General features: G+C 50.9%; 2 protein-coding genes across 7 annotated transcripts in view; both read left to right on the forward strand.

The window, feature by feature from the left end:
* Positions 1 to 243: 243 nt before the first annotated feature.
* On the forward strand, positions 244 to 93499 carry SRGAP3 (SLIT-ROBO Rho GTPase activating protein 3). Of its 3 annotated transcripts, none has more exons than XM_072044613.1 (22): positions 244 to 414; positions 41154 to 41346; positions 45506 to 45668; positions 53111 to 53173; positions 59335 to 59520; positions 60282 to 60410; positions 67746 to 67967; positions 68461 to 68562; positions 68800 to 68997; positions 69977 to 70061; positions 71475 to 71502; positions 76543 to 76573; positions 77266 to 77326; positions 77751 to 77828; positions 79053 to 79187; positions 82529 to 82634; positions 82892 to 83119; positions 83791 to 83870; positions 86065 to 86245; positions 86606 to 86755; positions 87136 to 87463; positions 89583 to 93499. In XM_072044613.1, the coding sequence occupies exons 1-22, from the start codon at positions 348 to 350 to the stop codon at positions 89997 to 89999; spliced, it is 3231 nt and encodes a 1076-aa protein (XP_071900714.1). In that variant the 5' UTR covers positions 244 to 347; the 3' UTR covers positions 90000 to 93499. The 3 variants fall into 3 exon arrangements, with proteins under 3 accessions (XP_071900714.1, XP_027323199.1, XP_071900715.1); XM_027467398.3 differs by lacking the exon at positions 76543 to 76573 and adding an exon at positions 74955 to 75057 and having other exon boundaries at positions 245 to 414; XM_072044614.1 differs by lacking the exons at positions 76543 to 76573; positions 87136 to 87463 and adding an exon at positions 74955 to 75057 and having other exon boundaries at positions 245 to 414; positions 89583 to 89746.
* A 5571-nt stretch (positions 93500 to 99070) lies between these two features.
* Positions 99071 to 139584, forward strand: part of RAD18 (RAD18 E3 ubiquitin protein ligase) — a 55454-nt gene continuing 14940 nt past the window's right edge. Inside the window, exons 1-14 of one of the 4 annotated variants that reach the window (XM_072044616.1) lie at positions 99071 to 99210; positions 101935 to 102079; positions 103680 to 103821; positions 107872 to 107977; positions 111884 to 111965; positions 113414 to 113475; positions 114911 to 114981; positions 122265 to 122620; positions 124821 to 124920; positions 125664 to 125848; positions 127788 to 127864; positions 128603 to 128663; positions 134332 to 134463; positions 137726 to 137885. In XM_072044616.1, coding sequence (XP_071900717.1) covers positions 107975 to 107977; positions 111884 to 111965; positions 113414 to 113475; positions 114911 to 114981; positions 122265 to 122620; positions 124821 to 124920; positions 125664 to 125848; positions 127788 to 127864; positions 128603 to 128663; positions 134332 to 134463; positions 137726 to 137885 — 1289 coding nt within the window. In that variant the 5' untranslated portion in view covers positions 99071 to 99210; positions 101935 to 102079; positions 103680 to 103821; positions 107872 to 107974. Of the gene's footprint in view, positions 99211 to 101934; positions 102080 to 103679; positions 103822 to 107613; positions 107978 to 111018; positions 111751 to 111883; positions 111966 to 113413; positions 113476 to 114910; positions 114982 to 122264; positions 122621 to 124820; positions 124921 to 125663; positions 125849 to 127787; positions 127865 to 128602; positions 128664 to 134331; positions 134464 to 137725; positions 137886 to 139584 lie in introns of those variants that run through there. The other 3 variants (XM_072044617.1, XM_072044615.1, XM_038185995.2) reach the window with 3 other exon arrangements.

A 139584-nucleotide genomic window follows, 5' to 3' on the forward strand; every position in this document is an offset into this window, starting at 1 on the left:
GTAACTGTGTGTGCTGCAGGGAAAAGCAACTGCCACAGGGATGGGTGTTTAGGAACGGCCCAGCCTTCCCTTTCTGCCCAACCAACCCCCCCCACAGCCCCGCACAGCCCCCGGGGGGCGGGGTCTCAGGGCCGGGAGGGGCGGGGCCAAGCGCAAGGCCCCGCCCCCTTCGGCTCCCCCCGCCCTGCCGCTGAGGGCGGGGCCGGCAGGCGGGGAGGGGCGTGTCCGCCCCGCCCCCTCCATAGCCCCGCCCCCAGCCCCGCCCCTCTCCGGGCCGGCGGCGCCGCTGCGGGCAGCGGGCAGGGGCCGGGGCCGGGGCCGGGCAGGGGCCGCGGGGGGGCCGCAAGATGTCCTCGCAGGGCAGGTTCAAGAAGGACAAGGAGATCATCGCCGACTACGAGGCGCAAGTCAAGGGTGAGCGGCGCCGCCACGGCCGGCTTTGTGTGCGGGGCGGGCACCGGGAACGGCACCGGGAACGGGAACGGGAACGGGGCTGGGGCTGGGGCTGGGGGCTGGGGGCTGCAGCCGGCGGCGCGCTCCCGCCCGGTCCCGTCCCGCCCCCGGCAGGTGCCCGTGGGGGTGGCGGGGCCGCGGCTCGGTGCTGCCGGTGCTCCCGGTGCATCCCCGCCGCCCCCCGGCCCGCCCCGCCCCGCCCTGCTCGGGGGGATGGCGGCAGCGGGGCCGCACCGCGAGGCCCCCGCGCCCCGAGCCGGAGCCCACGGCGAGCCCCGCGCCGCAGCCGCTGTGTGGCGGGCGGTGGCCGTGCCCCGTGCCCCGTGCCCCGTGCCCGCAGCCCCCCGGAGCCCCGCGGCTCCCTTCGGGCCGGTCGCTCCACAAAGGCACGCGGGCACTGCTCTGTGAAGCCTCTGCTTGAGACCGAATTAATGACAATCGGGACGGGGCTGTTCTGAAAATCGCCCTGTGTGTGTGTGTGCAAGCCCCGCTCCGGTTTGTCTGGAGGTCACTGAGCACGCAGGATCCGGAGCTGTGTTTGGCGATGCCTGCTCTGGGCTCTGCACACCCTGCGCTGGGGCCGCAGCTGCACAAATCCTGCAGCGCCGTGCCAGATGGAAGGGGCTTGGGGAAGGGGCTGGCTGCTGGGTTGGTGCCATTGTTTACTTCCCTGCGTCTCAGGCTTTTGTGGCTGGCTTTGAGGAATGATGGAACAGTCACAACACGCGCTGCTCGGCGCCAATTACCTTTCTGCTTGTGTATAATTTGGGCAAATTGGTGTTATTGCACCCTGCAGTTAAGCAGATGAAATATTCCTGTAGGCTGCGGTGCCGCTCCGTGCTGGGGGAGGGGAGGGGAGGGGATGGGGGTCGCCGCCACCCCCCGCACAGCCCCACCGGGCACGGGGCGCTTCCCGCTGCAGCGGGACGGGGCCTGGTGTGCGCCGAGAAGTCTCTGCAGACACCACTGATGGTTTTTGTCTCGGCGTTTGTAGCTGGGATACTCATTTGCCGTGATCGCTCTTGGCCTGACATCTGTCGCGGCCTCATGGTTTCCATATGGCAGATCACTGATGCTGTAAGCGTGCCTTATTGCACCGCGGCCATCGCATTTTGGGCCGCTTCTCTGGGCAGCCGTAACGCGGGCAGGCTGCTGGAGGGGTCGTACTCATTGTGTCGGTGCTGTCTGTGACTGATCGCATCTCCAGAAGCATCCACGGCGGAGGGCACCCGCTCTGCGTTTCCAGCTGGGTAGCTGTGCTGGAGGAGGCAGGCAGAGCTGGGCAGGAACACAGAGCAGGGCACCTCTGTCGGGGTGCTGCAGGGCCCGAGGAGCAGGTTCTCTTGCAGGGCCATGTGCTGTGAGCATGGCACGGCTGCCGGCTGCCGGCGGTGTCGGTGGGGCTGGCGCAGGGCTGCTGGGCCTCCAGCATCACGGTGCCCTGCGTCGCTGCCCTTCTCCTGGCTCTGCCTGGGGATTCCCCGTGGGTCACCCCGCTGTCCCGGCTGCCCTGTTTGGTTGCCCGGGGGCTTAGTCCCTGTTCTGCTCTTACCTAACCCGTAGTGCCCTGGTGAAGAGCTGTGGACACCCAAATCTCCTGAGAACGTCAAAAAAGGAAAAGAAATGGGGGAGGGGGAGGAGTGAGAGTGAAGGAGGCCAGCGGAAACAAGATGTTGGCACAGAACAACTGACAGATGAAGATGATAAAAGCTGAAGACTTGAGGAAGTGGTGTCTTGTGCTGGGGGTCGGGGCTGGGATCCCGGCACGGCGCTGCTCCCCGTGGCACGGCCGGGCGAAAGGCAGGGGGAAAGCTGGAAAACCCCAGCCATGAACCGCAGGGAGCGTGTCTGCGTGGGTGCAGGTGAAAGCAGTTCATGGTGCTGCAGCCTTTAAAAGGTGTCAGAGAAACGGCTGTGTCCTGGCAGCACGCCCTGCAGGGCACTCTGCAAGGTGTCACCAGCGTGCGGGGACCTCACGGGGCTGTAACCACCCTGCAGTGCCTGAAGCGCCTAAAAACTGGGCTCTGCAGCTAAAGACCTGACAGGCAGCTAGGCATAACATGGAAAAAAAATATAGATGTTTAATGTAGATATCTCTATATATTGCTTAGACTGATTTTTCGGGAAGTTCTGCTGAAAGCCTTCCTGCCCGGGCTGGTGAAGAGCAGAGCAAAGGCCCCAGGCGGGCAGAGCACGTCGATAAGAGCGTGGAGCCGAGCCCTGCCCCGACCTCCTGCGCTCCAGGGCGCTGCGGGGCCGGTGAGAATCGATGAGTCCACAGTTTGTGTGGGGAGCGCGATTGGCGTAAGTGGAATTTAACTGGTGAATAATCGTCGTGCGCAGGGGTGATTTATCAGCCATGATGACTCTGTATCTGCTTTCCCTCTCTGGAGAATCCTATCTGCTTTCCTCACGGCGGGAGGGAGTCATCCTGAAAGTGCTCAGGGCAGATAAGGGCGCGGGGTGTGTGTGCGTGTGCCTACCCGGGCACGGCTGCGTGTGGCACGGGGCGAGGCACGGCGCCCGAGGCTTTGGGCTGCTGCCTCTTCGTTTTGGGAGTGGAAATACCCAGTCCTTGCTGCCCGTGGGGCTGCTGCAGGCTGCCCATCCTGTTGGGTCTCTGTAGCGGGTGCCATCTGTCCATGCATGGGGACCTGACTCTGCTCCCTGCCGCCAGGCACAGCCCCGCGGTGCACTCCCTCCTGCCCCTTGGGTCCCTGCTGTCCTGCTGCTGCTCTGCGTCCTGCTCCAGCTCTCAGATGAGAGGGCTGGCAGCAGGTGCTTGTGTGACGAGACAAGACAGAAGGTACTTGTATGAAGGGCACCTTTTAGGAGGCGGGTTTTCTTATTTGTCTGTCTTGGATTCATGGACAGGAATGGTTGCATTAAAAATAAATGCGAATAAAGCTGTGGCCACATATTTACAGCCACCACCTTGAAGCTGCTTGTGGAGTGTTGAGTACAGGAGATCCTCAGACGCGTGCTTTCAGACATACAATTTTAATTGGTCTATCTGGGCAGAGTGATAAACAAATGTCGTTTCTTCCTCATTACTGTCAAATGCATGATTTGTTGCTTTAAATACAGCAAAACGAACCAGTCTTAATTGCGTAGATGGAACCAGCTATGGTAGAGCATAATAAATCTTGCAGAAAATGGAGCATCCTGTTGAATGTCTCTTAAATTTCGTACTGCCTCCCGAAGCTATTTCTTTAACCCCAGCAGAATTCGGGTCGTTGTGTGATCTGTTGGGTTATGTGGGCAGGAGGGCCGCTGTGATTCAGTAGCATCTCGTTCTGTGCGTCGGGCAGGTGCAGAGCATCCGTGGTGATCCTCCAGGCTGCAGGCTTCAAATGCTGCATCTGGCTGCAAAGTGGTGAAGAGTTTCTTGTACGTTAAGGACTCAGTTGTTTGAGTTGGGAATAGATCTAGCGTCTTGATGGATTTAGCATGCAAAAATATTAAAAAGGTTTATGAATCTGGGGCCAAAGAGAACCAAAGTGGTTTTTTTTCTTTTTTTTTCCCCATTTTCATAGGAGAACTGCAGGTTAGGTTAATTTATCATTGCTCATTAGCTTCATTGTGTTTTTCTATTGCAGCAGCCGCATCCTTTCTTTTTTGTCTATTCTCATTTCCTGCCTAATGGCCTCTTTCCATTTTGCTCAGAGAATTTTGGGAAAACTTCCATACCAGACTGTTTTCTGGGATTATGGCTTGCTTAGGTGGAAAGCGTGGCTGTGCTTGGAGGAGGCATCGAGGCTTGAAACTCGGCAGCCCAGATAACACGGCAGCTCTGTGCAAAGAGGGGTGAGTTCCACCCTCTGGACTGTCCCGTACATAACTGCTGGACATTCGTGGAGCCTCGCTTGTGGAGCCACCTGCAACAGACAGGAACGAGATCCAATTCACTAGAGCCAGCCCCTGGGCTTCAGAATACCCCTCAGTGGTGCTCCTCGTTCAGCTGGCTGCGGTGCAGGTCTGCCCGTTGTTACCGGCCATTTACCTTTGTGTTTCCTCGCTGGGGTCCGGTGGGGTGGTGCTGCCAGATGGATTTTACACGGGACCCCCACCCGCCGGGGCTGGGAAGGCCACGTCTGGAGGAGAGCAGAGGCGATCATCTGTGCAATTCGTAATAAAGATGAATTGGTGGTCTCTGATGGAAACAAATGGGATCCATCGGAGATGTTTCCGGCTATGCTAACCTCCAGTGTGCAGCGGCAGAGGCTGTGGCGGTGCAGCTGAAGGCAGGCTCCTGCCAGAGGCTGCAGCCGGCAGCGCTGTGCCTCTGCCTTGCCCACAGGCGGGGGGCTTGGGCCTCGTCTGTGCTCTGTGGTGTGGTCTGACCCGTCGCAGCAGGGCAGGAGTGGTGTTAGCAGCAGGACTGCTGGGGGCCTCCGAGGGGCTCTGGGGGCAGGTGGGGCTGTGGGGTGAGGCTGGGTGCTGCCCCCACAGCCCTGCAGGCTGCGCTCCCTTCAGCCTCCATGTCACTGACTTTCTTCTGAAGCATGGGAAAAGTGAAATCCAGCCGTGCTCGGAACCACGCTGTGGTGCAGAGAGCTCCCTTGGGCTTTATCCTGTTAGGAGGCCTGCTTTATGTCCTTGAGCCCCTGCCTCGGGCTCAGGGCCTTGTGGGGAGCCGGGGTGGGCGCACACACGCCTGGAGCACCCTCGGCAGCTCCTGTGGGGTGAGCGTGTCCTTGGGAAGGCGTCTGCACCGCGAGCCTCCGCCCCGGCGCTGCCTCTGCTCGGAGCCGTGCTCCAGCAGAAAGCGAGGCTGTTCCGAGCTCGTCAACCCAGTCATTTTCTGTTTTAGCAGCTGATGGGTGTCTGGGTGCAGTGGGTGTTACTTAGCAGCCTGCCCTTCTTGTGGTGGTAATGGAAACCTTGCTGCCCTTCCTCGTGGCCTGCAGCTAGTCCTGCTTCCAGGCGAGTTTCACGGGCTGTAACTGCAGCACCGAGTGTGCTCCGGGCACTTACAGCACCCGTAAGCCTCTGCAGGGGCTGTGTCTGCATTTCTGTGTGCATGGGTTCAGCCTCTGTTGGGAGCAGGGCTTACTCCCATTCTGCTGGCCCACTGAAAGTGGGGAAAAAACCCAACCCTTAGAGCTTTTCCCTTTTTGTTGCCTGGCTTTGGCCTTGTGTCAGTAGCTGTTCTGCAGCCTACCCCCCGCAGCAGCAGCAATCGCTCTCTGAAATGCGTGCACCGACCTCAGAGGTGTTCGTGGTCCTGATGTCGTCAGCGGCTGCACTGGGCGGCAGCGGGGTGGGCACTGCTCTCCTCCAGCACATGCAGTGTCACCTCCCCTCCTCACAACCTGGATGGCAATTTGATCCTCAACGTTCATTTAATCCCAGAAGGCTTTTGCTGTGCTGCCAGCAAAGCTTCCTCTCTAACGAAGATGAGTGTTTCTTACTAACAAGCATTGTGCTGCTTGCCCCACCTCTGTGTATTTTATTGGTGTGTATCATAGCAGCAAGGGAGGACATAGAAACGAATAAACAGCACGAGCCCACGCAATGACAGTGGTAATAATAGTTTATGCCTATCATTGATGACCTCCTTCGGGTTTCCAGGCTTCTCCCAGTGCGCCTGCTTTGTGCCTGCAGTTGCTGGATGCACTTTAAGCCGTTCACATCTCCAAGAGCCTGGCTCGTGAGCTGTTCTCTGGAAAACTGGCCCGAGCTGACTTATTTTGATGTCCCTTTTCTCACCTCTGGAAGGCAGCTGCAGTGGTTTGGGAGAGGCAGCTCCGAGCAGCGTGTTGCAACATGGTTTTAGGAGAGGAAGCGGAGCATCGAAGTCAAATTGCTGGGGCAATCACAGGGTGGTAGCATTACTCCCCAGGCTGGGATGGAGGTGGTGTGATCAGAGGGGTGTGCTTCTGGGTGCCACAGTGCTGTGAGGTTGTGTGTGATGGCCAGCGCTCAGCACCTTGGGTTTGGAGTTCGTGTGAAGAATGGCACCAGCAGCACTGCGTCCCTCACGTGCCCAGCCGGGGAATATACAGCCTCGTTATTTATCCCAGCATTGTCGTTACTCAACGAGCAGGCAGCTGTGAGGATCCCGTCCATGGCAGGGAGGGAGTTTTAAATCACCCTCTTTGTTTTAAATCATGCACTTTCTGTTAAATCATCCTCTTTATTTTAAGTCTTAGCCTTTGTTTTAAAAACAAAGATACGTAAAGAGGTGTAGTGTTACAACTCCAACGTGGAAATTGATGCTTCTGTGGCCGTGCTTTCTGGAGGGCTGGTCCCCAGCTTTAGCTCTGTGGGCGCTGCCTCGTCAGAGGGGAGCAGCAGCTGCAGGGCAGCTTTGCCCGTGCGTGCAGGTGCTGGTGCTGGCGGGTTTGTTGGGATGTGGCTGTGCAGTGGTGTCTGTCCTGACGTGAATTCCACGGTTCGGGAGCCCCTGCTACGGGAGAGGTGAGGAGGCTCAGGGATCTGGGAGCTGGGAGAAGGGCATGGCTGTGGGATTCTTTTGCTTAAGCATCTTGTGCTGCGGTGCTGGCTCAAACCAACGTGCCACCCGAACTGGTGGTCGCTAGCGACAGAAGAGTTCCTGTGAACTTTACTGATGGCCTCCGAGTGCTGAAGCCGTGCTGACGTGCAGGGGAGGCGCTCCCTGACAACACCAGTGCTGCAGGCTGCTGGTCTGGGCGCTGGAAAGTTTAGGAAAATTGCACAGCCTCTGAGTCCAACAGCCCCAGGGAAGCATTTGCATTAGTGTCTGTTACTCTTCTTTCCTTCGGAGCTAAAGAATCGCTTTGAAGAGGGAGCGAAGAAAAAAAGGTTTTACTCTTTTACCTAGGCCTCTGGGAGGATCTGCCGTGTGTGCAGGGATTGCAGTCAGTGTGCACCTTGCTGCTTGAAGAGGCTCAGTAACACCCTGCTCTGTCTCGTAGGCAGTCCGACTGCAGGCGTTCTAATGGCAAGTGTCAGAGCTTCTGTGCGCTCCCCATCACTACAGCTCCTTGCTTGTGTCTTCGTTGGACAGACACAGAGGAGAGGGGGTTGCTCCTACGAAGAATCTCGTTGATTTTTAGGTTTGTTCCAGTGCCCCTGCCTCTGAGCATCAGGGCCTGTGCACAAAACAAATGTCAAAGAGGGGATGTGGCTGCCTGGATGGCCACGAACACTGCTGCTCCTGGGACTGCTCAGGGCTGCAGCTCTTTAGGGCAAGGATTTTATTGGGGAAGCTCTTGGTTTGGTCATTATCTAGACAGCAAAGCTGGCGGGAGTGATGAGGTGAGAGAGTCAGTGTTGTTTTACTGTCCGGTAAGATTAAACGCTTGAAAAGAAAGTGGAACACAAAGCCATGTACATGCACTGGAGTCCCCGCTTTCTGCTTCTCTTTCTTCAAGGACATTTAGCTCTGGTGCTATAATTTAATCACTGATGTTAGAGAACAACTTGTAACAGGGTGAGAACCGAGGGTGAAGCTGGTGGTGCTGCGGGTTCACGCCGGAGCTGCAGCGTGATCGCACGGTGGCTGTGGAGCAGGGTCGGGTGGGGACCCCTGCTCTGCCCTGGCCCGGGGTGCTCAGACCGCTTGGCCTCAGGGGCGGAGGACGCGCTGATAGCTGGGGACACATCAGGCCCCCCAGGAAAGCATTACTGCAGGCAGCCGTTTCTGCCCCTGTGCCCTTGGGAGGCTGTGCTATCTCCTCCGGGGCACAGCGTACGGGTGGGCACGTCCCGCTCTTGCCAAGGGCTGTTTGGGAGGGACTCGGCTGCTGCTGAGCACAGCTCCTCCCGGAGGGCTTGGGGTGAGGCCCCCCGGAGGGGTTAGATGCCTCCGTCAGTGCTGGCACGTGCTGCTCCGTGCCCTTGGTGGTGTGCCAGCATCCTTGCTGGCAGGAGGAGGCAGGCCGTGTACACTGCGAGGCTTGGAAAAAGTCACAGTGAATCCTTCTCCTTGCTGCTTGTACCATGGCCACTGAAATGTCGGCCCCGGCCTCCACAAAGCAAGAGGGGAGGCTGGCAGGGGTCCCCTGGGTGCTCCTCCTGCTGTGGTGGAAAGCCTCGCTGGCTGCCACAGGGAGCAGTGCTCCAGGGGCAGCGTGCAGGAGTGCCGATCTCTCGCTGGGAGATTGTCGGTGTTGCTGCTCAGCAGGGTTAAAATCAGCCGAGTGTAGGCTGGAGCATTGTGATGTGGTTTTGCACCACGGCCCAATGATTGTTTCTTTTTGGAGACGGGCACATTTTTAAAGGGCTGAGTACTTTTGCAGTCGATATTATGTACAGTTAAGCATGCTGAAGTCAGCACAATCAAACATCATGCTCCAGGGCTGAGTGTGATTGCTGGAGAGATCAGGAAACAATTTCTGCTCCCGTGTAGAGCATTACACAACTGGCTGGATACGTTATAGCTTCCCCTGCAGCATCGGAGTGCTGCTCCGAGAGAGGCCGCTGGATCAAATAACACCGGCGTCTCTGTAAATACCCATGGATTTGTTTCCAAATTCGTGAGAGCACCAAAGGCTTGGTTCCCCTGCTTCAAGAAGCAGGGGGAGTGCTGCGTTCAGCAGCTCCAGGCGGCAGCGCGGGGCGGCAGGAGCAGGAGCCGGCTCCTTGAGCCTTGTGTCCGAGGGATGGAGGCTGCTCGGGTGCCAGCAGGTTGTTTCCATCAGACGTTTCCTCTGTGTTGCCCCGGCAGCTGGGTGCTGTGTGTGCTGTGTGATCTGCCTTCAGCCTGCTGCTGGGCTGCTGGTGAGGTCCCACAGCCCCGGGCTGCTGGCGGTGGTAGGGCTCCCGGCGCCCCGCTGCCCTCCTCGCCGAGCTGAGCGCTCCCCAGCCACTGCTTCCTGCTGCCGAGCCAGGGGCAGGGACGGCTCCTCGGCTCCGCCACCCCGGGGACCTGTCCCCAGCCGCGTGCTCCGGCTTTGCTGCAGCCTGGGCTTAGACCCGGCACGGGTGGGGAGGCGTGAGTCCTGTGGCTGTTGTGCTGACACCCCGGTAACTGGGGACAGCCAGCCTTGCTCTGCTGGAAACCAGAGCGCTTCACACCTCAGGGCAGCCGGAGGGCGTTTTGTGGCTGGGGCTGTGTGCATCCGCCAGAGACACGGGGAAGGGGGTGCTCGCGTTGGCTTTCTGCAGCACGTGGCTGCCAAGCGTGCTGTGCAGGTGGCAGCACCTCCCGTGTGCCCGGGGAAGCTGGGGCTGTTGTCAGCCCAGTCTCACGTCTCTGTTTGGGAACTCTGAAATGGCCGTAGCAGGGTTAAATAACTCTTATAGAATTGTTATATAGAAACTCTGCAAGGCCAACTTTTTACTGTGCTGCATTTTCCTTAAACCACTCTTTATTTTACTTTGCACTGCATGCAGCCCATGCTTTGCAGGGACTTTATATTGCCCGTTCTTTTTACTACTAGAGTGAATGGAACTTCTACTGCTGGAATAAATGGAACTGGGAATTATAACAGAGATTCCACGTGTATTTTGGGGTAGCTGAGGATAAACCCGAGGAGGTATGGTAAAAACTGAAGAAAAATAGAATAGCAGCGTTGAAGCCTTTTTAACTTAGAGCACACCAAGTGAATTGGGAATCACAGTCTCAGCAGCAGGTTCTTACAAAGCCTATTCATTTCTTTCAACACTCTTTACATGATGGCATTCCAAGTGATTCATCTTTTAAAAGCAGTTTTTCCTGTGCAGCGCTTCTCTGCTCTTGACCTACTCTTGCTAAAATCTCTAAAGAGACAATAAGCAAACATGCTGTAAGTGAGGATGTCATATTTATAAACCCCTGGAAGTGAAACCATAACAAAGAAAGTATTTACGCAGCCATTGTTCTTGTGGGCTGGCAGCTCGAGGTACTCTGCTTCATCTGGTCAGATCAAAACTAAGGGCGAGGAGAAGAAAAACACCCGCACCTTGATTGCTGCTCCTATCACACGGCAGGTTCCCGTCCATCTCGGGCTGTGCTGTTGATGTGGTTCCCTGCATTGCTGCAGAAAGGGGCACGCAGATGTGTCACTGCCTCGCAGGTGCTTCTGGATGCAGCGAGCTGACTCCGTGGCAGGCGGGAGAGGACCGTACGCAGACGGCTTGCCTCTCCTGAGGGCTGGGGGCAGGAGACAGTTTTGCAGGTCACAAAAGCAGAGAAGAACTTCTTTAGGAATAAACTTTCATTGGGAATTTTAAAAAAATGTTCAAGAGGCCTTGTTGGGGATTACTCCACACAAACTCATAGATAGGAGTGCGTGGCTGCTGTTCTGGAGCACCCGGAGAACGAGGTTAGTGATGCCGGCTCTTTGGAAGAGAGGTTTCCCGAAGGGGGTAGGTCGTGCTTTGAGGCTTTAAGGCGTTGTATTGATGATGAGGCACGCCAGCAGCACTGGTTCCTTGGGTGAAAGGTGATGAAATAGGGCTGTTTTCTCAGCCACAGCGAGCTCTTGTGGAGGTCGTCCAGTTGCTCTGGAGCCTCCTCAGCTTTGGCCTTGCCATAAAACTCATTCAGACGCTGGCTGGGGGAGCTCTGCGCTCTTTAATTGTTGTTTGTCGTCGTGGGAATTGCTTGTTCTAAAACCAATTACAACCTGACAAAACTGATCTGTCTTATTTACAAATACATCCATCTGGTCGCGGGCTGCCTGTGAGCGCTGCCAGGACAGTGCGGGGTAACAGCGGGCTGCCGAGCTGCTGGAGGGGGCGCTGCCACCGCCCCGAGCCGCACCGTGGCCTGTGTGCGTGGGGGTTGTGGGGTAGGGGGAGTTAATTTCTAAACTGATAATAAATTCCGTGTGAAATGAATGTGGAGAGAACCTAGAGTGCTGGAGCTCATCGTCAGCTGGTGTGTGTGATATGGCCGGGGCCGCTGATGCTGAAGGCGGCTCCTGGCTCCTCTGGGTGCCGGTACCGGGCACGGGGCCCCTGTGCAGAGCTGCGGGCCCCGGGGCAGCGTGTGCTGAGGGCTGGCCGGGCTCCGCTCCGTGCTGAGGGCCGCTCGCTGCTGCTGGAGCCAGGCTGCCTGCGTGGGACACGCTCCATTTGCGCCTTGTTTTCCAGAAACATGCTCGGTGATCGACGTAGGGCCGCAGTCCTGCCTGCAGGCTGCAGCCTCCTGACGGGCTTCGAGCAGGGCATGGGCAAGGGAAGCAGGCAGAAGTGTGAGGAGTGAGACTCCTGTGTCTGTGTGTGTCTGTCTGTGTGTGTCTGTCTGTGTGTGTCTGTCTGTGTGTGTCTGTCTGTGTGTCTGTCTGTGTTCCTGGAAATCAATTTTGCAAAGGCTCAAAAAAAGGAAAGAAGCGGATGACTGGTGTCAGGAAGTTGGAACTTAAAAACCATCCCCACTGGTAGCCAGCACAGTTTCCGGCTATTTCATTTTTTCCATGCATGTTTGGTTACAGCTGCAGAGAGAGGCGAGGCGCTACGAACCCCCCTGGTCTCACCTCCAGCCAGCCCCCAGCTGGGCACGGCGAAGCTCAGAGGCGTTTGCTGCCCACGGAGGGCAGGAAGCAGGCTGATGGATGCAAACACGTGTGGCAGGAGGGGAAGAGGGAAGAGTTGCCCCCTAAATTAAGTACTTACAATTAGCATGATGAGGTTGGAGGTTAGTTATTGTGAACAACGTAGGCCTGACAACCTCGGGCCTATCTTCGTTTGTGATGCATCTGGGGACAAACTTCAGCGCTGGTACTTACAGGCCCGTTTCTGCCGAGTGGTGAATCAGCGCGAGCTGCAGTCCTCAGCGCTAAATCTGCCTGTGGGAGCCTGTCTCCAGAGCTGGGTTTTTCTCCATCACCATGGCAACCCAGCGAGCTCTGCAGCAGCCGCTCCTCGCACCGCAGGGCCCTGGTGGTGGCCTGAGGCGGGGTGCTCTGGGGAGAGATGGGGTGCTCTGGGGAGATGGGGTGCTCTGGGTGCCCGCCTGGCACCGTCAGCCCTGGGGTGCGTCACTGCCTGGGGCCAGTGCTTGGGGTGGCACTTTGCTGCTCACCCCTTGGCAGGGGTACAGGGTGCAGCCCCCGGCCTCTCTCGGCTCCTTTGGAAATTTATGTCGGATAAGGACGTACCGCTGGGTGCAGCTAAAAGCAGGGGGGATGCAGAGGAGGACGCGGGGTAGTGGTGCCCCAGCTGAGTCGCTGCAGCCCTGCAGCCAACCGCGTCTGCCTCAGGTCCTCCAAGCAGGCCAGAAACATGGAGGTACTCGGAATGAGAGGTTCTGCACTTCAGCATTGGGGGTTAATTTTATTCACTAGTGTTAAATCTACATGGAAAACCATTTTCTTTGAAACATAATTACATCTCTGTATAATACAGCTGTTCTTCATCCAGTAGTTACTAAAATATCCTGGCTGGAGGCAGCGTTTTGGACACTAACTTATGTGTAAAGGGATCTTGTGACATTTTTTGGTGGGAGCGAAAATAATCTATTAACGCTTACAGTAAAACTGTTACGGTAAAATCCAGATATTAAGAAAAAAGTGACTTTGCTTATAATTATTAATACATTCTATGGCTAAATTTACTTTTGACTTGGCTGGACAGTTTCCCTACCCTGTTTATATTCAGCTTGTGTTTGAGTCACAAGACTCGAGTCAAAGGCTTCTGAAGCTAAGGGGAGATTTTTGACTGGATTCAAAGGTTTGGAATCAATCCCTAAAAAGTCGGACACACAACATTTATACGTCTGTTATTGCAGGGAAACATTGATGCAGGACCTTCCACCTCTTCACTACCGTGACAGCATTGTTATTCATAACTTACATTTTAAAAACTTCTGAGAAAAGTCTCAATCTCCGTTTTGATCCCGAAATGCCTTGAGCAGCGCTGGGCCAGCACAGCAGCCCGCAGGGCTCTCAGCTGTTTTCTTCCCCACACTTTGCCTCCCCCAGGTTCTGTCCCTACCCTGCCGCCTCCCCCAGCTGCAGCATATTCGACTTAATGAGCTCCCCGAAGGCCATTATGCGCTGTTTTGCCCAAAAAGGGAAGGAGCACAAGGCCATCAAAATGATAAAGACCTTGAGGCCACTCCGGCTGTTGTGTGGCATTACCATGTGAATGGGCGCCCGCTGCCCCCCGTGTGTGGGGCACAGCCGGGGCTGGCCGGGGGCTTCTCCCCACCCGGCCCCCTGTCCCAGCCGCTCTGTGCCCAGCGGGTAACAGGCCAGACCGGGCAGCATTTCCCCGAGAAACTCCCTGCGCTATCTTCAGCACTTCCCAGCAGCTCAGGCGTCTTTGTCAGATGTTCATCTAATCAATTACAGCCCTTCCGTGACGGGAGGTCTAACATCCTCCGTGCTTAGTCTCTTAACGCTTTCTGATTAGACCGCTTTTTTTCCCAGTGTTTAAACTTAAAGATGTATTTTCTGAAAATAGCAGCTGGCTCCATGCGTTTCCCTGTGTGCTTGTGAAGAGCAGTGCAGTTGGCTGGCCCTCGTAGAGCAGTGCTCCCTGCGCCTTACTTCTGCCCTGCCCTTCCAACCAGCACAACTTTCCTCTTGGAAGGAGGCCGTGAGCCCTGGAGCTGTGTTTTTAGCACACGTTACTTTTACCAGCTAGGTAGGCCATGGATCCAAGCCAAGCATGTTTTATTCCTCCTGTAATTCAGATTGATGTGTGCTGAACAGAACAGACATCCTCTGGGAGAAGAGAAACACAGCGCACACACACAAAAGCAGATAGCTACATGGGTTGAAGTGTTGTTCCTCTGATATTCAAAGAATTAAAAGGCAGTATAAATCTCCTTTTATACTCGTTACTGTTCTGTGACCGAGGGGGGGAAATATGAATTGTTTTTGCTGCACCAGATGAGTTGGTTTCGCTGTGATGGATGACGGGCGATGCCTTCACAACTCATCATTCATGGAGGTGCACAAATGGCAAGGCGGGAGTGCCTTGGTTCATCAGCATGTGCATTTATCATCTAGTTTAAGGCAGCATCATTAGTTGCATTGGCTGTTGTGCGCTGTGTGCTCTGGTGACTTGGTAAGAAGTGAAACGTGGCCTGGCCTCCGTGCTGGAAACTACACCGTAATGAAACACGAGCAGCTTTTGGAGTGAGCCTGCGCTTGGAGACAAAGGGCAGCATGGGGAAGCACTGTGCCCCAAGGCGAAAATCACTTCAGAGAGACCATTGAGCTGTTGTTAGAGTCCCGTTATATCCTGGGTGAAGCGAGTAAATAGTTATGGTGATCCTCTACCTGAAATGTCCGACTGACACGTTGAAGGCTTCATGTTCCCGAGCAGGGGCAGTGATAGACCAGCCGGTGCTGCCGGTCAGAGGGAGCTCACCCTGGAGAAATGGGCCAGCAGGAGTCCTGTGGTGCTCAGCAAAGGGAAGCTCCGTGTCATGCCTGTGGGGAGGAACAACCCCAGGCACCAGCACAGGCCAAGACCTGCTGGAAAACAGCTCCCAAGAGAAGGACCCTGGGGCCGTGGCGGACGGGAGGTTGACCAGGAGCCAGCAGGTGATGGCAAAGCAGGCCGGCAGCACCCTGGGCTGTGTTAGGGAGGGCTCGTCGGGCAGGCTGAGGGAGGTGGTCACAGTCCCTTCCCTCTGCTCAGCACGGTTTTAGATGGTGATTGAACAGCAGGGTGGCTGCCAGGAGGGGTTGTCAGCTCCCCATCCTCGGGGACTGGGCCGGAGGGGCTGCAGGGATCCTCTGGTGCTCCTGGCTGAGACGAGATCTCGTCGGTGTGCAGGTAGGCAGGAGGACACGGGGCTGAGCGGCTGCTTGGCTCCCCCGCTGCCTGTTTTCTGCGGATGTGGGGCACGTTTCCCCCAGGGCCTGTGGGCTCCCCGGCCGGCGCTGTGCCTCCCCACACTGAGCCGCGGCCACGATCAGCTGCTGGGCGCTGCTGGGCAGTGCTGCAGCCCTTCCCTCTGCGGCGTGCAGCCTCTGGGCAGCCTGCTCCAGTGTCGGATCATCGTTTGGAAACAGAAAACCACCAAGCTTCGTGGTGGAGCAGCCGTGGCACGCTGCTGGCTGCCTCCCCCTGCGCCCCTTCGCCTTGTCCCCCAGCACGTGCCGCAGCGGGTGGCTGTCGGCAGCCTCAGGCCCGCCTCGCCGTGCTGGGGGAGATAGATAGGGCAGGATGATGTCGCTAAATACTCGTGCAGTACTGTAATGCAGCTTGGAGGACTCGTGCTTGAAAAAAAGTCATGTGCCAAGAGTACCTTTGAACAAAATAAAAACAGAAGCGTTAAATCTGAGTGAGTGTGCCCCAAAATTGGTTCAGGATGCAGGGAGGATGAGAGGTGGGTCTCCCAGTGTAGCAGGAAACTCTTTATGCCCGCCGCTGATAATCAGTTGTTCTTTCCTTAAGAAAATAACTACAGATTACAAATGTAAACAATGCGGAAATTGGTTTCCTGCTTGCTTATTTAAAGTGTGATTGAAATTGTCAGTTCCAATCAGCCTGCTCAGACCCAGCCTTGTGGCTGAGGGCGTGTTGGTAGGAGATGATTTTGGGATTGGGCCTTGGTGGGTTGGTGCCTGTTCCAGGCAGCTGCTGGGAGCTGAGGCTTAGGGAGGTAGGCCTGGCTCGTAGCTGTTAGGTGTGGGGCAACTTGTGGGGAACGGGGGTGGTTTTATGTGCTTAGGAACAGACAGAAAGAACAACAGCAGGGAGCATGATCTGAGGGTGCTTCAGCCTCTAATAAATTCAGTGAATAGTGTCTGATGACAATTCACAAACTTGAGTCTCCTTCTCCATCCTGCTTCCTGACAAGCTGACTTCCTGAACCGTATTTATAATCCTCTGTGGAAGGAGATGTGCCAAGGCAGTGCAAATGTGAAGGTTGTGTGTGGCTTTGGTTTTTTCTTTCTTCCAAAGACAGAGGCAAGAGTCCTTACAGATTCATTTTACCTTTATTATGCTAAACTTTTAACAAGTGCACTAATAAAATGGTGATGGGCTGGGTTCCATCTGCGTTTAAAATACTTCACAGAATTCACTCGTGTGTTTCCTATCGTGATGCCAGGACACGTGTCACGACTCTGGGGAGGCAGCAGGTGCAGTCTGGAGGGAGTGCCAAGCAAGGTTCCCACATCTGTGCGTTGAATGGGATCTTCACTGGTGGAGCTCCCTACCCTTGCTAAGAAGGCACTGAAGCGTCTCTTCTTCTTCTTTTGTGCCATTAAATCCAGCCAGCGTGCTGCAGCTCCCTCTAAAATAAAATCTGACGGAGGTTGCAGACGTTCAGCTCTAGGTTGTGGCCGTGCTGTGCCGGGGCAGCGTGTGCGGGGCTCAGCCTGCGGCTCGAGCTCCTTCAGGCAGCTCCCGTGGACACCGCGCTGTGTGGGCTGGATGAGGGAAGCTCCCCAGAGACCTTCTCCCCCAGCTGCTGCAGGGCCTCTGGCTTCGTGCAGCTTCAGGCTGGCTCTTAGGAAAGGCAGGCCTGGGCCAGGAATCGCGGCCTGCGGCAGCAACAGGAGCTTGTCTCGCTGCTGTGCTGCTTGTGCTCCGAAGTGGTAACCCCGTGTCAGACTGCAGGGACTGGAGAATGCAACCCATACACGCCTTGTGCCGCCGCTGCTGGCGCCTGGTCACACCGGCCACGTGCTGAGCAGCACGCGGGGACACCTGGGGCTCGGAGAGGTGCTGATGGGTGTCTGCACCACTGCAACCTTCCCTCTTCTTCCTCTGCTTGGGAATAGCCTCTTCTTGGGGATGTCTGCTTCATTTTCTCCGTAATACCTTCCTCTTTTTTGGTAATATGATGTATTTTTAACAATACGTATTCCTACAGCGTTTTGCTAAGAGAAAGCAGTATTTTGCTGGCCACTGTAAGACCGTGCTTCAGACAAGGAAGCGGGGACTGTGCTTCTGTCATCCCCTGCCACATGGAGGAATTCTTCACACTTGCAGTAAGGACACAGCTGTCCTCCGTGTTTCCTTGCCAGTGCTCTGTAGATGCTCTTTTAGCAGAGAGGGTGTCATGAGGAGGAACTGTTAGTGGCAGTAAAACTTAGCATTTTGTCCTATTTTGCATTTATTAGCATGCACTAATTATTCATAGAGATAATTACCCTTTACCAGTTCACATTAATTTAGAGCGCTTCTGAAAAGCAATCAAGAGGAGCGGGGAATGATAATACATCAAAGTGAATAAGAATATGGCACAAAGGAAATATGGTGCATTTTAATGTAGGAGACCACGTCAAGTCACCGTCAGCCTTTTCCCTCAAACTGTAATTATTTGAGCTCAGTTTGATGGTCGGTGCTAAAGGCCACCAGTTAAAGGCATTCCCTGTTCCAAAAGTCCATTCATGCTCTTCATCTCACGGGTCTCTTCAACAGGGAAAAATGTTATCTTACGGGGCCACAGTATGGGGTGGGACAAAGATGTGGTGGGTCGTTCTGCCATTCAGACGCTGCTTGCCTGGCCCCGAGCAGGTAGGTTGGATTTCCGAGTTGCTTTTGTTGTCAGGAGCATCTGAAACTTGGGACTGCAACAGAGTGTTGGTGCCTTGGGCCACAGGGCTGGGCGCTGAGGTCTCCCCTTCACTGCCACATCAGTTTGCCTGCAGTGCTGCGAACAGTGAGCAGGTTTTGGCGTGACAGGCAGATCGGGGCGTTTTGTTTCAGGTGGTCAGACCTCACTAGGGGGCTGTTCGGTGGTACCCTCTCCAAATCATTGGTGTTCCCTGGCTTTGGACTGGGCAGTGAACATGAAAAACCTGGTGGCACGTGAAACGTGGCCTAAACGTAAACACAGCTTTCTGCTCTGCGCTGCAATGGGTGATGCTGTCCTGAAAGTCACGTGTGGGGTGATGTGATGTGATGACCTACCGAGGCAAAGAGGCCTTGGTAGGCAGAGGAGCGGAGTGAACAACCCTTAGAGAAGGGCAGCAACGGCGAGATTACGGCCAGAGGGCAGTGAGCAGAGGCGCACGGATGGAGGCTTTGCTGCTCGTGTGCATGCTGGAAACGAGGAGTAGTGGCCTGCTCCTGGGTCAGTGCTCAGTGCGCTTCAGCAGTTAGCAGCTTTCCTCAGTTGGGTGAGATAGATCTGTCCTGTTCCTCCAGCGGGCTTCACACTGTCCCAGTGAGTGGCTGCTGTCGGTGTGACGGGCTGGCGCTGCGCTGCTTGCCATGGTGCTGGCCGTGCTGCCTGGCTGCCGGTGGGTAGGAGTGCCTGGGAAAAGGAGCGGCTCTGGTGCAGGAAACAAACAGCGGCGAGTTGGATCACGGATGCTTCCTGGGCTGGTGAGCTGACACGAACAGAATGTCAGTAACTCCGAGGAAATCCCCATTCGGGAGCCGCTGTGGGTGCGCTGGGTGCACGCCTGCCCTGCTGGGATGGCAGCCCAGCTTGTCCCATGTAACACAGTGGTGCGGGGTGGCTGTGGCACCGGGCACTGCCTGCTGCTGCGGTTCATTAGCAGGCGGCAGCACGTCCCACCTGCAGTATTGGTCTCTGAATAAGGAAGCAGCGTCGGGTATTGGTTCACTGCCTCGTCTCTGTGCTGTCAATGCAAATAAGGGTGCTGTCTGGAGCGGCGTGCTGTATCCGGAGATGTGCCGATCGTTCCACCAGAGCCTGGTGCTAAGGGAAAATCACGGTTATTGTGCGATTACAGTCCTCTGTTTATTCCCAGCCTCGGTGGCAGGATGTAATCATAAAATTAGGAATTCGTGTGAGGAACGCTCAGGGCATGTTTTCATCTAGGTACAAAATCTTACATTAAAAAAACAAATATCTGTACACAGCATGAGGACACGAGGGACCTTGGGTGACCTTCATGTAAAGGCTTTCTCTTCAGACCCCGCCGTGGTCTCCCCAACCTTCCAGACTTCACCTTCCCAGCTCTGCACCGCAGCAGCCTGCAGGACGGGGGCTCGCCGGCCACGCCGAGCTGCTCAGGGCTGCTCCAGGAGCGGACAGGAGGGGCTGCAGCACCCGAGGGGCTGCAGGGCCGGGGGCTGCGGGGCTGGGGGCTGTGGGGCTCTGCGCTGTGTGTGCCAGACGGAGACAGCACGGCGGGCAGAGCGCTGCGGCGGAGGGAGGAGGGCACGCTCCTGCGCTGGGAGCTGGGGGGACGGAGAGCAGATGGTGCAGGGGCGGGGAGGAAGCGTCCCCAGCTCGTGTGCTAAAATAACTCGCTGCGATGACGAGCCTGTGCTGCGTCCTGATCCCACCGGTACCAAGCCTGCTCTGTGTCCCAGTCCCACCAGCACCCAGCCCGCTCCGTGTCCCAGTCCCACCGGCACTGTGCTGCCCGGGGCCCGCTCCCTGCTGCCAGAGAGGTGTCTGTACAGCAACCCTTAGGGTTTGTTGTGGGGGGAAGATATGGCACCACACAAATCTCAGTGACGCAGATTTGGGCTAGTCAATGCGTGGAAGAGCAGGAATTACACATGGAGCAAAGCAAGGAGGTGCTGGCCCAGCGAGGAGCTGGAGAATGCCTGATCCTTGAGAACTGGTCCAGGCTGGGGGCGATCAGGCTCTCAAGGGCAGGGGGGCACAGTGCTATGGAGCGAGCAGATGTGCCTGCTGTGAGAAGCAGGGTGAAGCCCGCTGTGATGCTGCTCGCCAGAGTAAAAGGTGAAGTGATGTGCACAGAGAACTCGGGCTCCGGGAAGGAGAAGGGAGATGAGGTGGAGCCTGCCGGTGAGCAACTGCTTGGTGGCTGGAGAGGGGTGCTCACAAAGGAGCTCTTGCACCGAATTGAGCAGTTTTAGGATGGGTAGTGTTGTGGCTGATCCTTCAAAAACAACAACCAGCTAGCGCAGGAAAGATAACGTGTTTGGAACTGGAAGTCTAATCTGAATAAATAAAAAGGAATTTGGAATCTTTTAATTATTCCTGACAAATAGATGAGGTAAGTGGGATAGATGTCAGAGAGGCCTGTGCTGAATTCCAGCAAACGCTGTTTGCTCAGCTTGACCCGTGTGCTGGAGCAGCAGTGCTTGCAACAGAGGAGCTGGGCGTTGGGAAACCGAGGAGAAGGCAGGGGGGAGCGGAGTGCCAAACGGGGGTGCTGGGGAGGGAGCTGGGAGGGCTGACTGACCGTCCTCCCGTGGGCTCAGCGGGGCAGAGCCAGGGACCGGGTCTGGTACTGACCCTTTGCATTGCACTGCCCTGAGCGCCCCGGGGCTGCCTGTGAGAGCAAAGGCTGCAGGATGGAGCGCTGCCATCGCTGGCCTCATTGCTGCAGGGCTGCTGTGAGAAACGCATCTCAGAGCTCGCCTCTGCTCCCCGGGAACGTGGCCAGCGCGGTGCCCTGCGGCCAGCGCATCAGTGACGGGAAACGTGCACGTGGAAAGGGAGCAGAAGCCGTAACAAATAAATAATAAAAAGAGTCCTGAAGCTGGGGAGGGGACTGGGAGATCCCTGAAAGCAATCTTCAAAGTAAAGCACGGAGCAAAGCGAGGAAGTACAGCGAGCGTTAGATAAATGGGAATATTTTGACTAATCCTCAAGGCTTGGAATTTGTGCTCGCACCAAGAAGGAGCGGGGGAGAAAGGAAGAGAGCTGTCTGCTCTCCTGAAAAAACTCATCAGGGAAGCTGGAGGCTGGGGATAAGGCATGGTACTGCTGTGATGTGTTTTGCAGCTGTCTCGGAGGTTGGAGCGCTGCCTTCGGGGACAGCTCAGATTTCCTGCCGTAGCTGGCTGGGGAGGCACATGAATGCCGAAATGTGGGCTTGTTTTCTGAAAGCGTTGCCTGGTCTTAAAAACAGTAACGCGTAGGGTCCCAGCAGCTATAGACGCGCTGATACTTGCCAGGATTGTGGCAGCAGTGGTTTAACGCTAAGTGGTCTGCCCGGGAGCTCGCTCTGGGGAGGGCAGTGGCGTGGTGAGCACAGCTAATGCGTGCCTGGAGAGCGTGGTGCTCCCCTGTGTGCCCGGTGCTGGAATTTCTAAGAACTTGTCCAGGGGAAGCACTTGCCTTTTTGTTACCCCTGCTTTACTTCAGGGCTTTTCTTTATGGTGGAAGCATCTGCATTGCTTATTCTTTCTTTGTTGAGCTTTCCCTGGCCTATGTAAGCGCTGACGGCAGGGCCGCCTTGTCTCGGTGCCCGGGCGGGCAGGGCAGGCAGGCAGGGCACCCAGCCCAGGTGTGCCCACACCTCCCGGCCGTGGCGCTGCCCTGCTGAGTGCCTGAGTTCAGCCTGTCGGTCACCTCAGCCACGTGTACAGCCACCCATGTGCCTCCCGTGCATGCGCCGTGTGCTCGTAAGGAAGGCGTTCGGGTGGTTACCTCTGCAGGCGCTCTCGCTGAAGGAGCAGCGTGCAGGTATGGCCACGTGTGTGTTGTGTGAGGCGGGTAACTTGGCAATGAAGGGCTTCCCGACTTCACGCCTGGGTTTCTGCTGCCTCGACACGATGGCAGGTCTGTTCGACGGGAGGTTGTGGCGTTTAATGGCTGGAAACCAGCTTGGTCCTCCTGCAGGGAGGTAAATGGAGGAATTGGTGGTGTTCCTGTGTTTGGAAGCGGAGATGGCTGGCAGGGATTTTGGAGCAGTGTGCCTTCGTGCTAAGTGGTGGGTGTGCGTTGAGGTTGTCACAGTCACAGCTGACAATTCGGGAAGATAAAGGGAAAACCGTGTTTTGATGTGCTTTTGCTATGGAAGAGTATCTGGCGATACAGTCATGAGATGTGCTGCGTGAGGGGTTTGTTTGCAGTGAGGTTTGTGTCCATAACCACGCCTGCTGCTCGGTGCCACCGTCTGCAGCCACAACCTGCAGCGCGAGGCTCAGCCCCGCGGCACGCAGCTTGCTTTCCCTGCGGGGCCGTGCCACCGCCGAGCCTCCCCGTGCTGCCCCAGCCTGCTCTCAGTGATGTGGGTTCCTGCACATCCTTCTAGTCTTCACTTCCAGCACTGCTCTACCCTCGATAAACCCGTGGCTTTGCAGAGAGCGGTGCCCGTGTGCCCCTGCAGCCTGCCAGCATGTCACAGGGACCAGGGGCGCTGCTCGGGGCGTGGGACGGGGCGGCAGCAGAGCCACAGGCAGAGCCGTGGGTGCTCAGAGCCCCCCGGCACTGGCTGGTACAAGCCAGGGGTGTTGTGCCGCATGCAGACTGCAGCCAATTTGGCATCAGCGTGAGGTTCCTCCCTGTGCTCCCTGACCTCGCTGGGTGCTCGAGGTTCCTGTGGACGTGGGGCCGCACCGTGCACTGCGAGGTGTCCACGCGGGGCTGGCCCCGGTGGCCGGCAGGAGCCGTGCCCGCATGCTGCGCCGTGCTGGAGCTTCAGGTGGGCGGGCAGTTCATCAGTCCTTCTGCAGCATCTATGCAGATTGCAGTCTGAGCTTATTTTAGAAGAGCAGAAATCAGGAGCAATTAGCAATCTGCTTCGGGAGGAATTTATAAAAAGCAGACAGCAGCTACACTGCACGCAGCGTGCGGGGCTCCTCGCTGACTGCCAGGCCCTGTGTGCTGTGGGGCTGCACGAGCCGAGGCTGAACGGCATCTGTGTGCCAGCGGCTCTGCTGACAGCCCGCAGCTCACACAAAGCACTTGCAAATAACTAACACTGGAGCTCCTGGGCTTGCTTTTTCTCTTGTTTTAGCTGCAAGGTGCAGTTTCGCAGCCTGAGGTACAAGGAGGGAGCTCTGGCAGCAGGGCTGTCAGCTGTGTGCAGCCCGGGGTTCAAGCAAGGCAGCAGAAAGCTGAAGGGCAGGGACTGCTGCGGGCTGTGCTGCGGGGCTGGCCCCGCGCTGCCCGGCACGGCTCGGGTGGGCGGCAGCTCCCGGGGGGGGTCAGGCAGTGGCAGTTCGGGCTGGCACTGGGCAGGGTGTTTGAACGAAGGTCAGATCTGCTTCCAGGTGGTTAGTGTGCAAAGAAACAAACTGAAATCTTTATTTGCTTCACCCTGCTAGGATGGCACATATGGCACATTCTTTTTCTTTCCCTCTTTAAAGGCAATGTTATTTGATTTGTACCTCAGTCAACCCGAAAGCCCCGTAGTTTTTGCTTTGCATGAAGGGATGTGAATTCAAAGAACCTGAGAATTCTGCACATCTGAGTGTGAGCAGAAAAGAAGGAAGGTATTTTCTGTTTTTCTACAGTGCTTCAGCAGAAGGAATGCTTACATCCAAATCTTGTCTTCCTTGCAAGTGCGATGAAAGGACAGCATGGCAGGAGAGCCCTCCAGAGATAGCACTGCAGACCTTCTGGCTATGTGCATACCAAGTGGATGCAGTATAATATTTGCAGGATTATTTTCTAGGGGTGGCAGACACCTGCAGAGCCAGCTGACCTTAGCCAGAGCTGTAGCTGCTGGGAGCACGCCCTGGTCTGTGGTCCTTCAGGGAAAGCCACGCGTCTTGGTGCACATCGCTTGCATTTGCCTGCTGCCTCGCTGCCCTAATACCTTTGGAGCTTTAGTGCCCTTTGGTATTTTCTGGGTGGGAATTTAACGCTTTCCTTTCGCTGCTGGCCCGGGGAGGGGTCTGTGGGATCGTGCCCATGCCCTGCAGTAGCTCGGGGGTCTCTGCACGGTGAGGCGGTGCCAGGAAAAGGAAACGGGTGAAGGGTGAGCAGAGAAGAACTGGTGTGGTCTGGGAACAAAAGTACAGTGTGCCCCCGTGCCATCCCGCTGGCAAAGACAAGCGCAGCACGAGGCTGACCTGGCGCTGCAGTGCTGGGGCGCGTTGGCCAGCAGGAGCTGAGCTGGGCTGGGTGTGGAGGCGCCTGCCCTGCTGCAGTCGGTGCCGGCCCCTCCTCTGCTTGCTCTCGAGGATGCATTGTCTGGGAGGAGGAAGAGCTCTGTACCGACAGGATATTTCTGTGTTTTCGTTCGTATTGTTTATCCATCACCAGCTGGTTCTGTGCCCACTAATAAAGAAAGCCTGGGATGCTGGGGAAGATGGTGAGAGGAGGCAATATGCTTTACGCTGATCTTCCTGGGGGAAGGAAGTAACGGGATCGCTCCGTGCCACAGGAGCTGATGGCTTGTACAGAAACGAAGCGCTGAGGGTGATTCCCCCTCTGCTTTGTGGGCGGCAGCTGCACAAGCCAGTGATCCCAGTGCAGGGCTTGTTATTAGCCTCCAGTTGAGCTGTCTGCAGCCTGAAACGTACTCAAGGTCTGTGGTGGATGATGAACTCGTCATGAAACGGTGAAGTGTTTGGGATCCTGTCTGGCATGGAAAGCCCTTCAGAGAGGCTCTGCACCTGTTGGTTTCTCTGTTGCACACTCCTTGCCTTCTGAACGTCCGCGCAGTCCTGCAGTACCGCAGTGTGTCCCATATCTCAGGGAGTTTTTCTCAGCTGTTTCATTCAGCTGAAGCTGACTGTGCAGGTGCTAGGGAAGGGCTGTGCCAGCTCCCTCCTCTCATAGAAAGGCGCCGAGGATGGAATTCCTCCTTATCTTCCTGCTTCCTTCCTGCAGTTTCCAAGCTGGCTGGGCCTGGGGACAGTGTTCTTTTATTGGCCATGGCATGGTTTTCTCTTACTTCTTCCAACGTGAGGTTTTTTCCTGGAAAGAAGGAGGAGTGCAGAGCAGTGTCAGCCTCAGCCTGACGTCTGGCTGAGGCAGCAGCAGCAGCAGCAGGAGGAGGAGGAGGAGGCACCGTCGGTTCCCCGGCAGCAGATGACTGCGCGTGGTCGCGTGTGCTGCAGGGCGGTCGGAGGGGCAGATCCCGGCAGCAGGCAGTGTGCGATGTGGGGTTTGCTGGAATCACACGGTGGGGAAAATTGACCAAGAGGACATGGAGCATTTCTAGGTGGTTAGGACATGCTCCAAGTGAGGTACCCTCAGCCCCTGGCGGTGCACAGGATGTTTTGGAGTGGGGGCACGATCATCTTGCAGGGGTCACTCTGTGCCGCCTGGCTTCCCCTCCGTGGGGGTCGGTGCTCAGCAGTTACACTGCCTGGCCGTTTGCTTTAATGCTCTTCCCAAAAGATACACCCATTTCTTGCATTTCCAGCGCGTGTGCCTTACAAGCCTTCCTGCTCAGCACTTCTCTCGGAGGTTTCACAGGGAGGATGCTTTGATCCCCCTGCCCACGCAGGGCGCACAGGCGGCGGCTCTGCTCGATGGCCCGGCCATCCCCGCCTCGGCAGCTTCCCCACGTGCCCGTGGCCTTGGGCAGCGCCATTGTCAGACACACCGGGTTCTTCGTGCTCCCGAACTGGAGACTGCTGTTCTGCACTTTGTTTTTACTTGTCATTTTCTGCAGCCTTCCCAGGCTGTGAGCCGTTTGGCCTTGGCGCAAAGCACGAGCGTGTTCGCACGGCAGAATGGCACAGCCGGGGGCAGGAACGGCAAAGTGTGAGGAAACAATTTATTCCTGATCTGTAAAATTGGCCTAGCAATCCCTTCCTCCTCCTCAGAGGCTGGGTGAGGTTTGCAGTGCAGCAGTTTGCAGGTTGCTTTGAGATGCTAAACGAAAAGTTCTCCAAGGAATGATTGCATCTCACTCGTGTACAGACACAGAGGGGCGAGGCACCTGCCTGCACGAGGCTCGTTGCGGGGGGTTTGTGGCCGCTCAGACCCCTGGGCTGCCGCGGGGTGACCCGCACAGAGCCGGGGCTGTGCTGGGGGTGCTCTGCCAAGGGCTGGCAGTGCCCTGTGCACGGGTACCCGCGGTGGCTGCAGCAGCCTCTGCCCCTGCAGCTGCAGCTCTGCAGCTTTCCCTGCCTGGAGTAAGGGGCACGAGGTGCTGCAATGAACCACTTAATGATCTTCTTCTTCATTCCCTTTCGGTGGCTCGGGGTGCGATTCACATTCTTGTACAGCTCCCTTTCTTTCTCCAAGTTTAAATAGACTCTCTTTTGCATGTTAATAGCCCAAAACGGAGAGTTCTGGTGACGTCAGGGGGGCATTCAGCTCCTGAAAGGCTTCCTCCATCCGAGCTGGCAGGGACAATGCCCCTGGGCTGAATGCGCTGGGTTTGCAGCCGGGAAGGGGCAGCGAGGCCTCAGAGCTGCTGCACCCCGCCAGCGCTGCGCAGAACGCCCTGCTCCCCAGGGAGAGGCACGCCATCTGCTTTCGTGGCACTTCCTTTTGTTCTTCTTAAATCTTGAACAAACACCACAACTGGCTCTTTGGCTCCTTCTTTCTAACGCTTTAACCGGTTCTTAGGGATGTCTTGCTTCTTTCTTGTGTTCCTACCAAGCAAAGGCAGCGGTGCAGCATCCAGCTGCCGGCCGTTCGGCTTCCCACCTCCCCTTGGCGCTCCTGTTCCTGCATCCCTCACCTGGGGATGTGCCTGACTGCATAACCTGGCCTGCCTCCTGTCCAGCAAACCGAGCTGCTCATGTCCTCTGAAAGCTGACGGCTCTGCTTTTGTCTCTGTTTCTTTTGTCAGACTTTCCCTGTGGCACAGCAACCTGCGTGCTGAAAAGCTGTGGGTAGCTGCTGGATGCCCCTAGCCCAGCACAGAGCTGGGATTGTTCTTTGTGAAGGGCTCTGCAAATCTCTTCTGAACGTTTCAGCTGGACCTGCTCTGACTCCTTCTCTGCCCCTTTGTAAACTCCACCAGTTTTTCCAAGGTAGTCAGAGAAATGTTTTCCTGGAGCTTAGGCCAGAACTCAATCATCAGCACACTTACAGGCTTCAGGAACTGTTCCCCCCCCAGGGTTTAGCTGCAGCTGGGCTCCCGCAATGAAACCCCCTCGGAGCCGGCTGGTGCACTGGGACACAGCTGGCTGCGGGGCGCTGCGGGACGGGGCCTCTGAGGAGAGGCAGGGGATGCTCAGGAGGGTCCACGGGATGGGGGCTCGGAGCTATCTACGTTCAGGGAGACGGTATGTTCTTGCTCCTGCTTGCTTTAAAAAATAATTAAAAAACATAATCTGCAAGTCCTGTTCTTTGCCGAGCTCCCACATTCATCTCCTGGGCTTGGTGTCAGGGTCTGAGGTCCTTGTGCTCATTTTTACATTTGACATTTGTGTGAGCTGTGGCTGTGCTCTGTGAGGTACCAGACTAATCCTCCTGCTGGCTGGTCTCCTTACAAAGCAGGAGAAAACTTGAAAGTATGTGCTTTGGCTGCCTAGATTTAGCCCCCAGAGCTTGTCTGGTCTCGGCAGCAGCTCGTGGTAAACCACAGCTTGGAAGCGAGGGTCAGCCGCAGCTCCAGCATCTCCCCTGGGGGCGTGGGTGACGACCTGCCGAAGGGGCTCTGCGTGTGCACGTTTCTCTTCTGCAGAGAGGAAGGGAGAAGATCCGATTCAGGTTAATTTTTTAGTTTTCTGTGGAATGCAGTGAAATAAACCAGACCCTTCTCCGAATGCCGGGCGGTCTCAGGAGTTACCCAGGCTGGGTCTGAGGAAGCCGGCCCCGTGCCAATAGCAGGATAAGGGTGCTGCTCTGGTGCAGAATCGCAGCGCACACAGCTTCTCCTCTGCTGCAGATGTTTCTGGCTGGTGCAGCCTCCCCAGCCCTGGGTCCCCTCCCACCACGATCCAGGGCTGTTGCGGTGCCTCCCGGCCATCCCGCGGTGTGAGCAGCCCGCGTGTCCTGGCGGTTCCCGGAGCTGCTGTGTGAGCGCTGGCTTTGACTCCTCGCTGGGTTCCTCTGTGCTTTTGTCCGGTTCCATTTAAATGGTTGCATTGCCACTACTGTACATGTATGTGCCATATAGCTCAGGGACTGCTGCAAGAAGTAGCTGTACTCTAAGATGCTGTTTAAACATCCTCTTGCTGTAGTCCTTTTGGGCCAGGCCCCACCTTCAGCAATCCTGGGCTACTCCTGGAGTAATGCTGCTGCTGCCCAAAGCCTCGGCCTCTGCCAGCGGCCCTGGGGCTTGTGGTGCGCAGGTTGTGTGGGGAATGACGGCAGGGCATCGATCCCACTGGGCACAGAGGTGTTACGGGGTGTACAGAGGTGTTACGCACCGAGGTGGCACCTTTCTCTGCAAGAGTAAAGATTCATGGCTTTAAATGGATATTGCTGGCCTCATCCGCTGCCGTGGGTGTTGTGTGTTTTGAACCCAGAGCACCGCTGGCATCCCTCCTACTCCAGAGGAGGGGGCCTGGCTGTTGGCTGCTCCCTGCTGTGCCCCCCCTTCGCCCTTCCCCACTTTGTTCCCAGTGAGCTGCCGGCTGTGCTCCCGACGGGGCGTTGTGAGCCCTGTCCTGACCGACCCATTCAGTGCCTGTGCTTCAGCTCAGTTCTGCTCTGCGTGCTCCGCAGGGGTTGGACGTCTGGGCTTCTGGCTGCCCCCAGCAGGACGTGCACACCCGTGAGGACACACACACCTGCACATGTACGGCTCCTCTGCTGCTGGCTGCATGGCCGCCCGCTGTGGTTGGAGCTGTGCTGTGTGTGCAGGGGGCTGCTGCAAGATCCTGAGTCAGTGCTGACTGGCAAGGCAATTATTGTTACGAGAGAAGGAAAATTGCTCTCCAGAAAGAATTACTGACTACAGGAGGGAGGCTGTCATACGGCTGGCTTTTCTGGACAGCTCACAGTTTAGGCCAAGGCTTGTTGGAGACTGAAATCAAAGAAAACTTTTCTCTATGGTGAAGGTGAACTCGATGTTGTACAGACTGAAAAATGGACCTCTGAGAGCTGGCGGCAGCTGGGCCGTGCAGCAGGGGGTTTGCTGCTCTGCCCCAGTTTGTAGGTGGGACTGAGCTCGCCGGGATGGCGCTCTGAGGAGTGACTCCCTGCTGGGGGAGGACAGCAAAAGCCTCTCTTGAGGGACTTCTGAAAACTGCAGGATGCCGCCGATGTCTCTCAAAACAGCTCAGATCCCTGAGTGCTTCTGGTAGGAAGTTTGGAGCCAGGTTTGTGGAGCTGGCTCCTCTTGGCATCAGGCCCTCCTGCCTCATCTTCCGATGGAAATGTCTGCAGTTACCTTGACACAGAATGGGTGTTTCTTCAGTTATTGGAAGAAAAGGTATAAAATGACTAAATTCTGCTTTATGTTTTTCCTCTCTTCTCTAATAATGCTGAACATCTTGCCAAGTTCTTTAGAAAACAGTGCAGTCATCAGCGCATTGAATTCATTAGGGGCTGGCATTTAGGCACTCAGTATGTGAGAGCTGCTGACGCCCCACGGAAAAATCTGCAGTCCGTTCACTTGAGGACCAGTTTTGCTTATGGATTTATCTGGGTGTTTTTTTGTCTATGCTTGAGTTCATTTTGAAATTTGAAATTCTGTTTCTGTTTTTAAATCAAACATAATTGCAACACACCATCACATTTGTTGTCAGACAGTCCTGATCCGTGGAAAGTTTTGGTCCTGAGGCTATTAATATTAATTCTATTTTTTCCCAGTTGCTGTCCAAGGACAGCAGGCTTTCCAAGCAGGGAGAAGTTGCGTGCATTTGGGAGTGCTGCATGCTGATGGAAGAAAACGGGGTGCTTTGCTTCACCCAAAGCTTGTCCTGCATTTCTGCTGCACGGTGCCTTTCCAGCGCGAGCAAGTCTGCTTGCAGCTGACGGTGTGTGAGGAAAGCAAGCAGTCGGTGGCTTCTGCAGGTGCAGCCTGCAGCAGCCCCTGCCAAACGCCACCTCCCCGCCGGCCGAGCAAGCGCTGCTACGTGGCTCGCAAGCAGAGCGGGCTGTGAGCAGCAGCCTGCGAGATCCTCGGCTGTGGGCCTTCTCGGTGGGAGAGTTTTGACTCGTTCAAGTGCTTGACCAGCTTAATGACTTCAAGCCTCCATTGTCGCCACCTCAGCTTTGATCCGTGTTCCCGGGAGCTGTGTGGGAGCTGCCAGGCTCTGCCTTTGTTCTGCACATAGGCCGGGCGGTGCTGCACAGAGCCTCTCCCCATCTGCGGAGGGGCTGAACGCCGCCAGCCTGTGCCAGCATTGGTGGCGTTGGTAGGGGCACAGAGCCCTCCCGGTGGGGAGGGGAGGCTGCTGGAGTCCTGTTGGACCTGAGGATTTCTTCCCTCCTGCTACGTGGGAGCGGTGTGCTGGAGCATCTCCTCTCAGTGGGTAAAGGCCCGTCAGAACAGTGCGACCTTGGGTGTGCTGTGACTGTCCCAGCACACTGTTTTGAGCAAAACCGTGTTTTTTTAGGACTGTTCCTACATCCCCAGTGATAGTGTTCCGGACACGTGAACTGGGCACGTTCTGCTGTCAGTTGTCTCCTGTTAGTACTTTAATTCATAAAATCGTGATGGTGTTTAGGTCCTGACAGGGGCTTTATGGAAGGGGAAGTGTAGAGCTTCAACTCTCACTTCAGCTCTGCCTTGTCAGAGACACCTGGAGTGACGAGGACTTGCCCAGCCCTGACCCCAAACTCCCCTTTTAAAAAAATTATTTTACAAAGCTTTCTTCAAGCCAGCAGTTTTTGTGTGCTCTGGTAGGAGTGCTTTGGTTTGAGGCTGCCAGTGGCTGCAGACCAAATGTGATGCTTTTTGCACGTACAAAGCAGGAAAAGGATGATTTTATTTTTTTTTCCTCCAGGATCCTCTCTTGCTGGCAGCCTTTACAGCAAGCTCAGCCAAACCTCTCCTTCCTGAAGCAATGCCATAAATTGGGGCTGGCATTTGTCTTTCTAACACTACCGTTGCAGAACACAGACACTGCAACGCATCTGCTGCGTGCGGGGGAGTGTTCGTTAGGAGGCTGACTAACGAAGTGCATCTCTGAAGCAGGAAGGACACAGTTGTACTGGGGCACTGGTGTTAGTTGCAAGAAGGTGTTACAGGCAAGGCGGTGTGAAATATGCTTCTGAGCAGGAGGCCAGGAACAGCCCTGCGGCTCACTGCCATTCCCTTGTCACTTGAGCTTGTATGTAAAAAAAATAGATTTCTCTTTGTTCATCATTTGTTGTGCGTATTTCCTTTCTGACCTATAAAGAGGGCTAGTAGACGTGCTAGTGCAAACTGCTCTGAAATTCTTTGAAGGAAGAAACAATGATGAGAAAGAGATGTTTTTCGTAAGATAAGGCAAACGTGAAGTTTCTTTTAACCAGAAAGAAACGAACGCAGTTTCCTGGAAGCTGTGTCTGCCAAAGCAGCGTGATGCCGCTTTGTCTGTAGGAACAGTGACAATCACAGGTGGCTTTTACAAAATAAATCACTTTTTGCCCCAGATCTGTTCCCACCAACTTTTCCTTGGCGTAGAGCACTCCTGTCTGGCGTCCTGCGTGCCTGCAGATGGCCTTGGCTTGCGTGCTGTTAGGCGCAGAGCCCATGGCCTGGAGGGGAGTGGGAAGCGAGGTGGCTGCAGGCAACTGCTCTGGAGCTTCCTCGGCTCTGGCTATTTCTCCAGATCGCCGTGCTGATCGCAGCTCTGGTCTCTCAGGATGCCTGGTCTAGTTTCTGCAGGCTGGAGAGGAGGGGGGTAGGAAGAGGAGGCTGCCGTGGCTGGCAGGGCTTTCTCTGCATGTGGCATTCCCTGTTACGGTGCCACTGCCCGGGGGCTGGAAGGTTGCTCAGGCAGACCTTGGCTTGTGTCGCTTTGCCGAAGGCTGCTGCATGCTGCCCCAGTGCAGGGGCATTGGCGTCTCGGTCGGGGAAGGCACAAATGTCTCCCTGCACCCTTCTGACCAGTGGTTGCTTGTGGGTGCGCAGGACCTGTCTGTACTGGGATGGAGGAGCAAACACATCTCATGAAAATAAGACTCCAAAGAGCAGGCCGTGCCACGCACACGTGTACACTGATGTCTGTGTGCATCTGTCAGCAGGGCTCCAGGAAGTGTGGCCGGTGGGAAAGAGCTGAGCTGGTTTATTTATCTGCTGGGTTTTCTGCAGAGGCGTTAGCTTTGCAGGGGAGTCTCATTAGAAACAAACCCGGCAGGTAACTGCAGAGAACGGGGAGGAAGAGGGCCCGTGAGCAGCAGCTGGAGAGCCGCAGTCGCGTTGCTTCTGCCGGGAAGCCGTGGCCCAGGGCACTCCTCGTGGTGCTCCTCATGGCTGCGGCCTTGGCTGGGGACACGCTGCCCCCCGCCTCCCTGTGCCCTGCGGGGCCTGCAGGGCAGGGAGTTTCTTCTGAGGAGGAAACTACTCAATTTAAGATCTAGTTTCACACGTTTTCACTTCCTTTTTCAGCAGTTACAAGCCAGGAGGTTACCTCAGAGCCCAGCACATGGTGCCCTAAGAGCCCACGTGGGCAAGAAGGCCCAGCCCGGCGCTGTGGTGTGGTGTGGTGTGATGGAGCCCCCCCTGCCGAGATGTGCCTGCCAGCGGGCCTGTCTCCTGCTGCACCCGCCTAAACTGGGGATTAAAGAAATGCATGAAAAAAGTTGAGCGAAAGAAAGCCAATGCTATAGGAGCTGGGTTTGGACTTGAGCAGTGTTTTTCTTCCCTATTTTTTAATTACTTTCTAAAGTCTGAAACTTCCAGCTTTGGATTAAAGGCTTGTCTCTGTGTTGCTAAGAGCCAAATACCTTGTCTGCTTCTGGACAGGATTGCCGATAGCAGCACATGTGAGGAGGGAGGCATGGTTACTCGCCATGAGCCATTTGCTCTGCTCCTTCCCCAGTCTCTCAAGCACCTCTGCCACCAGGGGTGCTCTGCAGGCAGTGCTTTGCTCCAGGTGCTCCCGTCTGCGTAGCTCCAGTGGCCCCACTGGCATTTTAATTCTGAACCAGGCCCAGCGCTGTGTTGGATGGTGTATGCAAGGGCTCTGCCGAGGGGAACGGTGCATATGGTTGAAAAACAGGATGGCAAAGTGCTAGAAAATACATAAGAGGCAGTTCTGTGTGGAAGAGGGTTGGGTGTTTAGTGAAACAAACACATGCTCAGTCTGGAGGAGAAAATAAAAGAAGCTTGGAGTCAAGTAGCCCTTGCAGTGTATTCCATATTTGTAGAAGAACTGGATTCTCCTTTGAGTCCAACTTGCCATATTATATTTGCAATAAACTATTGGGTCTAATCCCAGTTGTGAGGAAAATAATGGGTTTTGTTGCCAAGCATATTTTCTCACTTGTCACGAATCAGTGGGGTGAAACATATGTTACAGGAACAGCTCTCCTAGACTGTCCATTTTGGAGACCAGCTGAAGACATTGTTCTCCTGGACAGAGAGTTCAGCATCTTCTCAGGCACTAGGTTTCCTTCAAAATCACCTGTGTTCTTTGTGTGTATTGTTCAGGGCAGTAAATGCCGCAGCTCTTGGAGATCTCTGAGCCTTAGAGGCGATTCTATTTTATGGTGTTTAAAAATAATATTGTAGGTATCTTCTTTTTTTTTTTTTTTTTTTTTTTTTTAATGCATTTCTGTGTTTTTTTGCAAGCAACCTGTCTCAGCTCTGGGCTGCAGAGGTGCGGTGCAGGCCAGAGGAGGCCCGGTGCCACCACTGCTCCACTCCTGCCCGGGGCTGGAGCCAGTGGCCATGCCCAGGCCTGCTCCTTCCACCCCATGGGCGCTGAGCCCCTCAGCTTGGTCCCGCTGTGCAGAGGCAGCCGGGGCAGGAGGAGGTTCCTGGCAGCCTTCATCGCGCCCCGTTGCCAGAGAAACCCCGCTTTTGTCCGCGGCATCCGAGCAGCTGCCCGACGCTGAGCCTGGCGCTGGCGGGGCCCTGCGGCGGGGGCCTGCTGACAATGGGACCTCCTGGGGAAGGAGCGTGCTCGGCCTGGCGAGGCCAACCCTGCTGGGAGGCCCTGCGGGGCGAGGACAGAATCACAGAATTGTAGGGCTTGGAAGGGCCCTCCAGAGATCCTCGGGTCCAACCCCCGAAGGACGGGCAGGTCGCGTTGGCTGCAGCACCGCTGCGTGGCGGGGACCGTGCTGCTGGCCCCAGGCTTCCCTCCCGGCTTGTGCTGCCCTGCTGTGACTCTCAGTTTCAGTTCAGGCTGCCGACCCTCATGAGGTTTAACTTTCAGGCTTCTTCCACTGTAATTTTTTTTACCCGCTTTTCCCTGTGTAGGATTGGTTTTGCTTCATAAGCCTGTCCAAAACTTGTGATATGATGCTCATTTGTGGACTTTGTAACAGGTCTGTTTTATTTCAGATAAATTCTGAGTTACTACCTTAGTCAAATTAGAAACTTTCCTCATTAGAAACTTTGCTTAGATAAACAGTGAGAAATGCCTTCTTATGGCATTTCTGAGCTAGCGAGTGGTCTCCAGAACAGACAGGACTATTCAGGTATGATAACTCCTGCCGAACATAAAGCAGTTCTGGAAGGTGAGGTGACCTGCCAGCACATGCCGGTAGCAGTTCACGTCTGGGGGGATTATTGCCTTTTTTTTTTGGTTCACTTTTCTGCAGATGAAAGTTGCTCAGCCGCTGTGGAGGAGGGAGTGGTGTTTCTCTGCTTGGTGAGTCCATCACCAAGGTTGCCTTGGTTGGAATTTCCCTTGTTCCCTTTGCAAATGCCCTAAGCCTTACTCAGGGGTGTTTCCTTCTTTGTATCTTATTACCTCATCTCCCCATGAGACCAATTTTTTTTTTTTTACCCTGGATTCCTAAAGAAGCCAAGCACAGGCTGTTGCTCTGCGTTCATGTGTGACGCCCGCCAGTAGCTTTGGTGGCCAAAATTTGTCACACTGGGGCAAATACACAGATTGATGTAAAGGTTGTCAGGTTGTGAGCTTCGTGTTACAGGTATGACAACAGAAAGCGCTGCTATTCGTTATCAGGTTGTTTGCCCTCAGATGCGATGAGGAAAGGTGCAATTACCAACAGTGATTCTGCTGTTTAGCTTGCAGTTGTTTCACTCAGACTTACTTTGATTTTTTTGTTCAAGATTTTACTGTTTCTGAAGAAAGTAGTTGTTAGAGTAGATGTACATGGCAAAGTAGGGTGCCGATCAGCTTACAACCATAGCATCATTTAGGTTGGAAAAGGCCCATAACATCATCAGGTCCACCATGGATTTTGTGGGTGTGTGTTTGTTTCCAGTGTGGTTGATGCCAGTTAAGGAGCCTGGCCTTTATCAGCATTTGAGGTAAGAAGTATTGGAGCCAGGGGTTACTGGAAGAGGGAGAGACTTGCAGAATAACTTCTGGAGAACGTGGTTGTCTCGTTTACTGCATTTGCTAGGATGAAATCCTAGCTCCATTGAAGTTGGTGGGAGTTTTGCCACAGTTTCATCCATGGCCAGGATTTCAACATCGTGTTTGCGAGTTTCTGAAACTCAGAGTTTCTCTTGCCCAGGAGAATATATGAAATATATGAGGACACAGTAAGGGAATAATAAAAACAGATACCACTGGTAAAAGTTGCATTAAACTAGCAGCATTCATCCGGGGGTTTCATTGTTAGATTAAAAAAAAAAAAAAAAAGAAGGAAAATAACCTTCAGTAAACTGAGGGCGGACCCGGTGGAAGTAGCAACACGTTAATAATGAACTGGAACTGAGCGTACTGTATTCATCTTGACCTCTCCACACAAGCATGTTACTTCTCATTTGAATGCTCAAATTGGCCACAGTTAGTCCCAAAGAATTTTGTTCTTTGTAAAGCACTGCATCAGCTGTGTTGTCAGAGGTATGTTATTTGAACGCGTGTAATCACACTGCCTCTGTGCATCCTGCCAATATTGTCCTCACTGGGGAAGGGATGAGATGAGCAGTCTAGGATAGGAAAAAATGAGATTTAACCTGATCTACTGGCCAGCACGTCAGCATCAACCCAAGCAGCACTGATCCAAAGCCTTGAAAAACCTAGAGAAAGTGCCTGTTTTCATTGGCACGCCTGTGAATACCAGTTTCCAGCCTGAATGCAGCGCTCCCTGAAGATGGGAGGATTGGTCTTGCTGTGGTGTAGTCACGCTGGCTCCAGGATTTCTGAAGGTCTGTGTCTGAAGTCAAACACCAGTACCTCAGGTTCAGCTGGGTGCATTGCTGGTGCGAGCTGCCCTCACTCCGAGCTGCCGCAGTAAGAGTGGGGCTCAGCCGTTGTCATGCTGCCAGCCCTGTGCGCTGTAGCCAGAGAGAGCACTTTGGAGAAGGTCTGTATCAAGAAAACAATGACAAAAACACTTTTCCCCAGAGATCTTTCTTCCACTTTGTGCAACCGACCTCTGTTGACACTGGTTGAGCTCTGCCGCTGTGCACTGGCATCGTGGCGGCTGCTGCCTGATCGATGTCTGAGCAGCTGCAAATCCTCGTGTGGCAGCGTGGGAGCAGCGCCTGATGTTACAAAGGCCGTATAGAAAGGATTGCTTCCTCTCTGTAGATCTTTGCCGTTGTCTGTATTAGCAGTGTTTTGTTGCGAGTCATGCGCAAGATTTCAGCCGGGTTCAGTTTTGTAACTGGGTTGTAACAATCGCAATGTCAAAATACAGCTCCCCCGAGCCCAGGCCTCCTTCCACCGGTGTGTAGGGCCGCGGAGGAGCTGCCGCCCAGACATCCAGCCCAGCTGGCCACGAGCAGCTTCACGTCCCCAGCACGGTGTTGTCAGCTGCCATCCTCAGTGCAGTGACATCGTGTCCCACACCTCTGGCTGCCTGGCCCAGGACACTACGGTTTTTTGATTTCTCACCTGACTTTCTTCATGGCCAGTCTGCTCATCTCATGCTAGTACTGATTTAAATCACTGCTTTCTTGGGGCTGTTTCCACTTTGGGGCTGTTTCCACTCCCCTTCCTATATTTGTACCCAACAACTGCATACCCACTCAGCTCTCAGTTTTCTGAAAGGTTTTGAATAACTCCAAGTTTCTGGGTTGTGGATTTTTTTTTTGATTGCAATTTTTACTGTTGCCATTCATTTATATTTTATACTGTTGCCATTCATTTATAAACCTGCCGTAGCTTAGATGTCTGAGGTTTTTCTCGTAATAAGATTTTCTGGTAATCTTGGATTGACCGTGGGATCTGTCATCCAGGCTCTGCAAGGGCCGTAGGCTCCTGTCTGGGGAGATTTGAAAGTCTTGGAGGCTGAGGCTTTGCCCGGCTAATATTGGGTGTGAAGACACCAGTGCTCTGTGCTGCCTGGTGGGGTGTCCTGTCCCGTCCCGTCCTGCTCCGTCCCATACCGTCCCGCTGGCTGCCCTGCCAGCCTGTCCTCGGGAAGGGCTGCGGGACTGCCCTGTGTCCCCCCTGACAACCCCGTCCCTGCTGGCATCTCCCCTGGTCGGCCTGGCAGTAACGAGCAGTCAGTGGGTGCGGGGTGGGGTAATTAATTTGCAAATAGTTAGCAAAGCCAGCTCCCCAGGACTTCTGAGTGCAGCTGTTCCGTGTCTCGGCTGGATTAGCAGTCCTGCCGTTCGTCCGAAGCGTTGTTGCTGTGCCTTCGTTTGCCAAGGAATTTTGTTTTCTCCGATATCCCTGCCATTGTATTTCAGAAGAGCTGAGGCAATAATTTGTCTTGCTTTTGCTGCCTCTGATTCTGCATTTTAAGTGGCAGGACTGCTCACGCTGCAAACTGCTTTCTTACAAACAGAGCCAAACAAACTGGGGGAAGAAGCAGCAAACGTGGAGAGCCGGTTGTTCAGCGGAGTTCAGGGAACTCGGGGGGCTTTTTAGCGCACTTGTTGGGAGAACAGCTCATTTTGGCCTTCTTACTTGGCCCTGTTTGTGGTTTCATATATTGTGTATGGAACTGTGGGATTATTTCACACAAACTGGTGTGGAAATGTGACCAGCCACACGACTTTCTTCATGCTTTGCTTCCTGCTTTTTGGCAAATGCTTTTAGCTCGTCCTAAAGCAAACGTTCCTGCAAATTTCATGTTCAACAACACAAATTGTGAGGCAGCTCTACTCCTGGTGGACTTGTGGTGTTTGTGTTTACGTCCTAATGGTGATGGATAAAAGCCAGAGCTGGAGAGTTTTTCTAGTGAGGTTTGCTTGTCATGGCAAGGAGCCTTTTTTCGTCCTAGCAATGAAAGCCATAAGCGTGGGGTTTAAAAATAAATAAATAAGAATATTGTTTTGGAACCAAGACAGAGTCCAGGCCGAGCTTGGGCTATGTCTTTGAGACGTGTTTAGCACCGTTTAGACGGCCAGCCCGGGCACGGGCAGGAGGGGTGCTGTGGCGGCGAGCTGTGGGGTGGAGGGGATGGTCCCTGTGTGGCGGCGGGTGCCCGGTGGGCTGCCAGCGGCTCGGCTCCTGCTTGTGGCCTTCGCTGTGCCTCCGGAGAGCGTGAGCTGTCCTGTGCCCAGCTGCCTGTGCTTTGGGCTTGTCTCACTCAGGTCTCTCCTGAGAAGCATTTCTCTGTGAGGCGAGTCGGCTGAGTCGAGCCAGGGCGGTGTGAGGCCTGCAGGCTGGGCTGGTGCCCATCATGGCACCCGGGGCGCTGGTTGTGCCCTCCTCCTGTCCTCCTGCCCGAGGGAGGCCGCAGGGCACCGGGCGCTGTCGGCGGGGCTGGGCCCGGCTCCACCTCGAGGCAGGACATACGGGTGTCCTCCGAGTGCGCCGTGTTCCCTAGGCAGCAGGAGGAAGGGTGGAAAAAGGCTTTTCTGCCGGCCTGGATTGTTCATTATTTTCTGAAAAGGCTACTTAAGAGCAAGTGCGTTTTAATTGAAACGAGGGTGCCCCTTGCATGCAGCAGAGCAGTAACTATGGGAGCCGGGGAGCAGTGAGGAAGGCTCTGTCAGGTGCCACGCTCGTGAGTGACTGACTCACGGAGACCTCTGGAGCTCAGAAGAACATCATTTTCTGTGTTAGTGCTGCTGCCTGCTGCATTAATGATGCCAGTAACCCTTAATTTTGTTTCCAACTGCAACCCTTTCCTGTTTAAAATGCGCCACGAGTCCTAAGGGTGAGTGGCCTCCACCTGCCTGTGTGGCGGCTCGGCGCCCAGTGGCTGTGGGGTGGCGGCTAATGGGCTTGCTGCCGCAGTGTCCTCAGGTGCTGCTGGCCCCAGTGAACTTGTGCAGGGGAGCTTGGAAATGTCACAGTGGTGCCTCACAGGCAAAAATTCTGCTGAAGACAGTCAAAATGTGCCTCTCTGGTGCCCGGCTGACCAAGAGCACCCTCGCTGCAGCCTCGCTGAGGTGCTGCTTGTCACTGGTGGCTGAGCTGCCTTGAATGACCGCTGCCAGAGACGAGGAGACATCATCGTGTCGGACACAAAGATCAAATGGGCAGCAGAAGCTCAGATCTGGGAAAAAAATAGGGAGATTTTTGAAACTGAAAAGACTGGGAAGCATTATTGATATTCGTTGTATTTCTGTGCATTGCCACAATTGTTAAGAGCTGTTCTAGAAACCACCTCAGGCTGTAATCCTCTATGACGAGGGAACTAGAGACCAAATTTGTGTTAAAAAAAAAAAAAATCTATATCAAACTTGCTCAGCAGAGCAGAGAGCTGTAAAGCAAGTCCTGTGTTGGCACCAGCAGGAGTGGGAATGTAAAATCCATATGGGATGTAATGAAATTTTCACTGACCTTGTGTGGGAAGGAAACTCTTGTCAGCAGGGGAATGTGAAGGTTTTAAAAATGTTTTCTTACGAAACCGGTACCTTTGTATCCTGGAGGAACGTAGCAGAGATGTTTAGGAGGCTTAATCCACAGGCAGCTCCCCTTTCCCCCCTGAGCTCCGGTGAATGCCACCGCTCGCTGCCCAGGGCTTGGTGGCACGGAGCAGCGCCGTGTCACCATCGTGCTGACCCAGGGGAGCCGTCTCCGAGGAGCTGTGCGGATGGCAGCGCCAGCTGGCCATCTCGCATCCCAAAGCTGGGGGCTGCAGGAAGCCACGGCTGCGTAGGTGGCCGTGAGGTGTCACCGCTCAGAGCAGGCTTTCTGATGACAGCAGAGCTGCAGTGCTGCGTACACGAGACCTTTCTGAAAAGCCTGGGCTGTTTTTCAGCAGCAATTGCAGTCCCAGCTACCAAGGACGGGACCAGCCTTCAGGCGTGACGCCTGACTTCTGCAGCGTGGAAGCTTCTCCAGGCGTTGCAGTCCATGTCTGTAGCAAACCCAGGGTTCCTATTGCCCCATGGTGTTAAAGCAGCCTTGCCCCATGTAGCAGAAGCAGCGGTGAAGCGCTCCGGGTGCCCCTGTGCGGCTCCTGCAGAGGCACCGTGCAGCACCACAAGCTGCGTGTGGGCCAGGCTGTGGGGCAGATCCCAAAGAGGTCGGCGTGTCCTCAGCGCTGGCTCTGTGCAGATGCCCAGGGGGATCCCGCGGCAGGTGACTGATTAAATTTGGCGTTACCTTTTTGTTTTCAGCACGCTCATTATTTCCAAGGAGCTTTTGCTTTTAGGTGACCTTCATGCAGCCTGCAGCCTCCGGTCCCGTTCCTGCCCTTGCTAAATGACCCAGTAACAAGGTTGCTGCGGGTGCCCTTGTTCCTGCAGCTCTCTGAGCTCACCTGCCAGGCTCGGAGGGGCTTGCTGTTCGGTATGTGAAGGGATGTTGAAGAAGAACACATCCTTACCACAGCAGTTTTAACCTCCTCCACGTGGGATCCTTGCGAATTTAAAGAGCTCGGAATTGTCCATAAATTGTTTATGATTTCAGGCAGTGCTCTGCATGGCTATTATGTAAAACTTGGTCAGTTCAGCAGCCAGCACGGAGCAGTGACTGCTGCTGTGCCACTGCAGCCACCAGCTCTGCAGGGCGGGGGGTGAGGAGGAGTGCCCCTATCGCACCGGCTTTCTGCAGTTCCTTGTCAGCTTCTCTGCAGGTGTTCAGGTGACATGAGAGCAAGCAGCGTGTTGGTTTGTAAGTGAAGATTTCAGAATTGCAGGTGGTAATAGACAAATTGAAGCATCATCATCTGGTTTCAAATAGGCAGTTGAACAGCTCTGAGGGTCTGTGTACTTATGCAGCTGTTTATGTTGACAAAGAACAAGGTTTTAATATGAGGCTGGTGAATGAAATTCTTCAGCTCTCACTTGGAAAAAAAATCTGTTGACTTTAATAAGCCTTGGATTAAATCTCAGGCGCGTGAGGGAGCCTGCTCTAGCAATGCCTGTGAGATTTCCTCTATGACAAGACAGACAACCCTCCTGTGAGTGTTTGTTGCTTACGCTGTGTTTTCTTTTCCTCTTGTGTGCATTCAGAGATCCGCACTCAGCTGGTGGAGCAGTTCAAATGCCTGGAGCAGCAGTCGGAGTCGCGCCTGCAGCTGCTGCAGGACCTGCAGGAGTTCTTCCGCAGGAAGGCTGAGATAGAGCTGGAGTACTCCCGGAGCCTGGAGAAGCTGGCTGAGCGGTTCTCCTCCAAGATACGCAGCTCCAGAGAGCACCAGTTCAAGTAAGCAGCGTTTGCAGGAGCAGGGGGGTGCAAAACCATGGGCTGGACACTGGTTCAAGCGCTAGGTCTGAGAGCTTTTCAGGACTTTTGCTGCAGCAACACTGAGCTGTGCTGCATGAGTTGGACTTCCTAGGTACTTCTTTGAGCAGTAGAATAAAAAATGTGGACTGGGGGCTTGGAAGGAGTCATGGCCCTTGTATTTTTTTTTTTTAAAGGCTTGAATTCGGTCACTGATTTGATTGTGTGAATAATGGTAGGCCCATTTCATAAACCCTGGTTTCTGTGCGCAGCCCAATCTTTCAGTTTCAGAATGCTTCCCATTGCTCATAGATCTGCTTACAGGCTCAGGCTTGGAAGCAGCTTCTGGAAATCTAATTTATTACAGTTTTTTTGAAAATGAAATATGTATGCTTTCCATGTAAATATTTTAAAACAAAGCTTTGAAATAGGACGTATGAGTTGGATCTGGAATAGTGTGAAACTCAAACTGATGATGAAAATTACAAAATCCCTGAATGTGTGAACGTGTGCAAGTTTTCAAAAGCAGCCTCTCTTCAGTGTAACCACACTTTCAAGCTTGCCTAAAACGAGAGATCCAAAAAAAGGAAACTCGAGGCAGGATCTGAGCCTGGAGGTGAGCGGGTTTTGCAGCCAGGATCTGGAGTCAGTGCTGCTGGTGGCCGGGACTCCCAGGCTCCTGGCCACGCCGCGGTCCTCTCGGAGGAGCTGCTCCCTGGTCTCCTGCACCCCACGGGCGTGCTCCCCGCGGCCTGTCGGGATGGCAGGCTGGGATCTGCAGGACAAGGCTCTGTGAGCACATGTGCAATTCAGCAGCCGCCGAGCTCATCGTCAGAGCTGCTGGCTGCGTTCCTCGCGAGGACCAGAGAGAGAGAGCGAGGACCAGCCCTCCCTGGCTCCTCTTGGGGCACGGGGCTCCTGCTGGCAGTGCGAGCGGTGCGCCCGTGCCCTGGCCATTGGGGTCTGGGTGCTGGCACCACGCAGCAGCACTGCAGCACGGAGGCTGGTGCTCCCTGTGGCTGGTTCCCCTGCAGTGCTTTGAAATTCCCGGCCTTTGTCTCCCCACTGGCAGCTGCATCCGTAAAATATTCTTTCAACAGGGAGCGTGTCCTTTGCTGGAGATGAAGCTGGTGTAATTGGCCAACTGCAGCCACTTTCCTAGAAAACAGGTCTTTGCCTGTCGGATGCACTTAGCTTGCTAGCCCCTGGCACTTTGTGATCTTTCTGACCTCCTGTGATTATTTTTCCCCATTTCAGCCACAACAGCAGCAATTTCTGCTGTTTCATTACCGAATCCTATTTATTCCATATTACTAAATCCCATTTAATCTGTTTACTCGGTCTCTCCAGTGAGCAAGGATTTGCTGTTGTCTTATGCATAAGTCTGCTCAACATGAGCTGCTGTTCAGGTTCTCTCTGTCCTTTTTGCAGCTGACTGCTGCTTGTCAGCTGTGCATCTTGTATGTCAGGGATAATGATCCTGGGGAAGGAGCTGTTGGGTGTGGGCTCACAAAGTTGTTCTTCGAAAGATGATCACCTGCGAAGGCCACCTGTGTGTGTGCCTCCTGTCAGCTGAGAGCCGCATCAGGGCACTTCTGAGAGAGCTGGGGGCGTTGCTTATCTTATGTCAGATGCCAGGAAGGTGCTCTGTACTGTGCAGTGTCCGCAGGTGACTGATTCTCTGCTTCTATAAAACACCCAGACCCCAGGGCCCAGTGCTTTGCAGGGTGTTGGCAGCGTTCATAGGGTCAGCTGGATTTGTGCACGCTTCTGCCCAGTCCTCGGATGCCTCGCTCCGTCTCAAGAGAGGGACACCAACATTTTCTGTCCAAACCTCTTTGTCCCTACCTGTTGGTAGGTTCATGTGCAGCGTGTTCATCGCAGAGGAAGGCAGTGCAATGCCACTCACAATGCCTTGTTCAGAGGGTCTCAGCGTGTGGCTGTCGCACAGGGGTGTTCTGCTTTGCTTGTATCATTTTTGAAAATTTTGATTTGCTTTAATACTAAATACAATGCGTGGGAAAACAGCGCAGGCTGGTTGTAGTGTTGTTGAAATGGAATGTGTCAAGATTACTCGCTCTCATTATGTGTGAAATACTCACAGAAATTTCCCTCAGAGGAGAGTTTTTCTGACCCCTCTGGCTTCCAGGCGGGTCGGGGGCTCGGATGCCCCTCGGATGCTGTCCCGGCAGAGCCAGGCGTGGACGTGCTCGCTCTCGTGGCGCTCTGGCTCCGGGGCACTTCTGGGTTTCCCAGCCCGCCATGTGCTGCAGTTCACGGGAGCCTTTGTTGTCTGCAGCGTGGGCTGGATTAACGCGGCGGTAAATATTCAGCATACATGAATATTTCCATGTTGTGCACAGACACTTCGTGTTAACATTGGATTTAAAACGTTTTCTCCAGCACTGTTTAGCGGACTAAATGCGATGCAACAGATTGCGTGGCAAATGGGCTCTGTTCTGAGAGGAAAGTGACAGCTGTATTAATAGCACAAAGAGGAAAGAAGCAGCAAAACTCCCGTCCCTGGCAGAGCCTCGAAGGGATTGCTGCCTCCCTGACCTCACTGCTTCATCGTAGGGAAGAGGCAGGTTTCCCATCTCATCCAGACCAGTGGATGGCGAGGAAGGGTGTGCTCCTGAATTACCAACCCGCTCTGCAGGGCTGTGGTTGCCTTCCAAGAGCCCTCCTTCTCCTAGTGGCCACCAAGTGGCTTGCTGCTCTGCCCCAGCTGCTCTGAGCGGCAGGCCGGGGCCGGGCCCCGCAGCGGTGCTGTTTGACCACACGCGTTTTCCCCCTGCTCAGGGCTCCAGGGCTGCCAGCCATGCAGGGCAGCTCCACGGGCTGGCAGAGGGCACGTCCCAGGCCAGTTCTTCTGGAGCCCTACCAAAACCGGGGGCGGTTCCAGCTACACCCGCCTCAGCAGCCGAGTTACAAGGTAGGGGCATTGCTACAGCTCCGAGCTGACCTGGGCAGACGCAGCAGTGATGGAGAGACGTGAGGGTGAGCAGGTATTGCCCTTCAGCAAGGGCCAGCGTGAGTCACTGGCGCTGGGGTAGGGGAGGGTTGGCTGGAGCCAGTTACGCTGCAAGTCGTTATGCCAGGGTAATTAATTCACCTGTGTCTGGTGCCATATCAGCATTGTGCTTGGGACAAGTCCAGTGCTCAAAATAAAACCTGTCAAAGTACTGCAGATAAACGGGTGGCTGTCGTCTGACTTGTCTGGGATTCCAAAGGTTGGGGAAATTGTGGAACCGCTCTAAGACTTTGCTTTCTCCCTGACAATTAGGGCAAGATCTGGCCCCCTGGTTTAGTGGCAGAAAGCGGGGCTGCAGCCCTGCGGGGTGGGTGCTGGCGGAGAGCTGGTGCCTGCGAGGCGAGGCTCTGGGCTGTGTTCTGTGCCTGGCAGCTGCACCCTGCAGCCTGTGCCGCAGGGAGCCGAGGGGCTGGCAGGCAGCACGCGGGGCTCGGGTGGGGACACGGGGCTGTGCCTTGCTGGTGTCACCTCCACTTTGCCGCGTGGCTTCTTTCTCTGCAGGGATGAACATGAGACTCGTGGTGCTGTTTTCTCATGAAAACTGCTTCTCTGTGATGTTTGTATCTGGGGGATGGAGCTCGCAGAAGAACAAGATGTCCTGGGACGTGCAGTAGGGTCGGTGGCTGGCAGTGCAGTGAGGGACAGCACGCAGCAGTGTGGTGGTGTTGGAGGGGGATCAGCTCTGATCTGACCAAATCTGAATGAACACAGTGAGACGAGAGTTACCACCGTTCCCCCCCCCGCCCCAGTACATATTTACATGGTGCCTGTTACCATAAACCCCTGCCCCCTGCTGAAGACCTCATACTGATACACCAAAATACCGAGTAGTGAGCTCAGTGATCCGAGCTAGCAGCGTCTAAAGCAGAAGAGCTGGAGGAGCTGGCATTGTGGCTGCTGCAGGGTCAGGTGCTTGGCCGTGTGCTGCAGTGTTTCTGTGTGAGGAGACGAGAGCAGCTCATGCTTTTCTCTGGGGGCATGGTGAATTCTGGCAGCTCTGTGCTGTTGAAGGAGGCAATGTTAATATGCTAACAGCATTCATTTGAAAATCGTGTGCCTTCTTGACTTGTTCCCTTGACATTTTTGCTTCTTTTCAAATTTCCCTAGGAAAGATCAGCACCTGCTTTCCCCTGTGAACTGCTGGTACCTGGTTCTGACACAGACCCGCCGAGAGAGCAGAGATCATGCCACCCTGAATGACATCTTCATGAACAATGTCATCGTCCGGCTGTCGCAGATCAGTGAGGATGTCATCAGGCTCTTTAAAAAGGTAACCCCCGCTGTGTTGGAGAGCCCTGCACAGGCAGAATATGTCCTTATGACCTAGTGTGTTTTGTTTTTGTTTTTTAAAGTCTTTTGTGGACTTCTACACAAGTTGGAAACTTTTTTTTTAAGATGGAAAATGAATTTACTTACTGGGCATTTGAATTTTTGAGACTGCTTTTTGCCCTATTTTTGGCATGGGAGTGTTTTAACATTATAAAACACTTGGAGACGCCCTAGAGAAAAGCCAGACTTGAAATCAGTTGGAGAATATTTGCTTTTTGATTGTGGTCCAGCAAGGCAGAGGGGATTAGTCCACAGAGATGGAGTCAAATTGCACCCAAAGCTGCAGCCAGCAGTGCTGGTGTGTGGGCACAGCCTGTCCCCTCTGCCCAACAATGGTGTAAATGGGCATAAGAAAGCCAGCGTTGCTGAAAAGCAGAGAAGGGTAACGAGACTTTTTAAGAAGTGTAGGTCACCTCTGGTTTTCTCACTGAGACAGGAGCTTGAACTCTGTAATGTGACAGTGTAAAGCCATAGGAAGGCAGGCCAAGTAAAATTCTCAGAGGCAACTTGCTGAAGAGATGGAGCAGGGCGAGCTCTGCGGGATGGCTGACTGCGCAGGAGAGGAGCTCTGAAGTCAGTGGTTATCTTGAAAGGATTATTTATTTGGTTTTCCTCAGTCCTCTCCCTTCTTCCTCTTTTTTGATTTTAACTTTTAAGACACAACACTTATATTACATAAAGTTGTTGCTCCTTTTTCATCCCTCCCCCATCCTCTGCCAAGTGAGGTGAAGTAGCACCAACTTCATCTGCAGCCTGCACAAGCCAGCCCCTGTTTTAATCAAAGGGAGGCTTTGCAGTTGGGTTGTGGGGATCTGTGGTTTCACTGGCATTTGTCCCTTGAGGCTTGAATTGTAGCAGGACTCACATGTCCCCAGGAATAATGATCAGCTAAATGGTTGAAAAGGCCTATTTTGTGTCATCATTTGCCCTTGATGTGGGTAGGAAGGTTGACATTTTTGGGGATACGCAGGTGATCTTTTAACCTATTGCACACTGTGCCCAAAGTGGAATCGGGCAGCACTTTGCAGCAGTGCTTGGTGAGAAACGTGTGTGGGAATAATAGCATCCTGATAAAAGGTTGTTTTAGATACGCAGTCCAGCCTTGCAGCTGGTGTTAGATTGCTCAGAGCAGGCGTCTTTCAGTATTTTACCCACTCTGGCTTGGAGTATAATGGCTAAAGCTCCTCAAGCACTCCTCCTGGGGAGACCGTGCTGCACAGGGCTGACAGGCAAATAAACCAACACCAGAAGGGTTAAAGGCATCCGCATCGTGGTTCAGCTGTTTGCTTTGGTCGCAGATTGCTTTTTGATGGTAAATTAGGGTAACATTTTTTTCCAGAGATGTCACTCGAAATTCCTCCCATCTAGAATTTATTAATGGGTTGTGACATGCTGCGGGAACGTGGAGGAGCTGGCAGGTTTTGTGCATTGTGCTTCCATTATGGAAATGTAAACAATCGCAGCAAAGCAGCAGCTCCGTACGATCTGGGCTTTGAGGACGGGCATAATTGAGAAGCAATCGATCATCGCCGCGGTAATTTGCCAACAAAGGTGCTGAGCGCTGAGATGCTTCTCCCTGTGACTTCCCCTGGTCTGCTCAGTGCTCTGTGGGCCGTTCGTTAGTAAATGGGGGCTCTGTGTTTTGTGCAGCTCCACTCAAGTGTTGTGCCCTCCCCGTGACCTGCAGCGTTTGCTCCCTTCCCTTCCCCTCGTCCTGGCGTTCGCCATTCATCGGCTGGACGCGCGTTTTGTGGTGAGAGCCAGAAAGCCTTCTGGAGTGACCCAAATCCAGGAGAGGAAGAAGTATGAGCTGCTGGGGTTGGGTTTGCAGCGTGTGAGCGGGGGCTGGCGCAGCCAGGTGTCTGCAGGGCTGAGCTCACTTCAGCTCAGGTCACTGCTGGCTGTGCTGGCTGCCGCTGGCCTTGCAGAAGGTGTAAGGTGATTATCAAACGCCAGAGGAGAAGGTGGTGGCTTACAGCACTCGGATCACTGATAAATCACTGGTCCATCACTGGTCCATCACTGGTCCATCACTGGTACATCACTGGTAAATCCGCTCTTGCAGGCTGTGGCTGTGGCTGGCCAGCTGTGCAGGTCGTGAGGCTGCAGGGCCACCCCCGAGTTGCAGAGGTGGTGGCTTTGCCCAGAAGGGACGCTGCGTTCCCTCCAACGCTGAGAGGAGCTCGCTGCCCTGGTGCCGGATGAACCGAGGGCTGCGGGTTTCTTCTGCGGAGGTTCAGCTCGGGCTGGTGGTGCTGGCAGCACAGAGCCTGCCTGCTGCGTCCCTGCCATGCTCCACTTCCTTCTGGGCTTAGTGAGGGACAACTTGGTTAGCTTTGAAAGTGAGGAGGAAGCCTTGTAGGGAAAAATGCAACCCCTCCTCTCATTGTTCGTTTCTTTTTAATATCACAGAGCGTTGTGAAATAGAGGGGAAAAAAAAGAAAACTACAGCCCCTGGGGGATCAAGTTAGACTGCAAGCTGTAGAAGTCCGCGGAGGACTCAGCAAGGGCTGGTTTTTCAGGACAGTGATGAGCTTTAGGGTTTTGATGAGGTTTGGTGGGGTGGAACATGGGTGTTTGTCTGCAGCCAGAGTTTGAAAGTGCTCCTCCCTGAGCATTTTTATACAGAGTCAAAGAGAAATTATAAAACCAGATGTCATGCTGGTAAATCAGGGTACATCACTGAAACCAATGGACCCACTTTGTCCATGGGCACTGCAGGCACTATATATCCCGTGTTGTGGCTTTAAAGCTTAGATGTGTTTAAGTTGTTAGTAAGGTGGTCCTGATATGTGCAAATAGCTTTTATTATTATTATTTTTATTTTTATTTAATTTATTTTTTTTAATTGAAAATAAAAAACAAAACTGCTGGCCCTAAGTGGGGGAAGTAAGGGATGGAGGACTGCAAGTGGAGTGTGCTGGGCAGTGTGTGAAGGGGCCGGCTGGCATCATTGGTCCCTACGTTGGGAGTGGCACGGGGGTTGCTTTGGTCTGCGAGGGTGCAGTGTCCCCCAGGGCCATCACGAGTGGTGCTGATTGTTTTTCTTCCTCTCCTGGTTGTGGAGGGTAGGAATTCCCGTCCTTTGTGATCTGGGAACGTGGTACGGTTTGGCTCACATCCTTTGAGCTCACGTCCTGCAGCTGAACCCCTGCAAACTGAAGTGTAGCGAGTAGCAGCTCGCTTGGGCAAGTGTCCTTGGAGCTTCCAGGCCGAGCTGTGCTGCTGGGGCAGGAGGAGATGATTCAGGCAAATATTAGCATAGCAATAGGCAGGCGATAAATGGAGATGCCAAGGCACAGAACTGCAGAGATCTGACTGAGTTCCTCGCTGGGCTGCATCGTGTCCCCTCGAGGCCTTGCAGCACTCCTCCTGGCGAGCCCTGGGCACGGGATGTGCTGCGGGGCCGGGCTGGCGTCCCCTCTCTGCCTCCTCCTGCGGCTGCTGCTTCCCGGCACAGGACAGAACACACACTGCAGACAGCATTGCTCTGTCCGAAATAACTGTGCTGTGGTATTCCCCAGCGAGAGGTTTAATTACGTGCCGTGACAGTGGATTTAATTATGTCCCGTACTGCCGTGCCCTGGATGGGGATTTAATGAAGAAGTGGTGTCTGTCTGGAAGGAGAGCTTTTCTTCTTCTTTAACCAAGTGGTCTTTGTTGTCCGTACTCACGTTGCTTCTTCCTGTCCCCATGTCTGCAGCAGCAGGGATTTTAACAGACCTGCTAAACTGAAGGAGTTGCTGTTGCGCTAAGCAGCCGTGTTTTTAGTGGGAATGGCAGCATGAAGCAAACAGCTAGGTTGGAGTTTGGGTTTGGTGAACGGTGCCAGGGAGTTTGGATGTGCTGCAGGACGTTCTGGCTTTGTCTCACATGAATATACAAACGGAATTTGCCTGTTACAAAGAGGGCAGACAGCAAGCTAGGAGGAGAGGTGAGGCTGTCAGCTTCTACCTGCCGGAGGTCGGGACAAGGCTGGGTGCTGCTCTGCTGCCTGCTGGGAGGCTTCTGGCAGTGCCGCGGATCCCTGTGGTCCCCATCGGTGCCTTCCAGAGGCTGGTGTGCAGTGTCTGTAAGCAAACAGGCCCCTAAACGTAGCACATGTACACACCTGTGGTCCCTCAGTGGCAATGTGACTCATGTGAACGCCAACTGAGCCATTTTTGTTGCTCTATTTAAGAGTCCAAAATTAGGTTTGAAAATTACAGCTTCATGGACGTCCCCCGGTCGCACAGGAAAGCTGGGGCAGAGGCAGAAGCTGCAGCTGCCTCTGGGCCCTGGCTCTGCCCACAGGCCTGTCCTCCGGCTTGGGGAAGGGCTTGGTCAGGCCCCGGGGGCATACATCTGTGCAGGGGGGTCAGTGCAAGGGTTAGATATGAATGCTCTGATCCCTTACAGCTGTGGGGTCTTTGGGGTCCGAGAGCCCGCTCCCTACAGCCCCTAACTGAACAAGCCCCGTCCTGGAGGTGCCCCCTGCCCGGGGGTGCTGCACGCCTCCAGCAGTGCTGCTGCTTGTGAGCGAGCCACCAGAGAGATCCTGGGGATGAGGCGCTGAATGCTGGCTCTGGTGGCAGGGGAGAGGGGCTGGGGTTTCCTAGCAGATGAGGTTTCCAGATGGCTGGGGGTACTTAGCACCTCCTGCTAATTGGCATCTTCTTGGCACCTCACGGGAGTGTGAATGGGAGCAGCATGCATCGGTCCTCTGACTCTTCCAAGTGCTCTGACACTAATTCACAGATAAGCTATAATTACTGCATAATTCACCCAATGCAGAGCGCTTTTAATCCTTAGCTTCCTCACTTCCCTCCCTGCATTAAATGCTAACTTTTAATAGTCTAAGATTAAACTTGTAACGTGTGTGGGTTGGCCAGGCCTCTGGGTCATCACCCACCCAACAGGCCAACCAGACCATGCACAAAGATGTTTGAGCTTAGCTGAGAGAAATCTGAAAGAAACTATTTTTTCTAACTTTGCTTTGTGTTTTGGTGGGGATCTATACTTAGTTTAAACACATCTTCCAGTTCCAATTAGTGTTTCCTAGCCAAGCAAGTTCCCCAGAGAGCTGTGGGGTATAATTAGGAGGGAGGGCAGGAAGGCAGCGCATGCACATCTGCAGCAGCAGCCAGGAGGAGCTGTCCTGACCTGCAGCCAAGTTTTAGCAGCAGCTGCCCCGCTGCGGGACAGGGGCACCGGGGGCTGCTCCGTCCTGCAGGGAGCAAGGGGGAAGCACAGGGCAGTGAAGGGATTTCCACAGAAAAGGGGGCGGGGGGAGGAGGATGCCAACCTTGCAGTCAGCTTTATCCTGAGCCTGCTGAACTTTGGCTGTCGCAGTTGGAAACTGGAAACTTCATTATATAACCGTGGCGTGGGCATTTCGTAACCGTGTCCTGCCTGAGACAGGCTTTGGGTTGCTCTGGTCAGATCAGTGAAAATGAGCTACTGAGGACAAATAGAAGGGGGAGGTTAGGTCATGGCCGAGGTGAAAGTAAAAGGAAATGTTCAGGCTGGGAAGCCCTGATAATCTTCATTCTGAAATACCAGGGTTGGTGGGAAATGGCAAGTCCAGCAGCAGGTGTCCTTAATAAACCTATCACAAGCTGGATTGGCAGGTGGTGCTGGGTGGCTGGAGACTGAGCTGAAGTGATTAGCGTGCCCACGGGTGTTTCTGGTATGATTTATTATACAGGAGAGTCCGTCCAGTGCTAACAGCCAGCTCTGCCAGGAGAATGCAGCAGCCACGAAACCACGTTCAGGAGCGCAGCTTTTGTTGGGAAGTCGTCAGAGTCAGGCGGTAACACACTGCTCTGGCAGGAGAGGAGGCTCTGCTCCTGTGCATGCTGCCAGGCTGCGTGAAACAGCTCACCAGGAGGGAGGAGAGGGCACGAGCTAGAGCCACACGGGGGCTGACTGTGGACTGGAGATAAATTTTGCCAATGGAAGGGCAAACCAAGATTGCTGGTAATTCCTGTTTCATCCCTGTGTGCTGGCAGGAGAAATAAATGCCACTGTGTGTGGGGTTCTGCGTTGGGCTCGGAAGCCCAGTCTGGGTGATTTGTTGGCAAACGCGGACCACAAGTGAAAATGCAGCAATTCAAATAGCACGAGGGCTTGCTGTGCTGCGTGTATTCCTGATGGTAATTCTGCGTTTTATTTTGTAAAGGGTTTGTAGAAAATTAAAGGAAATCAAAATGCTGGTTTATTTCTAAACTTCACTGTCACAGGCAGATTGGAAGAGGAGGCCATCTGTATTTTGGTTTTAATGTTTAGAAATGGAAAAAACAGCCCAGATGTGGATTGGCAGCCCTATTGATGCTGTCTCTTCAGCTTCTGGAGCAGGAAGGATATTAGACAGGATTTGTGAAGTGTCGTAAATAAGGCCCCTGGGGCATTTCTCATGCTGCAGGGCTGTTTCATTAAAAAAAAAAAAAAAATGTCTGTAATTAAAATGTGCATAGTTTAGTTAACTCCAGCGCAGACCAAGGAGCAGACAAGTCGTGTGTCTGGCAGGGGAGCCAGGAGAGGGCAGGTCTCGGAGGGGCAGGAGGCATTTAAGGCAGGCATTACCAGAGCCCAGCTGTGCTGCCAAGGTCCACCCACTGCATTGTAAACTGAAAGAAGGAAAGAAAAACCCTACAGGCATGAAAGCAATGTGAAAAATGCAGCTAGATAGTGGCGGCATAAATATGTTGCTGTGTTTTTGTTCTCTGTGGGATGGGTGTGAACGCATTTGCTGGGGATTACCAGGATTCTCTTGGACGCAGGAGCTGGCGGGGCTTGGAACAAACACTGCTTGCTTCATGGGGATCGGCTTCGCCCTCGGTTTGTGAAAACTGGGGGAAAACAATTCCCTGCTTCCTGCCGGCCAGCCTGGCAGCGTTCACGGGCTGTCTGCCCGCTGCTGGTGCCACGAGGTGCCCCGAGGTGCCCCGAGGTGCCGCGAGGTGCCGCGGTGCCGAACCAGCGCCCTGCCAGCGCTCCGAGCCTCCCGCACGCCTCTGCCTGGCTCCTCAGGAGAAGTCTGTCACCTTGCTGCCTCCCAGCCTGAGCCGCACATTTTTGTGGTTCCCGTTCCCCCTCTGTGTCTTCTGCCTGCCTCCAGAGTTTGTTCTGGTGCCCCTCACATGAAGTCCTCTGGGCCGCGGTGTGCTGGGGCCGTGGGCTCGTCGCCGGGGAGCTCCTCAGCGGGGTGAGGGCCCGTGGGGTCGGGCTGGCACAGCGGGGTGGTCCTTGGGAACCGTGCTGGGGGGTCAGGATGGAGAGAGGTGCGTGGAATGGTTGGCAGTCCTGTAGTCTTACTGCCTGCTCCAAAACGTGTTTTCCTTCCCCAAATGCATGTTGTGAGCGAGCATAAGAGTCTCAACCTTTGCTCTTTTTGTCTTCCAGAGCAAGGAAATTGGCTTACAGATGCATGAAGAACTCCTGAAAGTCACCAACGAGCTTTACACGGTAAGTGATGAACTCATCCTGCTCACGGCTAACCTGTGCAGCGAGGGGGGCCCAGAAAACTGGTTTGTGAGAACGAAATGTCTGTTAAGCATCAGTTACCTTAGGAATCTCTCTCACCCTCGTGCCATCACGCAGGACAACATGCTTGCTAGAATCATTTTGCTCTTGGCTGGCTTTGATGGAAGCAGGGAAGAAATTCCCAGCTGTCCTGCAGGGAAGAGCTTCCATGTCTTCATCAGGCAGTGGATCATGCCATCAAACTGTGTCACCTGAGCACAAACAGAGATGTCTTGGGCATGATCCAGGACGATCCCTGGTGTCTGCAGTGTTCTCACCTGCCCTGCCTTCTTCACAGAGTTGCCCCTTTCAATTTTTGCTTGCTTGGTGCTTTCTGCCAGGTGCTAATGGCTCCTGAGTTGTGCTCTGGGTTGTCAGTGCTAATTGTGGCTGAAACTTGACCTGCTTATGAGTGTGGTAGCCTGTGGGTGCTGGCTGAACACACCCTCTGCTGCTGAATTCACAGAACTCCTAACTGGCATGTGCTCCCCCTCATCCCCCCGCTCTGAGCGCCTTGGTGGCAACACAGTCTGTGCCTCCAGGTGAAATCCTGCTATTATGCAGGACATCGCTCTTCAAGTAGGTTTTCATAGTAAAAATCTTTGTGTTGCTTCTGTCTCTTGCCCCGTAGGATTTTGTTTTATTTTATTTGTGCTTTAAGTTTAATGAAGCAACGTAACATCTGTCTTATACAGGAAAGTTGAGATGATCCATGGCTTTCTTCAGTTGTAACTGTTACTGGTACATACATTGCACTGTACTAGGGTTACTCCTAAACAATGATTTTATTCCATTTTTTGAAAAATAGGCCTAAACAACAGACCATGAGTGACACTACTTGATATTTCTGCCACAAATCTTCCTCTTAATAGTTGTTTTCCTGCACTGGTTGTGGGAGAACTCGGCTTCTGTGAGTCCCGCAGTGGGGGTGGACAGCCAGGTTGGATTAAAAAGCTTGCAAGAGGGCTGGGTGGTTGGTTGGTGGATGTCACAAGGTGTGTCAGTGCTAGTGACTAATCCAGATTAATTGCAGCAGCATGACAGGTGCAAAACAAACACCGAATAACAGGGGTTGGGCTGACCTTGGTGCACGGGGACCGGTGCACTCAGAACCCACATGTGGGACAGGAGCATGACTGGAAGCACACAGTGCAGTCAGTCTGAGGATCAGAAGTGAGCTGGGGCTCAGCTGCAGGAAAAGGAAACTGCAGAAAGTGTAATTTTGGTCCTCTTGGGTCTGTGGCAAAACTCATCTTCAGGGGAACTGAATTTTCACTCCATTTACTGCTTTGCTCCCACGTGCAGAACAGAATGTGTTTGAATGGGTGGAAGAGCTTTGTGTTACTGTTGAGCTGACCTTGCTGTAAGATAACGGGGTCATTATGTCACAGAAACACAGAATGGCTGAGGTTGGAAGGGACCTCTGAGGATCATCTGGTCCAACCCCCCTGCCAAGCAGGATCACCTAGAGCACGTTGTGCAGGGTGGCATCCAGGTGGGTTTTGGACATCTCCAGAGAAGGACTGCACAGCCCCTCTGGGCAGCCTGTCCCAGTGCCCCAGCACCCTCCCAGTAATGAAGAGCCCTCTCATGTTCTGGGTGCACTACTCCAGGCGGGGCCTCCTGAGGGCAGAGCAGAGGGGGACAGTCACCTGCTGAATGGCAGCAAGGCCTCTGGTGTGTGCCATCCTGCTGGAAAAGAGTGTGGGGAGACACAAGTGAAAACTCACAGTGAAATGTGAACAAAAGCAGGCCTTATCAGGCAAAAATCTCTGCAGTACAGACCAGCTCTCCTCCAGTCCATGGTTTTTTGTCCCTGAGATACCCGGTGGAAGAGGCCTGACTGCATGCCTGGCTTGCAGGTTGGTCCCCTGTGTGCGTGTTGTTTTGGGACCTCTCTGGGGCTGGACTGCTGCTGGCAGGTCCCTCACAGCATGTTGTGTTCCCAGGAGCTGCACGTTCAGTGACTGTGACTCCTGACAAAACCAGGTGCAGGATAAGGACAAGTGGCTCACAGATGCAAAGCTCATTCTTGTCAAATGTCATCCATCTGTAGGCCACACCAGGAAACCATTTACACGCATCTCGCCTGTGGCTGAACCATGTATCCGTAGTACGTTTGTGCCCTGGACAGGCTGCTTTCTCGGGCTTTGAGAGGGGAACTCTGTGCAGAGTGTAGAAATAATATATTTTTTTATAGGCTTCCGAGGCATTCAGTCTCAAACTTCAACCAAAATAACTCAATTCATTTTAGTTCAGCCTCGTTGCTGTTTTGATGCAAGTCACCCTGCAGACTCTCTCTGCGGCAAGACATAAACCCCCCAAACCACCCCGATTTTAATTAAATAGGAAGTAGATAACTGTCATTCTGAAATAAGAGTACCTGTGAGCAGTTTTGTACAGAAATAAGCTCTGAATTAAAGCCGGTTTCATTAATTTGATTCTTTTTTATAGACTCCTGCAGATAGGTTGTCAGGTTAGAGTCTGCATGGTCTGATGTTGTATGCTGCTCACGGGCCGCTCTCCCTATTGTAAGCATTTGTCTTTGAAGAATTCAGGCCAAAATTAGGGTAAGGAAAAAGAATGGCCCCACAGCAACGTTCTAGTGGTGTTTCCTGTAATGCTGTGTAATGCTGTGCAATCTGATGTATGGCAGTGCCGACGTGCCCTGTGATGTGTGGGGCTAGGCACAGTGCAGGCAGGTGTGTCTGTGATACGGACTGGGGTGATCCTTTGTCAGGAGGAGTTACGGAAGGGGATTAGTAAGTGTGAAATGAATTGTATTAATTAGAAGCATATCTGCAGATTCCTTACCCGGGTTAAAAATAAGCCATTGGTCTCTGTGTGCCGGCATGCAGGGGCTGCTGGGGGTGTTCCCTTCCCGCAGCAGTGAGGTGCAGGCTGTGCCGCCCTGCTGAGCAGGTGTTTTCTGCAAGGGTCGTGCTACAGAACTCACCGACCAGCTCACACCGCAGAAATACAGCGGTGCACCACAGAAACCCACTGAAAAGGCCTCATTTTTCTTTCGTAAAAGAGTGGTTTGGCTGCACCGCGGGCAGGGAAGATGGCAGTGGGGGCCTGTTGATCTGACGGATGCGCCCCTCTCCTAGAACAAAGAGGGGACGGGCCTGGGGCTGTGCTCACCTCCGCCCTCTGGGGCCCCTTGGCCTCAGGAGGGCCCGAGCCTGTGCTCAGCAGGGGTCAGGCAGCCTCCGTCTGCCCGCAGTTGTGGGTCAGGACCTAGTGATGAGCTGTTGGGGAGGATGAGGCAGTCCCAGCTGCAGGCAGCAAGCAGTGCCGTGTATGGCTGGTGTTTTGGCGGTGGCCTTTATTCAGAACTTGTTATTAATATTGGAAAACAACTTGTGTTGTTAAATAACTAATGAATATTGGAACACATTTTTCTCCTTCCACTGCAGCTAATTAACTTATTTGCAGAGCAGATCCCGGGGACGCAGCTGTGGCAGTTTTGCTTTATGAGACAATAGCACAGGACAGGGGCAGCGCGACTTTGTTCCAGGCGCTGGGAAGGCATCAGGGAATTGCGGATCAAAGGGCTGATTGCTGCAGTGTGGGCAGACCTCATTCAAAATCAGGGCAGATATTAAAACAATCAGAAATAGCCCCTGCATTTCCAAGCACAAGCTGCGCTATGTGGCAGCAGACGAGGCGCGTGGCTGGCAGCGAGCTGTTCCAGGAGTCGTCTCAGCCATGTGAGCGCCGAGCTGTGAGGACAGCGGGTTAGCGGCCGGCCCTGGTCAGTCCTTTGCACCTCGTTACAGAGACCTTCAGGGAAGCTGTACCCATGGCTCCCGTGGTGCTCCTTCAGGGGCAGGCGGGAGGAAGGAGAACCCTTTGGAGCTCCTCTGGCCATCACAAAGAGCTGGTCCTGTTGGGGCAGCCGGGGGTGGGCTGTGACAGCGCGAAGGTCAGGGCTGCGGGGCCTGGGGTGAGCGCAGGCAGCTGGAGGAGTAATTCAGCTTTTCTTGTTAGGGAACTGGGTCGTAACCTTGAGATTTCACAGAAATTGTCCAAATTGGTCCATCACCCAAAGGCTGGGCTTTGCTGTTGTGTCGCCTTCTGGGTGCTGGAGGAACCTTCCTTGTTACTGCCAGGCTGTGCTGAAGTGCAGGGCTTCTCTGTTTCCCCTATTTCACTTTCCTCCGAGATTTTCACCAAAAGGTTATGGCAGACGATAAGGAGGTCTCAGGGAAGCCCCTCGGTCCTTCTCTTTAGGAAGAACCCAGAAAGTGCCTGTTTGATGTGTGCTGTGATGTTCACTGCCAAAACTGCAGCTTGAAATCTGTGGCTCACGTTTGCAGGATTTTGACACTGACCATCTCAGAAGTAAGGCACAGGCCTTTGCTTGCTGTCCCTCGCAGTTGCCTACAGTTATAAATCCCGGAGCTGGCTCGTTTGTGCAGTCCTTGGTGCGGCATGTGGAGCTCATTTGGAGCTGACGTCGGTGCTTGCCGGGAGAGGCGATCCGATGTTTCGGGCTGAAGGCACTGCAGCTCCTGCTGACAGCCGCAGCCGAGGAGAGAGAACTCTGTTTTCTTCATCCAGGCTTGCGTGAAGTTGCTCTGCATTTGTGGGATCCTTTTTAACTTGGGGGTCTCTGACCCTTCAAGGCTGCTCTGGCACTCGTGGCGCTGCCGTGCGGTGCTGGGCTCGGTGCAGGGCTGCGCTTCCAGAGCCCAGGGAAATGTTTGCCTTGCGGTGCTGACACTCAGCCGACATCTGAGGGGAGCGTTTGCTGAGCGAGGAGGGCGTCCTTTGTGTCCAGCTCTGCCTTTGGCCAGCCAGCACCGGGTGTGATGTGGCCACGCCGTGCCTTCGCTCCCCTCCAGCCGCTGTGCCCCCTGCCCGCGGGACAGGCACGGCCGCTCTCCTTGCGGTGTGACAGCACCTCCCTTGCAAGGGATCGGTGCTGTCCTGTTCCCGTCAGAGAAGGAGAAACGTTGAGGTGGAGAAGCTCGTCAGAGGGCACAGTGCAAGGACGCTGCGTGCAGCCGTGGGGGCACAGGCAGAGTCCTGCCCCCCCGTCAGCAGCCACCGTGGGGCTTCCTGCAGCGCTCGGTTGCCTTCAGCGCGCTAAATCTGGGTCCTGCTGGCATCGTGGTAATCGGTAACGACAGAATGAAAGATACAGTTCTGTGGTAGTTTGAATAATTTGATGTTGTTGGAGCCTGTGTGTAATGGTGCAGAAAGGGGAAGGAATCAGGATGTTTGCCTGTGGGGTTACAATCTGTCCTTAAACCTCGTGGCAAGGGAAGTTATTTTGGTTCCAGTCCCATTTGCAGTCATCTTCCTTAAGCAGTTCTAGCAAACCCAGTTGGAGGCTTTAATTATTTTTGCATTGCTGGCTGCTTGTTTGCAGGGGTAACGTCAGTGCCCTGCAATACCGGCAGTATTAATTCTGCAGTAGAAGTTGCCTTGCAGGAGTTTTCCTGGCAATAGATCAGTATCGTGTGTCCAGTCACTGATGGCGAACTTGAATTTAGGGGAAGAGGCACTGCTGCCATCCACCCTGGCACTGCCTGCTTACCGGCAGCAGCAGGATGGGAATTAAGTGCTGATAAGAGACAAAATCCACTTCTGCTAGAAATCTGCAGCTCCTCCACCTTCAGGATGAGGTCTGTTGTCAGAATGGTGGAACAGGGATTTATTTACCCTATTACTTGGTGGGTTGGCTGAGTAAGTTCAGGTGTAGGCAGAGGGGAGTTGGGCCAAAAGTGGCATCAGGTTGATCGTTGCCTCCTCACAGTCTCGTGTCATGGAGCCCCTGGCCCAGCTGCAGAGCACTGGAGGTGATTTCTCATTTCCCCACAGGAAGGTGAGCAGTGCTGGAGTCATGTCTTAGGCTGTTCCCGCAGCAGGGACTGAGCGGGGTCTGGTGGTTCTTACACCTGCTACAGAATAGTGCTGAGGTGGCTCTGTGATAGTTTTCTCCTCACCTTGTTGTTCCTTAATGCCAAAGTGGCCTCGGGCAGCCCTGGCAGAGCAGAGGCAGTGCTCCACGCTGCCCCTGGCTGTTCTCACCTGGTGCAGTGATGCATCTCCTGCTCCTGGAGGAGGTGACTCACAAAGTCTCGTTTCCTCAGGTGATGAAGACCTACCACATGTACCATGCAGAAAGCATCAGTGCTGAGAGCAAGCTGAAGGAGGCCGAGAAGCAGGAGGAAAAGCAGTTCAACAAGTCAGGGGACATCAGCGTGAATCTGCTGCGGCACGAGGACAGGCCTCAGCGGCGGAGCTCCGTCAAGAAGATTGAGAAGATGAAGGAGAAGGTGGGTGAGCGGGAGCCAGGCATGGGCTGTCTGCGGGGCTCCCTCTGCAGTGGGGGAATTTGGCTCCGGCCCATTTCATTGCACATAACAACACTCCAGCTTCAGCAAATCCTCCTGGATGTTGGAATATCCAAAACTGTTTAATTCCTGTGTTCATTTCTGAGAAGGAGCAATAGCTTCCTCAGCTGGGAAGCATTCTCATGCGTGTTGACCCAGCACTGGGATTTTGTCCCCCAGCAAGCCTCCGTGAAGGGTTAATCTGTGCTAAACCTTCAGACTAGTGATCTTTCTGAACAAATGCCCCAGATCCAAGCACATCTGCTATTGTACAGAGTCTCGAATTCTGGGCCCCGTTTGAAATTCTGTAGCTTGGGCCTCTGGGCTGGATTCTACTTTGATACAGCTGCACAAATCTGGATTAAGTCCAGATGCATGTCAGCATATCTTGGAGGAAAATTTGGCCCTCTAGTTTTGATTGATGCCAAATACTCCATGACCGTACAGATAAGGCAGAACAGCTGTGCTTCGGGTGCACGGGGTATGGCTGAGCAGAACGCCCTTATTGTGCATCGGCTGGTTGTGGCCGCGCTGCTCAGATGTGCTGCTCCAGCCTGGCAAGGGTGTCTGTTATCACACCTGATACCAAATGTTATTAATTAACATGTCACACCCAGGCTATGGATGCTGTGGGGCCCTGCAGGAAGAGAAGCTGTGTAAGGAGCATCCTATTTATGCTCTAACGCTCCGTTTTGCTTTTTCAGAGACAAGCCAAATATTCTGAAAACAAGCTGAAGTGTACAAAAGCCAGGAATGACTACCTGCTGAACCTGGCAGCCACCAACGCAGCTGTCAGTAAATACTACATCCACGATGTCTCCGACCTCATCGATGTAAGTGCTTCCTCCCTCTGTGCGCATCCTACTGGTTTTTTCTCCTGACAAGTGCAGAGCTACGTCTTAGGCATGCTTTGGTTCTTAAATGCACTCGCACTTAAACGCGCTTTCACTCGTACGTGATGGTAATGAAAGGGGGATTTGTTGAGGCTTTAAAATATGCTTAATTGAGGCCTGATAACGTGCTGTAAACTTGGATTTTTTCCCCTGTCTTTTTCCCTTGCAGTTACACGCATGCATTTGACTTTCCCCTCAGCTGACATAGGCATATATGGGTAGAACTGGAGCTGCCATTATATGGGAGTCAGCCTTCTCTGAATTTTGTGGTGGCCACACGATCACACAGCAAAGTAATTGATTTGTGTTTGTGCTCCGTAGAACCTCCTGTCATCAGTGTCTGGAAAAAAAAAAAGATGGAGTTTTTTTGTTATAACTGCATGGTATGAGCCAGCATACCTGGCAACACCTTTGTGAGAGCATAAGCAAGGAGTCCAGATCTGGAGTATGGAGTATGCTGGACGTGGGCCACCCGCCCTTTGGGGGTGCTGCTCCCCGCACAGGATCCCCGTTGTGCCGTGGGACGCAGCAGGAGGCAGAGGGCCGGGAGGTGCCGGTGCCCTTGGTGCCCAGAGGCAGCAGAGCGGCGCTGGCAGGGCTGAGCCCTGGTGCTGGGCTCGCCTGAGGGGAGGAGTGGGGCTGGAGCAGGAGAGTGATGGTGCCGGTGCTGCAGAGGAGGAACACTGTTTTGTTTCAGCTTGCAGTCTGCCTGGCCGTGCTTTAATGGGACCCTAGCAGGGTGGGTGCATTGGGATTGTGCTCATTCTCCCGGCTCCTCCACGCTGCCTCGCCAAGAGGGATGATTAACGATGTAAGGGGCTGTTGTTCGGGGACACAGGGGGGTGATGGGGCTCTCGCACACCCTTCACATCAAGCACAAATTGCCATGTGCGGTTTTTTGATTTGTACGCAAATCTGAACCGTCAGAACACTGGAGCAGCTAATTTAGCAGCATTTTCCCCAAATCCCAGATGGCTTGGTGTCATCTATTAGGCACAGCCTTGACATTTCTTCTGCCCTCAACATCACCGCAGAATAGTGACTTTTATAACAAAGCCTTTCTGCTAATCTCCTGCTCTGGTGAAAAACGAGGTCCCAGCTGCTCCGGGAGAGCAGAGAGTCCTCCCAGGGCTTCGCTTTTAATGAGAAATGTAAAACTCGATCAGAGGAACCGTGAAGTGGCACAGGGCGTGTCTGTCTCCTTCTGTCTCCAGTGGCCTTTTTGTTTCCTCCTTTAGAAAGGAGAAAAGGAATATGGAGACAGCTCAAATGAGACTTGTACTTAAAGCGCACTGCTCGCCTCTTCCCTTGGAAGGAGCGCGTTTATATCCAAACACCTGGTTCGTCCCTCATTTCTGCCATTAACTGTGTGACCGAGGTAATCTCTGTGCTCGCGTGTGTAAAGCGGAGATAAAGCTGTTACCATCTCTCTGGAGCTCCATGTGAAATAGCTGTAAAATATTTTGAAGTGTTCGCACAAAAGATACCGCTGGGTTTAGGAGGTACAACGAGAGGGTCGGTGTGAGTACAAGCTGACCACCGCACCGGTTCGGGCTCTGTTAAATCACTGTGAGACACAGCGTGCCTCCCTGTGCGCTGGGGTGTTTGCTGTAGCTGGGGCAAACAAGCAAGTAAAGGAAAGGAATTCTTAGGAATTTAATATTACTGCCAAATCTTTCGGACACTAGGAAGGGGAGCTGATGACATTGTCACCTCTCTTATGGTCTGGTGCTGTTTAGCCCAGAGAGGAAACAGAAATGTCAGAATTGTTACGCCAGGAATCTGCAGTGAGCATCACTTACATCACAGCAAAGCAGAGGCCAGAAAAAGAAAATATCTGTGTGCTGAAAAGTCGAGCTAAGTGAAGGGGGCTGTGTGTCTCCAGCTACTGCTGGGGGCTTCAGGGTAGGGTTATGCTGCTGTCCCCATGTGAGTGACGGGGTGGAGGCAGCAGGGCTGGCTGCTGGGCACCTCCTCCTGCTGGGGAGAAGGGGTGCTCAGGGGTGCTGAGGCCAGGTGCCATTTCATTAGGATCTAATTTTAGGCGTCTCTTGCAGCTCTCCTTCTTGTTGTTTCCATCACCAGCTAACTGCTGGGGCGCCTGTGCCTGCAGACCAGCAGCTCTGCCGGGCAGTGCTCCCCCTGCCTGGGGGCCGCACGTGCCTCCGCTGGCTCTAACAGCAGGAACCGGCGTGTACGGGTGGCAGGGCTCTTCTGCGGGGTGCTTGAGGCCATTTTTCCAGCATGAAGAGCCTTCCAGTTGCACAGAGGTACAGAAGTGCCGCCTGCGCTGTCCTTCGAGCAGGAAGAAAACGTGTTTTTAGGAAGCGCCCTCACTTAGTGTTGTGGCAGAGAGCTGTGGCCGGGGAGGCAGGGGTGCCAGGTGGCTGCACAGCGCCAGGGCCGTGCTCCAGGAGGCTGCGGCGAGTGGCGGTGACATCGGTGACACCCGCGGGCATCCCAGGGCACGTGCCGGGGCTGCAGGGCTCACTGGGATGCCTGATTTCCCGTGGTGCCGTGAGTCAGTTGAGATCAAAAATCTCAGCTGTTGTGGTTGCAGAGGTGAGCTGCGAGCTTTAAGGCACGCCTGGCCCCACAGGCAGCCCCGGGCAGCACTGCGGGGGCGTGGGATGCCCAGCCAGGGCAGGGGCTGGCAGTGCAAGCAGGTGAGGAAATCGGAAATAACTGGCTCGTTAAGGGCTTTATGTGTTGTAAGAGAATAAATGGTTCGGGATGTGTGATCCCTTTCAAAACAGGGCTTGTGTGGATGGAGAGGAGGGGAAAGAGGTGTGCTTGCTTGATTTTCTTTCAGGAGTTTGACGTCTTTTGTTCGTACACTAGAACCCTGCTTTAGTAAACTTACAGTCTAATTCTGTACGCAGGGTATTAATAACAGCTACCAGAGCTACCCGTTTGGTGGGGAAACTGTAAATCACGGTACTCTGATAACAATGGGTTTTTTTCTAAGCTGTTCTTAGAGCCCTGCATTAGACTAGCAGAATCCAACCAACACAGATCTCCTACGTTTTGTCTGTCCTGGCTTTAACAGTATGGCAAATCTGCATTTTTTGCAGACCTTTGCACCTAGCAACAACTTCTTCCTCATGCGGACACTGTGGACATTGAAATTGGCTTGCTAAATTAATTAAGCCCTTGTGCTGATTGTTTGATGGCTTAGAAGTATCGCGCAGGCTGTAAATTTTACTGCCTGGAGGTAGCGAGCAAGGTTCGCTGGACCTTGTAGTTTATACAAAAAAGCAACAACATTCCTGTGGAAAAAAGAATTCCCTCCCCGTGCTTTTTGCTGCTGCTTTTCCCAGTAGCTTGAAAGAATAGCCTCGAGGTTGTAATGTCCTTTAAAAGATTAATTTGCCAATGAGTTCGTCTTGGAAAAAGAAACGAAACAACACACGCACAAAAGCCCTAAGAAAATGCACACAGAAGAGGGGTTGCTATAGAGAGATTAAGGAGCAAAATAAAATGTAGGTTAAAGATCCTTCAGAAGGAAACCCACTCCAGGGAGCAGAGAGTTAATTAACTATAGCTCGATTCTGAAAAGGCCTACATAACGCTGGGCTCGGTAATATTTGTAGTTAAGGAACCTTTGATTAGAAGTAATCAAATCTCACGCTTCAGGGTGTGAGCTGATTACTGTGTCGGGAAGGATCCCGTGCTCCCCCTGCCCCCTCCCCTGCACGTACACCCTTCAGGTTTGGCTGAGGATGAATGGGATGTGCAGGGGGTTTGTGTCTCCGTGGCCGCCTCAGGCAAAGCACTGAGCTCGATGCACCAAGGCCGTGCCTTTGGCAGATTTACAGATTTACAGCAACTGCTGCTAATGGCAAGCCCGGCCACGGCTGGCGCTGGGGACACGCTCACCCGGCTCAGGACGTGGCCGTGGGCTGTGGCAGGAGGGCACGGGGCTTTCTCTGCAGCCATTTATCAGCACGGCCTGAGCAGGGTGCCCGTGTAACGCAGGGGGTCTCAGCGCAGAGGCTGCAGAGCTGTGGCTGTTCTCTCTGCGTTGGGGCTGGAGGCCCACGTTCAGTGCCCTGCTTCTCACCAGCTCTCCCCTGCCCTTGGGCAAACCTCCCCAACTCCCTGCTCCTCAGAGGCACCGTGTGCCGTGTGCTGCAGCGGCCGTGCTGTGCCTCGGGGCTGCGCTGGGCTTGGCCATGTGCGGGGCACTGTGACCGGAGCCAGCCTGCTTAACCTCCTGGGTCTCGCTTCGGTTCTTGGTTGAACACTGTAATATTTCCAGCCCTTGCAGGGGTGTTACGAGACTTAATGAATTAATATATGAAGGGCTTTGAGCTCTGTAGATGAAAGGCACTGCAGAAGCACTAAGGATTATTATTTGTGCTTCTAATTTATTTTCCATCAAAGGGGATGAGAGGGGTGAGAAGATGCCATTTGCTCTGGAGCTGGGAGCAGGAGTTTGAAGTCTGTCTTGTTTTTTTCTTCCCTGCCCTTTGTGTGTTTCCCTGAGTTGTGTGAAAGTCCATGCTCTGCCTTTCCCTCTCTGGGCACCCCGTGTGAAGCACCAGGCTCAGCACTCACCGCCAGAGACTCCACGGGCTGCTCCGTGCGGGTGAGCTGGCTGCCCTGCCTGTCCTCTGCAGCCGAGTGCTGGCAGTGCCCATAGCTGCCAGCTTCAGCATGAGCCCTGCGTTCAAAGTAAAGGAAAGATTTCACATTGCCTTTCTATTTTTTTCCCCAAAGCATCTGACGTTACCTTGAGCTCTGTCTCCTCAGATCCTGCGGCATTCAGTGATTTTCCTCTGTAGTAGCTCTCTTTTGGAGGCTCTGGAAGCTCCCCGCCCGTGCCAGTGGCAGGTATTTTCTCCTGGCATTTTTTCCCAGGCGAGCAGCAATCATTTTCCAGGCAGCAGAACGGCCAGGGCAGGTTTGGAGGGGCGCTGAGAAACCTGTGCAGCCCCGTGTGGGGAGCAGGCCTGCAGTCGCCTGGCCCTGGCGTTTCCTCTGCTGGGTCCTGGCCCCGTGCCCTGCTGGGGACAGCTGCCCTGGGGCTTCTCGGGGCAGGGCTGAGCTGGGCAGGCTGCATCGCCTGGGCTCCTTCCCTTTCTGTGCGCTGCCCCAGGGCGGTGGAGCAGGAGTTTGTGCTAAAACTGCCCTGTGGGAGGCACTCCCGGGGCTATGGCTAGGTTTTGCCCCGGGTTCACTCCACTTCCCCAGGAGCTAGCTTTTTGTGTAGCTTGCTGGCTTATGGAGGCAGAGCTGTACCAGTCCTTAACCACCCGTGTTTTCAACTCATCAAATGAGGAGTTAAACAGGCAGGGGAACTGGTGGGTTGTGAGCATTCGATCATTCCTGCAGGAACCCCGTTGCTCCATACGTGGTTTCAGCTGCTTTAAAAGACTGGATGAGGACAGGCAGACCGTGCTCGTGTATCTGCAAGCAGTTGTCCTGTTTTGCTGTTACTGCTTGTTTTAGCACAGACTGAACCAAGTACAACTCTGTGACATGATCCGAGCTGAGAGTTGTCTCCTCAGATGGGCAGAAAGAGCGAGATGACTTCTTCGGCTGGAGCTGCTTGTGGCACCGGCCGAGTTTTCATATTTCACTTCAGGTTTATCAGTGCTGATGTGCTGATGCAGAGTCACTTTTTGTGCCTTTCTGCCTTGGTTCAAAGTAATTCCTGTGGACACTGCAGAGCTGGAAAAGGTGTCCCTGACATGGCAGCCCCGAACAGGGAGCCCTGTACCATGAGGCACAGCCCGGTGGGGTTTGGGGAGATGCCTTCATACTGCCGGAAGCAAAAGGGAGCCTGGTAAATGATCGGGGTTCTGGGTGTGTTTGATTATAGCTCAGACAATGAGGATTTCCCACTTATTCTTTAATTTGTGTGGCAGCACAGCTTCACAGCTTCTCTGACAGAGGCTGTCCTGCGGCAGCTCTCGTGCCCTTGTCCGGCAGCGTTAGCGCAGGCTGCTTGCCACGGGAGGTGTTTCTGGTGGGGTGCCCGTCTCAGCAGGTTTTCCCCTCTGTTCCTCCTGCCTGTGTCCCGCATCCCTCCTGCCCTGGGATGCATCTCTGCAGCTCACAGCTGGGGGTGTGCAGCACGGGGCTCTGATGCACCAGGAGGCAGAAACAAGCGTCCTGGGGACATCCGATTACGAAACTCCTGGCAATGGACAGAGCTGTAACTGTCCAGCTTGGTCCTCTCCCAGGAGCTTCAGCCCTCTCCTGTCCCAGGAATAGACGTGCTGCATTTCTGGATGGCAGCCCTGTGGTTCGCTGCAGTCTCCCTGCAGCCCCTCTCGCAGGGCTCAGCCTGCGGCGCTGCTCTCCTCCTCCTCCCCGTGCTCCTGCCTGTCTCACCGTGCCCCTCCTTTCCCTGCAGAGCCGCTGCTGGCATCCACACCCTGGGTGCTTCTCTGGGCCTGCCTGCGCCCCCGCTGCGGTGCCGTGGGCAGGGGCTGGTGGTCGCACCCAGCGGCGCGGGGGCTCGTTGTGCCATGGCTCCCACCCGGCTCCCTTAGGACTGGCGGGGGGGGGTTGTGCTGAGCTGTGATTATGCATTCGTAGCAGCAAACCCCCATGCTGGTGCTATACTTAGCATGCCAAACTCAATTATATTGAGAAGAGAGTTTAAAAACAGGGTTTTGCTGCCAAAATACTGTACATTAGGCAATTAGCTCAGAGTTTTATCATTTTCTCCAAGGTGAACATGAGAACGATCAGTTATGCATGAGAAGCTGCTCCATGGTGAGCGAGGAAGGCAGCTCCCTAGCCGGGCTGGAAGGGCTGCGGGGCATTTCTCAGTGCCACCCTGCCCGAGCACCGTCTGTACGTGATAACCTGGGAATGGTTTCTTTGCATAAAAAGTACCTGCAGGGCTGCTCCCCGGGTGAGAAGGAATGCCCTTGGACAGTCCGTGGTGTGGGTCCTCCAGCCCTTTTCTGGGGACCTCTGCAGGGCGCAGGAGAACCGTGCTTTTCCCTGATTTTTAACTCCCTCCTGCCTGAGCACCACCCGCGTCCTTCCCTGTAGAACCAAGGCCACCAAACCCCAGTGCTGTGGCGAAGGTCCCACAAGGTTGCACCATCCGGCTGGTTGTGCCCCTGGTGCCTGTTCTCCTGCAGTCTCCTGGCCTTGTCATGTAGTGTTGCAGTATGCTATTAAACGTATCCCTGTACAACAGGGCTGGTGTTTCCCTGGGCCATACACTGCTTTCTGTGTGTTTAATGTGCGCCTGACCCTCCAGAACAGGGATGGCAGTGCTTGTGTGATACCTGTGCTTGTGTTTCTCAGTGCTGTGACCTGGGCTTCCACGCCAGCCTCGCTCGGACGTTCAGGACTTACCTGTCTGCAGAGTACAACCTGGAAACCTCCCGCCACGAGGGCCTGGACATCATCGAGAACGCCGTGGACAACCTGGATGCGCGCAGTGACAAGCACACCATCATGGACATGTGCAACCAGGTCTTCTGCCCTCCGCTCAAGTTCGAGTTCCAGCCCCACATGGGGGACGAGGTACTGTGCCTGCTGCCCGGGGCTGTGGGGCTGCCTCGCAGCCTGGCCTGGGCTGGGTCTCTCTTGTTCTCTGCCATCGCTATTACGTTATTCCTTCCCTTTCTGTTCTGTCTTCACATGCTGCTATTCATGTTTCCTTTCTTAATGAGACATTTAGCTCATTAGGGCTCCTCCTTTCAGCATGCCTCTTGCTCCTTGCCTTTCCCAATTAGAATGCCTGTGGCTTGATCCTCAGCTGAACTGCCCAACAGATTTGTAAAGCGGGGCTTTGATTTACCTGCTGTAATTGGAAGACTTCAGAGCACAGCTTTAAAATGCTGGGTGGAAATGCCTTGTGCTGGCCCAGGTCCAGGGCACTGCTGCGTAGAAACTGGGCCATGCTGCCCTGGGGGATGTGAGGAGCTGAGAGAATCGTGTAGGTGTTCAATGCGTGTGTCTGCTCAGTGCGTGACCCACTGAATCCTCTCCTGTCTCTGGCATGGCTCTGCCCCAGGTGTGTCAGGTCAGCGCCCAGCAGCCTGTGCAGACCGAGCTGCTGATGCGGTACCACCAGCTGCAGTCCCGACTGGCCACCCTCAAGATAGAGAACGAAGAGGTAAGGACTGCTCTGGGTCTCGCGGGCGGCCTCACAGGCAGCACTGCTCAGCCCACGATGCAGGGGGTTTCCTGGTGGGGTGGGGTTTGGGATCCGTCGGTGGCGGTGCTGAGGGCTCCCCTTGCAGCTCATGCATGAGTGAGCCCAGTATGAGCTGCTTGTTGGCCAGTTGTTTTGGCTCAGGATGTGGTGTTTTCCAGTCTGCTTCAAGAACATGCTGTCTTCTGTGTCTGATAGGTACGAAAAACTCTGGATGCCACAATGCAGACTTTGCAGGACATGCTGACAGTGGAAGATTTTGATGTTTCAGATGCCTTCCAGCACAGTCGCTCCACTGAGTCGGTCAAATCAGCTGCTTCAGAGACCTACATGAGTAAAATAAACATTGCCAAGAGGAGAGCCAACCAACAGGAAACTGAGATGTTCTATTTTACAGTGAGTCTCATCTCATGTGATACAGGACACAAAGCATTAATTGCTAGGGCTGAGTCCCATTTTAAATGCTCATTAGTGAAGAGCAAGAACCAATTCAGTCTCTTCAAGTATTTGTCTTCTGTCTGATTTGGGATTGGAATGCATTTCACAGTGGCAGGGCAATGCATAGGGAATGACAATTCAGTGTCTGCCTTGATTTTGAAGGAGCAACTGGAGCAACCAGTTGTGACCAAAAGCTTACAGAAGCCAGCAGGAGTGGCTCAGAACTGGGCAGCAGGCTTGTGATAAATACGTACGCATAGGAAAGCTGCTAATTTCTCTAGCAGTGTTATTATTCCAATTAACGAGGGAAGGGGGATCACTGCAGTTTAGAGTTGTGCTTGTTTTTGATAAATTTTGCAAGAATTTGTGATATTTCCCATGTTTTTGTCTTTCATTTTCTACGTCTGACTCCCTTACTCCTCCATGAAATGATTGCCCTGGGGTGTTACTGGGCGTACAGCAGGCTCACAGTGGCCCACGAAGCAGCGCTGCAGGGTTTGTGTCGCCCAGCTCCCACTGCCTGACTGCCTGGGCAGGGCTGGGCTGCACTGGGTGTACTCACTGCTGCAGTGCTTGCATGCACAAAGGCAAAGCCCCCGTCAGCGCAGGGAAAACCTCTTTGATTTTCCAGCCTGTTCTCAGAAGCCTGACAAAAGAAAGCTTGCTTTGAACTCTTTTCTTTGGAGCTCCTCGCGTTCCCAGGCAGGAGGTGCAGCACCAAGGAGACTGGGCTAATAAGATCATCAGGGCTGGGGCCTGGGCAGTGAGAAGTGATTAGAGCGTGCTCCATCCTGCGGTGCATCTGACGCCTCGTTTGTTAGAGCCTGACAGCCGCTCCGAGGCCCTGTCAGTAGCCCCAGGCAAAAGTGTACATCAATTGCAGATGATTTTTGCTGGGAGACTTAACCCACCTTGTTTGTTTTGTTCTTAATTCCAGAAATTTAAAGAGTATTTGAATGGCAGTAATCTTATCACGAAGCTCCAGGCTAAACACGACTTGCTGAAGCAGACTCTTGGGGAAGGTGAGTTGCAGAGTTAGGTTCAGAGGGAGATGTCCCACCACGAGCAGTGATTTTGAAGCAGGCTTCATCTGCCAATCCGACCTGCCCTCTGTGTTCCCTGGCTGACTGATGGCCTCCATCTTCGGCTGCTGCACTAAGTTTGACTAGTGACATGCAAAATAGTTATTTCCATGGAATATTATTCTTATTCTAAGTTTCTTTGGGAGTGTGCAGGGGAAGCAGCCCTGTGCAGAAGATGCAGGGCTAAGACTCCTATGGATCAGTGCAAGAAGTGATTGTCTCTTTGAGATTAACTTGGTCACTGTCCTGCCCTCCCACACAAAACAACTCTTGCTCTTCTTAGGAGGAAGAGTGTGGTGGCAGTTGCTTTAATACTGTGCAAAAGCAGCTGTGGAACGTTTTCACATGGAAACTTTCTGAATTTCTTCCAGGCCATGGGATTGTCCTGCTACGTAGACATTCAGCAAATGCTTAGCCCAGAAATGCAGAATGCTGTGTTTCAGCATGAGCTGATTCTCCTTAGGAAAAAATCTGGGTTTGCAAAACACTTGTGTGGAATTCTTTGCTTTTTCAGCGAGGAATTGGCTGCAAGCTTGCTTTCTGCAGGTGCCAAGGGAGAACAGGAAGGAGGCATGTGAAGCCAAATGCTTGCTTTTATGTGCCTTAGAAAAAGGAAGAATAAATCAGCTTTCTTGGCCTTGGGAGAAATAAACAGCATGTGAAACGAGTTTAGTTTTTTCAGTGGATTGACAAATACTTTAAAAAATGAACAGATCTTATCACTGGTAATATGCTGCCATTTATATGAAATCCAAGCACTAAAAATACACGAAGGGAATGAGAATATTGACAGCCAGAAGAGCGCCTGCCTGATTATGATTAGATGGGCTGTTATCTCATAGGAAAAGCCAAGGAGCAGAATTACTCCGCTGTATTCAGCTGCTATTAGTGGTCCTCCACGAGGCAGTTGGCTAATCTCAGCAGCCTCCCCGGGGGCTTTAGCCCTTATCAGACTCCCCCTTTCCTGTTCGAATTTGGCCAATCCCCAGCTAGTGTAAATGAGCACTTACTGCAGAGGACGTGTGGTGCATCTGGTTATTTTTTTTTTTTAAGATGAGCTTCATATTGCAAATAAACCTTTAATGTCAGTGGGAATAGAAGATGCTTTCCCCCCCTTGTGACTGAGCCTTGGACTTGTAATGTGCCTCTTAGAGGAAAGGGTTCGCATGGCAACCAGCTCAGCACCTCCTGCAACCTGCAGGGCTTTCAGGCTCACTCGGCTTTGCCACAAACAATTAACTCAGGGCTTACAGAACCAGAAGCAGGGGCGGGAATGCTTGTGCATCTGTGTTTGAACAGCCATTTTCTGGTGACTAATGTGCAGACTTGATGGAAACTTATATTTTTTTGTAGGTGAAAGAGCAGAATGCGGAACAACCAGGTGAGAAGTTTCTTCTATTTGCTCTGCTTTTGGGAAGGACCTTTGGCTCGTGCTGGCAGGAGGGTGCTTGCCTTGGCTGCTGGCACAGCTTGGTGGGGCTAAGAGTCAGCTATCTTCCAGCTGCCCTGTGCTGGCAGGCTGGAGGGCAGGCAAATCCTGATCACTGACCTGCTTCTCGGCTGCATTGCCTGAAGTGGAGTAATTAGGGTGATGACGAACAGGCCCCTGTTTTTGCTGCAGTGTAATTTCTAGCTGGCTGGCTTGGAAGTGCCTGGAAGCGCTCTGTAGCACGGTGCGCTGCAGTGTCTTGGAGGCACAGCTGAGGTTGTGTTGTGTTCAGACAGAGCAATACAAGTGTGCCCACCTGCTCCCTGCCAGCACTGTTCTCTTAAGGACTTTGATACGTCTCCTGAAAACCTCTCCCAGCTCCGGCTTCTTTACCCAGGAGCACAGAGGGTGTTTTTATTCTTAGACTTTCATCCAGTTACAGCAGGAGATATTGCTAGGGGTGGATGTAACAGGCAGGAGGCTTTGATCTGTGTCCAGTCCATAAAGCATCTCCACAGAGCTCTAGTGGCTCGCTCTCAGTGTGCTGGTTTCCTAACAGTAAGATGTGGGCCAGCAAAGCCTGCAAAAATCTCCCCAGAACATTTCGAGCCTCTTCTTGCGTCATCTTTTTACAATCCTATTTCAGCGTTTAATTAAATCTGCAATACCAAGAGGAAAAAAAAACAAAACAAAAAAAAAAAACAGACATTCCATGTGAGAAATGCTGAAGCAGATGGTGATGGCTTGGTCACCGGGCTGCCTTTCCAGGCAGGAAGGAGGGGAAGGAGGCTGCCTGGGCAGAGGGCAGAGGCCAGCGGGTGCCCCGGCCTGCTGCCTCCTGGCTGGAGCTGGGCTGTGCTGCTGCTGCCAGGCTGAGAGCGGCGTCAGAGCCGGGGCCGGTGGGGCTCCAGTGCAAGGTGGGGAGGTGCCACTGGGACAGAGCGCCCTTCCGAGCCTGCCATGGGTAAGAGAGTGGGGACAGGCTGCGAAACCCAGGCAGCCTCAGGTCTCACTGCAGCAGGATGCTCCAAGGAGCTGCTCTTGTGCGTCCAGGGAGAGCTCCTGTGGCACTGCTGGGTGCCCTGGGCGGGCTGGCTCCGTGCAGCCCGGTGCTCCCAGGCCCCTTCGGATCAGCAGTTAGGGCAGCTGCTCCCCCCCTGCTGTCGCTGCCTCCCCAGAGGGTCCCAGGGCTCTCACATCTTCAGCGCCCCAGTGTCTGCCTTGGCTGCTGAGCTGAGCTCGGGTCCTCTGGATGCAGCAGGCAGGGCTGTCTGCAGAGCTGGCAGATGGAAGCACACCGAAACAACCGGGTAAAATCTCACAGAACTGGCTCGAGTACTTTCTCAGGAGTGGGTGCCTGTGGCCTGGTGCTGTGTGTTGCAGGCCAGAACAATCAGAGGAATGAATAACAGCCTCCTACACGAGGGATGATGGCACGACTCCCTGCTGCTTCTGTTTGCTTTTGTTTCAGTATTTGCTTTTACTTCACAAAGGAAAATAAACACGAGACAATCTCCTCCTTGTGCAGCAGCACTGCAGGCTGGGTCAGAACAGCCCAAGGAGCTGCCTGGCTCCAGGGCATCACCCAGCGAGAGCAGATCACACCGCAGCAAGCTCTGGGTGCCTTCAGTTCGCACACATGGCTGCTCAGCTGAGGGTCATGCGGGCGCTTCACTGGGCAGTCCTCGTGTCTGCTCCTCAGTTACCAGGAGTTGTACAGTTGGAGGAATGGTTATAAGCTATAGGAGTGCACAGTCAGATCCTTTATTTTAATTAAGGGTTGTAAATTGTATGTGTCCACTCAGCTCTGCAAGAACTTTTGCATGAAGGCTCCTAGCACCCGTTTTCACTTGCAGCCATCATCTGTCCTCTGCAGATGTCCGTGTAGCCCGGGGGCAGAGGACAGATCAGAAATCGCTTGGAGAATTTCTGCTATTTTTCTCCCTCTTTTAGATCTGTGTACTTGAGTCTCAGTGTCCTTTGTTGTCAGAAGAAGAAATCAAAATGTAATTGTAATTAATGGAAGCAGCCCCCCAGACCCCTGATCACAGCACTAAAGCGTTACGCATGCCCGTGGCTGTGTTCCCAGAAGCAGGAGGTGTCCCCAGCTCTTGCTGGCATCAGGAGGGTCCCTGGGATCTGTTCCCTCAGACCGAGCCCCGTAGCCCCCAGCTGCTGGGGGTGGGACACGCCACTTCCCGTGTGGGTGCCTGCCGTTGTTCCTACACAAGTGTGGGTGGGTTTGCTCTTGTGTGTTGTCTGGGCTCGCTGTTCTGCTTGTGTCCTGGATCCCTGGCAACTCCGTGAACTCCTGCCAGAGGGACTAAAGACCACTCACATTCCTGGGAATGTCTCCCAGGCAAGTTAGTTACAGAGGTTTTCCCACTGACCTCTTTTGGACAATCTATGAGCAGAACAAGGTCAGTTTAGGAATGAGTGGGATTGTCCCAGGGTTTTCCAAGGCCCGACTGGTTTGTGTGGGATATCTCGAGGAAGCAGCTGAGCGCTGTGACTGCTCGTTGTGCTTTTTAAGGCTGACAGAGTGCTGACGTGGTAGAAATAGAAGGCAGGTGTTAAAAATCCTGCTGAGCACCAACGCCTTCATCTTACTTCCCAAATGTCGTGCCATGCAGTAGCTCAAACATGAGCAGTGGTTGTGGTAGCCGGCACAGCGAGGGAGAGCTGTGCCCGTGGGCTGGGGGTGCCGGGGGCAGTGCCACCAGCTGCCTCCAGCAGCTCCCTTATCCTCTGGCCTGAATGAAGCCAGTTCTGCGTGAAGGAAATTCCTGATCCCATCATTCGTTCAGGCTGAGGCTGCTGGCATGCTCACTGCTTTGTCACTGGAAACGAGGAGCCTTCAGCACACCTGTAGGGCAGGGCAGTAGGGTGCTGTGTGACTGGGGCGCAGCGCCCGTCCGACAGGCAAATATTGGGAGATTGGAGGGATGGAAAGCAACAGGCAGGTGGGCTTGTTGCTGCTAAATGTTTATATTATCGAGATTAATTCAAATGCATTCTTGAATGCAGTCTTGACCTTGACTTGGCTCCACTGAACGCTCAGGCGCCTTCCAACCGCATCCGAGCTCAGCTTGGCCTTCGGGAGCTGGAAAGCAAGGCCACCTGGCAGGGGGTCCAACGTTAGTTAGTGCCAGGGTTGCCTGCCCCAGGCCGTGGCAGGGCTTTGGGGTGAGCAAAGGGCTCGTCCCCAGGGTGACACCGAGCTCCTTGGGGTGTCAGCCGAAGGGACAGTGGCCGCAGAGTGCCTGGAGCCCGTGCTGAGCCCTCGCAGCGGGGATCTTCTGTTTGGTTTATTTTTTGTTCTCAGTCATAACCGTTGAGATCTCACCCGTTCATTGCATTTATGTTGGTGTTTTGTTGATTTCTTTTGTTCCATTTTCTCCCAGGCCCCCATGTCTTCCCCCTAAGCCACAGAAAATGAGGAGACCTAGGCCTCTCTCAGTCTATAATCATAAACTCTTTAACGGCAATATGGAAACGTTCATTAAGGTACTCGCTGGCTGACAGTAAGAGTTTATGAACGCTGTGAATGTAATGGTGGCTTTCCTGTCCTCTCTGCTGACTGCTTCCTTCCTCGGACGGGGGCTCCCCGCTCCACCTGCACCCACTCGGCACGGCCAGCGTGCGCTTTGCCCCCGTGACGATTCCTCCCCGCCCGCGGCTCCTCACCCGGCCTGTCCTGGGACACCCACACCGGGACAGGGAGGCTGGGGGTCCCCTGGGGGTGCAGAGGTCTGACCCGGGGCGGTGGGCAGAGCTGCAGCCTCTGCCCCGAGCCCCCTCGGCACTGCCAGCAGCGGGAGGAGCTCAGACAGCGAGAGGAACCCGGCCGGCCCTCAAGGCGCCAAGCCCCCGGACCTAAGGAACAGATGGTGGCATGGAAGGGTGCAGAAAAATGCTTTCTGACAGTCCTGTAGACCTGAGGCTGGGAAACCACTGATGATTAAACACGTTTTTGAGGTGAATTTCCCAGGGCTGTGCCCATTACTTGCTGGGCTCCAGCCCCATGTGGTCAGGGAAGCGTAAGGTTGTCTTGCAGTGCTGGAGCAGAACGGCTGTCGGGAGGTTTCCTCCGAGCCATCACTGAGATGTGCAGCCCTGGTAAACCTTGACCAGCGCATTTTCTGTATCTAAGTGGGGATGAACTCAGCAGATCACAGCATGGTCCCGGTGAAGGGGGCTTTTGGCCCTGCTTGTCCCAGGAAATTACCCCAAAGGAAAGGTTTGGGGAGCAGGATGAAGAGATTCGGCCCAAAGGATGCCTCCAGTTGCCTAACCACTGGTCCTCTCGCACTTTGCTATCGTCTGGCTGCTGGAAGGATTTCTGCAGCAAGCAGTGCCAGCACAGGTCTGCAGTTTCAGGCCTGCCGTGAAGGAAGTTTTAACGGCAATACTGTAGGAAGCAGCAGTAGGAAAATGTTGGGTTAGGTAAACTGATAGGCATTGCCTGGCTCTGATTTATTCCTCCAGTGCAACCATAAGCCTAAAAGCAGTACTTATAAGCAGTGCCCTGTCACAAGTAGCACACAGGCCAGTAATCCCTTTAACACTTGCAGTGGTTCCATGTTTGAACCGATTTTACAAAGAGCACACTCAGAGCCCTGCTGGGTATCAGTGAGCAGTTAGCTGCAGTGCAGGGGGCCCTGTGCCAGCCCCGGGAGCCGCGAGGGGCACGGCCCCAGGGCCTTGCACGGTGCTGGGGGGCTGCTGGTGCCCCCGTGCTGGGTGCTGGTCGTGGCGCAGGCAGGGAGGAAATCCGAGGGGCCGCTGGTGGCCGGGCTGGGTGCAGCGCGGTGCCCACGGGGCTGGGGAGGGAGGGAGGGCGGGCGGCCGACGGCTGGGGTTGGACTTTGCTAAGCTGCCATTGCATTTGAGCGTTCATGGCCTCCGGAACAGATACTTAACCTCTAACTGAACTCATCCTTGCTTAATCTTTTCTTTTCTTCCCGCTCTGCTGCTTTTTTGTGTTCTCAGAGGAAGGAGGAATGCGCGAACAAGAAATCAGGTATTTACTGGAGGCCCGTCTGTGAGACGGAGCAAATTAACCAGAGAGATGCAACTGTACTCTACTGGAAAAAAACAGCCAAACAAAGCCCCTAAGGAAAACAAACATCCACTTAGGAAGGCAGGCACAGCTCACATTCCCCTTGGCTCCTTCCATGCGGGGCCTTGCGAGAAGCAGCTTTGAAAGAAAAGCCAGAACCCACTGTAGGTTCAGGCGCAGGCAGCTCATTTCACACGCTGTGGTGTGTTTGTTTTGTGTTTTTTTTTTTCAGCATCTGCTGACAATAGCTCTTTCTTCAGGTAGAAATACTGCTGTAAGCTCTGTTACTGGAAGCTTATTTCATCAGACAGGTGCAGTGCAAGTTTTATTTTGACTCAGCATTACACCCTGGAAATGGAATAGCTGTGATCCAGTTGCATCAGTCCCCTATCTCAGTCAGATAGTGAGCAAGTCTTTGTCACACACATTAGTGAAAGCTTTTTTTTTGTCAGTAATTGAGCGCACCAAGTGTATTGAGCAGTTAGATGGCTTGATGTTTGTAACGCCTCCTTCTCTTGCCTCTTTCTCTTACTAAATTCAATGGCACTGATTTTTCAAATCTCTGTTTTTGCGATCTTTAATGCTTTTTCGGTGCAATGTTATTAATCCACCAGTAAATTTTTTAATTTTTACTTTTTTTCTCTTTCCTGAAGGATTCAGGACAAGCTATTCCACTCGTAGTAGAAAGCTGCATTCGTTACATCAACTTGTATGGTAAGTTAATGCAGTAGCATCAACAGAGAAACGTCCCGCACAGGTAATTAGGTACTGCAGTTAGCAGTGAAAAGCAGAATAGATGCCCTCAGCCCCTGCTACATGGGCTCAGGTTATAATTACAGTGGTATTAACTGTGATGTAACATTGCATGACTGACAAATATTTAGGTCTTGTTAGTACTTATTCAGGTTAAATTGTTTGCTTAGGCCCCAGGCCAACGGGAGCTCTTTGGGCACTTTGATGCAGGTGCCCTTGGTTGGAGAGCATGAGCAGAAATGCCTCTCGGTAGCCTGCTCGGTCCCCTTCTCGCTCTCGGAGCCCTTTTCTCTGAGAGCATCGACTTCTAGTTTCTGCTGTTGTTTCCCAGGAGGTGCTGCATGGCAGTTAGGTAAAGCTTGTCAAACTCATTGTTCTTTTCCAGGCCTTCAACAGCAGGGTATTTTTAGAGTTCCTGGCTCCCAGGTCGAAGTCAACGACATCAAGAATTCCTTTGAAAGAGGTGCGTGGGCAGGGTGCGTGGTGCAGCTGGGACGGCCGGGTCTGACCCCTCTGCCTGTGCTCTGGGGGGGGCAGACGCTGCCGTGGGGGTGTCAGTGTGCTGGCCTGGAGCACTGCGTGTTGTGTAAATCCTGTGCTAAAGGCCTTCCGTGAAGAGAAACTAGGAGGTTTTCGGTTTTCTCTTCTTCTAGATACCCTAGCAATGTATCTCCAGCAATAGTAGAGTCACATAGGGACAGAACATCAGAAACAGGGAGGTGCAGAAATCCTTTCACAGAATCACAGAATTTCTAGGTTGGAAGAGACCTCAAGATCATTGAGTCCAACCTCTGACCTAACGCTAACAGTCCCCACTAAACCATATCCCTAAGCTTTCCCCAGCCTTTACATAACAGCATGGCAGCCTCAGATGAGAGCCATAACATAGTTTGTTGAGGATCCGCTTTCAAGGAACTTTCATCAGTTCCAAGGACAGCAAGGGTACCAGAGAAGGTGGGAACATTATTTCTTTGAGTGTGTGTTTAGTGGTCTGACAATATTCATGTGGAATATAATGGCATCAGTACAGTGTTCACGTGGGGGTTGCGCGGATTTTGCCTCCTTCCTGCAGTGGTTGGGCACAGAAGGAGCAGCGATGCCACGTGTGTCTGGTGGCAGTGTGGGTTACAGAACTCCTGATGGTTCTGTTGGGAAAACAGCATCAGAGGTGTCAGGCTGGCAGGTCGGAGCAGAGTGATCCTGCTGTCACCGAGGAAAGCTGAGGCTGTGAGATGGGTGTCAGAGAGAGGAGAGCAGCGGCCTCTGTGGCACTGAGCTTCGAGCAGCTTGGGAAGGGTCAGAGTGAAGGTGGCCAGGCCAATGGAGAAGGTGGTGGTGGGATTGCCAAAGACTGGAGGATTTGCACATCCAGTTAGAGGAATCAGTATCCAAATCCCGTAGCTTTTGAAAGCTGTTTCTAGATTTAAGTTGATAAAGCGCTATCCAGAACTCTTCGGTCTGTTCCAGAGGCACGCTAGGCAAGTCTGTCTGCTCGGGCTCACCTGGTGTAGCTGAGATCTGTTCAGCTCTCCGAGCTGCTGTCTTAAATGCAAAAATGCACTGGGATGGAAATGGTGAAATAGAACTGATTTTGTTTTTCTACTGAATTAGGAAAAACCCTTGCTGCGTTAGTCCAACTTGACGGTAAAGCTGGAAATAAAAACTGTTTTTATTTATAACTGGGCAGGTGAAGATCCCCTTGCTGATGATCAAAACGAACGTGACATTAACTCAGTGGCTGGAGTCTTGAAGCTGTATTTCCGAGGACTGGAAAACCCCCTCTTTCCTAAGGAAAGGTTTCAAGATTTGATATCTACTATAAGTAAGTATATGTGACGTGACTTCTTGAAGAATAGGTGGGACAAGGAAAGCTAGAAACAGGGGGCAAATACAGCTGTGTTTTGCAGCATATGATGTGAGGAGGGCGGTAGGGCTCCAATGGAAGTTGTGAGGAAAAAGCACTACGGATGTGCACGAGCAGCGGTGAAGGTGAGCGAGAGGTAAACATCAAGACTCCTCTGAAGTCTTCCTAGCACCATGAAGATCACCCAAGAATCACCCTCAGCCTTAGGCCAGTGGGCTGTACACACATTTGCTGGTTGCTTGAGGGGTCTTTAGTTGCTTGAACATAGCAGGCAGCTTCCTGCACAGGTCCCTCTGCATGTCCACCAGCTGCTCCTGTGCTCCCAGCCTGTGCCGTGCAGCTGTGGTTGCTGGGATCCAGCTGGGCTCTGCTGCTTTAGCTCAGGGTCTTCTGCTAAACACAGGAGAGGTGAAATGGCCATTGGCTACTCAAAAAGCCTCTCTGTGGTGTGAGGTCTGCACAATTGGTTTCAGCCTCCCTCAGTCAGCTGTTCTCAGAGTATTTGCTGTTTGGTTTTCCTGTCCCAAGGAAAAACAGAAACTGCTTTGGGATGTGAACAGAGGTGGACGTTGAGCTTTTTATTGTGAAACGTCTAGGGTTGATTTCAGGGGAGAGCCTGGTTTCTTCTTGTTCTGTCCTGAATTCTGCTCCCAGCACCACTCATTTCTCTGCAACTGAAGAAACAAACATCCCAGCTGGGCTTTATTTCTCCCAGAACCTTGTAGTGATGACATTTATTTATTGGCAAGTCATGGAAATTGCTCCCCTAGGGCAAAGGAAAAAGGCAGAATGAATTCGATGCTTCAGAGATGATGGAAGAGGGTGTTGTGCACTTTGGCTGCAGGATGACTTTATGTTACCAGAGATGTGCTGGGGGTGCTTGGGGGCTCGAGTGCCGTTCTGGGGGTAGCTTGAGGGGGGAGGTGGCTGGTGAACACGTGCTGAGTCCTTCGTTTGGCTTTCAGTGCTCCCTCCCCCTTTTAATGTCACCGTGCTGAATTGCTGGAGACTGAGCAACGTCAAAAAAGACAGATGATATCTGGAGGGCAATGACGCAAGGATGAGCTTGTTCCAGGAGGAGAAGAATGTGCTTTTATTTTTCAGGAACAGTTGTTTTATAAAGTAGCTTTAGGAAATTTGCTGTTGCCTTTCACTTTTGATGTGTAAAACAGTGCTGCACACCTGCAAAGCCAGGGCAGCTCGCTCTGTGCTAGCCGCGTGCCCCAGACAAGGAGTTTCAGTCTGGCTGGCGAGGTGGCTCCGGCTGCACACCCGAGGGACTCTGCAGCAGGGAGTGGAGCCTGAGAGGGTGCAGTCCGCAGCGGGAGAGGACGGGCCCCCTTTGGAGCCAGGAGGTGTGCCCGGCCCTCAGCGATGTGGCTATCTGTGCTCACAGACAGGCTTGTGCTTTGGGGCCATCCTCCAGCACTCAACGTCTGAACAATTTGCTAAGCTCTTGGAAGCTTTTCATTGCAAACATAATCAATTCACTTTCTGGGTAGTATTTTCTCCTACCATTTTCTTTTTTTTTTTCTTTTTTAAAATTCGTTTTAACAAAGCACGTCCTTTTCTTATGTTTCTTTTCTTTTTTTTCCTGCTGCTGTTGCTACCTTTAGATTAAGGATGGTTTTAAAATGCTTTAAGGTGCCACGCTCCCACTGATAACCTGAGCTCAGCTGCTTCTGATTCTCTGTCACCCCAATACAGGCTGTGTGATAGGTGCCCCACTGCTGCTTAGTGAAAGGCCGCCCGTGCTGTAAGAGATTCTGTTTCGTTCGGTTCCTGGGGGAAGGTTAAACTCAGCTGAGAGGTTTTATGGGACAGGGAAGCCAGCGTTGCTGATGATAAATGAAAGGCTGTTTTTTTTTCCTTTCACTGGACGGGGGACTGAGAGTTTACATGGAGACATTCCTCAAATGCACATGAGAAATGGATGGGTAGAAAAGGCACTTGGTTAGCAAAGGTTCACGCAGGGGTGTGCCTGTGTTATAAAGTGATTGATGGTCGCTCCATTAATTCCTCTGAATTACAGCCAGTCGAAGCATTTTGCTAAGTGAAAAAAGGCAAGTGCTTCAAGACAAGTTGTTCCTCTGGGTTTCAGAACAGATACCTATCGCTGTAGTTTTTATCCAGTGTTTGTTTATTTGATTTTTTTAAACAAATGTATTCTTAAGTAAAACCAAACTGACGAAATAGCGAGCCCAGTAAGCATTTACAGGGGGTAAATGCATTCTTCAAAAGGAAAAGATTTCCAGCATGGAATTTTATAAAGATTTTTGAGCTGAAGCCAAATTTTGTTCAGAATTTTCAAAGAAGCGGCAGCCCAGCTACATGTTGTCAGGGAATTTTATTTTGATGAGCAAGTGTCAGAGTTTGAACCAGCACAGTGCAGCAAGCAGCTCGCCACTGCTGTGGTTTGTTCCACACATCCGAGGCTGGTCTCAGGAAAGCTTTGGTGCCCTGCCTGCTTCGTGTCAAATAGAAGCCAAAGGATTAAGTATCTAGGCAGCATATTGAGCAGATACGGGCTTCAAAAAAAAAAAGTAGCCCTGGGGGCTGTGTGGTGCCACCAGCTGCAGCAGCAGCGCCGAGCCCCCTGTGCTGGGACGCGGGGCCAGGCCCTGGGGTGCTGCGTGGCGGCTGCAGTGTGCTGGGCTGCTCCCTGCGAGGCTGGGGGTGTGCAGAGGGCTCTGAGCGAGGGGTCTGGCACTGAAAGCAAGGCAGCGTAACCTCAGCCTCCTTCCAGCAGAAGGAAGTTGTTTTCCTTTAGCAGCTCTGGGCTTTGTGCACTGCTGTGGAGGGGAGAGGAGAATCTCCGAGTGCCAGCTTGGATTAAATTCCTGTTAAAGCCAGTGGGAGATTTAAGCAGAAGAGCTGAGGAGGACCTGGTGGTGAAACCCATGAAGGAGTAAAGTTAATAAAAACCTCATTTTAAAATCTGGTCTAGAACACCAAACGGGGCACAATTTTCCAGTGCCATATTTGACTGAAGCTTTTGAGAAATGGGGTAGTTGTTGAGGAATTAACTAAATGTATAAGCAGGCATTTTAAAAATGTAGCTGTGGACATTTCTTTATTTGCTGTAAGCTAAATCTTGACTATACATATGAATTCATCTGTGGAAGATAGGTACGCCTCCTTCTCTACTTGCTGTTAGTGCCAAAGCCATGGATCAAACTGGGAAAAGCACTATTGTTATCCTTGATAGTAGGCTACAAGATCTGGAACAAGTCCCTCTGGTGCTGTGTTGTCTGGTCCTAGGAAGGTTTAAGGATGTGCTTTCTATCTGTGTGTTCCAGAAACTGAGAATCCCACCGAGAGAGTGCATCAGATTCAGCAGATCATCATCACTCTGCCCCGGGCTGTCATCGTTGTCATGAGATACCTTTTTGCTTTCCTCAATCAGTGAGTCTCTTTCTTTTTACGTTCTTTCACTAAGTTGTTCGTGTCTGCCTTTTTTCGGGCTTCCCCTCCTTTGTTGCATGAGTCATTTTGGAGCATTGTATTTTGCTTCTTCCCCAGCCTTGCCCAACTGTGGCAGTGTGTTCAGGGAAGATGTGCAACTCGGTGATGATTTTTGGGCAATGGGGAGTTTAGTGGGAGATTTTTCTGAGCTGCCAGGGAAGGTGGGCACTGCACTTCCCTAACACTTGTTTTTGCAGCTTGTCACAGTACAGCGATGAGAACATGATGGATCCCTACAACCTGGCCATCTGCTTCGGGCCCACTCTGATGCACATTCCAGACGGGCAGGATCCAGTGTCCTGCCAAGCCCATGTCAATGAGGTCATCAAAACCATCATCATCAACCACGAGGGCATCTTCCCCAGCCACAGGGAGCTGGAAGGACCTGTCTATGAGAAGTGCATGACTGGAGGGGAGGAGTACTGGTAAGGAGTGGGGGCAGAACTTCATTCATTGCAGAACTTAGCAAAGCCATCTCCCCTCCTTGGGGTTATCTTGCAATATAAATGAGTGAAGCTGTGCCAAAATGCAGGGCTTTGCCTTGATTCCCTGTAGATGGAGAATTAACTCTAGCTCACATGAGTATAGGAGAAGGGTTCTGGGGGTCCCTGAGAGGATGGACTATGAAGAGGGCTTTGAGGAAGCTCAGACTTGATACTCAGGACATCTGAGCCCAGGCTGATCACAGCACTGGGATGAATTTTTCTCTCTGCAGAAGCAGCGTGCCTTTTTACATCTACTTCTGTTAAACATCACAAATTAGGTGTGCAAGAGTTGAGTATAAAATGCTAAAAATCATTGTGAATGAGTGAGTGGAAAACTTGACTTCTTATTCACACTGATCTGTTCTGCCAAATATGAGTAAGATGCACAAGCAACAGAACATGAGGTTCTGGGCCTGAAGGTTGTGGTGCAAGTGTCTGCTGTTCTCAAAGCAAGTCCAGAGATCTGCTGTGATTTAAAACGAGTATCTCAGTCCTACAAAAATGAAAAGCAGAACTCCTTGGGGCCAGATTTTCCCTCAACTTAATTTTGCTAATTGTATTGAGAACAGAATCTCGTTCTTTCCTTTAAAGCACCGTGTATTTTATTTCAGTGACAGCCCCCACAGCGAGCCAGGCACAATTGATGAAGTTGACCATGACAATGGCACGGAGCCACACACCAGTGATGACGGTAAGCACAGACAGCAGCAGCAGAGAGCTGGGTCCGTGTTAGAAGAACTATGCGTGCAGGGAAGCACCGTGCCCTTAATGGCATTAAACTGGACTGGCATCCCTCAGCATTAGAGGGGGATGGTGCCTGTGGGCTTGGTTATGCACACCAACATTACGTACAGGTTTTTGTCACAGGATGTGCGCGGACCTTCCCTGCAGTCTGACTCTGTGGGAGGATACAGGGGCTGGCTTTGTGCAGCTGTTCTGTGAGATGCCAGTAATACCAGTGAGGGCAGCTGAGCTGGTGCTGCTGAGGGACAGCAAACGTGCAGCCACGTGGCAGCGTTTTCACTGTGGGGCCTTGCTGCTTGGAAGGGAGCCGTGGAGCTGGACACCTCGCTGTGTGCCTCTCCTGGTGGCTGCTGTTCCCTCGCCCCCTGCCCTTGACAAAACTCTGGCGCTGTCCTGAGGCTCCCCAGGGTGGCAGGAGGGCTGGCTGGCTAACACGGGGTCAGACAGCTCAAGGCACAAAAAAAAAAGGCCCTCCACGCCTTTGCATGCTAGGAACAAACAGGAGCTGTGAGGATGAGAAGATGAAGGGGGGAGAGCAAGCTGCTGTTTAGCCAATTTTATGCCTGGGTGGTCACATTAATAGCTCTGATTGGAGTTTCTGGGTGATTAACTGTAGTGCAAGTGTGGAGAAGAGGAGCTTTATTTTGTGAATTTCCATATTCCTCCTTCTCCTCACCTCGTGCACCCTCCCTGCTGTGACACTCAATATCTTATCAGGGCCCTGAAAGCCTTTCACCGCGTGTCCTCCAGAGAGCATTCCGCACTGGTGCTGCGGTGGCGGTCCCGAGCTCTGTGGGGTTTGCATTGGTGCAGACTCGTATTTTAAGCTGAGGAAAACCTGTCTGCTGAAGCAACCTGTCCGATCTCAGATGGAGAAGAGGGTATGGTTCAGACCCAGTGCTTCCCACATCCTTTTCCGATGGCTCCCCCTCTGCAGACCTTGTGGCTGAGCAGAGCGGAGGGGTGCACCCTGACACTGAGCCTATGGTTCAGCGATGAGGCAGATGTAACAGATCAATCTTCCCTATTTTTAATGAGAGCATGGCAAATCTAAGGCAACTGGGCCAATTTGCTCTGTCTAGCAGGTGTCACAGCCTCATTAAGTCCCCATGAGGGTTAAAAACAATCGGGTATCTCAGACAATGAAGTTAGACTATCTCTACTAGCTGTTAGAGCTGCCTGGGTGGTGGAGCCTGATTTTTTTCTTCAGCCTTGGATGGGAAGTGAGCATAGATCTCCCCTCCCATCCAGAGAGAAATGCTTTCTGCCTCGCAGTCAGTCACTGCAGCCGTTTCTCTAGGGTTCAGCGCTCCCAGCTGGAAACAGATCTGCAGAAGAGCTGTGTCCCTCTGTGGGCAGCTAAAGGCAAACCAGGCACGTGCTGGGGTGTGCCAGCAGCTCCTGCTGTGATGCCCTGGACCAGGGGCTCAGAGCTCCTCACATGCTCACCGAGCTCCTAAAGAGAAGTCCTGCCTCAGCCCTCTTGAAATTTAGGCCCTGAGCTCCCAATTTGTAAATCCTGCAAATTTGTAAAATTTTGGCATTTGGTAGAGCTTAAATCAGAAAAAAAGTGCGAGGTAGAGAGCTGGGAAGGGTCTGCAGATGTGAATGAGTTTGTGGTGCTGAGCAGCTGCCCGGCCAGAGCTGGTGTCATCGTTTCTGTGGGGATCCCCAAAAGGGGATTCGTTATTCATCAATAATTCAGGCCAAACTGTCTCCAGGATAAGGGAGGGAATTGAAGGGAAGGTAAGTGGGGCTTTGATTGCTGTATCTGACGGCTTGACAAGTTCCCAATCTGGAAGATAATGGGATTCTGTAACCAAAGAAATTACTTTGTTGGAAGAAAATATGAATGCAGTCGAGGATGCCATATGCACACAGAGAAATTTCAGCTGCTCCCCATCTGGTCTGCAGCTTTTTGTGGCTGCTGGTAGTCTGGGAGTTTGAGAGAAATTCTAAGGCTGGAAGAACAAAAGGAATTGATCAGTCTAAAAATAAGGTGTTTTGTACCACATAGGATGTTTTTGGAAAGCTGGGGCAGCAGGATTAGAGCTGCTCAGGTGAGGTGGCTGTTTCCAGGATTTATTGTGCCTCATGATGGTTGTACTGAACTTTGCTGCTTGTGCTTCTCTCCTTTGCAGAAGTGGAGCAGATTGAAGCCATAGCAAAGTTTGACTACATCGGACGATCTCCACGAGAGCTGTCCTTTAAGAAGGGGGCCTCACTCCTCCTGTACCACCGGGCCTCAGAAGACTGGTGGGAAGGGAGGCACAACGGTGTGGATGGTCTCATACCCCACCAGTACATCGTGGTGCAAGACATGTGAGTAAAGGCGGTGTGTAGACTCAGGATGTCAAAATCTCCTACCTACCCAAGGTCCGTCTTTAGCTACCTAAGCAGGTGGCCAGATTTTCCCAGGTTTAATGACTTCAGTGAGAAATCTGTATCTGTTCTCGTATTGGCTGTAGATTGTAGTTCAAGCTGGTAAAGACAAAGAGTAAATGCTGCACTTGGTGTGCCTAGACCCCGTGTGTCACTGACTGCTCAAGGTGGCTCGATGCAGGTGTAACATTGGTCTTAGCCTGTGCACGTACCTGGCGTTGTTCACCACTGGCTCTGCCTCTAGGCAGGTTTCAGGGTCCTTTGCACATGCCAACCTGAGAGGGTTCTCCTTTTCCCCAGGGACGATGCTTTCTCTGACAGCCTGAGCCAGAAGGCAGACAGCGAGGCGAGCAGCGGGCCTCTGCTGGATGACAAAGCCTCCTCAAAGAACGACATCCAGTCGCCGACAGATCATATCGTGGACTACGGCTTTGGCGGAGTAATGGGCCGGTAGGGAAACTCTCTTTTTCCTGCGAACACAGAGAGAGGTGGTCACGGTCACGTGCAGGGAGAAGTCAGTGTGTTGTGCAGGGCCAGACAGCAGGGAAAGCTCCACTGTGTTCTGTGGAATAATGTGAGCATGGAAGGGGTTTTCGTGTGGATTGCTAATGTAGATCTTAACAACTAAAAAGGTACAATGCTGTCTATGCCGTCTCTTTCTTGGCACTGGCTAAAATGTCTGTCTCACCTCTTGCTTTAGTCTTCTGGAGCTGAAGGGCTTGAGTTCGGTTTGATCTGCCTTTTCAGAGCTGAGAGATTGTCTTGCAGCATGCAACCAGATGCTTCTGTCTGACGGACGGTGACCTAGTCTTGTGATGAATTCTTTGCAGAGTGAGATTGAGGTCTGACGGCGCAGCTATCCCTCGCCGTCGAAGCGGGGGGGACACCCACAGCCCGCCCCGAGGGATGGGTCCTGGCATAGACACTCCTCCTCGAGCAGCTGCCTGCCCTAGCAGCCCCCACAAAATACCTCTAAACAGAGGCAGGATTGAGAGCCCCGAAAAGCGCAGAATGGCGACATTCGGCAGTGCAGGGAGCATCAATTTCCCAGACAGGAAGGCCTTGTCTGATGGCCACCCGCTGAGATCGACCTGTGGATCGACTAGACACAGTAGTCTCGGAGATCAGAAATCTCTAGAAGCAGAAGCACTTGCTGAGGTAAGAGGGTTGTGAAGTGGCTCTCGGTGCCCAGGGACCAAGAGGTAAAACAAAACTCACTGGGTGAACACTGCAGAGCCCCTCTCATCGCAAAGCACTTCAGAGTGGTGGTGCTGTTGCAGCTGTGGTGGTTTAAAGACCAAAACGAGCAGCCAACAGCCTTCCTGCTTTTCCAGCTGTACTGGTGTGTCCAGTAAGAGATACTGCCTCTTCCCACGAACCTTGTTGCTTCGAGACAATAGACAGCAATGTTCGATCCACCGCTGGCAGCCCCTGGCTCCCCAGGGAGGGAAGTGCATTATCTCCTTCAGGCACTTCACAAAGGGGAAAAACAGATCTGTCAAATCAGAATTTGGTAGGCGCTCAGTGCATGGAGGAAAACATTCAGGTTCATTACTGGCTATTGGGAGCTAGGACCTCAGTAGGGTTCCCCCAGCTGTTCATCACCATCATTTGCCATCAGTTCCCCGGTGCTTGTTCCATGCATGTTACCTCGGCACAGCCTGCAGGCCTCCTCTGCTCACTGCTCGCTGGGGCCCTCAGCCAGGCCACACTAAACCTATTAACATCTGGGAGCGTGGGCCCTGCACGGAGCAGAGCGCAGGACTCTGCGGTGTCTCGGTGTGGGTGGGGTGGGCACAGTCCCCGGGCCCAGCATCTCCCAGGCCTTGGCTTTGTGCCATGCTCAGCCTGGGGTGGTGGCGGTGGGACAGCCGGTGACGGCCACGTGGAGAAGGGCAGCTGCTGGGGACACCACTGCCCAGCACACGGAAGGAGCTTGTGTGGGGTTTGGCAGGTTTCTGTGTAGAATCAGCTGTTTTCAGTGGGATAACTGATGATGATTGCAGAAAGAAAGAACCTTCACTGTCCTGTCTGCTTTTCCACCAGTCATGCTCCTTGTTCGCTTGCTCTGCAGCACGCCTCCCAGCTTCTCTGTTCATCAAGAGCTTACACTTGGCACGAACAGAATCACAAAGTTCTGGTTGTAGCCCAGTGCACATCCCAAGTGGGGGTTCGGGTGGGGGCACCACGGCAGGGCTGGGGCAGGGTGACTGTGAGCACCGCTCCCTGGGGCTCGGCGGACGGCAGCAGCCTCCTGCCCTGCAGCGGTGCCCGAGCTGCTGACTGCCCGGGGCCCATTTCCAGCTGCGGGGCAGGGGGTGCCCCTGGAGGAACGGGCGAATGTCCCGTTTTGTTCACTTCTTGGTTTTGTTTGTGTTTGTTTTAGAGCTGTGGGAAGCATTCTCGCTCAGCTGATGTAAATAAATATTTACCTTGAAGTCTGTAGAACTGCTGAGCTTGGTAGTCCTAGGGCTTGGCTCTGGGAGTTTATTTCCACTCATTTTCTGCACAGTTTAATGTAATTAATTGGAGCTAACTTGATAATTAATTTCCTTCTACTGAACATTAACTGAGGCTTACCAAGTGTGCTGTACACATTAGAAACATGAAGGGTTCGTCTACACAAGGACAGTGAGCAGAGTTGACCTAGGGTTAGTTTTTAAATGATCGATTCAGTTGACTTCAATCACTTTGCAGATGGGCTCCCTGACTTAAAGTGGCCTTAACTCAGTTAAGGCTGAAATAGGTGAAGGCAAATTAGGGCCTCTGTATTTCTGAACGAAAAGATCGGCACTACAGTTGTAGGCAATTTACCCAATTTGCTTTAAATTGACATTTTTCATTTTTCATTGACATTTTTCATTTTCCATTGAACTGGGCTCCCTTTGTGGCAGATCTCTTTGGGCAGACCCAGGGATGCTGCGCCCCAGGAGCACGGCCCCGGTGGTTTGGGAGGTGCCACTCGGGGGGGGCTGGTTCCTGCAGGGCCCGGTGGGCAGGGTGTCAGGGCTGGTGTCACAGCACCACTCACAGCACACAGGGTTTGCTCCTCCTGGAGCTGCTGACCAAACTCCTGTTGACTTCAGTCAGTGGGTGCCTTTGTGCTGCCACTTTGGGCTCCGAATCTTCTTCACAATCTCCTGCTCTGCCCAGAGGCCTGAGAGACCCCATCCTCGGTCAGCCCCCCCAGCCACCCCCAGCCACGCAGACACTAGGATGGGGTATCTCTGCGGGGTGGGCCGCGGTGCTGACCTCCCTTTCTCGGTGCTGCTTGCAGGACATCGAGAAGACCATGAGCACGGCGCTGAACGAGCTGCGGGAGCTGGAGCGGCAGAACACGGCCAAGCAGGCTCCCGACGTGGTGCTGGACACGCTGGAGCCCATGAAGAACCCCCCGCTGGGCGCCACCAACTCGGAGCCCGCCAGCCCCCTCCACACCATCCTGATCCGAGACCCCGATGCCGCCATGCGGCGCAGCAGCAGCTCCACCACCGAGATGATGACCACCTTCAAGCCGGCCCTGTCTGCCCGGCTGGCCGGGGCGCAGCTGCGGCCCCCGCCCATGCGGCCGGTGCGGCCGGTGGTGCAGCACCGCTCCAGCAGCAGCAGCAGCTCGGGGGTGGGCAGCCCCGCCGTCACCCCCACCGAGAAGCTCTTCCCCAGCAGCTCGGCGGATAAATCGGGCACCATGTAGGTGGCAGCAGGGGCGGCGCCTCCGCCCGGCCTCGTGCAGCCACCCCGCAGCTCGGATCGGGCCCACGAGCAAACCCCGCGGGGGCAGCGAGCGCCTCGCCTCGGCCCGGCTGGTGGCACGTGCTACAGACGTGTGTGTGTGTGTGTGTGTGTGTGTGTGTGAGTGTGCACCAGTGTGTGCGCACCCCCACCACGTGGAGACACCTCCCACGCTTGCAGCCCTGCGGCAGGAGACGGCGGGGTCTCCGTGTTGTCACTGGAGAATACACGTCCTATGTAGAAGTATATATTACAGAAGTGTACAGAACTGGGTGACTTTTTTTAAAAAAGTAGATTTACCTCAGAAACTGGCTCTGAAACGTCCTCGCTAGAGATGCTGGGTTGTGTTTTGTTTTTTTTTTTCTCCCCCCCCCCTCCCCCCCAGGCTATTTGCGTGTGCGTGCGTGGAAATACATCACAGCTGTGTGTCGAGCAATACGAGGCCAATCCTGGGGTTACATTCTGCACCTCTTGGCATTTAAAAAAAAAGGAAGATACAATGGGTTAATGGGTTTTATTCACTACTTGGCCTATGGAGAAGAGTTGAAAATGCAGAAGTGCCAGCAGTGTTCGTCAGGCCGGCGGGATGTCGTCTCCAGCCGAGTGCTGAGACTCCTTCGTGTGCAGCTGAGGGCCCGGCCAGCAGCACCGGGCGCTCCCCAGGCTCTGCGGGGCGAGGAGCAGCACTGGGGGGGCGAGCGGGGGCCTCTGAACTCCAATTTTCTTGAAGACTTCAAAATGAACAAGGACTGGTGACAAACCTGTGGTAAAGCATAAATAGAGTAACTTATACAGGTCTGAGATGCTTCATTTCACTTTCCCCATACACTTTTTTTTTTTTTGGTTTTGTTTTTCAACTAACGAATATCTCAACAAATGGGACTAAACAGGCAAGGAGGCTTTGGTACGGTACCGTTCCTTTATTTAAAGTTGCACAGCAGTACATGAGGGTCTTGATTCAGATTGCGTCTTCTTGCATGAAAAGCATGAGCCATATTTGACCATATCAGATGCGTAACCGATCTGATGGGGCGATATTTTGCACTTTCTGTACTGTACTATATAATACAACAGTTTGAGTTTATGCAAAATAATTTACATTTTAGTTTTCCTCTAAACATTTAACCCAGAGAAAAAAAAATACGCAGAAAGAGCTGGGGATTGCATGGAATTTCGTCTGATAACCAAGTCTCTGTAATGCTGAAATCAAGACACTCTGTGCTTCTCCTGCAGTTTTCTTTCTTCTTGTACAGATTTCCACGCAATGCCCCGTGCTTTAATTTGGTCCCTTCCACGTGATCACACACAACCCCAGCGTGAACCAGGCCATCGTGAGGCTCAGCTGCACAGAAATCTGCGCTAACAGCTCCTTCACGTCCGTGCCCTCCCAGTACCTGACTCCTGTCTGTCCCTCCGCAAGCCCTCCTGCCTCACCCAGCGGTCATCTGCCCCCGTCCACCGCTTTTTTTCTCCTGTCAACCTCCTCTCCTCTCCCTCCGAGCCCGCGGGCGATGCTGGGCTGTGCTCTCAGCCACGGCCGCCCTCGGCGCGGGCAGGAGGCTGCTGCTGTCCGTGTGCGGTGCACGAGCATGTGTCCCTGCCACGCCTGCCTCTCCGGCCCTCCCTCGCCTGGTCCGGTCCCTTTATGTATCGCTGTACTCGCTTCAATGCTGGAAAGTAACTGTTCAAATGTAAGCTGTACAAAATATAGGGTAAGATTAGATGAAAGCCAATGCCACTCACCAAATCTTTGCACTTAGTAGATAGATCAATGTAAAAAGTAATGTTAAAGAAATAAAAAACCAGAATCCTAACCTTTCGGTGTACAGTGTGGGGGAAAAAGTACTGTATGTAGTGGTTCTGTCATTGTTCCTCAGTATAATGCTATAAGGGGAAATGGTGTTTACGTACTTGTCTATTAACATAGTTGACATTTGTAATTACCACAATTAGTTCATATTGATGTTTATTTTTCTTCATAGTTTTTCCCCCCCTTTCCTAAACTTAGACTAACCCCGAGGTCAACGCCTCTGTCATTATGGGCAGCAGATGTTCACACAGTCTGTTCTAGCAATGAACCAGCAAATGGGCTCTTAGGGGAGGGAAGAAACCCACTTGGCACGAGAGTTGCCAGTATTCGTTGCCAGTAACTTCTTTTTTTTCTTTTTTTTCCATTTAGTTCTTGGAGAACATTCACTTTGCCAGTCGTCTGTTTTTTTATATACTTTCAAAGATGACTTGATAGCAAAACCATGTTTGTTGGTTGTTTTTTGTTTTTTTCTTCCCTTCTTTTAAAGATACGGTACAAATTCCAGTGTTTTTCTATTAAATTATTGCCTTTTGTTTTCCTTTGTTTTGTTTTGTTGTGGGTTTTTAATACAATTGTTTTCTTATCTTTAAGTGCCTTTTTGAGCACCAGAACAAATGCTTGGAATTAATGTACTTGGAGCTGTACACATCATGATTTCCTTTGTACAGTTATGTTGTGCTGTGGGTGATTGCTTTTAAAATCCTTTTAAATTTTTTTTAAAGAAAAGAAAAACCGAGACATTTTGTTGAAGAATAAACTACCCCTTTTTAATACGGTATTCCAATTGTAGTTTTAACTACTGTAAATTTAAGGGGAAAAAATGTATTTTTCTGTAACTTGGCACAAAATTTAAACACATTGTAGGAGTATCATAACTGGAACCCACTCACGTTTTATGAGTGACTTTATCCTGATCCTTGATACCTCTTTAAAGGCTCAAAGACTGTAGGCTTTAAGAGTTCCTAGAGCTGTTCACTCAAGCTGTGAAAATTTGCAGCCTAGCAGCGGTTAGGGGACGCCGGGCAAGCCCCGAGGAGGAAGAGGAGGGCAGCTCCACGGGGTCGTTTCTCTGCTGTGCAGAGCTGGTGCCACCCTCCTGGGGGTCCCCGGGGTCCCCCGGGACTGCGGCTGCCCCCGCCGAGCTGCTCCCGAGGCAGCTCCGCTCTCGGCCCCGGTGCCACTGCAGGGCCGTCGTGCCCCGGCCCCTCTCCTCTCTGCCTGGCTTCGGTGAGCAGCGTGCGCACCTCGGTCCCGGGTGGTGACGGCAGCGCGCGTTCCTTCCTTGGGCTGAAGTACAGCCGACAGCTCCCTTCTGTAACTCCTGGGCTGTTCCTGAACTAGCAGTGTTGTGGTTTTCACGGTGCGGCACTAGGTGTCCCGAGTCTGATCTGCTTCTGAGTGGCTGGGTTGCGTAGTCTGAGGGGTTTTTTGGTTGTGCCAGGAAACCTTAGGACCCTGCTGGTTGGCTGCCCTCCCTACCGGTCGTCGTCCTCCCCGTGGGTGTTGTCTCTGTAACGTATGGTGAGATGCCGTTCAGCTAGAGTGTCTGATGGGGTCCTCTGTCCTGTATGCTGATGATGCCATGTAGATGGAGCCACTGGTCGGATGTGGACTCATCCTGTTGAATAAAACTGCTTAACTTTTCTCAAAAACACCCGTTGTGGTTTCAGAGTGTTCACCGCCTCGCCGCCGTCCTGGGAAGCCGCGTGTGGCTGGCGCCGTGTCCCCGTCCCTCCGTGGCGTGTCCCCGCCTGGTGCCGGTGGCTCTGCCGAGCTCTGTGTCTCCTCCCTGGCCCCGTGCTCAGAGCTGGGCCTCGGGGCTGGGCAGGGGCCCCGTGGCCACCCGGCTGCTTCCCCTGCCCGTCCTGCAGGCAGGCCTGCTGGGGGTGACAGTGATGTACCTGGCGGTGGGGCGCTTGTTTAGATGAACCGCTGAGAGCACAGATGGACGCTTGCCTTTCAGCTCTGGACATATGGTGAAAATACACGGGGAAGGAGATGTAGGCCAATTAAAAAAACAAAAAAAAAAAACAAAAAAAAAACAACAAACACTGCAAACTCCACGTGGGTGTAAATTCACACATTCCCATGGATGTGGGAGGACCTCTGCTGATTTTCACCAGTATAGATGTACCCTGCATTCCTGAGCTCTCATTTCTTTATTTAAAATGCATTTTGGAAAAAAAAAAAAAAATAAAAAAAAAGGGCACACTCCCTGTTACTTGACCCAATCTTTGCCTTGACATTCCCTGCAGAAATTGAAATAAACCTGTTAATTAAAAGGCGCTGAACCGATGGCAGTTTAGGCTAAAGACCATGGTGCAGCAGAATGTGACCTGCTCAAGCCTGAGCCCCGAGCAGCCTCTGGGCACTGGGTGCAGACGCTGACACCCCCCCGAGCGCAGGGAGCCCCCCCGCTGCCCCTGCCCCTGTGAGCAGCTTTGTGCACGGGGCAGCCACGCAGCACAACCCTGCGGCACCCTCAGCATCAGCCGTGCCTCCCCCTGCTCACCCCGATGTATTTTGGGGGGGTTGTGACCGGACTGCCTGGTGCTGTGTGCGCATTTTCCCCAAACGCTTCACTCCCTAAGCCCCTCTAAGCAGGTTAGCGCATTAGCGCTCGCTCGTGTAGGAGAACGAGATTAGTGTTGCTCTTGAAATGGAGAGAATTGCTTTGGCAGCGAAGCGCTAGAGGAGTGGGGTTTGCTTTCCTCCTGAAAGCCAATTACGTGCTCAGTAATTATCCCCGGAGGGGCACAGGGGGACAGCAGGACGCGCTCCCGAGCCCTCCAGCCGCTGGTGCGGGGTGGGCACCCGGGGCGCTGTGAGGGGCCGCGGGCGGTGGGGCTGTGGCCGTGGGGCTGCTGCCTCCAGCACGGACACAGCCGAGGCCCGGTGCTGCCCGTCCCACGGCTCCGGGCCCCAAATCCCTTGGGGGGGGGGTGAGCTCGGGCACCGCCGCTGCCAGCCCCTGCCCAGCCCCGCGCCCCGCGCCCAGCAGGTGGCAGCGCGGCCTCGGGCTGGAGATGAAATCAGCCCCGGTAAGGATTTATTGAAGATCGGTCTGAGGCCAGGGGATGTGGCTGGCGGCCCCCTCCCTTCCCCGGGATGCTTCCCCGAGAGAAGCAGAGGGACCGTGGCAGCGGGCGCGGGCTGGGCGCTGTGGGGGTGCTGACGGTGCCAGGCAGGGAGCCAGCACAGATCCAGATCCTGCTCCTGCTCCCAAAACACAGCCTCCAGCAGGCCCCGGGGCAGGGCCGTCTCCTGGGCTGGCCTTCTGAAATACCTGAAATCCATCAGCACTCCCGGGCAGAGATCTGGGGCTGCTCTGAAGGGAAGTTGTTAAGGGAAGGCTGGGGAAGGGTGAGCAGGGGCTTGGTGTAAGCGCTGTGAGCTGTTGGGTCCTGCAGTGGGATGTGAAGCTAAAGCAGGGGAGCAAAAGCAGAAGAAAGGACAGCTCTGCACAGTGCGTTGGGTGGTGGGAGCAGCTGCCCAAGCAGCAGGACATAACACCAGGCCAGGCAGCACCCCATGTGTTTTTGCTCTCTCCTCCAGAGCGTGGTGTGAGCCCGCAGCCTTCCATCTCGAGCAAGGGCAGCTCCTGTCCTGTCTGGAAAAGGGCCATGTGCAGATGTGGGTGTGTGGGGAAAGGAGCCGAGCCTCCTGGAGGGGCTGTGTGGGGCTGTGCCCGCAGTGGGGGGCAGGAGCCTGGTGCCCCAAACCGCAGCATCGCCGTGTCCCCGGCCAGCAGTGCCTGTGTGGGCTTTGCTGTGACCGCCCGGCTTCCTGACCGTGCTGAGCAGGAGAAAGCAGACCCTGGAGCAGAGCTGTTCCTGCAGGTATGCTGGTGGTGAGCTTGTTTTCCTTGTTTTCTCCCCTGGCAGTTCACAAAGCAGAAAGGGTGCTGGAAGCCCAGGGAAGGACTTTGTATGGGTGGGAGGCGAGCACCTGCAAACCAGAGCATCGCTTTCAGACGGCATTTCAAGACCTGAAGTTGGTTGAATCACTGGGGACCATTAAGGAAGAACTCATGGTATTTTTGGGAACAAATCCTTCAATCTGTCTCTTGACTGAAGCTGGTGACACTTTTATCTGAGAGAGGTGAGGCTTCAGATAAAGTTTTCAAAGCACTTCACAAATGAATTACAACTGGTTTTGAAAGATGGGCGTTTTTATCTGCGTCGTGTTGCAGACCCATTCCGTGGCTCCCATTACTGCGATGTGTACAAACACCAGAGATTACTCCGGGCCCAAAGAGCCTACAGGCACCAAAGCAGAGGGAGGCAGCTTGTCCAGGGCCATGCGTGGTGACTCAGGCCCGCGGGCGTTAATATGATCAAGACTTGCAAGCTGAAAGTGATGGGGCAGAAACAGAGCTGTGAAGGAAGGGGGAGCTGCAGCAGCCAGGGTCGGGACAGCTCTGGGGGCAGGAGCTGCAGAGGAGGAAGCCTCTTCTGGTTCAGTACGCACGCTGTGTGCAGGAGGATGAACGGGGTCTGCGTGGATGGGGCGGTGCCGTGGCTGCCGGGGTGCAAGGCAGCAAACGTCCACAGTGGCCATGCTGCCAGGGCTGCTGCTCCCTGTGGGACATCCCGGTGACATCCCTGTCACATCCCCGTGGCACAGACACGGCCGCTGCTCGCAGGGGGGGAGCCTCAGCAGCACCACACCTCCCTTCACCGCTACACCACGAGCCCGCGCTGAAGCACTGGAACGAAACCTTGGCCTCCTCCAGTGATCTTTTGGATAATTAATTGCTGAGAAATGCTCTGAGGGTAATTTGGCTTTTATTTAGGTGGATCCAATCATTCAATATTTAGGTGGAGCCAGCAATCGTTCGCTGCATGTGCTTTAAAGACGCACCTAAGGGCAGCCTGTCAGTGGTAATGCTCATAGATAATGAATGAAAAGATGACACAGAAGTGAAATGGAGAAGAAATGTTGGCGGAAATTAGAGTGATTAATGCTGTGAACCTGGACTCAGAGTGCAGCAAGTGCTTTCAGTCTTGCTGACTGAATTAAATAAGCCAAATTAGTAATATTTTTAATTTTTTTCCTTCTGTTTAAAGACATCGAAGTGCTTTTAGCAAATGAGGTAAAGAGTTTCCATCTGCGTTTAGAGCAAAAATGGAGCAATGTGCTGTGCCACCTCCAGAGCATGCAGTGAGCTCGTGGCACAGGGCCATGCACCCCATCCTGCCCCCCCAGGACAGCTCTGTGGGTGCTGCTGGGGGTGGCCGCTACATGCAGGGCGGCGCGGTGCCGGGGGTGTTCACACTCAGTGGCTGTGCAGCCCCTGCAGGGTGGTGGGACACGATGGGCCGCCGGGGCTGTGTCCTGCCCACACCGCCCGGCTTTGCTGCCAGGCAGCTTGCTGTGTGTCGGCAGGGATCTGTGTCACTTGCACCCCCATCACTTGTGGTGGGAACTCACCTGTTTCTCCCTGATCCTTCCATGTGCAGCACACTTTGTTTGCGGCCCCCAGCAGTCCTCAGCATGGCGGGGTGGAGGCTGAGGCCGTCCTCTGTGCCATGCAGCCTGGGGACATTCCCTGGGGGCACACGTTCACCCCACTGCGGAGAGGGGAAAGGAGCTGACGGATGAGATTGACTCTTGAAACTGGCAGTGCGCTCTTCAGATAGCAAACTGCCCTGGGTTTGCCTGGAGACAGCTACTCAGTGTGGGGAAAACCTGGCACCAGCTCGCGCCGCTGTGGTTTGTGCTGGGTTTCAGCGTGTTCTTTTTTTGAGTTTTAATTGCTTTATTTTCTTCAAATGTCTCCCTCCCGCTCTGGTGCGTGACCAGAACGGCGTCTCCCCAGGCTGCCTCCTTTCCCTCTGCCCTCCAGCCTGCCTGGCCGCTGGGTCGGAGCTTCCCTGCTCCATCAGGGAACTCATCTGCTCCTCAGCTGGGCACTGCAGGGTGCACCCCGCTGCAAGGGAAAAGTAGGAGTTTTCCCCACTTTGGTTAAAATGAGAAAAGAGGAAAAAAAAAAAAAAAAGATTGTTAACACACCCCTACAGGCTCACTCTCTGTGGAGACATTGGAAACCAGTTTTTAGCAGGCTTTAGGGATTGCAGCGTTATCCATCTTCTGTAAATACTGCAGAGCTGTGGAGTTGGGAGCGTGTTTATGATTGCGGCTAGGGCTGAAAGACTCGTCAGCGCTGATGGCACGCGGAATCGCTTCACTGGGTACCCAGCTGGAAGACAGCAGCTGTCCAAGCTTTCTGCTCGGAGTTTTTACTGGGAGCGAAGCACAGGATATGGGATTTGCAGAAGTATTTAAACACACATCGAGGTAAGGGTAGCTGTTGGAGGTAAAACAGCATTGCTGCCTGCCATAAAGACACCTCCTCCCTCCCCAGAAATCTGAGCCCCAAGCTCAGAGTGCTTAAGCCATGGAGTGGCCACTGAAGCCATGGAGTTTGTGTCCTAGAATTGAAGCACCAGCACTGGAGCAAAACTTATTCCAGACCTTTCAATAATGCAGGTGGTCAGCATCCAAAGGCCAGGCACCCACTTGACTGCTGATTCTAACCCAGGCACCCACCTGGCTGCTAAATTCATGGGGACACCAGGCCTTGGGAGCAGCAGGGTGTGAGGGAAGCCGCAGCGGGAGTGGAGCTTATGGGATCAGCAGCCCTGCGTTTGCTCCGTGGCTTGCAAACAGCGCTCAGCATTTGGGGCAGCAGCAGGGTCAGGAGGGGAGAGGCGCTGTCTCGGGGTTTCTCTGAGCATTTTGCACTGCGGTGTGAGCTGGCTTGGGATGAGACCTGACGAGGTGCGAGCTGTCTCGAGGCCACGCACGCCGAGATGTGGCACAGCTGTGACGGAGCAGAGCCCCACGCCAGCCGTTTCCTCCGCAGTCCCAAGGCTCCGTGGCAACTGAAACAACCCAGGGCAGGCGTCACTCGGGGAGCCTCCAGGGTGAGACGTAGTCTTTTTTTTTTTAGGTAAAAATTTATTTATTTATTTATTTTTCAAGCCTTACATAAGTCAAAACATCTGCTAGTGCATGACTAATGCACCCCCTCCTCCCGCAGCGCGGTGACACAAGTTCACAGGAATTACATAAATGGCTGTTTCCTGTAAGAAGTTATAGGTTGTTCGTAGGTCTTTTGGGGACAAATCTCACATTCAACAGTCCATTAGCTTGCTTTGTTTACAAATAGCTCTGAACTGACCTGATTAATGCACTCTGCTGCCCAGCCTGCACTTCTGCGAGGAGGTGACGGGAAGGCAGGCCCTGCTGCTGCCTGAGGTGGGCCGGCAGGGCTGCGAGGCTGCTTCCCTTCACACCAACACCAGCCTACCTGGGACAACACACATTCCCCAGAGCATGGCCTGCGGGCAAGCAGCGGGTAGGGCTGTGCTGTGTGGGCATGGCAGTGCTGTGCTGGGGTGCGGGCATCCCGCTGAGCTGTGAGGCGCTGTGCCCCACGGGGGAGATGCTGGGTCTGGTGTTACTGGGCCCAGTGGGGCTTTCCCTGCCATAGTGGCTGCTTCTGGGCCCTGTGGTGCTCGTGGCCCTGCTGTGGCTGTGCTCTGAGTGCTCTGAGCGGGGTGCTGGGGAAGCAGGCCTTCACCGGCCGCCTCAGGGGCGCGGGGTGGCCGGGGGGAGATGATGTAGCTGCGGATTGCGTTGGTTTAGTTCAGGGATGTGCACTGGCGAGCACCCAGAAAGCTCTGCTACAGCTCATTTGCCTTCTGGAAAGAGCAAGGAAGTAATTTAAAGAACTGCCAGCCAAACCGGCCGTGAGACGTGATTTCATTCAGGCTGCATTCAGGCTGGTGGAGGGGCAGGAGGATGAGGAGGGTGCCGGGCTCTGTGGTGCTGGTGCCCCACCTGCCCCCACCATGTCCTGCCCAAGCGCTGCCGCTGCCCTCCTGGGTGCCGTGGGGTGGAGGGGACTGACTGCTGTGCTGGGTGTTAACCTGCATCTCACTGGGCTTTCCTCCTTGTTTCCCAGAGCAGATGCCACAGTTCTGGTCGTTCTGGGCCAGACCTTTGTTTAGATGAGTGCAGTTCACGTGCCGATGGCAGAAGGGTCGACTTTGGGACCTTTCAGAAGAATGGGCTTTAACCGCTGAGTGTTGTGTCCTCCTGCAGGGCTCAGCTCACCGAGGTGTGGGTCTGGCCGTCCCAACCCCCCAGCACCTTCAATATGGGGCAGGCCCACAGGCTGCCCACAGCCCCGACACGTTCTCGACAGGACGTGAAGCTCTGGAGCCGAGCCGCGGGCCCTCGTGGCTTTGTTGGCCAGATGGAGGGAGAAAACCAGAACCAGATGTTGCAGAGAATCCTGGCTGTTGTCAGCTTTGCTCTCCCCCATGAGGAGCAGCCCAGCCGGGCCTGCGGTGCGTGAGGGAGCTGCAGATCCGCAATGGCTGGCCCCGGCCGCCTCAGACGCCTGCTGGTGTAGCTCTGCGCGGCGAGTGGAGCCGGGGGCTTTGCAGGATCTCCTCCTTGGATGTATGTTTTAGGGTGACTTTGAGAAAGCATGAGTGGAGGCAAATTTCTGCATAAATGTCGTGGAATTACACTTACTGTCTTTGAATATCAATCCCTGGGGATACTGATCCTCAGAACAAGGCAGCACTTTTGTAGTTTAATGTAAAGCTTTTCCTATGCAATGTGGTTTCATAAAAAATTTGGATCTTGGAGGCTTGAGGACTGCTATTGCTTCATGAAGTTAAGACGGGTCTGCTTAGAGTTTGGCTTTGCGGCACATCAGTGGTTTGGCCAAGTGGTGTTCTGTTTACAGAGGGAGATCGGAGTCATAGCAAGAGCACAGCATTTGGAGAGAGTTACCAAAGCTGGAGCAAAACTGGAGGTGGAAAGTTACACCTTGAGAATCCAGGGCTAATGCCCTAAAAAGCCTTTCTCCTTTGGAAGTAGATAGGTCCTTAGCTCTTACATCCAACCCTCAGTTTCCTTTATAATGTATTTCTGCTCTACAGATTTCTGTGGCTTTTTTTTTTTTTTTTTTTGTCCCCATTATATCTTGGGATATTTTCCAAGTTGCTTCCTCATCAGACTTTTAAATTGTTTTTACTATATTAGCTGACAAATACAGGCAAACTTGAAGGTTTGACTTTTTTAGAATTTTAAGTCTTGTAATTTTTTAGTGAAAGCTGTAGAGTAATTCCCAAATTGTCTGGATAAAAACTAAATATAATTTTATGGGAGTGACATTTTCAGGGGGATTAGAAGATTGAAGATAATTGAGAAAATGTTTTCAAATTGCAACATTCAGTCTCTGCACAAAGCACTATCAGATTTAGAGTCTGCTTCTTGGAGCTTTGATTACCTCAAATAGCATTTTTCTTCAGGAGAAAAAAAAAAGGTTTCAGCAAGGCCTTTGTGGACGCCAGCGGGGGGATGTCAGTGGGCGACGGCGGCGGTTCGGGGCTGGGGCAGCAGCGAGGGCCCCTTGGTGGAAGCTGGAAATCCTCAGCTGATGATGGGCAGCGTGGCTCTCAGAGCCCTCCTGCACCAAGGAAGGGCCGTGGGATGTAAGCTGCCGCCTGCAGAGATCTGCACGGTGCTAAATCCACCCTGTGCAAGGACTCCATCTCCCATTTCCTCAGCGTTAACTTAATCTAGACTTTTCTTCATTTTCCTTTAGTGCTTACCTCCTGTCATCTCTTTTATCCTGTTAGATGTTTGCCAGAGAACTGTGCTTTACTCAAAATGAAATCGTAGTAGTAGAAAAACCAGAGTCACCCCCGCTGCTGTTCTCTTTCAGTGCAGGGCAGTAGGCAATATTGTTTGCTAGGCTCCAGTAGTTTGGCTTTTAGTCTGTTTTGCAGTTATTCACCTGCATTTCTCAGTTCCTGACTGCTGTCAGTTTGCTGATGCATGGGAAGAGAAGCTCCAGTGGTGAGGCGGATTAATGACAACAAATTATGCAATCTAGAAAATGTGTCAGCCACTGAGTGCAGGATGTCTGGTGGGCGGAAAATCTCATTACTGATCCAAGGAGAATGGCCAGACACCATTTCATTCAAAATAAAAATGTGCAAATTAGCCACAGTGAAAGGCCAAGCTGTCTGAAACCCGAGCTGTTTATATTTTATTGCAGATATGAAAGCTGAACCCATTTGATCATAAAAGATGTCACATCCTGGGGACTGGTCCTGGACGATGGCCTTACTTTTCCAATGGGAAATTCCTGCTTGTGGCTGCGAGATCTGACCGTAGGGTGCACCAGGCTGAGCATTCTCCAGGTACGAGCAGCCCTCCTCTGCCAGGCTGCCTCGGCTGGACCCCCGGGGGTCCAGCAGCAGCACGAGGAGCTCTGCTGCAGAAGGCAATGCAGAAATTTTCCCAGATATTGGTCATAATTCTTCTCCTCCAAAGCTGAAGCTGATGGACTGGTTGAAGCCACCCATCTTGTCCTCGTTTCTGTGGACTCTGGCACTGGCAGTGACCCTGGTATAATTTAGAGCTGGCATTTAGGGTACTCACTGAAGAAGTATTTGGAAAAAAAAAAAAAAAAAGAAAGTGGGTTTTCTGGGCTTGGTTCTTTTTAGCATGTCATAAATTCACTCAGAAACAGTTTTTATTAGCCCCAAATTAGTTGTAAGATCATCTCAATCACCCAGACATTGGTTGGGGAAAAGGGGGGAGGGGGGAAGGGGAAATAAATGATCCGTGCCTGTGATGCCTGCTTGTGCAGGGTTTGAGAGGCTTTGCGCAGGTGCTGGCAGCTGTGCCTGGCTCCCAGCCCTGCCGAGGGGTTTCTCCTCTCCTCCTGGGGCACCCCCGCTCTTTGTGCCTGAGCTCCTTCTGAAAATTCTCCAAATAGGTATTTTCCCCCATAACTGCACATTGAATTCCCATTGAATCGGCACCTGGAAGCAGTCCTGGACTCGTAGATCTACCACGTGCAGGAAGTTTTCTGTGCAGGCTGAGTGACTGACATTTATTTATCATCCCGAAAGCAGCTCGCTTGTTCACTGCACGTACCACAAAGTGGCCTGAGCTGTTTTTTTCTCCAGGTGCTCTGGTTATAAATTGCTCTTTTTCCCCCTGTTCAGTTTCACTGCTAATATATAAATCTGGGCAGAGAAGGGCTAAGTTGTCTGGGAGCCAAAACTGCCTGCTCGTAGTTCTCGTGTTCTAGCTATTTTACAACCCCTTTATTTGATGAGCAGCAGTTAACCCAGTAAAATGCAGAGATAAATGCATTGTAGATGACATATACAGCTGCATTAGGAGCAGCAAGAGCCTTTGCTGAGGCACAGTAAGCAAAGCTGGGATTCAGGGAACCATATCTTCAGTAGCTGCTGGAGACTCATCAGCATCTTGGCGAGACGATGCTGGAAGCGCTGGGGACTGCTGGTGTTTGCTAACTAGCGGGCTTGCCGGGGACAGATCCCTGCTGCTGGCAGCGTGGGCTGTCAGGAGGGGCACGAGAGATTCATGTCCTTGGGGAACTCCAGGCAGAAAGTCCATAATGAGCTGTGCTTTTCGTGGGGAAAATTGTGTTCCTAATTAAAGTCAGAGAGTGCTTCAGGGGGTAAGAGCCCGGTGAAAAGATAGTCATCATCTTGCACTTCGTAGTAATCAATGGTGGGAAAATAAACATGTGATGGAGCAGCAGCAGGTTGAGGATTGATGACTTATTCACTTATTCATGTGGTAAGTGGCCTCACGGCCACCTCCTTCCTGCTGAGGGGCAGGGGAGGGCAAAGGTGTCTGGGCTGCTTGTTCTGCAGCAGCCCCCTGCTTGCTGCCGTGCATGGCTGCTGTTTCTGTGCTGTTCTTTTAAACACTGAAATTGCCTTGAATGAATTTCATGACTTCTGCTACACTTCTGTCCAGGTGTGTGAATGAAGTTGGGGAAGGTCCTTCAGTACGCAGAAGCGCTGCTCAGACACGATCAACACCTAACTGCAAAAGTTTGGGACTGCCCAAGAAGGCGAGATTTTGGAAGTGGAGCAGGAAATAAAGGTCTCCCCTTCTGGTACGTTAATCCGATACAGCATTTGGGACATTTTCTTGTCTCCCTCTGGACCACTGTATTTAGGCTACCTTGAGACTGAGGCAGGTGAGCGGCTGCTCTGCTCTGCCACGAGCCCTGCTGTGGTTTCAAGGCAGCGTGGGTGCTTGGGGTCTGCTGCAAGTAGGCAAAATAGGGATGGACCAGAGAGAGCTGTGCTGCCCCTGCACTGCGAATGCTGAGAGGGGTTGATATTCAGGAATGGGAAGACGTTGATGCAATAAGAAAGAAAGGCAGCAGCAGAATGAACAAAGCACGATCTTCAGCAAAAGGAGAAAGTCCCAGGGATGAGTGTTTCAGTGGCTAATCAACAGATGCATGGGACCAGAGGCAAGGAATAATTTGTATCCAAACTGTGCTTGTGCCAAGTCCTTTGGCTGAAAAAGGCTAAATCTATGCAGGAAAGCTGAAATGTCAACTGAGAAATGCTTCAATTAACATACAGATGTTTTTATCTTCGTATTTTATTTATTTATTTTGCCCATTTTTCCTCTGCATGAGCATGCAAAACGTTTTTTCCTATTTGGTAGCTACTGTCTGTTACCTTAATCGCAGCTCTCTCTGGGGTTGAATACAGAGCACCGAGCGTTATGTGCACACAGAGACATGTAACAGTTCCTAGGAAATCACCGAAAGAAATTTAGTACTGGAAAGTTAAGTAAGCTCATGCTGAGAGCCAAAGGGTCTTAGCTCTGCCTTTCCTGGTGTTTGGATGCTAACTGTGAGGTCTTTCTGCTAGTACTGTTTCTCAAAAGCATGCAGTAATCCTTGCTTTTCTATAAGTAAGTAGCTAAATTATTTTTGTTCGGTTCTTTTTTTTTTTTTGGGGGGGGGGGGAAGGAATTGCACCTAGGCTGGGAACTAAGCAGCTAAAATTATGCTCTTAAAAAGCTGGTAAAGCAATGAGCTGCTGGAGATGATCAACTGAAGATGAAAAAAGGAAAAAAGTGCTACCAAGGGGTCTAGCTCTGTACGCAGCTTATCAGGTCCGTGGTTGTTGTACTGCAGTAACTTGGAGCTGGTGAGATTCCTTGCGATTTTCATAACCTTCATTGGATCAGAATCAGTGTCTAAGGGGAGGTAACTGTGTGCTCAGACAACGGCTCGCTAACGTCAATGAGCATCTGCTGCGGCAGAAGACCAAAATCAGCAAGGGCTCGCTGCTGGCTGGTCTGTTATTTGAATTCCCACCCGTCCCTGCAGTCAGAGCTGTGACAGGTTAGTGTGCTGCCGGCTCTGTCCCCGAGCTGGCTGTTCCACACTCACTGGCATTTCATGCTGCCCTTTGGCCAGACCCATCTAGGTCAGCGTTGGTTTATTACCAAATGCCCGGAGTGACTTTACTCACTGTGTCTATCTCATAACAGTTCAAGAGAAACTTTAAATATTATTTCTGGCTGCTCCGGACGCTAACTCTAACAGCTTTGCAATGGAAGTTTCCACGCAGCTCTTCAGAGCTGTGACATTTTTTCCACTGATTTACATTGGCCCAGTCCCACTGAAGGAGGCGAACAGTTACATAAAGGAAGAAAGGATTTCATTTATGCTTTCGAGGCATTTCTGTGTGAAATGACCAGATATTCTTGGCCCTGTGGCGTGGATAAATAGCAGTGAAATGGAGCTGAATGCAGCTCAGCGTGGTGCTACCTGCCAGTGTAACCTCTGCCGAGGGGGAGAAGGGATCTTTTGACACGTGGGCAGTGAATGCTGCAACAAATAAGAGGTGCTCCCCTGATGTCTTTGGGCTTGAAATGCACTGACCAAAACTCTCTGCACTGCTCCACCCGCGCTGGTGCAATTTGCTTGCCAAGGAAGTGGTGGTGGGAATTGTCATTAAACTGGAGGCTTTTAGTGAATGGCAGGAAGAAAAAAATAGCACCTCTGAATCAGACTGGACTGTCTTTGAATCACCAAGTGCTTTATAAATGCTCACAAAAACAGCAAACAAACATTTTAAGGCTGACTAAGCATCCCCTTCTTAACGCCACTTTGATACTGTTCCCACTGTGAAATCAAAAGGTGGAGCTGTGCCGGACCTCTCCCTCGAGGAGCAGTGATGGCACCTGGGTGGCAAGCACAGCTCCTGCCTCCGGCCCCGTCTGTGTCCCCTGCTGCGTGTCCGTGCGGCTTTCACCCCTGCAGCGTGTGCTGCTGCCAACAGGTCTATGTAATAATTGCTTCCACGTGTGGAAATGGTGTCCCTGCACAGCTGCTCGGGAAGGAAGGGCGCTGTGTCCCCGCAGCAGCTGAGAGGACAGCCTGTGGTGGGCACGGGAGCGATCCCCACGAGAGGCGCATCCATCGCTGCAGCTCCTGACCTTTCTCGAGCCCTGCCCGGCTGTCTGCTCCCCCACCTCCCCGGTAACCCCGTCAGCTCTTCTGGGCATGGGCACGCTGCTGTCCTGTTCCACAAGGGCTGAGAGGGGGAATTCACCATCGCATTATGGTTTAATATTGGGAGCAGGAGGTGCTGGGGCTGGCAGGGGTGCCCAAGGTGCCCACACTGCCTGCAGCTCTGGCTCCTGGCTGGCAAGGGCAGCACAGAAACGCAGAGAAGAGGAAAGGGGCTGGAGTGCACAGGTGTCGTGTGGTGTCAGTTCGAAATGTCACCCATTGATCTGTAAACTGCCACAAAAGATGAATTGCAGTTTAAATTGGATTTTGTAAAAGCAGCCATAAAACATCTTGCCTTGCGATGCCATCTCCTTTATAAGGTGCCTCATTGTGCAAAATGGCCCTGACGCTGCCTGCTTCGGACCAGGCTGTGTATGGCTGCCCACCGGGGATTCTTCTGGTTGCTCGCAGTACTCCGTCCTGCCCAGGTCAGAGTGCTCCATGAAGCAATGGGGAGGCAGAACACCCCGTGTCAGCATGTGAACGCCAAAAGACTCAGGGCTGCACCAAAAGACGCATGCAGATGGCTGGGGTGCAGCCTGCAGAACGGAGGGACTTTTGGTCACGCTCCATACCCAACCTCACAGCGCCAAACGTGTAGGGCAGCAGCATTCCCTGACAGGCACTGCAAGGAAGCAAATAATTAGCATTCACAAAGTCTAACTTTCCATTCTGCCCCATTAATTGAAAGCTTAATTACACCATTTAGACAACGTGGGATCAATCACAGGACTGGGCTGCAGCAGTAGCTTAGCCAGCAGAACAGCCCCTTCTCTGTCTCTGCCACACCAGAAGCTTGTTTGGTCAATATTCCCTTCGCCAAGCTTGCAATATGGGAATAATCAAGCTATTTAATCAGTGGTTAAAGGCTGTAAACATTTCATGAAAAGGCTTGTAATTTTTGGTCTGATATATTATCTCATTACAAACCTTCTATTCACTTCAGAAGGAATTTAATCTATCGCTTGCTTAAACGAAGGAGGTCCACAGTTGAGAAATGACCATGTTAAAAGGGAAAAAGGAGTGCCAGCAGTGAATGAAGTCACTGGCAGATCGGGAGCCCTGCGGTGTCCTGCCAGAACACAGCCCTGCCTCCCATGGGCGTGCGGCCAGGGCAGGTCCATGTGGAGCTGCCCGCACTTCATCTGCGGGTGTGCGCCCGGGAGCAGCTTTTTGGCCAGTCGCCTCTCCCCGGCTGCACCCCCAGCGGTCAGGAGATGCCTTTCCAGCACGTCTGGCAGCCGGTATCGCTGCTGGGAAGGTCGTCCCTGGGGCAGTGTCCCGAGTTTCCCCGTGTGCTGCGGGGATGCTGCAGGCAGGGTGGCGGTTTCCAGCCCACACCGCTGCCTCTGTGGGTGCAGCACAAGCAGGGAGGGGGCACATCGCCACGGCTGGGATGTGCTCGTCCTGTGGCATTGTGCAAAGTCCCTGCTCTCCTAGGAGTGACCCGTGTGGGGCTTTCTGCAGAGCTCGAGGCCCTTCTAAGCGTAGTGCATTTCATGCCCTTTGCTGCTGCTGCTAGTGCTGTTAACTGGAAATGGTTCCCAGCCTCTTTCGCGTGGAGTCCTTCCCTGATGAGCTTCTACCTCCACAAAATTCATTCTCCTGCTTTTTCACCAGCCTTGAACCCGGCCGGTGGTGCCTCCAACCAGTATTCTTCCCTGGGTGAAAAGCACTACGGGAGCTCATTTGCTGTGTGCTGAGGACAAAGCTTCTCAAGTTCATGGTAAGATAATCAACCTTGGGTTTTGCTATTTATGTATTTACTTTTTTTTTTTTTTTTTGGCTTTGCTTTCTTTACATTAAAAAGATTGAGCAGGGTCTCTTACAACAATGTAAGCACATTTCATTCCATGCTGTTTTTCATCACATGCTGTTCTCAGCTAAAACACCAGTAATTAAATGGCAGAGCTGCTGGACGGCGAGTCCTTACGGTGCTGGCAGGCCAGGCGGTGCTGCAGTGCCCACGCTGCCCAACATCACTCGTGTTCCTGCCATCCATCTGCTGGGGGGCTGAGCGCTGAGCACTGCTTGGCTTCGCTGGGTGACTGACCAAGGCTGCTCCAGGTACTGAAAAAGTCTCACCTCCTTGCAATGAAGACTCCTTGAAGCAGAAATGTTAAAATTTCCTCAGCCTCCTGTCTCTGGAAAGGATATGATAGAAAACAATTTTGCATAATCTTGTTTGACTAATGCTATTAGTTTGAATGAGCCATTTCACACTGCGCCTTGAAGGAAGAAGGCAACAAAGGAGAAAATTTCCCACTTCTGGTAGCTCATTCTGTCTCAAAAAAGAGAAATTTGGCAAAAGTACTAGACATTTGCTAGGAATTAGATATTGACAGTGAGTATAGGAATGTCCCAGATTTCCTGCCTATAAAAACAGAAAATGCTGTCTCTGTTTAAGGAATATTAAGAAGATATACACATCGTATTAACGTAGTCCTTCAAATATTTATGTCCCGGTCTTACAGATGTTAACACGTTGTAGTCTTGAGCAGATCCTGTGGAGGTCACAGAAAGGTGTTTGTACTCCTCCAAGAACTGTGTCTGGAGAGCCCAGCATCTCTGCTTTTGTGGGAGTTAAGTTCTTAAAGCATCACAGGCCAGGCCCTAAATTTTTATGTCCTAACACTGAGTACCCTATTGTGGTATTTAAAAGCATAGATAAAGGTTTAGCTTTGTAAAATGATACCATATTTCCAGGATGAACTTTTTAGTAAAGTAATTTATGTGTCTCACATAAATTCTTTTCTTCAGCTTCGTGCCCGAGAATTCTGTCTGCATTTTTTATAGTCAATAGAAGTTCTTAACTAACGGTCTGGGTGATAGTGACAATTAGTGGAAGATTAAGGCAGCCAAACTGAGTACACTCCAGAGAGACTTTGGATCCCAGCTTTACACACTTCTTTCCATATGAAACTTTAAACATCAGACTGTTAAGAGGCACTGGTACTGCGCTTCCAAAGGGGGGTGTCTGGAACAGAAGTGCAGCTCTCCCGACTGGAGTTACTCTGCTAATTCCCTCTGATTCTGACATTGTAGAGTGAGTAGGTAGGTGCTCTTTTTTTCTTAAAATGCTTGCACATAGCATGGATAGAGCAGGGGAAAATGAGGCCGTATTAGAAGGGCTGATTTAGAAGGAAATAGATTGCAGACTCCTGAAAAAAACATGCTTAGTGTTACGGGTTACTAATGTAATAAATGTCACAGGGAGGTTAGGTTTTACTTGAAGCATAAAAGTAGGGTAGAAATGCCTTGTTGGACATCGAACCTCCAGTAGTGCTTCTGAACTATGGCATTTGTATTTAAATCTGTGTTCAGTCCTTTGTGACTTGCTACATGACAAAGGTTGTTTGTATTGATTAAATACATGGATTTGTATCTCCTAATCTCAATTGCTTACAAGAGTTTGCGAGTAGAAACAGGACAAATATAAATTACTGATGTGTTCAGATGGTATTGTATTGTTTTTTATCTAAAAGTTTTTATCACAAAAAGATGACGTTTGTTCACATGCTAGCTATCACCTAAGTCACTTTGGAGACTAAAAATTAAGGTCACACCACGGTGCTAAGCCTTCCAATACACCCGTGACTAACGGGTATGTTACAGGCTGTGTCTCTGCTGTGTTTCCGTGGGCTCTTGACAGATGCTGTGCATTCAGTGTACTCCGGGAAATCGGAGGAGTGCTGGGTCTCAGCGACGTTTCTGGGCCAGACCTTTTCTTGGCTAACTTGCATTGTCTGATGAGGTGTTCACGCTATCTGCAGTGGAAGATGATAGATTTGAAATGCTGTTATTTTGCTTGGCGTGGCGCATATTTCATTGAGACTGTTATTGAAAGAATTGCTCTGTTGAGGACATCGTATAGTGCTCTCTCAAGAGTTAGTACTTCACGATGGGATTTTTTTGTTCTAAAATTCTCAACATCAGTCTGGTTGAAATCAATAAATTACTGCCAACTCTGACAAAAGTGCAGAGTTGGGACAGTGTTTAATGTTTTTGAACAATCACACTCAGGCTCTTCTCTGTAGTTGGGAATGATGTGATGAGAAACTTTCCACTACTTTAAATGTTAAGGAATCTCTGAGAGTATTTAAAAACATTCAGCTGCAAATGTTCCATGGTTTGGGTGGTTTCTTGGAGTACAGCATGTTCTTCTTCAGATTTTCATCCAATCTACATGCTTGTGTCCCAGACTTGTCTCCATGGTTCATTTGTGTCTCTATCATAAAGCACGCGAAGTGAGTGACACATGCATATGAGGCAGATCTTTGTGGAGTGTTTCATTTTAGGAGTGATCTGCTAAAGGCAGCTGAACACAAGCTGTTTGTCCATCACAAGACGCATAAAATCAACAGGTCTGCTGGCAGCCTTGATGCAGGAACACGATTTGGGAACAAGCACTTTGAAAATACTGAAGTTGTGTGTATCCAGCTGGGGTCTATGTAAAACTCCAGTATTTTCTTTGTCTCAACAGTATGTATCAACCTGAGTAGCTTTTGGAGATTTGCTTAATGTCAGGCTCCTCCACCTCTTCCTAAGTTTTCTGTATGTTTCTGCCTGCTGGCAGAAAAGCAGGCTGGCACGTACTGGTATTTTAGTTCAAGTGAACATTGCGAGGAGTTGGGGGGAGGGTCTGTGTTCTCTGTTTTGGTCTTGCAAGTATAATAATTTCTTGTCACTTGGTAGTTCAGCAACATTAAGCGTTGTTTAATTCCGCTCACCACGGTGCCAGTAAAGCAGCGGGAGGTTTCCTGTGGAGGACCATTACTGCCGTCATCACGTAGGCGGCCTCGGCTCCCTTCTGCTGCCAGCACCCCGCGTGCTCAGGCCGGCCCTCAGAGATCCGAATCGCACCCAGACAGCGCGGGTTGCTTTGCAGTTTTATCCTACGTGACTTGGGCAACGTGCGAGGTTCTCATGAACTCCTGGACAGTTATTCCACCTTCAGGAAGCACTTCAGGAGTGCTCAGAGGCGATCACTGTGACCTGCCATTTTTTGTTTTTTTCACCCATGACATTTATTGTGATTAGGCTGTGTTCTGTGGTGCCCTCTGTGTGTAGACAGAGTGCCCGTGCCTCACACAGCGGTGCTGTGGCGATGCCCACACACAGCCTGAACCGGGGCAGGGTCACAGCGCCCCGCTCGGGGGGGACCCCGGGGCTCTCCCAGCGGGGCCCCACACCCCCCATGTCAGGCCGTGTGCCGGGGAGCGCCGTCCAAGCGCCCCGTGGCCGTTCTTTGCCCAGACGCTGCCGACCCCAACCCGAGGCGTTTGAAGCGGCCGCCCCGCGGGGCCCCTCCCGCGGCGGGCCCGGCCTCCAGCTCCCGGCCTCCAACTCCCGGCAGCCGCCGCTGGCGGAAGCGCGGCCCCACGGCAGCGCGGGGGATTCGGACTGGGGCCGGGGCAGGGCCGGGCCGGGCCGTGCTGTGCCGCCATGGCGCTGCCGCTGCCTGAGGCGCCGTGGCCGGCGAGCCTCACCCCGCTGAAGGTGCTGAAGGGGCAGGGCGGGCGGGATGGCGGCGGGCGGGCTCGGCAGGGCCCGGCGCGGCGGGGGGGGCCCGGGCCGGGGCTGGCGGTGCCGTTGGTTGGCAGCGAGCCCTGAGCCCCGCGTCTCGTTGCAGGCGGTGGACGAGCTGCTGCGCTGCGGGATCTGCTTCGACTACTTCAGCATCGCCATGATCATCCCGCAGTGCTCGCACAACTGTAAGTACGGCCCGGCCCGGCAGTGCTGGCACGGCTGTAAGGATGGAGCCCAGCAGCTGGCGGTGGCGGCCTGTGGCTCGTCCCCTCCGTGTCACCGCGCTGCTGCCTCCTGCCCCATTACACACAGAGCAGGATGGCTGTGACAGGCACAAATCCTGGCGTTCTGACTGCTCTGAAGCCTGGCTTGGTGCTCAGCTGGCAGCTCCGGTCAAACAGGGCCGGCTAGGCACATGGAAGTGTTGTGTGGTGTGGCCTTCATCTCTCCCAGCAGATCCAGGACTGGAGAGCGATCCTGTGGGCCTTACAGGCTGGCAAAATGCTCTTGGGCCTTATCCGGATGACAAAAAGCTGTTGGAAAATCTCCTCATCAAAATTTCTCTCTTTTAGCATGAAACAGACCAGCCATCATACGGCTGTTTGTTATATACAGGTGTGCAGTGCAGACGTTACTGATCCCATATGTCCTTTACAAAATGTGCAGCTCGCCTGATTGCGTGTGGCCAGCAAGGATGTTTCCCTTGTGGCACTGCAGAGGGGCAATTTGGGACAAAAGCTGTGAAGAGGCCACCAATTTCTCTACATTGGTTATTGCTGCAGCTGCCTTCTGACAATACAAACACTTCCTGTCTGCATTGATGCACTTAAACGCCACCTTTTCCTAAAGTCCTTCACATAAATATCTTTAATAAGATCATAAGGGCAGAGCAAAGACAGAGCCGTATGACAGAGAGCATGAAGTGTTACGTGATAAAATTTCCCGTGCTGCTCTGCCTGCCTCAGGCTGATACCTGCTGGAACACGCTAGCAAAGTGGGGTGCTGCAAGTCAGCTTAGGGAAAGGCACACTGCCTTTTCTCTCATTAAAATAAATACTTATAATTGATTTGTTTGGAAACAGCAGCACTCCCCCTTCCTGATGTCAAGGAGAACAAGGTGGTCAGGCAGCGACATTTACTTTAGTTTGACAAAGCTCTAGCTGTTGAAAATGGACTATTTGTGGTGGGGAGCACTGGAAATGCTCTACAGCAACTGGTGTTATGCCCTGCCTGTGACGCAGCTTGGTTCAAAAGCCTGTAATTCAAAAGAATGATGGAAGTGCTCCCTCACTAGTCCTTTGGGGGAGCAGTGCAATGTGCTGCTGGGGACTGGCGAATGTGCCTCGTTACCCCTTAGCAGTGGCACCAGGCTGAGGTTGTCTTGCCCTGCTTTAATGAAACAAAAATGCACTTCTGCTCTTGCCAGTAGGACTGATATTACATGTTGAAAGATGCTTGCATAAAGATCGCCATCTAGCAAACCTGTCCATATTTTATTCCCTGGAAAATGGTGTATTTTCAGTATTGGTGTGTTGTGGAATATTCTTGCATATGCTGAATAAAAAGGAAAATATAATAACAAGCATGTGTTGAAAGGAGGCCTGTTTAAAAATGATGTTTTTTGTTTTTCTAGATTGTTCCCTTTGCATACGCAAGTTTTTGTCCTACAAAACTCAGTGTCCAACATGCTGTGTGGTAAGTGTTTTTTTTCTGTTTTTGTTGTTGTTTCTTTTTTGACCAATCTTGGGATCTTTTCCCTTTGGACTATGCTAAATAATTAATTGTGGTCATATATTACCACCTTTCCTTTCAGTAAGCAGCTATTTAGCCAAATTGTGGTGCTCTTATACCTGAAACTCTTCTATTTCAGAGATACTTTTATGTCAGCATAGGCAGAAATACCTGTAGCATCAAAACTCAGTTTTGGCTCAGAACTGAGTATAAAATCTGTCATGAAACGTTTAGTATTGCCTCCTGATTTGTTAAAATAAGCCAGCATTTAAAATGTGAGCGCTGAAATTGAAGCACTTGCATTTTCCATGTTTGGGTGTCCTCACTTCCAGTTCCAAGGCACCCTTAGAAGTGCCCACAGACCACCTAGTGACGGAACGCACTGACTGGACGGTGTGGCTTTTTGGGGAGGAGAGAGCTATGTTTCACAGCCAGGAGAGGAGGCGTTTTCTATGAAAATTAGGTTAAATGTGAGAAGCGCTAGTGACAGGTTTGGCCTGCTCTGCAGGTAGGTTATTATTACCATCTGACTTGAAGGCCTTTTCTGATTAAGGAGCACAGAATACAATTTATTCTAGGCCTTAATCTAGCTTTTCATCTTAAGCCAACTGGGTTTTATTGAATTCCTAAAAATGATAGGCTGCCTGAAAACAATGAATGGTGCTTCAAGAGTATTGGCAAAATAGAAGTAATTTTCTTTTTTGTTGCTAAAGCATGAAAAGACTAGACTTTTCAAGATTGGAAAACAGATCTATCTGTAGCGTTGTCAGTTCTTAAAACAAGTGCAGACTGATGTATTTTTCTGAGAGTACATTTTACCAATGCCTTCTTAAAAATCACAGGGATTGATGTGAGCAAGACTCATAAAATTTTTTTATGACAAAAGAATAGATAAAACCAGAGAGATAAAAATCAGAAATCATTTTAAAAGAATGAATCAAATGCGTAATGCCTCTCATAATTCATATTTTTATTCCATTTTCACTACCAAGATTAGCGTTTTCCTTCATCTGGTTTCATTCCTTGTTGCTGAAGGTTCCTTTCACATTCATGGGATCCCTGTTGTGTTTTCCAAAGTGATTAGAACTGCACTACGAGAAAGCATTGATGGAGACTGGGCACACTGGATTTTGTTCTTTTAGCTTCATGCTTTATTTTTGCATATTGGTGATCATGTTGCAGACTTACAGTGCTCTGGCAGTTATTTTAGAAGTTTTTCAGAAAAAATGCTTATGCTTTATGCATCTTTATTCACATAGCAATTTTGGTGGTTGAAGCATTGATTCACAAAACAAATTATTGGTCACTTGAACACTTTGCGGGTATTGCTGTTTTTACTGTATTTGATTGTTCCTTTTTTTCCCTTTTCTTTCTTTCTTCTTCTTTTTTTTCTTAATAGGCAGTCTCAGAATCTGACCTGAAAAATAACCGGACGTTAGATGAACTAGTAAAGAGCTTTAATTCTGCAAGGTATTGTGTAATTTTATGAATGCTTTACTCTGGTTTGGCAGTTTGAGGGGCAGATGCGACTGAATTTGTTTGTATTAATTCGGATTTTGTGCGATATTCAGTGTCTGCTTGAATGACTGACTTGAATGAGTGACTTGAATGCTACAAGTCTGTGTTAACTGTATGAGACACAAAAGATGTGACCATATAATGTGTTTTGAAAACATGTATAATTAAATTGTATAGTGAAAAATCAAGTGAAGTGGTATAAAGACATTATCTTAAGATTTGTTGTCAGATTTTTTTTGGTAGATCATCTTTACAATTAAGGCAGGTGACTGTATTTGGCAACTTTATTTATTTTAAGTGTCATCCAAAATGATGTAAAGATCTGTGTGATAATCTTTGTGACATACTAACTAATGAAATCCATTCATCCTGATAACCAGCTGTAGGCTTACATTTTATTTTTGACTTCCTTAGTTCCTTTGCTTAAGGCCATTGCCTCCTGAAATCTCTGGGAACTTTTTGTGGTGTTCTTTATTTTCTTTTTTAATTTAATTTGCCAGTAAGACCCTTAAGATACATGCCTGAAAGTACTTGGTAGAAGAGTTTCAGCCTTGCAGTGATGGTTCAGGTACTTGTAGTGACCTGCCACTTGCCAGTGGAGGTTTCCTGCCTCTCGTCACCAAGGCAGGAGTCCATGTGGGTGAGCAGAGTGAGGAGAAGTGTGAGGAGTGAGCAAAAAAAACCCAGCGTTGGAGAAATGTCAGATGAATGGTTGCACGTCTGGAAAATTCCTGCAGTTTTTCAGCTGAAGGTTACGGTCCTCTCAGGTGCTGTGTGGAGTCTGTGTAAGCACATTTCACTTTTGTTTCAGGTTAGTTGCTTTGTTAGTTACAGTCTCACCTGGCTTGTAGGAAGACGAGCAGATGCTGGGAGTTATCTTCTGTGGTGAAAATACCGGTTATAAAGATTTCCTTGGAAGAGCCTTCCTAAATGTGCATAGGAAATTCTGAACAGAATGATTTTGTCCGGTGATAGTGGTCAGCTTGCGAGGGAATTCTCTTGGTGCAGTCATTGGATAAGAAAAATGTACGTGTTGAGGGACAACACATGGGAATGTTCCTGGATTAGAGAAGTAACGGAATATTGTACTTTCACCTACCTTTCCGTTCATTTAATTTACCTTTGATCTCATCCCTTCAGAAGACATTGACAACAAAATAAGCATGACTTGGTAAATGCTTTCTGCAGTAGACATGACATTTCTGCTATGATCTTTGTTTTCTTTTGGTTAGGAGCAGCTCTGTGATTTGCTAAGCATTTTGCAGGTATTCCTATGGATATGTGAGACAAATACACTATCATCTTTTTCTCTGAAATGAACCTGGAGCTTGAAATCAGAGGGATTCTTGGCTTCAGAAGTGATATGAAGCATAATTCATGCTATGGCTTTGTTTCTTAAGAGAGTTGCTATGTGATGAAGAACTAATCTTCTGTATGGCCATTATTAGATTTAATAGATTTTATTTGGAGAATTGAAATTCTGCAGTTCCAGTATTTTAGCTTGAACTCTGTCTGTAGTGTTTCCTACTGATAAATGGGTTACTATTATTTGGTAACATCTAATTTTGCAGGGAACGAGTAGTGCTGACTTGGATCCATTACAATAATGAATCTTAAACATTACATTTTTTTGACTGCTTTAATGGATCAGTATAAATCTTACCAGAGTAGTTTAATACCCGTTCCTTTTGTGACTTGGAGTTCAATCAATTTCTCAACATAATATCTGATCAATAAACCTAAAACTGTGACGTCCTGTTCCTTACTGGAGTGGGAGGTGAGAGAGCTGGGGCTGGGCTCTTCTGGGTCTCGCTAAGAAAGGCCTAATGGCAAATGGCTAACTAAGGTAACGGCTTTAGTAAGACAGAAGAAGAGGAATATAGACTGAATAAATCTTACATCGCTTCAGATGCTGGATGCTCTGTGTTTTTTCTTCTCTCAGCCTGATGCTGCATTTACTCAGCGGGTGGTCCTGAGCTAGGAGAATGCTCGACCGGACAGTGTTAAGTGATGAGTGTCGTTAAATCGCAGGGGCATTGCTGGTTTCTGCCCTAGAGATGTTGGTACAAGATGAGCCTTCTGTCTCCCACCCTCTTCTTCCCCACCTTCTTCTTTGTTTCTCTTCAGCCCTCCCCAAAACAAATCCAGACTCCAGGGTCTGACTTTGGAAGCGTGCGAAGCTTTCCAAGTCCATCCTGCCTTGACTTTGAGCCTCAGGTAAATTAGCGTTTATGAAAATCAGGCTTTAAATCTTTTCAGCATTTCAGAAAACGCAAATGCATTTCTGAAGTCAAGCCTGTAGGGAAAGAAAATGTTAATGTTGCTAGTACTTAGCAAAGTAAAAGCTGTGCTCCAAGGTCAGCGCGTGTGTGGGAATGGTAATCATTCTAAATAGACCTGAATGCTGATCCCATTTGTACTTATGCTCAACATTTAGCTTGTGCACGAGTGTTTGCAGAATGAGAGCCCTCGTGGTAATTTGTGCTCAGTGAGAGTTGTCTTAGGAGTCCTTCCTGTGCAAGCCCGTGCAAGCTCTGATACTTCCAAGTGGCAGGGAGGGTGTCTGTGGCGTTCCTGGTGGCCCACTGGTGTTGTGTGTGGTGCGAGGTGGACGAGCTGTTCTGAGCTGGCTTTAATCGGTCAGAACCTCCCGTGTTGTGTTCAGCAACACGTGGAGATACTGAGCAATGAATGCGTTAAGGGAGTGCATCGTTCTGATCAGTATAACCCGTAGGGTGTTCTAGTGGGTGCAGAGCAACCTTTGTTTGGTTTTCTCTCTGCTTGTGCTGTGGATTGTGGGCAAATCTGTCTTTGGTCAGGGTGCTGCTACTGGTGCAGTCTTCCTTTAGGAACAGTGCCTTTATGTGTTGCATTGAGACCAGTCGCTTCCAAAACAGTAAGTGTAAAGACAGGGGGTTGTTTTAAAATTAATTCCATTGTCCTTTAAAAAAGAGACTATTCTGATAGAAATCATCAGTTTCTATATCACATAATTAGAAAATTTAGAAATTAGAATTATGCTTGCATGAGTAGAAAGCTAGTCATTGCTGGAAGAACAATCTGTGCTTTTTTCCTACATGGGGAAGAAAAATATGTTTTCACTTTCAAAGTTATAACTTTTTTTTTTATTAGGGTTACTTGCAGCTAGTGAGTGAGAGGAATAAACACATCCACTCTGAATGCTCTTAGAGAGCAGGTACTGTCGGTTCTGAAACACTGATGGATGTCCAGGAGTAATGCAGAAGGAATTTCAAGGGGAGGACAGTCCTAATACTACTAAAGGACAATTTCTGTGTGAGTTTTTCCTAGGCAGATTTGCAACCCTATCTCTTCCTCTGAATTTATTTATCTGGAAGCATTGGGTGCCCATCTACTTTCTCTGCTTTATAGCTTCTTTGGCAAGGGAGGAGGAAACTGCCCATAAAATGGGAACTGGGATCTTGATGGAAGAGGACACTGAAAAATTCTGTGTGGGTCTTGCAGACTTGCAGAATAAAATTGTCACTCTCTGCCAGGCATGCTTTAGCATGCATGCTAAAATGGGTGTTCTTTTACAGTTCTGCCTAAATAACAGGAATTCCCTGCTCTAACCCATTAAGGAGGATGGATGACAGGGAGGGATTTGTGTCGTGGTTACAACAGTGAATAGAAGGACACAGTAACAGCCTGGTTCATATTTCAGTCTTCAGAAGGTACTCATGCTCTTAAACCGAGGCTTGTCAGTTGTGACACATTTACTGATTCTTTGCCAGTACAGTAAAATTGTATGTGCTAAAACCTTCCCGAGCTGATAGCCTGTGTTAAATTCATAAGAGCATATAGTAGATAATGAGGTAGAAGTAATCAGTAAAAACTGCATGCAGAATGCGAAGCTTTCTAAAAATTGTGTTGTGTTGTCCTGACATTTGCCAACCCCATCAGTTTCTGGGTGAGCTGCATGATGTGGGGAGGGCAGACAGTGGGCTTTGCTGGTAATCTCACGCATTCTCCTGAGTCTCCTGTCCTTTTCTCTCTCATGACAAATGAATCTCCAAACGTGATTGTGCTTGCCAAAGTTATGTGAACAGCACCTGACAGAATTCATGTGAATAACAAGAAATTTGAGCAGTTCTGCCTTGGTGTTGAGGAAGGAAAGCGGAGGCTGGCAGGGTAAGGCCGGGCAGCCACCTGGGTGCTGGGTGTGCAGAGCCACTAGGTGTCATCCCGCGCCGAGGGACAGCCTCACAGCCAGCCCGCCTGTGGCTTTTCCCTACCATTTTTAATTTAATGCTGGCATGGTCGGTATCTTCCCACCAGAAGAGGCATAGAGACTTAGTGTGTTTTGGCAAATGAGTTATCGCACTCTTAGTGTTCTTTCCATTGATGCTGTACCAAAATTGGATCCCTTCGGAAGATTTCTTTAGGTCTTTATCCTTCACATCAAGGAATAATTCCGTAAGATTATTCATACAGCAGTGGTGTAATTAAAGCAACCTTTATTATCGACTTATTGCTAGGGTAGGTTTTGTTTTTTTTGTGTTGTTTTTCTGTTTCCTCTCTCTCTGTTTTATACCAGGCCACGTTGCATTGAGAGGGCTGCTGCAGACACTGACGTTTGCTTAGAAGATTTCTCAGTTCTGGCTGCCTCCATGCAGGCATTAACTAGCTGCACATGAAGCAAGATGGCCTTTTACTTGGGTAGCCCATCCTGCAGCTTCAGAGCTGCTCTCCCCGAGTGCTCTCGCTCAGCTGGCTCCCGAGCTGCCCGTGAAGCTGATCCTATGACAACAGTAGCTAGACCACTCTGTACTTGTGTCAGCTGGGGAATTAACCTCCCTAAAAGCTTCCAGTCCATATCTAGGCATGGGCAGACAGAACAACATAGTTGTGCTGCCACGCTTAATTGGGCTTGTTTGTACTGCAGAGAGTCAGCATCTTGGGATGGCTGCGAATTGCAGCTGACAAATGTGGTCATTACATGCAGTAATCCAGGAAACTTCAACTCCAAGTCAGGCTTCTGAGTCCAGCTTGAATGTAACCACTGCAGAACGTTGTGTGCTGAGCTGATTATTCTGTTCATTTATCAAAAACCTATCTTAAACTGGTATAATTGTAGAGACACCCCGTGACTTTGTACCTGCTCACAACATTCATATATACAGAAAACTATTAATTAGGTATTTTCAGACGTGATAAATCTTTACCTTAAAAGGCTTAAGTTTTCTAAGTAGTTACCTGAGGCTCAAACATCTTCAGCTGTAAAATCTGAAAGCACAGCTGTACTTCAGACTTAGTATGGCTTTTGTGCCATCGTGAAAGTGCAGCGAGAAATGGTGTTATGGCAGTGTGCATTCTGTAGGTGCATCACTCACAGTCTCTTACTTTTTTTTTTTTTTTTTTCTTTTTTTTCCAGAAAATGAATAGTAAGTGGAATTAGGTCAACTTTTATTTATTCTTTTTGAGTCAAAAACTTTGCAGGCTGAGAATGTAGACTTGTGTGTCTTAGGGGCAATCCCTTCTGTTCTGCAAACATTATGGGAACAGTGTGTTCTCACTGGGCTGCAACGCGCGGTTCGAGCTCCTTTCTCTTCAGCTCATTGCACTGGGTAAGCGTGGGGATGTCCTGAAACAGCTGATACCTGATCAGGTGTCTCATGCCATATGTGTGGTGGAACAAGAAGGTGATATAGATACATACGGGGAAGTCATATGGTTTGGAGGCTTAGGGGGGGCACAGAAATGAAGCTCAACTCCCACAGCTGTTCCTTTCCAGAGGCTTTGACACCTCAGATGGAGTGAATTGTCAAAATCAAAGCGGTAAGGTCATGGCATTTCATTAGAGAGCAAGTACTATTGCCTCTTGTTTTTTTATTGCAGGACTTCTCATGGTGCAGTGGGCTGGGGCTTGGCGGGTGGTGGTGGTGAGAATGGCAGCAAGGCAGGAGGGAAGCTAGTAATGACCTGGGCAGCTGTGCTTGTGCACAGCTTTGTGCTGTCTGTGCTAGGAAGCCTTGGCAAGTGCCTTGTGTGCAGGTTGCTGAGGGGGGATTGAGCAGGAAATTAAAGGGGTTTAGGTTAACGATCACACATGTGCTTTTGCTGGCTCTCTTTGGGTGGATGACGTGAACTTCTTTGTGACCCGTGGGATGTGGAGGGCTTGTCAAAGTGTTGGTGGGTAAGCACAGAGTATGTGGTTTGTCTCCTGTTGCTGTGGGTAGGGAAAGCCTTCCCTTCACCTGTGGTGATTCAGGAGTGAAAGTGAACCCTGAGGTATGTGGGCAGTCTAGACAGCTGCAGCGCTATGCAGCCTGCGTGCCAAGAATGCGGGCTCTCGCTTCACTTGGCTTGGATTGATCCGTGTAAAATGCGTGGCAAAATAAACACAACTCTGCAAAAAAAACCCAGGGGAAGTAGGAGTAAAAATGCCTTTGAGACCTTTTTCAGTTGTTTGAGTAGGACAACAGACTTTGTAATTCTTTGCATTAGCCCAAAGCTAGGAGCACCGACGAGACAGGCAGAAGAACAAGCCTTCTCCTCCCGTGTTCCTACTGATAAAGCTCGAGTGTATTTATTTGAAAAGAATCTTCTGTTTAACTGGCATCTTTACATTTGCTAGCCCTGAGGAAGGCAGCGAATGAGGTGGAGGAAAGCCACGCATCCAGGAGCAGTCGGCGTGGTGCTGGAGATGGAAGCAGGCTGTCTCGGTTTTCCCTGTACTTTAAATGAGAAAAGAGTGGAGACTTTGTGCCCTTTGGCTGTTCAGCACTGGAGTGTGTACCAAGGACTAGCTGAGGTTACCCCACACTCAGCCTCAAGAGCTGACAGCCGTGTGGTCAGTGGGATTCTGTTGGGCTGGGAGCTCTGCTCCTAGAGAGCATGGAAACACTTCCCGGTAGGCCCCGTGGTTTCAGGAGCCACGGTTAGCTGTGATCTTCAGGAAAGGGGAAAACTTTGTTCTTTGTTGTAGTCCGTGTGATGTGTTGACACTCATTTTGTTACGTTTGCAAAATGTTATTTATTTTGTTTGAAAGTAGGGAAAATATTTTTTATATCCTGCTAAGCGTGGCAGTGCTGAACTGTGGGGCTCCTGGTTTGCGTGGGCGAGATGAGTCCCAAGTGCTGCACGTTAGCAACTGGACAGTGGGGAAGGAATGGAGGAAAACTCCAGCTGTTTTCCTTCTGTTTTCTTCTCCAAGGAGAAGCTAGCAATGCTGTTAGATGTAGCTAACTGCACGTTGTCTTTTGGATACTTCTAGGCAACAGCTGGTCCAGTTGGTCTTGGATACTCCACTGATTTCATCTCCATTGGCCTGTAGCAGGCGTTCAACTGGCAAAAGCCACGCTAGGACTCCTGCGTCTTGGCCAGTCTTAAAAGAAGAGGTGCCAGTGATTGACAGTTTCTTGAGAAAGGAAGATGTTTGCACCCTGACAAAGACAGATGGTCTGGCAGAAACAGATCGGAAGGTTTGCAAAACTGAGAAACAGCATAACCTCTGTAACAGCTCTGCAGAGGCTGGTGGCAAAGACAACGAAGTGGGATCACAAGAGAGTCCTGAATGCACCAAAAACCATGAGAAACCTTCTACGTCAGTGGTAAAAGTAGTCAACAAAGGTGAGGGGATTAATTTTTTTTGTTCTGCTCACTTCCCCAAGTCCGTAGCTGCAGCTGGCTGTGTTAAAGTACCATCAGTCTATGGCATGCATCTCGTTTCTGCATTGTCCTGATCTGCACTTAAAGCACGGGCGTGCTCAGATGCTTCCTGCTTTGCTGGACTGATTCGTTCAGATTACTGCTACACGCATATTCTTGATGAGGGAGTTTGGGCTGATGTCAAGTAATTAAATTGAGTTTGACTCTTATAGATTCCTTTGTATTGTGTAACAACTCTTTTAAAAACAAACAGAAAAGTTGCACAATAGGTTTATTGAGTAAAAAGTGAAGTCATTTTCTCTTTTCCTTCAATTTGATGAGCAGGCAGACAACATTGATGCTTGTTGTTCTCTTATATGCTCTGCAACCATAAGCAAGGTATTTTACAATTTGTTTGTTACTTGAGGGGTACACCCCCAATCAAAACGATCCTGGTTTCAGTTCTGTTAATGTTCCTATCCATACATTTTTTCAGAAGAAAGTAATCCACTTTATTCTCCTGTAATTGTAGATTAATTTATTGAAGCATGGAAATGTCCATTTATACTAATCAACTGCAGTGAAACGACAGTATCTTCTTAATTTTTAACATCACAGCAGGCATCTTATTTAATTAAAAGTCTAACAAGATCATAGAATATCCTGTGTTGGAAGGGACCGGCTTGGAGTTGGTTGGAGTAAAATTTTGAGACTCAATAGTGTATGTTTATATATTCTTCTGTTTAACAATTTATTTGACTGAAGTTTGGGAGTTCATATGTATTCACTAGCTGGGTAGAATGTAATACTGCCAGAAAAGTGGCCATGTGAAAATGGTATCAGCCTGGCCAGAAGGTGTGTTTTCTGGTTTTATTAATCAGATTTGCTCACATTAGGAATTTCAAACTAATATGAAATTTTAGCTCTCATTTATTCTTGAGCAACTGAAACTTTCACTTGCCGACCATTTTATGACCTTATTAAATGCTCAGGTATGCATTACATTGAAATTCCTTCAACAAATGCAAAGTAGTTGGTCACGGAATATAAATGAGTGATTCAAAATGAGGCAGTGCTGAAGTTCTTCTAGTAACTATTAATTGTTGTGTTAAGAATTGAAGTGTAAAATTCTAATACAATACTTACGAGTAGTCTATAATTTTGTTAACTGTCCCAGTTAATTGTTGTAAGTCAGAAACTGTAAAGCAGTGTTACCAGATAGCTCTGAATTCACACATTTCAGTGTTTATGCTAGGTTGTGTTTTGCTTCTTTTTAAAAATCCAGATTGATTGTCTTCATACTAATACTGACGATAATGGCTAGAGAATCTGTCTCATGCTGTTCGTTTAAAGTTACCCTTTTGGTTTTTTTGCAGAATGTACAGAATGCAATTGCAAAAGACAAATACTTTAAGTTTTTGTCTTTAAGTCTGTGTTTTGACTGTCATTATAGGTGGCCTTCACAAGTATTTCTTGCAAATATGATGCAAGAAGAATTTGGACATGGGTGGGGTCATGTACAGGGCAGTTGTGAGTGAGTGGAAGTCACAAAATTGAGTTATAGGCACTTCACAAAGAAAGGGGAGTGGACTATGAAGCATGATCGGATCACAGAATTCCTGTGAGGTTAACTAACTCGTGTGTTGATGTGAGCTTTGAGACCCACGGCTTTGAAATATGGAAACACGATGTTAATATGAACAAATTTTGGCTATACTGCTCTATCAAAATACAACAACCTCTTAAATATAGGAGTGAAATACTGCAAAAATGAAAGGGATTATCACAGAACTAAGTGTATGTTTATATTGGCAGTGCTAGGTTAATGATTGGACTTGATCTCAGTGGTCTTTTCCAACCTAAATGATTCTATGATTCTGTATTAGTCCTTAGGGTTCCTTGTAGCATGCATGTTCTAGATTTTTACTACAGTTTTAATTCTCTTTGACTGCAGGGAGAAAGATGAGATGCATTCTGATGTTACATAGAAAGGGGAATAACTTCTTGAGAGTGAAAATGAGTGCTAGAAATGAAGGTTCTGGACAAATGTGCCAAAACTTTTTTCAGAAACCTGGAATTCTGTGCTTGTATTTTATTACATCAACAGTTAGTTTTTCTTATGAAAATACCTGATTTTTGTTGTAATATACATGCTAGTAAAACCATTCTCCCTTGCTTTCAGTGGAGTGTCCTGTTTGTGGGGTTGCTATTCCAGATGAAAACATAAACAAACATCTAGATAGCTGCTTGACCAGAGAAGAGAAGAAGGACCGCCTTAGAAGGTAAGAAGAATCTCAGAACTTTTTGTGTGCATGTAGCTATTGTTCTGCACTGAAATAAGAAACATTAGTTGATGGGTTGTAATAATATAGTGGATTGTGCTTGTTTCTTGATTACCTGTAACATATGCCAATGTAAAATCACTCTATTGTTCATCTGAGAGTTGTGTCTTTATTGAGGCCATTTTCATAGAAAGCTGAAAAAATCTCATAAGCAAGTTTGGGGTTGCAGTTTTAATGCTTTTAAAACTTCCCCAACTAGTTTTTGTAGGACATGGCAAGTATTTGTCTGGAAAGTCTTTGTGTTTCAGCAGTCTGAATTCAGCACACATCCTTCGGAAACCAGACTGAACATCAGCTTCATCCTAATGAAGATGAGCAATACTGAGTTTGCTGATGTGATTTGAAGCCCTTGCTGTCAATACTAAAAATGGAGCCGCAGTACTTGTTACTTGGGAAGTGGCGTTTGCACAGTTCCCTAAAGGAAATCAGACGAGACCTCTTGCTTTTTGTATGTTTGAAATGTTCTTTGTGCTAGATGAAAAAGTGTTCTGTCTTCCTAGAGCTATTGCTGTTGCATTAGTCAGACGTTGTGTGATGTGCCGTACGTCGCTCATGGCTGAAATCATTCCTTCAGCTATTCCTTACCCAAAGTGGCTGAAATGCCCTGTAAAAATGCAAGTCAGTATTTGTGTTCTTACTAGAAGTATTAATTAAAAAATGTTTGTTTCCTCTTCCTTTTGCAGTTCTACTCAAAAAAGGAAACCTATGCCTAAAGTTGTTTACAACTTGCTCTCTGATCGTGAGTTGAAGAAGAAACTAAAAGAACACGGACTGTCTGCCCATGGGACCCGGCAACAGCTCATTAAAAGGCACCAGGAATTTGTGCACATGTATAATGCTCAGTGTGATTCTCTAAATCCCAAATCTGGTAAGTTAGAAATTCTAGGAATGTTTTTATCATCACAAACTTTTTGTATGCATTTCTCTTTCTTTTAGCTCACAGGATAGGAATAGGCTGGTTTAAATATTTGGAATGATTATAAGATCCTGATTTTTGAAATCATGAATTAACTTGCCAGCTCTGGGCTTGGCATGTAGGAGCAAGCGTATGAGAAAAGCAACCTTGCAATCAACACTATTTGATTTTTCATTTTGCTCCTCTAAATGTTTTAAGAGCTTGAATAAGAACTAAAGAAAGGGCAAGTCTGTAAGTGACTTAGGTGCCAAGCACCACCACTTGGTTTGCGCCATGAAAATAAATATTGGTGTGTCTAAAAATTGTTTTCCAGGACTTTGGGAAATCTCTGTGATGAGAACCAGCGCATACAATTAAGATTGCGTTTGATTTCAGCAAGTTTTGGTTTTATATTTAATTTCAGCAAGACTTAGCAGGGATAGGGTCTTAGCAAGTTTATGCCTGCAAGAACAACACTTGTATCAGAGTTCAGTGTCAGCGATTTATGCTGGTCTGGCAGTGCAGCTCAGTCCCCTCAGAGCCCCTTCCCGAGTGCCCCCAGAGGCAGGAGAAGACAAGTGGCTGCAGTAGGTGCTGGAGGTGGGCAGCCCCTGGCAGGCAGGCTGGCAGGAACCGAGCAGCCCCGACACCAGTGAGGAATGGAACAGACTGCTCGCTGCTGCTGCTGCCGTGCTGGGCTCGGGGTGAAGTCAGGGAGGCACAACCCGGCTCGTGCTGCTGCTGCCACGCAGCCGGCAGCCACGGGAGGTGGGCACTGCCCTGGCTGGAGCCTCCTGCCTCTGCTGGAACTCAGCTCTGCCGTACGCCTGGCTCTGGCAGCCTCGTGATGTGCTGCGTGTTGCCCTTCCTGGAGTGATTCTTCACTTGATGCTCACAATGAAGCAGCAGGGAGCCCCTGTCTGTGTAGCTGATCCAAGCTAGCTAAATGAAGTTTCACGGTGCGTTGCACTCTGCTTTAGCTAGGATCCTCTAACTAAGGCAAAGCTCTCATTGAGGTCTGCCTCCGTACCTATTTATGAAGGTGAATTATTAAACTAGCACTTAGGATGCAGACATGCATTTTTGATGGTAGCAGTGAACCTAAGGTCACTGTAAAATACAAAGCATAGATGCCAAATTCCTGGATTTTGCTTAAACCAGTTTTGAACAGGTTTTACTCCTTCGCAGCATAATCAGCTTCTTGTTCTCTGCCAGCTTTACTCTCTAGTGGAAGTGTTTGTTTTAATAATCTGCGTAGCTACCTAGTAGCTCTGTGAAAATGATTAAGTGTAGAAATGTTTGTAAAAGTAAACGTCAAAATAAACCATGCAGACAGTGTTGTGTAATGTTTATATGCTTTTGAGGTGTCTGACCTAATGGTTTGGGTGGGTTGTAATTCATGCTTAGTCAATGGGCTTTGGGTATAAGCCTGCAGACAGATTTTTGTTGCCTTGGAAGGTACTCCTTGGAGATAAAAATAAGATAAGCAGTATATTTCATCATTTTCTGCTTAAGGATAGATTATAAAATGGAAGCTTTTTATAAAGATGTGCCTGTATGCCACAGATAGTGTACAGTGTGGTAGAGAAAGATTCAAATATGATTTGAAAAGACTACACTTTGCTGTGAATTTGGTACGGAGGAAACGTGAGCACGAGGGCCAAGGAGCTGCGGGAGGCAGCTGCCAGAAGCACTGCCCGGTGCTCAGCACCAGCTCGACACTGGCAAATGTCCCGAGTGCTGGTGTGAAACCTGTCGGCTTGTATGTGCTTGGGATCTGAGCCCGAGTTTCACTGTTGGAAAGCTAAGGCGGGTTTGTCTCCGTGATTTAAGTTAACAGTAGTTTCATTTAGTGCTGGGAGCACTCTAACAGCTCATGTTTTAATGATCTGTTTCTTGTGTTTTCAAACAGTTGCAGAGATTGCTAAAGAGCTGGAAAAGAATGAGAAGATTCGGGTTCAGCTTGAAGTTAATAAAACTGGTGAAAGTGTAAGCTAATTATCCTTGTTCCCAAGTGGGGGTGGATAGGAGAAATCATAGTGTGGGCACTGAGCACATTTGCCTGTCATGTTACTGTGGCAGCTCCCAGGTTCCTCGACTGCGTGTTGGACTTTGCATATACCATCTTCTAATCACGACTTTCTCATATCGGTCTTTTGTCATGGGCAGTTCTTAGTGTACTGCTGATGTCCCTATGGCCAAACCACTTCAGTAAGACCTTTTTTTTTTTTGATTACAATGAAGATTCTTGAGAAATGTTCCTCTTGGTCATATTGGAAGATTTTGACCCTCCATGGTAGTGCGGGGAATCTTTTGCTTCCTAGAATTCTCTAGGATTTATCTAACAAATTCCTTGTTTCCATATTAGCAATAGTGCCTGTTCTTTTCCCATGACATATGATACTTTTGTGACTTTTGGTGCACATTTATTGCACAGTATTAGGAAGTACTTTTTGGCCCACACACGCTGGATGTTACATGGGGCAGTTTGGCTTAGTCTCGTTGTCTTTTTGAAAGCAAAGCAAGACAGCATGTATATGTACTTTAAATATATAGTACTTTATATATTTATATATTTTTTTATATTACATCACTGCAGAGGTAGTAAGAGCTAGTGGGTGGGGGAATGAATGGCTGAGCCTTGGTCCACTTAAGTCTGTAGTTTTAAAGTTTGCAGCTTTATCAGCTTTTTCTCTTTGTAAATAAACATTCATGTGCTTTCTGTAGAGCTTGACCTTTACAAAGGATCAGACAGAGGAAGAAATAGACAAGATCCACTCTGGATATCGTAAGTAATATGCAAGTTTCACTTCATTTTCCTCATTAAGTCATCTTTTTCCCTCTGTGCTAAAACACACACATGGACACACACCTGTTTATTCCCCACGTCCCTCAGTTTAATAGATGAAAGCTGAAAGTTCTCTTATTTGGGCTGAAATTTCCTCTTTGAAACAGTCTCTGTTAAGAGAGAAAGCTCACTGTCAGGAGGGGGTAAAATTGAGGGGGAAGAAACCTTGAGACACCTCCGTTTATGCCCTTTCTGCTTACCTTCTGGTCCTCCTCCATGTTCGCTGGATATAAAGAGCAGCAGAGTTTTCCTGTCAGCCTCCCTGGATGCACAATGCACAGTTGTGTGATTTCTCTGGGAACCCGTGGGCAGTGTAAGGAGCAGAACTCTGGAAGGACTCCCTGAGACCCAAGCAGTGCTGGGCATGTGGGCGGCAGAGTCCTGTTGCTGCCCATGCTGCTGAGGAGTTCTGTTTCAGTTTCCTGCTCCGTGTAAGAGTCTGTGATTCTTGAAACCTGGGTTTTGAAATACAGAACAGCAGTTGTGACTGCAGGGAAAACTGATTATGCTTTGCTTGAGAGATTTCACCCTTGTTTGTGCTGGGCTTTGTGTTTTGCCTCTCTGTGGAACCATCTAACTGACTAAGCATCTTTATTTGTGGTTATTTCAGAAGCAAAGATTCTTGTGAGATTTAGATTGCAAGACTTGCATCCTGTTTTGGTAATTCATTGCTGAAATTGCTCACGTAAACTGATTTTTACAGGTGATTTGTGCGTTTGTGCATCAGGGTTTAAATAGCACTAATTCATTCTTAGCTCCCTAATGTTGTTATATTATTTGCAGTTTCTTTCCTGCTGTTACCCACTCATTTCACTTCACCTGCACTGTGCTTGTTCTCTCAAACATGGTGGTTAACCAAGGAACACTCAAACAATATTCAGTGAACGTTAAGCCTCTCATCTTTTGGCCATGGAGGAGCAAAGCACTGAAAGGACAACTTGTTCTGATTATACATAAGGGTGTATTTAAATCTGCAATATGGCCACATTTCCTGTGTTTCCTTGTGTTGCTTCAGGCATATAAATTACTCCATAATGCAGCTAGATTTAGTCTTGTTGATTTTAGTTGGGTTTCTGCAAAGGCTAAATAAGGACCTAAATCTTTAGCAAACTTTTCCCTTGCTTTTTGCTGCTCTTCCTGAGAATATTTTCTTTCTAACTGTACAAACGGTTTGTGGTTTTGAATATGAAACATTCTCCGCTAATTCCAAGTAACTGGTTAATAATTACTCTCTTGCTGTGCAGAAGTCTCTAGCACTGTAATGCAAAAAAAACAAACCCCAAACAAAAACCCCAACCCAGCCAGTAACAAAAACCAGACAACTCCCCCTTCCCACCACAACAAACAAACAAAAAACCCCTACAAATCGATTAATTGCTCACCTAGGTATTTTTCCCTGCGAACCTTTGATAGCTCTCTAAAGACCAAACCCAAAGTTCAGTGACTTGGTCGACCCCCAGAGCAGAGCAAATGCCATGCAACTGACCATGCTCTGCTCATTCGGGTCGTATTGAACATGGTTTGGAAATTTATCACAATTAAGTGAATGAATTAGCCTCAGGAAGCTGAATTGACAATCTAAAATCAAAAATTATAAATTCACAGGAAGATGTGTTTTGAAAGTGGTAAAACATGATGAACAAAGATGTAAATTTTAATTAATGTCAGCAAATTATTTCACGTAAAAGCAATAGGGAAAACGTTAGCTTGAAAAAGAAGTTGCGCGTTAAAATTAGAGGACAGTTAGAGGTTAAAAGAACCTTCATCAAATGTTTTTTTTGGTGTTGCCTTTTTGTTTTTCCTGGACTTCAAAAAGCTTTATTAGGCAATAAAGGGTGGTTTTCCCCTTTTAATTTGCAACACGTATATCCTAAACCACTAATTCACAGCTGAATTGCTGAATTAATTTAACTCTGACATTTTCACTCTGTGAAAAAACAAAACAAAAAACAACAAAACCCTACATCCTTAATTTGTGTGTATTTCCATACAAAACACACAACGGAGTGGAGCTATGGAACAGCCTTGCTGAAAAGCAAGGTAAAGCAGCTGGGATAAAACCCATTTTTTTCCTACCTTTGTTACAATTTTCCAGGCTATTTTCAAATTGCAAATTGAAATCCGTGTTGCGTGTGTGTTTTTTCTTTTTTTTTCTACTTCTTTTCCAGTATATGAAGTGTTTTTGAAAGACCAATTAATATTTTGGCTTGATGAACCTGTGGTTGTTTTATATGCTAGATGGAAACTGCTTGAGCAACCGCCACGGTACGTGCCTGCAAGGTACAATTAACTGCAGTGTCCTGTGTGGCAGCTTCCTTCTGCTCCTTGGGAATTCACCAGTAGGCAGTGGGATGTTTTCCCTTCAACCCACTGTCAACCTCACTCTGCATTTTTCATGGGCAGGCCTTGTATATCAAGGGTTTTTTTTTAAATATATATATATGTACACACACACACAATACAGATATATTTGTTCAGAAAAATTATTCTGCTGCTCTTCCTGTGTATAAGTCATAATTTGCAGTGCGATTTGGATGCTTACTGACATACGTCTTGTGTTTTAAATATTTTTAATTACATCTGTGATGGTTTGTTACTGAATACCCGTAGTTCTACAAAATGTGCGCGGCGTGTAGCTGCAGCACCGCTGCGATTTATGTTGTATTTAACAGTGCCTCGTATTGCCAGGACATTTCTTTTTTCACTTGAAAATCCTTGTAGTTACAGCATAGAACAAAGCGACAAAAAATAGTAATACTGGAAAAACTGAAGCACCAAAGGAACTACGTAATAAATGTCCAGGGCTTCAGCTACGAGCACCCAGGACAAGAACTTTTTCTTACAAGGAGCTGTTGACCTTACGTGGTGTCAGCTATGCAGAAAGGGAGTGAGTTTGAGACAGTACGTGGGAAAAACATTTAATTTTTTTCTTGTGTGGGGCAGAACTTGGTATCATTCTGCTGTAGTGCTTTTCCCCTCCCGTGGGTGCAGCAGGGGACGCTGCGGGTCAGACGCAGCGCTGAGCGGGCGATGTCCTGTCCTTGAGGAGCTGCCCTGCCCCATCCCTGTCCCCGTCCCCATCCCATCGCTGCCGGGAAGATGTGCCGGGCTGCAGGAAGCTGCTGGGCCCACAGGGGAGCCAGAACCTGCCAAAAGGTCAAGGTGTGCTCCGTCCTCGAGCTGCTTTACGTTGCCCCTTGCAGAGGACGGCAGAGCAGCAGTGTCCTGGCAGGCTGCGCGTGCACTGCGAGCCCTCTGCTGGGGGGCTGGGGGGAGCAGGGTGGTTTCTCCTCGCCCCCAGAATCCTCAATTCCCATTCAGTGAGGAACTGGGAAGTATTCCCTAGCGAGGCTGGGATTTTATAGTCAAAGCAGCTTTGACGTCTCCGTGGCTGGTGGCCTGGCCAGGCTTTGGAGAGGCAGCAGGGAGCGTGCAGGAGGCTGTGTGCTGCTCGCCTTCTGCCTTGGGAGCAGTGGCTCTGCCACGAGGACATTCACGATGTCCATCAGCCCCTTGTGCCTTTGCACAGGAAACATTTGCAGTGCTTGCTCTATAGGCTAAAGGCTTTAGCCGAATTAATCTGTTTTTCTCAAAAGGACAGATCTGTTTCTGGGAGTGACTTTTTGTTGAAAATCCTTCCAAATAAATTGATATTTGCTGTCTTCACTGTAATATATCGATATAAAACCATGTATGGGCTGATAGACTTTTGTGCTAGGCTAGCCATGGGTAGCTGCAGACAGATATGCTGTTAGAGGAGAAGTTGGTGTATTCTGTCAGAAAAACGATGTGTTCTCCTCGTGCCCGGTGAGCATGAGGTAATCACATCGTCTGTCTGAGGAGACCGCGTGTTTTCCCAGCCTCTGAGTAATCTAGATAGGAAACAACACTGCTCTGAGCAAATAGCAGAGGATTACTTAAAACATGCTGAATGACTGCAAGGGCAAAGAACATGCCAAAGAGCAATTAGCTGTGATTAGAGGATCTCAATCAAAAAAAAACCACACCAGAATAACCATGATACAAAGTCTTCAGAAATTGCTTTACCGCAGAAGCAGGGGAAAAATCCAAAGCTACGTTAAAGCGACTGACAGAGTAGCTGTGAGATTTCACTCGTTCTCTGTAGTAGGGAGGACAAGCTCTGCTATAATGTGATAAAATACGAGGTGTGACAGCCGGGCTAGCAGCATGGGGGTAGAATCTTTCACTTGCTTTCGTTAGGTGATTGGGAAAAGTGCACTTCTGGGAACACGGGGCTCCGCTTGGTCAGTGGGGTCGGTCATATACTGAACGGTCTCAAAAAGCAAAGAACTGGGATTTTGGATTTCATAAATTACAACTGGAAGGTAAATCAGCTTAGAATAAGAAATTTCAAAATTCCTACCTGGGCTTCCCTGCACGTTGGGGTTGGGCAGCGTGTTGCTTTTTGCTCACAGCTCGAAGGAATCCCCGTAATTACCCTCTGTGTGCTGCAGCGTGCGGCTCCAACCACAGTTCTGTTTGGGCCCGTTGCTTTTGAGAAGTGCTCTGTTGGGGAGTCCTGGCATACCTGTGATTTCCAGGGCCCTAAAAGAGAAATGTGGTTAGGTTAAACTGGGAGATTTTTAGGAAGAATGATCAAACAGGCTCAGTGTTGTGGTTAACTGAGGACACCCCTGTCAAGCAGCAAGGCCAGTCTGCCAGATCTGTGGGTACTGTGGGGAAGAAGACGGCACCAAAATGTTCCTGTGTGGTTGGCATTTGTGTATTTAGTGCATGGCAAGCGCTGGAAATCCTTAGCCCTTCATTGCTCCTAGCAGTGACCTGGCATCGCAGTACCGAGCAGTTCCCCAGGCGGTGCAGCCTGCGGGCTTGGAGGCGATGCTGAACGCTGCCAGGAGTGTTCAGCTGGGGCCAGCTCTGGGCACCTCGCTCACCGTCTGCCCCTGCCGACTGGAAGAGCTGGGGAGGGAGCAGCCAGTCCCCGTGGCCACGTCCCCCATCCAGGCTGCACCCAGGGACACACGGAGCGCTTCCCATTTTGGAATAGATCCTTGTTGTCTCTTGGCAAAATGCTTTGAAATGGCAGGCATCAGTTACACAGGCCTCCGAGCATCCAAAGCTGGTGGGTTTTTGCCCGTTTGGATTTGGTGAGTGACACAGAAGTGAAAAATCTGCTCTTAATTGCAAATGAATCCACTGAGCATCACAGACCCTTGTTCTGATTCAGGAGAGAGATCATGTGTGGATGCAGTCCCGGTGCCCAAAAGGAGTTGAGTTCTTCATTGATATTAGAAGTTACTACAATGGTAACTGAAATACTTAATTTCAGGGAAAACAAACAAACAAACAAAAACAGATACTAAGAAACAAACACAGTTCTACTGTGCAAAAAAATAAGTTTTCATCTGTGCAAGTGTTCTGGACTACTGGGTAACCAAAAGCGTAAGCACAGATTTGGATTGGTAGTAGAATATGAAACTTTTTTGGTGAAAGAAAAATGTTTCTAATTCAGTATTTTGTGTTTATTTCTGTTCACAGCCTTTTCACTTCTTACGGTGTATGCTTCAGAAGTTCTGTGGCAATGACCAGTCAGCTTGTTGCATAGTAATGCACTCTTGTCTTTCAGGAAAAAAGCACAGAAATGAATTTCAATTTTTAGTGGATCAAGTAAATAATCGGTGGAAGAAAAGTAAGAGGAAAACGGAGAGTGCTGAAATCAAAGAAGAACAAATTGTTAAAGAATTGGCAGCAGGCACAGGTTAGTAATGTTGTTTTATGTAATCACGTAATCCCTTTCCGCCACGTGCCCCTTGACCCATACTAATCAGTGGGTTTCCTGAAGAAATGTTCTTTCCTCCCATTGTTCTTCTCCCCAGTCCTTAAGGGAAACAAACAAACAAACATAAAAATCAAACAGACCTTAAAAAGACTGGCTGCCATTGATTCTAATGTGATACTTAAGCACAACCCATAATAAATATAGAATTGGATTTTAATGTGACGGTGCATATGTGTGTTGTATTTTAGATGCATAATTTAAGTAGCAGGTGTAAATGAGGTCTGGTTCTGATGCAAATCCACCAAAGTTGCTGATAGTGGGCATGTGGCAATTGGTACCTTCGAACTGAGGGTGCTCATGGCCATTGCCTGCCCTCCTGCTGTGATAAGGAGCCAGTAACTGGGAACTGTGAAGGTGTTTGTGTGGATTGGGACGAGTGGGTTTTGTCTTCAGCCTGAAGGAGTAAAATATTTCAGCATCTTTTAGAATGTTTAAAGAGTATGTTGCTTCTCTTTTTTTTTTAAACTTGCTTCATTTTGTATTTACATCCTTTAACACAGTGAGAAGTGGGGATGCACAGCTGCAGTTACTCAGCTCTGCAGATGTGCTTTATGAGTTCGGAGCAGCATCCAGCGCGTTTGTAACCTTCACTACCAACAGCACCGAAGAAATACCCCTGTGTGCTTTTATCTTGTTCCCTATAGGCTTTTTCAATCTCATTTGTTTTATGGCAGTGGGTGCTGCGGCAGTGTGCATTTATCTTAGAATGCGATTTAGAGCATTCCTCAGCCTCGTATTTGTGGAACTGTGCTTCAAAGAGAATCCCTTGGCCAGAGCTGGATGTGTTCTGTCTGTGTCCTTGGGAAAATGCAGCAGCTCAGTCTGCACTGGCCCTCACAAATCCCTGCCCTTCCTGAGTTGAACTGAATTAGTCTTTGGTATGTGTCTGTTTCCTGTGCTGTCACCTCTAGCAGAGCACTCAAGAATAAAAATAAATGAAAATACCAATAAAGTAGTATGAATTTTATCCTTATCATTTCATGCAGACCTTGATGCAACGCATAATCCTTTCCATATGAAGGGTAAAAGTTAAGGAATGTCAAGTTTATCTCATTTGACATAATTTACAGTGATGTCCCTCATCTGTAGCAGAGACAGAAGCAATGTGTGGTTAGATAATGGGATCACAGACCGAAATATTAATTTGTAGCTGTGGTCTGTGGAGAGGTTGGCTACTCTGAGTTTCTTGCAGCTTCCATGCAGCCTTTTTCTTTGTGCTCTGAAGTGTAAACTTTGAGAAGCTAAGGTAAAGCCACACAGCTTTTGCAAAGGAGTGCTCGGGTAGAAAATAACTAGATCAGTCCTATCACCCTGCATCGTGTCGGCTGAAGTAGACAACAGCACCTCAGATGGTGCTGACAAATCTGCAAAATGTTTGTTATGCTTCCTGTGCACTGAGCTTTCAACAATCTTTGAAATTACAGTTCCTAGGTCTATGCCAAACGTCTGCACGTGATTGACTCTTTGTAAACCACTTAAAAAAACAAACAAAAAAATATTTAGGGGTGAAAGAACAAATGCCTACAGCCCGTTTCCTCCATCATCTTCATTAACAGCAAATTCCTTTTTATTAAATTGGAAACGATAATAGTGGAAGAAAGAAAACCAGCAGTGAGTTACTGGCTTGCAATTTGAAAGCATTACTGCTGAGAAGAACAGCTTCATGTGCATTCCTTCCCCGCTGTATTTCCTGTTCTCATGGAAGTACATGGTAGAATTGTACAGAATTAAAATGTATTTTTTTTTTTGTTTGTTTTAAACCTTTTTATCTCCCGTTGCTCTTCACTGTAGTATTGGTGGATGTAGCTTAAACCTTTCGCAAACTCTTGCTCTATTCCAATGATGTTTTAATCATCCCTTCCTGATTTACCTGATTTTGATTTGCATCTTTAAACTTAAATAGTTGATTTCCAGCCTGTATTTTGTAACTATTAAACATGCAGGTTTTGCATTGCCTAAGGGAGGTACTGTAAGAATTTGATAAACATTTTTGGTACACCTCTTGGGTTGCATTACTGCCCAGGGCCTTTGCTATTTTTCACACGTTAATACCAGTACTGTTACATCAGTTAGACAACGGGCTTGCTGTTCTCACAATCTGCTGGTTTTCTACAGGCAGAAATTCGCCTGCTAATCAATACTCAGCATAAGGGAAAGGACAAACCCTAGCTGAATTCAAAGCTTATTTAGCTTTTCCACGTGGTAATTACAGCTCTGTGTGGCCTCTTCTGTCAAAAACAGTTTCTGCAGAGGTAAAAAGGGTGAAGTGGTTTGAGCAGCAGTGTAAGTTAGTTCCCAGAAGTCTTCTGCCCCCTCTCCTGGACTGCCTCAATAAGGATTATCAACGAGCTGAGTCTCGGTATGGTTTTAGTGCTCCTCGCAACTGTCTACTTAAATAACTCACTTGAAAATATTTGTGGGTAGGCCATAAGAGCAGCTTATCTTTTTGTATTGTGCTTTCTGGTCCATGTTTATTCTCTATGTGGAGAGGTAGAAGGCATCTTTTGAGAGAACTCTTGTTCATCTTCTAATAGATAAAAACATTTGATACAAAAAAAAAATAGAATGGTTTTACAGTTTGTTAATTGTGTTGTCTAGAAATGCTTTTTCCTGTAAAGATAAATGGGAATGACAATTATATAGATTAACATTTAATCTTTCATAGATGCATAAGGAAATAAATCATGTTTCTTTTGTTGAAAACAAGCTTATTAACTTGCTCTGTAAAACTTCCCAGCTATCAAGCTGTCTTGTGCAATGGCTGAAGTGAACTGGTAGCAAGACACAGAGAAAGTATCTGTCTCATTAAGTGTCTGCTAATTTCTGAAACAGTTTCATCTTATGAAATGTGACAAATATCCTTACCCTTTAATTCTCTCTTTGTCTGCATGTGAAACTCACAGCAATGGAATGTCTCTGTTGCAGTCTCTGGTTCTTAGAGGTTGCTTTTTGTTGTTGCTTTTTTGTTGCTGTTGGTGATGTGTTTTTTTTACTGTGGCAGGAAAAGAAATTAAAAACTTTGAAACAGAGTTTGGGGAAGTAATTAAGTGGGAATGAGGCATTGGTTTTCTAATATTTTTAAAACGTTTGTTTTTCTTAAAATCCATCTCTAGTCTGAAAAAAAAATAATAATATTTTGCTTTGTCGTACTTGCCAATCTCTACTTTTTTTTTCTTGGTAGAAGAAGATCTTAAAGAGCATAATTCAACTGCCATCCTTGGAGAAGCCCAGATACTCAAAGCAGAAACTCCTGATGGCAAAAGCAGTGACCCCCACTCTGCAGAGGAAGGCCAGAGATCAGTCTCTCTTGCATTCTCACAGTCATCTGGATCAACAAGCAGGTTAGTGAAGAAGAGTTTATTCCTGCTGGTTTGTACTCGATTAATTAAAATATGGAAAAACTTTGTTAGTGATGTTGGGCCCTGTATATTTATTTTCTTCATCAGAGGGGTTCCTCAGCTGTGGTTACTGATTTACTCTTCTCTGTCTGCTCAGTTGCTTGAGGGATGCAGCTGAAATAGGAAACTAATTAGTGAATTCTGCATGTAACGGCCTGATAGAGGGCTGATAGTGCACACGTTCCTTTTGGTACAGAAACAGCAAGCAAAAAGTCTGTTGGATCAGGAGAATGTTTGGTGTTTCTTTTTTACTGCATCATAGAATCATAGAATCATAGAATATCCTGAGTTGGAATCATCTTCCCTTCTGTTTAAGGATTTATTTAGAGAGGACCAAAAATTGATATAACTGAAGTCTTAATAGCTCTTTGAGCTGAACAGTGCTGTGAGAAATAGAATTGAAATGACCCACTCCTGGGAGTCACTGGTAGAACATCACTGATCTTGAAGTCCTAGCATCCATTCACTTTCTTCATGTATTTAATTTTGCTTACTGAAGTTTGCTTTATTCAAATAGGAAATGAAGGATCAAGAAATGCTTTATAAGCAATGTAAGCTGTGTGTGAAGCAGCATGCCGGGCACTGGGCCCTTCACTTAGCAGGGCAGAAGCTGGCCGTGATGCTTTGTTCCAGTGGCTGCTTTTACACGCTGAAACCTCAACTTCCCAATTTGCAGCTTGGGCTGTGGCAGTTCTGCTGCTGCCAGATGCCTCTGGGGAGCTGTGAGATGGCCGGAGCCTCACGTCTGGTCTGTGTGGCGGTGGTGGCCGGGAACCCAGGCAGAAGCTCTCTCGCAGGGCTCGTGCAAGGCCAGCTCCTGCAGGTTGGCACTGGATGTCACATTTGACAGGTGAACAGATGATAGATGGAGCTGCCTCATCTTCACTGTGCTGCTGGTACAGCTGCCCCAGAGCGCTGATTGTTGTTTCAGTTCCATAAAATAGCTGCCCTTAGCTTGTTTTTCATCCAAAATCTGAGTGAGATGTTCCTGTCCTTCACTGCTTTACTCAATTTATTTTTTTGAATGCAAGCCAACCTTTTGGCATGAAGGACCTTGGAAAATCTGGAATTTTAATCTGACAGAGTGAGAGAGTTTTTCTTTTATTAGCTCATCCAAGGAGTCATTAAATCCGTTTCTCTGCCAGGTTGGTGTATGAAGGACATCCTGAATGACCTTCCCTGCGGCCTCTGACATTACGGTTAAGTTTTCGTTCTTCACCTTTCTCTGTTGGCAGACGTATTTTTATTATCCTGAAGTCTGGATGAAAGAGTGTCTAAGAGACTGTAGGAAAGCTTGCTAAAGGATATTAGCATGTAGCAGCTACTAATGGTTTGAATGTACTTTCATGAAACAAGTTGGCAGACTTTCTTGGAAAGTGCATTTGTTTGCGTTATGTCTGGCTCGGGACAAGGTTGTTTATTCCTTCTTTTTATGTATTCAGTCTTTCCAAGTGAAGTATTTCCATAGATTTCTTGAACCAAACACAGGATCTCACAGTTGTAAAGACTGGTGGGTATACATCACAGATATTTGGATCTTCTTTAAAAAAATAAACCAAACAAAAACCAAACCAACCAACCAACCAACCAAAACAAAACCAAAAACATGCTTAATAGCTCCCTGTGGCTTTCTCTTAAATTC

This window comes from Anas platyrhynchos, chromosome 13 (assembly GCF_047663525.1).
Source record: "Anas platyrhynchos isolate ZD024472 breed Pekin duck chromosome 13, IASCAAS_PekinDuck_T2T, whole genome shotgun sequence".
Classification (NCBI taxonomy): Eukaryota; Metazoa; Chordata; class Aves; order Anseriformes; family Anatidae; genus Anas; species Anas platyrhynchos.

Bases quoted from the DNA above. Each gene is read 5' to 3' on its own strand.
- SRGAP3 (XM_027467398.3), top strand. From the start codon at position 348: ATGTCCTCGCAGGGCAGGTTCAAGAAGGACAAGGAGATCATCGCCGAC. The intron at 83,120-83,790 runs GTAAGGAGTGGG...ATTTTATTTCAG, and splicing joins ACTGGAGGGGAGGAGTACTG to TGACAGCCCCCACAGCGAGC. The intron at 83,871-86,064 runs GTAAGCACAGAC...TCTCCTTTGCAG, and splicing joins GCCACACACCAGTGATGACG to AAGTGGAGCAGATTGAAGCC.